Raw genomic sequence first — 141087 nt, forward strand, 5'->3', positions numbered from 1 at the left:
TTTTTTTTTTTTTAACAGCGGTTAAACAGATCACCTGTTTAAGCCGGGCGCAATGTGTCAACCGAGAACGGAAAATGTGGGCCGATCCTGGCGGTAGTGCAGAAAGGGTCCAAGCGCAATGGCACATACCTCTGTGAACTAGCGAAGCTGAGCCTGGTTAAGTCTAGCCTGGCTGGGACTATACTTAAGTTTAGTCAGTCATCGATAGCCAATCGATAGCAAATATAGCTAATCGATAATGGATTAATAATCAATAAATTCCGGGAAATGCTGGGGATGACTTGGTAGTGCTTAGCCTATAGCCCAAGAGCCAGGACTAGCTAAGTGCCCATCAGCTCCGTTGTCAAGCGCAATGCGCCTCCAGTGCAAGCTACGCTATCTTTTTCTTTTTTTTTTCAAGTTTATATGATTGCAATATAACGGACATCGGGACGTAAAGAGCCAAATCAAATATACAAATGTCCAAGATCAGCAAGATCACCTCAAACCTGCAGACGAACGTGGTTGTGGTTGTTCATTGTCATCATCATCATACATACGTGCAGAATGAAGCATAGTCTCCTACAAAAAAAAAAAAAAAAAAAAAAAAAAAAAAAAAAAAATTGCGTGTTATATTCTGGACACTGCCAAACTCCGCCATATTGTCGAATTAGCCATCTCGTCAGCTCTGACTGGCCCAGAGGGCTGTTGCGGCCTCCCTTGTTGGCTCAACATGACGCCATTACAGAATTTGACGATATGGCGGAATTAGACAATCCCCAGAATAAGATTCAAGATTCAATTAAATTCTCTGGGATAAAAAAAAAAAAGGGGGGGGGGGGGCACGGGGCAAAAAGCGGCCTTCTAACAGCTTGACGGGGCCCGCGGAGCCCGCCAGCAGGGAATAAAGTTGGTATACAGTTTTCGCGTACATCATAAATAAACAAGCAGTACAGATTCAACGTTTGAATTCAGTGTAATCGAACCACACTGTTCGTTTGGGCATCACATCTGTAAAGTAAAAATAAAGCATACGACACACTGTGAAGTGAACACAACGTTATATATCAGTAACAACAACAAAAAAGAAACATTGAAATTCAGGAAATTATTCAAGACCTACAAAAGAACTGAGTTCAACTAAACTGAATAGCAGAAAAAGAAATTATTACAGAGGGAAAAACATCACCCGCCTTTGAGCGCACCACATGTTCAAAGCAAAACGACAGCAACGCAAAATGGACACTAAAGGATGAGCGATGGGCTGCAATCGTTGTGCGTCTTGTTCGTATTACCATTGTTTTGTGCGCAGGTTTCAAGTATATAGGTCTATTGCCGCATCCCAATCTGTCACTGTTCGGTGCCCAGTCCTCTGACCAAGCTGAGCCATCAGGCATTTTTCTTGCGGTAGCAATTAAACGCGTATGGACACTCCAAGCGTTATTTTTGTTTTTTTGCCTTCGGCGTCGCCGTGAGGTTCCTTGTATATTTAACGAGCGCTCACTTTCGGGAGAAGCTGGCGCGTATACGTCAAGTCCCGCAGAGTATTTTTGCAGTTCTGGAGTTTGATGATAAAATGGCAAAAAAAATTAAAATAAACGCAGGATTTTCGCATACAGCGTATAGAAAACAAGCGAATCAAAGCACTCTCTCGCGTAAAAAATAATCGCTACAACCGGCAATATTTCTGCGCGCCCCTATACAATGCAAGAACCACGCTCGTATGTGATCCAACTTTCCGCGTCGTTCGGGCGCTGATGGTAGATGGCGCAACGGTATGTTCTCGCCCCAAATAGAGAGACAGATACGCACTATATGACGTATGGCTTACTTAAACACGTCATCGTTTACTTGAAGACGCGGGTTACCGCAGCTTACGCGGACAGTAATTTTGGCGTGCGCCGCCGCGGTGTCTCGAAGCCGCTCACGCTATCATGCGGTCGTGCCATTTTACCGCACATACATACATACGTGATGAGGAAAGTTTCTTTCTTTATTTTCCCTAGCAGCTCAGCGATTTGCGTGGTTACGACGACGTGACTCTGGCTGTGCAGTGTTTGCGAACTGCGACACGCGTTTCTCATCGCAATGGCTGATGCTGCAACTCGTCCGGGACGTGTCCTCGGACACGCGACGGTCGTTGAGGGTCATTGAGTCGATGCATTGCTGACATTGCCGGTATTTGCGCAGCCTTTCTTTGCAGAGCCGGCTCGGGAATTGGGAAATTGCCCGATTATCCCAGAGGAGACGTGTATTTCTCTGGCCGTTAACCCCTTTGACGTCGTTCGTGTATGCACATGACTGCAGGGATGGCAAGCTTGCTGCGCCCCCGTTCGAAACTGGATCTATCGGCCCCGGTGTAATCGGCGTTTTAGCGTGCGAGGTAACTTCGCGAATGTTTTTGTTTCTAGTATCGCGAGGATTTCTTGGTGAGTGAATGTCCAGCCAGGTCATAACGTGAGCAGAAAAAGAACGGAAGAAAAAAAGAAAGTCTAATGTGAATGGGCAGGGGCGTAGCCAGGGATACCTGGGAGGAGGTTGGCATACTGAACACTTAACCTTCATCCCCCGAAATTTCTGTGTATTACGATACCTAGCTTGCCTGGCATAAAACGACGAGCGATAACGACCCCCCCCCCCCCCCCCCCCTTAACCGCCCCTACCCCACACTCGATAAAATTTCCTGGCTACGTCCAATGGATTAACCGAAACATTCAGTATACGCAATGACACAGTCGTCAAGAGGCGATCAATGAATACGTAATGAAAATGCCAAAGGTTAAGCGACAATTAACTGGCCCTTCTGACTCCCACCACCCACTCCTTTCTTTTTTTAGTGGATGATTCAACAGGACTATGATTTAACCTAACCAGCTGAATGCATTTCCGCGTGCATCAACGCTTGCCTTCATGTGCGCTCAGATCTTGTGGAACATTGTTGTATGACTGTCCTGTATTCTTTCTATACAGCGCCTTGGGGGGCGATGATTCCATTTTTCATTCATTCATTCATTCATTCATTCATTCATTCATTCATTCATTCATTCATTCATTGAGTTTTAATTTGGCATCATGTCACGCAGTACCATGGGATACAGGTAAACTTCCGGCTTGTCGGTGATCTTTGTCCTGCATTACATGGCCATCAACGTTCTTTATTCACTCTTTTAATACTCACTCTTTATTGAAGCTATGCTCGAGAACTGATAGAAAGCTATATAGACTGTTATTTATTTAATTATTTATTTATTTATTTATTTATTTATTTATTTATTTATTTATTTATTTATTTATTTATTTATTTGCTTATCAGTGCCGCAGAGCGTTACGGGCGCTCATTTGCTTACCGTACCACAATCCGTAAAAAATACGCAGTCAGCTCGATCCGAAATGCTCAGAACAAATGCGAATATCATATAGAATCTGTACCAAATATCATGTCGAATCTGTATCATATCGAATCTGTGCCGAATACCACATCGAATCTGTACCGAATATCACATCCAATCTGTACCGAATATCACATAAATGTTAATGCAACAGTGAATTCTTCACTGTTAAGGGTGCTTGGTTGTTACATTAGTGATGTAATAATTTAATTCTTTAAATGTTACTTTTACGTTAGTGGTGTATTAACTCGTTCGTATGTTATTTTACAAGCAACTTGTGTTCTGCAGTGTGCTTCAATGATTGTTTTGTATGTAGTTACGAAAAGTCTGCTTTACAAACTGCTTTTGTATATAACTTGCAAATTCCGCTATCTCTGCTGCCCCAGCGAGGTAAGGCCTAGTCAGGAGGTTTAAGCCCTCCTTTTGCCTTACCCTCGCGGGCAAACCTTGTACCTGTTTTGCCCGAATAAAAGAATAATAATAATTTAAAAAATCTGTACCGAATATCATATCGGAATCTCCACATACGCGTCGAGGCGCGCAACGCGGCGCTCAGTACGTGCATGCGCTCACACAACGACTGTTTTCCACGGACGTTCCGTCGTCTGCGCGGAACGCCACGTAGTCCCGGATCCGTGTCGTATATTGTATCACTGTATCCTCGCTGACGGTTCGTGGAACTCGGTCTCGAGCGCACGCGATGCGCTCGCAACATGATATAGGTGCGCGCGCGCGACCACGCATCGACGATCCGTCATGGAAGAGAAGCAGCTCGTGCGGACACGCGCCGCGCTGCATGCCTGCATTCCGAGTGCCTCGTTTGATTATTCTTCGACGAACGAAGCGCGCCGCACTAATATTTGTAACGATACAGCGTGTTTGGCTAATCGACGAATCGATCACGCAGGGTGCAAATCATCGTTGCGGCAACCGCGGTGAGGGATGAAGAGAACTATAATGAGACATCTACACGTGTCATATATACGTCAACGCACAGCGGGAAAGGCAAGGAAGGAAGGAAGGAAAGAGTGGAGAAGGAAAGGCAGGGAGGTTAACCAGTTCAGGACAACCGGTTTGCTACCCTACACATGGGAGCGGGGTGAGGGGGAATGAAAGATGGGGAGGAGAGAGAGAGAGAGAGCACATAACGTACACAGCACACACATCGTCAGTCGCAGTCCGTCACTCTTGCGTGGTACGTGACATCACTGTCATAGCCGCGATTACTATAAAGGTTGTGCATCTAATGAAAGAGCGAAAGAACGGCTTAACGCCAAGGAAGTGCACGCGACATGCAAGAGTACTCGTGCGAAACAATAAGCCTTGTTAGTACACCAAGCGAATCATCATCATCAGCCTATATTTATGTCCAATGCGGGACGAAGGCCTCGCCCTGCGATCTCCAATTACCACTGTCTTGCGCTAGCTGATTCCAACTTGCGCCTGCAAATTTCCTAACTTCATCACCCCACTTAGTTTTCTGCCGTCCTCTACTGCGCTTCCCGCGAATTATATACTTCCCTATATACTGAGATGAGAAAAAAAAAAAAAGAAACATCTCTATGCGTTATGAAAATGCTTTTGCCTTTGTGGGTGTGAATCGCCATGCGTGAGTAATAAATAGGTCTGTGTCTGTTAAATGTAAAAATAACTGACAGACGCATTTCTAGGCTCTTTCACGTATTGTTATAGTAATTCGCTATATATATATATATATATATATATATATATATATATATATAGAGAGAGAGAGAGAGAGAGAGAGAGGTCAGATCGTTTCGTTCGCGGTTTGCCCCCCCCCCCCCCCTCACTCGAGAAATAGTTGGTACGCCACTGGCCAGACTGAACACAGTGAGTAGCAACGGCCGAAATAAAAAAATAAATAAATAAAAAACAAAACTTCGAATTTCGTGACGTCGCAATGACGTACCGACGCTGGGGTTTTGGAGCGAAATTAAAAAAAAAAAAAAATGTGTTACTGGCTGTCATATGTGCATCTGATAACCGACCTCGAAATCAGCGTAAATAAACTTCTGAAGTAATAATCTGTCAATTTAGCAGATTTTGTGTTTCTCTAATTTATTGTCCGCCTTTAACAAAATTACTACTGAATACTTAAATAGAATAGCTTTGTGTCGCAGCCTTGCAAAAATGAGACAGCGATATATCATCGATTCGCCTTACTGCACCTGCGTACCGTTTCTGCGTCTATCCCAATTGAAAAATAGATCGGGGATACGTCGCATGTCGGGACGTCTGGTCGCACGGCACGAATTTTTGACGTAGAGGCCGGAATTTGTTGCAGTGCTGCTTATGACGACCTTGGACTGGCACATGCGCAGTTGCTAGATTTTTAGCCTCACAATAACGTCCGCCTACGGCATTCCGCTGTGAACTGTTGTTGTGCATTCCTACAGATTCTACGAAACGTGTCTGCTTTCCAATGCAATTGGAAATGGGTGGGGAAGGGGGGGGGGGGGGGGGTAGATAGTGCAATGTCAGCTACCCGTTACGTCGCAATTGCTATATTATATTATTATTCAATTCTAAGTAAGCTTAGCACGATTTCGAGCCTCGCGACCATTGTCGGCTTCGAGCTCGTACGAAAAACCGAAGAAACGACGAGCGTATACTGCATCGTGGTTCGTTTGATGAAACGCTTCCAAAGTTTCTGCATTTGCCTTTCTTTTGCAGAACTGAGGACGATTTTCGAGCAATGACCCCCGTCTCATTAAATCAGGAGCGCGGCGGCATATGTCTTCTCACAGCATTTTTTCATCTGAGCGAGCCAAAATATGTCATTTACCGCTGACAGCGCGGACTGTTTTCGCCAGGAATGGCGTACAAATGGTCTTTGCCTGAGAAAGAAGCGTATTTCCGATTCCCAAAGCGCGATAGTGGAAAAGCACGCCAAATAAAACGCACTCCGGAAGCCAGCTGCTTGCGCTAAGCGTCGCCGAAAAGAAACGGAGAATAACATAAACAAGAGCAGAAAAAAATAAAAATAAGTAAAAGGCGTTTTGCGAGTGCTCGCCGCACCACGCGCCGCGGCGCGACAGTCGCCCCGAACTGCGACGCATGCGCCGTCGGGGTCTGTTGGGGCGCGTTTGATGTCATCAGCGGGTGAAAATGGCGGAGGGAGACCTGAACGTAGACAGCATAATTTCCAGGCTCTTAGAAGGTGAGAAAATCTTTAATTTGCACTCTTTTAATCACTCGAGGGAGGGCACGTTTGTTCCGAGTTACTGCCGAGCGCTATTGAGCCGTGTTTCTCGCGAAACTCGGCTCTGTTTTGGACGCCGGTAGGCACAGGTTTTTGCCGTGCATACTGTCATTGTCATTCGCAGCAGCGGGGTTCGAGCGGCCGCTCAGGTCGGTTTTTTTTTTTCTCTCTCGCGTTTTAACCGCGCGACGCGTCTCCCGAAACTCAGAGCGAAAACTTTTGGCTGTCTTTTTCATTTAGACAGTTGACGCAAGCGCGGTCACACCCGCCAAAACGCTCGTGGGCCCGTGTCGAGCACCCTACTTTGCGCTTGTTGGGAAGGGGGGAAACGGCGGTACGAAAGAAATGGCCGATGCCCGGGGCTTGTGTGCGGTCTGTGCCGCGATAAGCTGGGGCGTTGTTTCGCGTGCGTCTTTCTTTCCCGCATTGCGTCCGCGAAGAGGTATGATGTGCGCTACGCGTCGCGAGCGGAAACGTGGTTATTGCGCAGCCAAACCGCGACTTCGGTCGTATGCGCGAGGCTGCAGCAGAGGCTTGCCGCTCGCCATCCGTGAACCTGCGCCTATTTCCGCAGCGCTCGCCGCACCTTGCTCTGCACCCGAGAAGGCGCAAAAGCAGCACGGGTCCAGTCGCGTCTCTTTTCCGTGTCGCCTCGCGGGGCCGAATGTGTTCGGTGCGCGGCAACTTGCCGCGAGAGTTGTTTTCTCGATCCGACCTTTTCGGCGCCCGCTTTCAAGCGCCTGGCCAGGACGGTGTCGTGGGTAGGCTTAGCTCGAACGCCGCCGCCTTGAGAACACACAGCGTGCTTGTCTGGAACGAGCGCAGTACCTGCATCGGCGAACGGGTTCCAACTCGCGCCGCCGAGTTGGCAAATAACAGGCAGGTAGATAGTGCTGCGAGATAAAAACAGTCCCCAGTTTCTTCTCTATCGTCGTGCGAGCTTTTGCGTGCGGCGATGTATGGGTGAGGTGCCCGCGGAGTTTCGCCCGGAGACGTTACCTCTCCGCGTGTATCTTAACCTTGAATCCTCGTGGCCATTTCGTCACCGACGTGACGGAGGCAGCGGTGGTAAGGCACGATCTCGTGTCCGGCGGTTTCAGCTGGCGGGTTGGTAAGGTGCCCCACCTCGTCACATACTACACACGGCTCGCTTTTTTGAGACCACCGGCGAGCTGTCTTTAGATGGGGGGGGGGTGCTCAAGGGGAAGTGAAAAGGTGCGGTCATGATCTCTGCCGTTTATTCTCGTTTTTTGTTGTTGCGCAAAAGCGCCCGTCGGGCTTCGTGTGTCTCCAGGGATTACCCCCATCCCTTTTTATAAACACGAGGCCACGCTTCTTCCTCTGTGGCTAACCATTTCCGTCTCTGGAGTTGCGAAACGCGGAAATCGACCGAGAGGAGCACCGTCTCTTGCGTTTTTCTTTAGTTTGAGACGGAACCGTAGGTGTGCTAAGGACCCGTAGGTGTCTGTGATTCAGTTCTCTCGGAAATCGTCTGTTACAGAGACGCTCACATTTGTTTTCTTTCCTTTTCTGCATATCTCGGCTTTAGTATCAAGTAATCAAATAAAACAAAAGCATTGAGATCAGCGCTGCGTCATGGACTGCAAAGTGGTCAAGCGCTCCTGCTCCTTGCTAGGGGAGTTCACTAATTGCAATATATCGCTGCGCCGTGAATCGGATGGATGGATATCGCCCCACTCCAGTGCAAATGCCTGACCACGTTGCAAACAGCCCTTTTCTGGGCAGTGCTTGTTGAACTTCGACAATGTTGTCGCCGAGATGTGCGTAGCGTTCCACGAAGTGTAGTACAGAGACAAACAAGAAAAAGAAACATACTGCGCAAAAAGAAACTACACGGACAACAACAAAGTGTGGCCTGGCAGGCTCAGGTCGGGGATGGGAGAGCTCGGACGGGTTGAGCCGCGATTGTCGCATGACCATTTGATGAATCGTCCCTTGCGTTGTACATCTATTGTTTCTAATTGGCGAGGCAGAACGCGTGCTGCGTCGGCTCTTCTCGTCCGCTTGTACTAGGGCCCGTTTTTGGAGCTCTGCGCCCCCTCCTCCCTCCCCAACGCACACTCTTGCTTCACATCTAGTACCTTTGACGCTTCTTTTAACCATGGAGTGTTGCGTTTTGGTTACGCGTCACCTTTTGTCTCTTCCTTCTGCCTCTAGAGACACGGTGTAAGAAAAAAAAAAAAAAAAAACAGTCCGGCCGTAAGCGATTTGCCGCTGTCATACACGACGCACGTGACTTAGCTTTGTTCCAGGAGCTATTTGTTCCGCCTAATTGGGGTGCAGGGGTTGCGCCGACGCATGTCTCTTCGCGTTGCCTTCTGGAGCCTTGCCGGAGGATAGGCGCTGGTCCCGTGTTTTTCTTTTTTTCTTCACGCCCTCTCCCTTGTTTCTCGTTGTTTTCATTAGTTGCAGTCTGCTTTTTTTAGGGCTCCGCGCTGCACGAAAACCGGAAAGGGTTCGCTCCTTTGACCCCCCCCCCCCCCCCTCCGTTTTTGTTTTTTTATTCGTACAAAGCCTATTATTTATTTTTCCCTGTTCAGTAGCTCTAACAGCGGTGCATCGTGCTATAACATCGCATTCTGAATTTTAGCATTGTCGTTTTGCCTGTCCGTAGATTGAAGGGGACATTTTCTTGGACAATTTCGAGCAATGCCAGCACTGTTGGAGAATTCGACGGTCGTGGAAAAGCGGGGGCATATGTTCTATTTATACAATCATGATTGAATGGGAGCTTAATGTTGTGAAAAACTGAAGGGGATGGTGGGTCGCAGTTTCCTTCTTTCTGTTTGCTTTGGGTTTGCTGCGTTGTCTGTTGATTGATAAATGCAGGCTTACGTCTCTCCCATGGAATGTTGTAGTGCGTATTTCTGCCGCATGAAACAGCTGCCAGCTGTGCCACCTCCAATGCAACGCAACTGATGTGAACCAAAAGTAGGGATGTCTGTTGTCCAGCACTTATCTCCCTGTGCGCTTAGATACTGGTCGAACAGAAGGATTATAGATGGATTGGTGGCTAGTTTTCTTCCCTATCGTGAGACGTGCAGCTGGTTTTTGTTCGTGATTGGCCGACGGGACCGGTAGCTTTTGCTGTGCTGAACGGAATTGTCCAGACAGGAGCATGAACTTATACCTACAGTGGATGCGGTGATTGAATCCCGCTTCGATGGCATGGCAGGCGTAAATTGTGTATGCATCCAGTGCATGTCCGTAGGATGTTTTCAGACCCTGTGAGCTTCCTTTTAAATCTGTATTTGCAATATGTATTTACAGCTCAATGACAGTTCCAGCTCTTTATACCGACTGTAAAGAGATTCTGACCCTTGTTTTCTTGCATTGTGTTCACATTGCTGTGCCTGCACCCTTGACCATTGTGAAGCGTTTGTTTATTGCCAGCTTATTGACCTTGTATTCATACATTTGACAAAACATTCAGCATGTTTAGAGACAAATGCAGCACATACTGGCATTGATTGAGCCAAACTTCCATAGTGTAAAAAAAAAGGCAATTCTAAGATCATCGATTGAAGTGTTGTGTGGCTCGAGTGTTGCATGTAACCGGAAGGAGGCTCTTCCTGTGAGTATTGTGCAACTGTGCGCAAAACAGCTCATTATTGTACTGCTAGCTGATCCTCGGTAATCCTACATTGTGCTATCTGCTCTTACCTGCCGACCTCCATTGCTTTCGTATCTACAACTATTGTTTCCGGATCTGCTGCTATTAGTGACATATCAGTGTTTTATTAAATGAGTTGCATTTCTTCTCTGGTCTATTGTTTTCCTTGCATAGCCATTATGTCTGGTTATATTGGGCTTGGGCTGGTAAATCAAGGCGCATGGCTTCTGTCACATAGGTAATTAGCAGATTTCATTTCCTGTCCTTCTTTGCTGCATTGTTTTATGAAAAATAATATTGTAATGGCAGTTTTCTATTGCTTTTATAACAAATATATGATTAGATAATGCTAAAGATAGACTTGTAATGTCTTCTTAAGTAGACATGCACACCTAAGGTGCCTTAGAAAATGCCTTGCGTTTTTTTTTTTTTTTTTTTGTCATTGTAGTTAGTTGCTAGTTGTAAAGGCCTTAGAAAGAAAATGACTCGCTGCAATATGGTCAATGTGCATAAAGTGACAAATACTGTCTTGTTTACGTACCTGCTGTACTGGCTATGACGTTGCGCTGCTAAGCCTGAGGCTCGTTACGATGGGGGTGGAATGCAAGAACAGCATTTATCAAAATTAATCCGGAGTCCCTCAGACCCTCACTATGGTGTGCCTCATAATCAAATCAGGGTTGTGGCACGTAAAACCCCAGAATGTTTTTTGTTTTTTTCCGAACATGTTCAAACATTGGCGAGCGAAGTGCAGAGTGGTTTAGTCATTCCTGGATTTCCAGGGAAACCACTAAAATTGTTAGGTTACAATAGATAATTGAAGAGAAAACATATGCTTTGATTAGTGATTATTTACTGTAGAAAGCTTTTTCAGATACTGAATGCTCTAAATAACTTCATTTGTAACCTCAATATTGTTTTCTGTCAGCCCTAAACTTTCAGGGTGATTCACAGGTAATTTTGCGAATCGGAAGATAATGTGCATTGTGACATAATTGTAAATTTATTTAGGAACAAATTTCTTTGAATGTGTACTGTTCATGAAAATTGCAGAAATTGGAACCTCGCAAAAATTCAGCAGTCGGTGCTTTGGCGCAAATTGTTTGCAAAATTTTAGGAACTAGCCCGACTTGGCCTCCAACAATGGACATATGCTGCCTTGCATTCCAAGTGTCAGTCAGCAAGTTGGGAAGCGTCATCTGGCAAGTGCGCGGAAACTGACAACTGTGAATTTGCCACTGTGCACTTGGACTACTTTGACAAAGTAAACTTGAGATCTAAGAATGCTGGAATTCATAAATATGGGAGCATGCACATCATGTGACATAGCTAAGGCCAGTATGCCTGCAATGCCTTCTGCAGGAAGTGATGTGGTATTGCAAGGCATTACATGTCGCAGTGTTTTCTGCTTTTGCTCGAAGGTGCTAGCCTCCCGAGTGTTCTGGAAAGGAACACTTGACATTATTCAACTTGGAAGTGTTTGTGGAGGGGCATGACCAACTGAGATCGGCCCGTGCCAATGGATGGATGAAACAGAGTGTGATGGCTTACCTTCCCTGCAGTCCGGGGATGCCGCCCAGGAAAGACTGTCCAGCTGACGGAGGCGGAGGTTCGTGGCCTCTGCCTAAAGTCTCGCGAGATCTTCCTCAGCCAGCCGATCCTGCTTGAGCTCGAGGCACCGCTCAAAATTTGCGGTGAGTCTGCTGCTTCTGTCCCCTCCTTTGTGCTCTTGCTCCGAGGTGGAACCAGTGAATAGTTCTTGAACTGTGCAGTGGAGACTGGTTGCATGCTGCAAATAATGAGCGTGATGAAACTACACACATAGGCACGCATGTGCTTGTGTGCACGTCAGGAAGGCCCGAATAACTCTCCATATCTACAAGTTGTGGTTGTCGTGGTGATTTACAGTGTAGTCAGTGCCAAGTTGAGTTGGTAATGACATCTGAGGCTCACCAAATTGCATTACACCGAAAGAAAGCAAAGCATAAGCTGATCTAGGTTGGTAGATGACACATACATAGATGGGACCTTTATAGATACCAGAAAAATTTTTTAAAGCAGTCTTGGTGGTGATGCGGCATTGTAATTCTCGCACTAGCTCACCTCAAGACAGTAACCTAGTTTTGGCAAATTATCGCCGAGGCTTTTTAATTGTTTATCAAATAAAAAAATTATGGCAGAGCTCATTTCATGATGAACGTCGACATTAATGCCATTAGAACTAAAGCTGCATAGCAACACGTTATGCCAAGGCTGCAACTCGTGTGCATCCGGCGTCCTCTCCCATGCTTCCCACTGTACATGCTATGCCGTGTGGCGCGGGTTTCATTCCGCTGGGCACTGGATAAATTTTAAGACTTTTTGTCATGGTTTGTCCGACGGTGGGTTTCAAACGCTGTTCCATCAGCACAGCCTGATGCACTACCCATTGGACCACGGACTAACTACCCAATCCCAGTGACCCAAGTTGGTGGGAAAACGGTGGAGACACAGATAGACAGACAGGGACAGTCAGTCAGACCCCGGGAAGTGCATCGTGTACTCTAAGAATGCTACTCGTTAATATATATTGCATCAGAAATAGACAGATCTGAGCCTGGTAGCCTTTGTTGCACAGGAAGCCAAATACAAGAAAATATTGTGAAATTAATGGTGCCAGGTTGGTATCGTAAGCCACTGGGCTTTCAGCATGAGTCTCTTGGCTAAGGAGCAAGACCTTTTGGCTTAAACACAGTGTTTCTGTATGGGGAAGTACTAGTCTAAAGTCATTAAGTGTTTCTCATTATTGTCCTCCTAATGCTTGTATGGTGTTGATCATTTTCATGCTCGGTGTATGCCTGCAGGCGACATCCACGGCCAGTACACGGATCTGCTGCGGCTCTTCGAGTACGGCGGCTTTCCTCCCGAGGCCAACTACCTTTTCCTGGGCGACTACGTCGACCGAGGCAAGCAGTCGCTGGAGACCATCTGCCTGCTGCTTGCCTACAAGATCAAGTACCCCGAGAACTTCTTTCTACTGCGGGGCAACCATGAATGTGCGTCCATCAACCGCATCTATGGCTTCTACGACGAGTGCAAACGGCGCTACAACATCAAGCTCTGGAAGACGTTCACCGACTGCTTCAACTGTTTGCCCATTGCTGCCATCATCGATGAGAAAATCTTCTGCTGCCATGGCGGTGAGTCAGTTGCACTGGTGTGCTAAATGATTCATCCTATTTGCAGCCTATTACAGTTACATTCAATTACAAAGAAGACCTAATCACATGTACATGTGTGTTTACTGCGGTTAACAGAATTGCTGCTGTGGTTAGACGTACTGTGTCAAACTAACTATGGTAGGTGTCCTAACTTTGAGTTAACTGTGGTTGATGCGCCTGTGTAACTAGGTTATGCAGGCATGCCAGTCGGAGTCGTGCAGCTTTAGGAACTGTTCAAAAATTACTTCCGCACGAGGCTAGCCTTTATCTTAGTTTTGTGTATTAAGGGTTTAACAGCAAGCACGACCACCTGGGATATGTGGTGAGCCTTGCAATATTCAGTCGTGTCTGATTTCTAAGGTTGCTCCAATCTGGCTGTGCAGTGGTTTTTCTTGATTGATTTATTTATTTTTTACTGCATTTAGTCAGAACGGCATAGGCTCACGCAATGACATTAGCCATTGAATGTTGCTTTCTGGACAGGAACAATGTGAGGACGTTCGCCTCTTTTGCACATACAGTGGAACCTTGTTGATACAATTCTGCATAATACGTTTTAGGGATGATACGTGTCTTTTCCCCGACAATACGGTTTAGTTAGAGAATACATTGGATGATACGATTTTCAGGTGATACGCTTTATTTTCTGGTTCCCGTGAAAATCGTATCGATGAGATTCCACTGTACTGCGTAATATTTTAATTGATGGGCTGGTTGGTGTTGCATTACATTACGTGCTCATCCTTGTGTATTCTTGCTCTTGTCTCTACAGGGTGTTCAAAATTAAGTTATATGGAATTTTTGGAAATCGCCTGTGGCAGGAATACCATTATGACACCAGTTTCGAGATATCATTTCCTAAAGTGTGGGACGAAATACATGGGCGTTCCAGTTACTTTTGTGCTTCAATGTATAAGACAGCATTTTGGTAAAGAAATGAAGTGGAACAACAGTGCATTTTTACAGCGAGTTTGACGGCGCATATCTCCAAACTGGTGTCATTATGGAAATTCATTCCAAGTGGATAGCCTCACGCGCTCACCGGCTACAATTTGTAAATTGCAATTTGTGTCGTAAAGTAATTAAGTTAATTACCGAATTTTTAATTAGTTGAATATGTGTTACGATTTCTTGTGCTACTAATGTCCACCTCATCGAATAATCCAGCTCAGTGATAGGAATTATGCTACCTGCCACAGGCAATTTCTAAAAATTACGTAAAGCTTAATTTTGAACACCCGGTATATTGAACATCAACGCTTTACACACAATGCTTGCACATGTGCTGAGAAATTGCATGTTGTCCTTGCTGCAGGGCTCTCCCCTGACCTCCAGTCCATGGAACAGATCAGGCGCATCATGCGGCCAACAGATGTTCCGGACACGGGTACGTGTCATTGCCTCTGGCTCTGTGTGCCTGCCGATTTCTACTTGTTTGCTGGTGTACTGTACAGAATCGAAAATTGGTGTCTCTAGCGGAAAGCTTTAGCTGGTGGATTTATGGAAATAATGAGCAAATTTCGTAGCACATTCACAGGCTTATGTGCAATAAAACGTGGTGATGTGTGGCAGCATGTCTCAAAGCAAGCAGTACAGCTTGCAAACCTCAATGCCACATCAATGTGTTCCTGACCTGACACTCTAGCTTGGCTGAACTGCTTTAGAAATTGCATTTCTGCCACACGTTTAACCCTCTGAGTGACTGGTCAGACTTGAATATATGTCGCAACGAACAAGTCCCAAATAGTTGGTGCCGTACATTTACGATGCCGTCGGTATGTTTTGAACATGCCAAGTTCATGCAAACATGCCAAGTTTTGAGCTGTTCCCCAGCAAGTGCTGACACCCTGTGTAGATACAACTTGCTCTCCCCCCCCCCCCCCCTCCCCGAAAAAAAATTGGCCCTCAAAGAGTATGGACTGCAAAAGTATGCAAAATATGCTGCATTAGTCATGCAGCTCTCATTTGTTTCTGACATAACACTCTGGGGGTGAAGTGCATAATAGTTCCTTTTTTCCAGCTCTTACTGTTACGTCTGTTTCTCTCTCCCACGTCCAGCTGTGTACTGTTTACAGTGCCCTCTTGCAGAGTGGGTCTGCTTCGAGCCTCCCTCTTCCTTGAGTGGAGGTCTCGGGGTTGCATAGCAAAAGCAGTCATGTCACACCTGACCGGTCAGGCAGTGCACTGTCCGTAAGAATGCAGCGGCGATTGCGAGATTGTAGGTTCCCAGGAAGCAAGTGTGCACACAGTCATGGAACATCTCTGCAACCGGAGCATTGGCAGGCATGTTTGGCAGTTCAAACAGGGTTTAACCGCTTTCCAGACCTCTGTTGGGAAGTCCGTCGGGTGTGTGCATGCCATTGTACTCTGCTTGGTACCCTTGTCACATGGGCACCCTTGTGTGCACAGAAAGCTATTGAAACTTTAGTGTCATTCATCCGCACCTCGAGCGCGGGCATGCTTTGATTCATATCAAGGGATTGTTTGCGGCCCAAATTAGTACATTTTAGTTTACAAGTGAGTCTGACAACGAAAGGAATCTGCAAGGCAATGCTTTCAACAAAATAGTCCCACAAAACATAACGAAAACACTCTAAAGGCATTTTACAATATTTGGTGTTGTTTTGTTGTATAATTCTGTGCAGCAGTAATATGCTAATACTAATTCATTTGGTCATGTTCCCCCACAGGGCTTCTTATTTTGTGTTGACGATTGACAGGCAATGGCTCGTGTGGCACCTTGCCTTTGTGTCAGTCTTGGTGTGCGACGGCTTGTCTGAGTTGGGCTACTGAAGCATCCACTCACTGGCACTCACACAGATACATACGTCTACTCACACTCACTGGCATTCATACTTACAAACGTGCACTCGCATTCACCCACACCTGCTCAACCCCTTCGTCACTCGTGCCTTTGAAAAAAGCTTTAGTATTGGTTGTGCCCATGTCACAGGGGTACGGTATTCTTGTACTGAGACTTCGTTGTAGCCGTGCAGGTAAATTGCTTGTGGCATGGCACCTCGTTTGCATTGGTTGGCCAGTGTGTGCTTGCTAACGTCTCCCGTGGCTTGGGAACGCAGGTCTCCTGTGCGACCTACTCTGGTCGGATCCCGACAAGGACGTCCAGGGCTGGGGCGAGAACGACCGTGGCGTCTCGTTCACCTTTGGGGCAGACGTAGTCTCCAAGTTCCTCAACAGGCACGACCTGGACTTAATATGCAGAGCTCACCAGGTGAGTGGAGAGACCACCTCAAAAGCTGCGACAAAGTTACTTTGGCAGGGGTACATAAAGAATGATACACAGTGAAGTGTAAATATCTGTGTGCAAACTTGTGTAAGATGCAAGCTTTGAAAGAAAATAATTGATTTTGTAGGGATCAGTCATGCGCTTCAAACACTTATGAAATTGGAAACGTTCAGATTTTGCATTCACATCGGTATCGAATAACTAACTGTATTGGCGTTAATTTACGCACTTGGTTTACTTCGTCATGGAACAGAAAGGTGCTTGGAATTAATTGTTGCATTCTGTGAGCCCCCCCCCCCCTCCCCTCTTCTTTAGTATTGCAGTCTTCAAAAGACAAAGGCTATGCTTAGAATTTTGGAAGGATGGTGGAGTGCTTGATTTTGTGTTCATACAGCAACGGAAGTATTTTGCATCTTCGTGCATTGTTACTGGCAAACTGAACAGGGCTCAGTTGGTGAGTCTCTGCTGGTGGACTCCATTGTTGTGTGTTCTACGCAGGTCGTTGAGGATGGGTACGAGTTCTTTGCCAAGCGCCAGCTGGTGACCCTCTTCTCAGCGCCAAACTACTGTGGTGAATTCGACAACGCGGGCGGCATGATGTCTGTCGACGAGACGCTGATGTGCAGTTTCCAGGTTGGTTGGACCCCCTCGCTGTTTTCATCTGCTATGAAAATGACTTGCTGTAGATGTGGGATGTGAATTTCTTTGCTTTTTCTGAGCCACAGATTATGCACTGCGCTAGGTATGCAAAAACCATTGTCACGGGCCAGTAGAGGGATGTGCCATTCGAAACGAGCAGCTAATGAACAAGATAGCAATCGTGACATGTTTCCTGAGCTTTGCAGTTTTTCTGAACAAAAATGGCGAAGACCTCCCAAGTGTGCTGTGATGCCATTTTATGCCATTTAAGTGGAGAGAAAATGAATTCGGTGACATTTCCTCTGCTTGCATTACACAGGTAGATGTGGGCTTTAATGTTCCAACAGATGTCAATTTTGTGGGATTGCAGTTTAGTTGCACTTCGTTGTCGAGAAATATGAAATGCATTGACTCTTATTGCCGTTCGCTGGGGATACTAAAATATTTTATTGTGGTGAGAATTTTGTTGTCTTGGGCTTTTGTTATCATTGACTTCGACTGGAATATGCCTTCATTTATTTTACATTGGATGGCAGTGCAAACAGATGCAAACGGCATCAGGCACACAACACATTGCGATGTGGCAATGGGCAAGTTGTGTTCACTAGTGCGGCAAGTCATGCTCACTGGTGTGACCATTGGTCGCCAGTCGCGGTCGCACAACCTCTCCGATTGCCGATGTAAGTGTGGGCTCAGTCCTTGTGTTGCTTTGGGACATTAAACTCGTTCAATAATCGATCAATCAATGGTGGCAGCGTCCTCGCAACTCCATGGGGCTAAATTGTTGCACAGGTGCAATCAGACGGCTCGCAGCTTTGTGTCCTGCCTATACGTTCTTCGCTCTACTGTATAGCATTTTGTGAGTGCACTGACAGTATTGAAGGCCTCTGATTTCGTGCAATGCTGGTTACGAGCGTAAACAAATAGCTTTAGTTGTTGCTTAGAAGTGTCTGCTTGCAATCTGGTACGTATTTGCACGATTCTAACGTGCACCTTTTTTGAACAAAAAGTGCAAAGTTGCATGCGCATTACAGTTTTAACTAATTCTACACAAAATAAAAAAGAATGGTGGCACAGATAACTTTCTGTGGTCGGTAGACAGCCAAAACGAGGTGTCATCAGACTCCGATAGCGACTAGCCGCTAAGATCCAGCTGTGCGCCTTTGCATGTTCCACAAAATTGTTTCAACACGGTACGCGTAGACTCTCGTTTTGTTACTTGATGTGTGTGGTAGAATTGGCACCGAGTTAATTCTTTATTTTTATATTTGGGCGGTAATGTAACGACGCTTTACAATCAGGGGCGCGTTAGAAAAGTGCAAATACGGTAGGCTGGCAGGTGTCCAGCAGACTGGTGGCCGTGAGTGGGGTCAAGCTACAATAAACTTCCTCTTCAGTTCCACTATAGTAAGGTTTTACTGTGCATGACATTTTTTGCAGGATGTTTGAACTATCAGGTGTACACGGTTAGCTTGCGATTGAATTTTGATGCAGGGCAGCATAACATACTTTTTCACCCTGCGGTTGATATCAATTGGATCTCCAATGCTGTACATCAAGTTGAGCTGCACGAGGGCTTGTAACAGCTATTGCTGCGGAGAAATTTCATGGTGGCGTTTTTGAAGTTCATCCTGGCATTTTCATTCCACGTACCATTTTTTTTTTGTTTGCTGCGCAGATCCTGAAGCCCTCCGAAAAGAAGGCGAAGTACCAGTACGGTGGTCTCAACTCCGGGCGGCCCGTGACGCCACCTCGGGGGCCAGTCAAGAAGAAATGAACACCACAGTGAAGGGGGGACGAAACACCGAATGGAGGACAGAAAATTAAACTGCAACAAACAACAAGACGTCTCTACCCACCACCACCACCACCGAAAACAAGAGCCACACGCCCGCCTCTTCCTTACACCTCCTCTGTTTCCACGTTGTTGCCACCGCCGCCTCTGCGCTTTTCCCGCTGCCAGCTTCGTCAAGCGTCGGCCTGTAGGCTGTGCAGCGCCGGCGGACACCCCTGGTTCATTTCTTTCCCGTCTTGGCTTGGTCCAGCCGTAGGTTTCTTCCTTATGTGCATACCCTCACTCATTGCACAGCGGTTTCTTGTGTAAGACGCTCATCTCGCATTGGTGTTTTATTTTTTTTTTTTTTACTTTGTCATCATGTTCTCGCATCTCACTTTTTTTTTTTTTTTTTTTGTTCCCCCCCTCCCTCGTGCCGTGCCTGCCTCTTTTCTTTTTGCCTGAGTCATGTGAACAGTGGCGTTTGGCCTGCAGTGCGGGAAAGTTCTTGAAAACTTATTACGAACAGGGTAGGAACTTGAATGTAACACCCGAGTTGCAGAGAGTGTCATTCAGTGTGGGCTTGATGAACTTGGCCTTGCAAGTTGTTTTTACGAACACTCTTAAGAAAAAGCTGCTCTGAACCTGCAGCATCACGGTCCAGTTCATGACAAACTTGGGGTGTCAGTTACGCGAGGCATTTTTGACTCTCGCAATGGTGCCCAAGGCTCAAGCTCATCTGGACAACTTGCCGAGAAACTATTTGCCCATGCGCTTTAGCTGACACAGTTGGGCAAGCTTATCAGACCTGTATGAAATTGTAGGTGGGCTTCATTGTGTGTTCTGACCACCTGTGCTTATTGATATTATTTTCGCTATTTCTAATGGTTGCTTTGCTGTTGACAATCCAGGGGCTGTCAACATTTTGCCGGCTACTTAGCTGGCTAGTAAAAATTTTTGGCGTTTCTTTGTGAAGTGAGCTTCATGGCTGGTTTTTGTGTTGCCTGTTCCCTCTGTATTTACTTACCCTGTCCACCAGTTGTCTCTTCTTTCCAGTGCAGTTCTCCTTTTGGCTTGACGGCAAGGCATGGTGTTTGCCTGTAGGTTTTGTTGGGGAGGAAAGTAATAGAAGTTTGGGGAGGGGCAAAATCAGCAAAATCATTTCTCACAATTGTGTTTCGATTAGTCATTTTGGCTGTTTCCTAGTATGCAAATCTATCTGTACAGACCGTTTAATGGTTGCTGTTTCCAGGACAGTTTTTGCATAGGCAGGTTACGTCTTGGTTAGGACGCCTTCGTTTGCATACAGTATGTCACCCAACTTGTTCCCACGTCATCCACACACCTAGCCTACCGTCTTAGCAGCTGTGCGTGTCGTGTGATAGGCCTGCGTCATTGTGGGTCACAGTGACATCTCTGCGTATGGTGGCTGTGGTATGTGTGCATTTGTGCTTGAAGCTGTGTGGTTGTCACGGAGAGACGGCCACAATTTGGCGCAACTTGCCGAAGAATACACAAAGCAGGGCTGTGGTCTTTGGATTAAAGGATATTCAAGCTTGTGCACTTTTCGCAAGGTACAGGCATGTGTCTTGCATTGCACATGCTGAAAAACTGCACCTCTGACTCGAAGTAGTTCCAAGGAGCTTTCCGGCAAGCCTCACTTCTGCAGCCAATCTTTGCCCAGGTTGTCTCGCTTTGAACAATTCAGTGCTGATGGATTCTGCCGCGTTGCCTCTTTCCGCTTGGCTATGCGGAGGCAATGGTTGAACTCTGCAGCGGTGAAATGTTTAGAACGAGCTCCTCCGTTCATCTAACCACAATGTGTGAAGCTGTGGGACGAAAAAAATACTGAATACAGTGAGTAGATGTGGCACTAGTTTTGCATAATTGCAGAGCACTGAATTGGCCTTCGTAGTGAATTTCTATTGTATGCACATGTAGTTTGCCATCGGACTAGTTTTTCGTTTGTTCTTTCTTTTTGAAGCTGTTCGTACTAGGAGTGTAAACCGCCTGTAAAATATCTTGCTCTTGTTCAGAAAGGTACTACTACTGCTGTTGGTGTACAGTTCTAGTAAGTCAAATAACCACTCCCTATAAACGACTTTGCCATGTCTGTTTTGAAGGGGCGGGGAGGGTACCGGGAGGGATGGCAAATAAAATGCGTCACAACAGAGTCTGCAATGTTGCTTCATGGGGAGAAATCTAAGTGTGTTCATTTTCGCGAGGGCCTGGGATGTTGCGTAGCCATAGACATTTCGAGGCTCATTTGCGATGTAATGGACGTGAGCTGTGGCCAAGTCTTGCCGTGCCCAGCGCTAGAGTCTAGATGCAGTGGATGCCCATCAATTTTGTTGGGGGTGGGGTTCAACGAAGAAAGCACGGCACAGCAGTGCCTTTCACTGGTTACTGGCTCCACTGCAGTGGTATTCGTGCCCATTGACGCGGCTTGCAGTGTGTAGCGGCCACTTGGAAGCGTGAGGTTGTTAAGAGGCATGTCTTTCTCCTTTCAAAAGAGGTTAATAAACAGTTGGGAAAGAAAACTGGTCCACTGTCTTACTTTTTCTACATCAAGCACGTTATGCTTGCGATTTTGCCAAATTAGTTCTAGTGAACTGCTGACAAAAGTACGGGACTGATTCAGCCTGACCAGTTGTGTGTTCACTGTACAGTTTCGTTCATAGCGTCTACTTGCCATATTTGCACATTCAAATGTGGTGAAATTGGTCCTGTTATATTGGCAGAGTAAAAATAAAAAGCATGTTTGCACTCGCTACAACTTGGTGCTCAAGAGAGCAATATAAAGTTGAACCCGGATATATCGAACCTGCTTCAACGAATTATTGTGCATATCGAACAGCTGTAAAATCCCGTAGAAAATTTCATGCAAATGTACAGGGGTGATGCACGCGTATGTAGAATGCCCGTTTACCAGCACATTCGATATATCATCGAATGTGGCGCCACATCGAAGACCTCAAAGTGCGCTTTGTAAGTTCTTGCACCTGGAGGTGGAGAAGAGTGTGCAGGCAGTTGAGCTCGTCGAGCTGTTCGGCTGAGCCCATGTGCTACCTCGGTCGTCGACATTCCTTTCCGATTTCCGTTGCGTTGTCGTGTGGGTTGAGTGCCTATTCGCGAGTTCATTTTCTGCCAGCGATGGCTGCTGCAAGTGTGAAGAAAAGAATCAATTTGGACTTCGCAATAAAATTGAAAGTGATTCAGCAATTTTTTGCAGGCAAATTACAGGGTTTCTACAAACCTGGAATTGTCAGGGAATTTCGACTTGTCTGGAAAAGTCGGGGGAATTGTCAGGGAATTTGTCAAAAACTGGCGAGGTCATGGAAATTGACAGACTGAAGTCTGTGCGAAGGTACCTTTCGGAGTACTCGTCGTGGATCAGGGCAGCGCCAGACGACACCAGTAGGGCTGAATGCAAACTATGCCACAAGCATTGCCATATGTTGGGCGTGTTGGTAAACTGAAAGCATATTTAGCGCCAGCGGACAAGCACTGGAGGGAGACGACGACACAATGCGTTAACTTCAACTTTATTTCCGTGCCACAAGACTTTCTCACTCGGCATCATGGGCAACACAGCAGTCGCCAGCCACGCTGCAAGCATAGAACGACAATCCACTATGAGCTCGTTGCAAAGTGCTAGCCAGATGAACCTTGACACATATTTTAGTGCTGGACTCGACTTTAGTCTGCCTGTGCCATGACTGCTACTACTGAACGTGCCCTTGCAGTACATAGCACGAGCACCGAAAGCGATCCTGCGAAGCCTCTGGCCGTCGCGCCAGACATGAAAGCTTCTGTAAGCAGTTTCGTGGTGAAAAAATTTCACGAAAGCTGAAATTGTTTGGTGCCTGAGCGCTGAAGCAATACATGGATCATTTCATTCAGCAGCAGCGTCTGCCACACTTTCCCCCCTTATGTTTCCTCACGTGCAACATCGCGAAGAAAATTCAACTTGGGAATGACAAAGTTGGCTACACAATTTGTCACGGTATTGCCCCATACTTCCGAAACAGGCTGCTGTTGAAGCTTGATGGTGTGTCACACGTGGTTGTGGCTTTTGACGAGTCCCTGAACAAATTTGCGCAAAAGGAGCAAATGGATGTATTAGTCAGGTTCTGGGACCCAGCTGATGCCAGCGTGAAAACCCGCTACCTGATGTCATGTTTTTATGCCATACATGTGCAGAAGATTTAGCAGCGGCATTCAGAAAACCATTTAGAACAATGAGCAGGCAAGATTCCTACAAATATCAATGGACGGCCCGAACATTAATTTGAAGTTGTGGTATTCCTTCGCAGCATATACCGTATAGACTCGTGTAAGGGCTGCACTTTATTTTCACAGTTTTGATGCGGTGCGGCCCTTACTCTGAAATCTTGCTAAGCAGGCTTGTGGCTACCGATATCAGCCCGTAAAGTGAGGTCACTGGTAAGCTCATCATGAATGCAGGGACATGTTTAACAAGCACAAATGGTAGGTTACAATTTTACTAGCCTGTTCGTTGACAGCAGGTTATTGGTGGATAATAATAGCAGGGGTTTGTTTGATTCATGACGTGTGCAAAAACCCATAGCTTGCACTCTTGCTCTTTTTATGTCGGTAACGCCAATGCCTGCATCGAAGCGCAATTGAGCAGCCAGTTCTAATGCCGCACACAACTTTCGTCTCTAGCACGGTGATTTCTGAATGCTCTGCTCAGCTGCATAAGAACAGTCGGGGAATACGCTTAGAATTGTCAGGGAAAACCTGGAAAAGTCGGGGAATTTGGAAAAAGTAATTTGGTAGACACCCTGAAATAAATTGTGCTTGCTGTTCCCCCCTCCCTCCTCCTCCCCCTGAGTTGCGTGCAGTAACTTAGCGGCCCTCAGATGCACCAATCAGTAAGCTGCCGTTTGCCTCGGGGCCTATTATTTTATATATCAAACTTTTTTGTGATCCCCTTCAGATTCGATATATCCGGGTTCGACTGTAGTAGCAACGTATTTGGTTGCCGCTAGTAATCGCTACATGTGACAGTATGAATGTGGGCTGTAACTATTTCTCATTTAGTAGGCGTCTAGTGCAACATGAACTAATAGTAGTTGCCTTATAAAGTGCTTGTCTTGTCGCCATTTCTCCGGTTACGCTGTTTCATAAAACAAGGTTGCACCAACTCATCCGACATTGTTTTGTAGTTATCGCATCACTTAGCAATGTTCTTTACAATATTTTGGGAATGTTTGCCATGTTGCATGTGTCAGTTGCGTGTACATTGTCATGGCACCACTTCAGTTCGGCTTACTTTGCATTATTATTTGCCACTACAGTGATATTGCACTGGTAAATGATGTAAGTAGGCCACAGCGTGTTGACGTGGCGATAAGTAATGATGGTGTTACTGGAACAAAAGCTCTTAATTGTATCAACCAGAATATCTTGCTCTCGATCACCTGCAAGCGCACCTGATCTCTACTCACGTTGCTAGCTGTCAGCACAGCCTGCACTGGTCTACCAGTTCGATGACAAGGCAGGTGAACTACAAAGCCATGGCTTGCAATCACTGGCAGCAAGCATGCGATAAGAACAGGCCTAGCGTTACAGTTGTCCTTTATCATGGTGTTACCACAGTCTCTGGTAAAAGATGGCTGCCGCTTAGAATAGCTGTAAATTCTGGTCTATGAATCTTTTTTTAAACAATAAGGTACAAATGTCAGAAAAAGTATTCTCCTGACAAAAAGATATCCAAATTGTAGAAATGTAAGCAAAAGCACTAAATCCTAACATTCAGCACGCACTTGCGTGTGGCTGAGCAACATTCTGTGAAGCATTTAGTTCATATTATACAAGATATGCATTTCGACTCATTTGCATGGTTGGACACTGGTTATGCGAAAGCCAGCATGCTATATTGAACATGTGTTAACATAGTTTGTGGAGGTTATACCTGGCATAGTATCTCATCTTCCAATTTGCACGTGGCACGAGACTTTGTGGAGATTGTCACACACACACACAAGGACAAAGAAGAAAACCACAAATGTAAGCGCCGAGTTGGCATAGGAAAAGCCATGAAATGTAGAAGGAACCCTATACTCGTGTATTCTCAGCATAGCAGAACAGAGCTGCATTGCTGCTTAGAAAGCACATGCTTATGGAGCTAGTTGGTGCACACTTGGAAACTGCTAATGGAGGGTCACCTCAGGCATACATTTATTATCAACAGACGGCAATTATGAGCTACATATTGGGCTGAAAGTGTGTCCTTCCGTTAACAAGAATTTCAAAGAATTCTCATAAGATGTACAAAATTGCACAGTGGTGTGGGGAATCGTAGCAGCACTTATGCGACTTCAAGACAAGCACTTGAACGTATGCGACACGTGTGCCTTCTGCTACGATCAACCATTGCAAGCTACAAAATGGGCTGGGTAGAACGATGCACAGTAGGAATGAAAGTGCTTTAGACAGCAGGTGTGAGGCCAGGGATCAGTACAAAAAGCTTTGTGCCAGCTGTCGCTGCCAGTGCAGTATGCCTCCGTACAAAAATTTCTGGCAGAACCCACCTTGTGGTTAACGTCGACGTTAATGCGATTAGTACAAAAGCAATGTAGTGACACTGCCGAGACGCGTCATGCCTGAAGTTTTAACTGCAGCCTGGCTCGTTCCGCTTCCCTCTAGACGAGCTGCCCCATCTAGTGGCAGTGCTGCGAAGTCTGCGCCTGGCCTCCGAGATGAGTGGCGCGCCGCTGCATACGAACGCTGAAAATTGTTCCCTCGCTGCCCACGCACCTTCGTGGCACAGTTATTATGCATCGGGCTGCTGTGCTTGAGGAACATGTGTGACACGTGTTCGATTCCAACCAGCACCGCTGAAATTTGGAAGGAATTTTTTTTCATTGAAGAGCGACGCGAAAAAGGTTAGATATGGCCGTACCAGATACATACATATATGCATACCACAAATTGAGTGCAGTTCCCCAAGAATGCTAATCGCATTAAAAATGAAGACACTCATCATGGCATCAACAGTTCAACAGCCGCTGCTCGGGCGTTTGCGTCCCCTGACCGTGGCCGAAAAGGCAGACGCTTGAAAAGCAGCAGCACGAAATTGGATGCGCTCTTTGAAAAAATAAATAATAAAATAAAAATAAATGATAGGCAGAAGATAGTGCAGAAGCTCGAAAAGTAGCAGTTTCGCCCGAAAGGCGAAGCATCGATTGCGATAGCAAATTAGTAGACAGCTATACAAAGCGAGGATAGTAGTTTTATCGGCCATATAAACTTGTACACATTCACTCACTAACTAAATTAACAAGCATGTACGTGTCATGTGCACACAAGCAAACATGAACACCCCTCACTCGATGACCTGCCTTGTCTATCAGTAATGCATAGGATAGCATAGAAAGGCTTGATTTTGCCATTCAACAGGTGGCACCACCGTGCCATACATTTTTTTTTTTATTGGTCTGGCGTTGCTGCAGGTACCACATACTTATGATTCACTCTAGACAAAAACAGGCAAAGTAATGTGCCAAGATGTGGAACAGAAGTGTGTACATTGTAAATGGCACGTTCGTAAATTAGCAGTTCCTCGGTGCATACTTGCATACTTTGCACTGTGTTACACGCTTGCAAGTCATGCAACTTGTGCATCTGCAAACTGCGGCAAATCTTTGACTTGCGGCCTTGTGATGCTCCTTTCATTCTGAAGTGAGTTCCTGTGCTCTAAATTTACTGCCAGCAGGCAGCACTCGCAGCGAGATGCCTATGGGTAGTAAACCTTAAAAACATATATATGGACTGTAGGCCGACATAGACTTTACTGCACTGCAAATTTTCATGCACAATGGCGGTGCAATCCAACCTCGCAGTTAATGTTGGGCGCAATGTAGTGTCTGCCAACACATTTGGCTTCTCAAGGCATCTGAATACCAAGGCTCGATTCCCCAGCAATCCCTACATTGACTTTTTTCCAGATAGAATGTGTTGGTCACCAGAAGGCGCGTCCCCTTGAAAGAGGCATTTGCTTTTGCAGAAAGGCATGTGACAACCAGAGAACCTGATTGCATTGTAACAAAATGTTTTTTTTTTTTCCAGGAACGAACAACAGTTAGAAGCGCAACATGTGTGTTTTGTTTGCTCCATTTATTGTGTGCTATTCCACATTTTAGTTTTAAAAATCACGTGAAACCTTGTTTGTGGCCCACATGTAAGTTGCCTTCATTGCAGTGTTGTAATGTGAAAAGTAGGGCACATGCATGTGCAAACATGACATGCAGCCGCTGCCAGTGTACAAAACGGAACATTCTAAAAAAAAATGGGGGGGGGGGGGGGGTTACATGACAAAACCACGATTTGATTATGAGATATGCATTAGGGGGAGACTTGGGATTAATTTTGACCACCTGGATCAAATGTGCACCTAAAAATAAATACACAGGCGTTTTTGCATTTCGCTTCCATTGAAATGCCGCCACAGCCAGGGGCCAACCCATGACCTTGAGCTTAGCAGCACAATGTCAAAACACAGAAAAGCAAACAGCCATAAGAACCAACAACTACACAGTGAACTACGCAGTTTTATATCACATTAGCTGTATATACAAAGGCTGTACATACAGGCGTTTGTTTACGCATCACAAGTCAACAGATCAGCTGGCTGCCTCGCGAGCAGCAAAGTGGGCGGAGACCCAGGCCAGTCCCCACTTGAGGTTGGTGAGCATGAACTTGAGAGCCTTGGTCCACTGCTCTTCGGAGTTAAACTGGATCTTGATGGAGCACGACTGGCCGGTGCTGCTGTCCTCGATCTTGCCCTTGTCTATCCGGTAGGGAAGGCAGAAGTTGGAGTCCATCTTGCTCACCTGCACCGTTGCAGAGCAGATGCGTTCAGGTCAGAACAGCAGCACATGCATGTCCCCAACACGCTGTCCTCAACAGCTCGTTTGAGGTTTCATTAACAGACAGGTCCATCTTGTGTAAATGGGAGTGCAATGTGCGAGTTTTACTACTGAAGTAAGGAGTTTTTTGCACATACAGGGATGACACACAGATACGGAGGATGAACAGAAAACACACAACTTATGCAGTCTGTTACTTTCTCATATCTGCATGAAGTCTCCAGCTGTACAAAAGCCGTATGGATTACTGACAAAGCTGCCTTCATGTACCAGAACCTACGAAGGATTTCCGTAATTCCACTCAAACTCATTATTTACGGCATGTAAAGTTAAGCTAAGGCATGGTGTTGCTAAACATATGGCAGCATTTCTGCTTTACATTTGCCTCTAATGCCACAAACAACATTACTTAGATGATTGGGAGATGGTCAGAGTAATTTTTTAGTTCACTACAATTATGCCCCTTGTAACGAGCTGACCTAAAATTTTTTTCTCATAAAAAGATGCTGTCCCCGAGGGCAGCAAATTTCACGTCGTATTTCATAAATGATATTCAAGTGACTTGCCATTAATCATGCAGACGAAATGCCCATGCTAAATGTCGCAGTGAAATGCCCATGTGAAACTTGTGGAAGACTGCATGGGCAATGTTGATTCCAATCTTGCGAAGCTCAGGAATGAGGTCAGGGTACTGTTCTACTGCTAGCCACATGCCACATTCTCGAAGCCTCTAACAGACTCGGTGCCACAGCCATTGTGCACAATAATAGGTAACTGAAGGGAACATCATCTCACAGGCAATGCACTGGTATGATCATACAGCTTGCCTCACTTCTAAATTTCAATGGCTAACGAAATCTACATAATGAGATGTGCGAATCTCAAGAAGGAACGAGTTAACCAGTTTATGAAAGAGATCACACAAACTTGAACAAAATGGTTAAAGGGTTAAATCTGGCCCTGTTAAAGGGCACATCTGGTGCTTATTTAGGTGCATAGATTTGAACGAAATTTGTATTGCACACACTCCGAGGGAATTCTGGTCATGTGGACACACACAGTGCCACCACTTTGCTTGACATAAAAACACAAGCAGGAATGTTGGTGTCACTATCTTGTGAAGCTTTTTTTTAAACAATATGTGCAGGGCATCCTTAATGCTACGACTGACTCCGTTCAACTTAGTTGCAGCCATAAATTTTTTTAAAGCAATGCAACTATAAGGCTATTAAATTTTTCACCAAGAAAAAGTTGTGCGTACAAGAATAGGTAGAATTCATTGTCATTGAGTGCAGTCTCAGGATGTCGCTAGTAATGCTCCTTTCCCTCAGTGCGTGCCTGCTATAACGTCGCCACTGATGTTATGAGAACCAGCTCTCTAGGCTGCCTGGCCAGGTTTCAGTTTACATACGGGTTTTTGCTTAAGTAAAATATTAATTGATCTATATTGAACTATCTTATGCACAATAGGAGGCGCAGCAAAACCAGAAACAACACCTCTCTGACAATAATAAAAAATTAACCAGAGTTGCCATTTCAGGAATGTTAGAGCGTTACAGTTAAGATTCACCAATGCTCTACAACCTTGTTTTTTTGGCTATTTGCTTGTGTTTGTTTGATGCCGAGTTACGTTCTCACTTTGCAGTGGTTACTCAGCCACTCAAATGGCATGTGTGTGCCATCCTGCTCAACATAATTGCCAGGCGCCACATCGCATGTGAACGGTGTGATCATTTCCTTTCCACCCTCATTTAGTGCTTTACCGTCAAGCCATTTGTGAGGACGCAACTGTATTGGCCTGGTCGTGCTGTAGACACTGCCAACACTGCTGGCTAGAGTCGGAGAACATGCCCATACTTGGCCATTGCCAGTAATCATTCAGATCATAGCAGTAGTGCGCCTGCAAGTTTCACACGATCAGTGCACGCACTTTCCGCTAGAGTTTTACAAGGAACGGTGCTCCCTGCTGATAACAAACTTTTTGGCGAGCAATAGAGACAGCTGTCAACAAGCATACAGCAGTGACCGAACAAGCCCTGCTGACCTGCTCTTTGAACTGCTGCAAGCAGTCGAGGAAGGCCACCATGGCGTGATCGAACTTGGTGTCCCACAGGAACTTGAAGCCACCGGCGAAGTACAGAGGCAGTTCGCGGGCCGGGTCCTCGAGGCACAGCAGGTACGAGTGGTTCCCGAATGGTACCAGCCGGTACCGCAGGAACGTCATCTCCATCTTCTCTGCGAGCGAGTGCAGCAGAAGGACGGTCTGACCCCAGGCCATGTTGATCTCCGACCACTCGACCGGCACGTTGGGCAGCCGGCCGAGCCTGAAGTTGTTGATGGTGCCGAAGTGGCCGTTGTGCCAGATATGGAACGTCGCGTTGAACACGTTCGTCTTGTGCAGCTGGCTGAGCTTGTTCTCCGAGTACTTGAGCTGGCGCTCGACGCTGGCGTGGTCGTCGGAGCACTGCATCAGCTGCCGGTTCAAGTCCGAGTACTCGCGCCAGTAGCGGTCCTCGTCGCTACGCAGCCGCTCCAACAGATCGGCCACCTGCTTGCGATCGCTCTCGACGTTGCTCCGTTCCTTCTCGATTTTCTCGACGGCCGCCAATAGCTCGCGTTCCTCCTGCTCAAGCTTGCGGTACTCGGCGTCCAGCTCCTCCGAGTTGACGTCTTCTTCGTCGCCGTTGGTCAGCTGGTCGAGGTACTTCTTGTAGTCTTTGCACTCGTCTTCGGCCAGGTCCAGCTGCCGCTCCATCTGATCCAACAGGTTGTCCGTGCATTCTTCGCAGATGGGGTAATCGACGGCCGACTGGTTCGTCATAAGCTCGAATAGACGCGTCTCGACGTCCAGCCTGTGGCTGATGGTCGTGTCTACGGCAGGTACCGAGCTTTCGCCGACCAGCATGAAGCCATTGCCGCTCTCGACGAAGCGCAGCGGTTCGACCGTGCGACGCGAGACGCCTTCGCCCGGCACACGGTAGTGGACCACGGGAGACGGACCACACAGCTCGATGGGGTCCGACTGGCTCAGCATCGGCTCCGACAACTCAGTCAGGGTCTGCTCGTCGATGGACGAGAAAGACGCGTCGAGTCGAAGCGGCTGACAGCATCGCTGGCAGGTAAAGTTGACTGGAAACGTCCTATCCTTTGTGAGAGTGACCGACAGCCCTGCCATGACTGTCGCTCGGTGCCTCTTTCACAGCTGGATCAATAAGCGTCTTGAGCCTACGGCATTGCGTCAGCGCGGTTCTACCGCCGTGTTCATTTCTGTTCAGCGACAACGCTAGATCAGACTTATCTAGAATTATCAGGCTTTACCTCAGCAAGAGCAAGTGCGTCTCTTGCTCAGAGGGTGCAAATTGGTGCAAAACACCTGCAGCTTGTTTGTTTTGCGTCCACTGATGGCTTCCGAAACTATCGACACACATGCACTTGACTTAGTGACTGAATTGACTTCATTAGTTTATATGTAAGTATGCATATTCTAGGAGGTTATATTACCTCGTAGAACTAGCTAAAGCTACAAAAAATTTAACAAATATATTTAATACTAACAAAGCTTATTAAACGTTTTATTGTTGTTTTTATTGTAATTTTTATATGCTACAGTACGGCTAGTTTGAATCAACTATAAACAGCTGCACGGCTCATCGATTTCTGCTACGGGAGCCACGGGAGCGCAAGAAATTGTGTTACTCGATCACTTGTGAAATTACATAAATAGCAGCAATAAATAATGGTTTCATTGCTGAAATCTAAGCCAGTGATTATACTAAGCTCAATTGGTGCTGGAGCCGGAGCGATAATACTGTTCAAGTAAGTCAGCATCACGAAGATGGACGTGTATCGACAGCAGACGAAGCTCCGCAGCATCTCAATTTCTTGCCATCCCCCCACACTTTTTTTTTTCTTTCTTTCAGGGAATATGTCGGTGGGTGCCGTTACGATAACGACAAGAGACTAGACGACAAGGTTGTCGTAATTACTGGTGCCAATACTGGTCTGGGCAGAGCAGCTGCTAAAGAATTCGCCACGAGAGGTAAGAGTAGACGTATGGCAGCATTAACTTTGCACATAAGATTACTGGTAGCCATTGTGCTGATGCATTCGACTTTCTTCCAGGTGCCAGCGTCATCATGGCTTGTCGCGATCTCACCAAATGTCGGCGCGTCAGGAGGGAGATCCTCACACAGACACAGAACAAGCGCGTTGTCTGCGAAGAGCTGGACCTCGCCTCTTTGGAGTCGATACGAAATTTTGCAGCCAGGATTAATGACAGTGAGTTTATTTTGCCAGTTGTCCCGCCACAATTCCATGACCAGTTTCCATTCTTCTTTTAAGCTCCTAGTCTAAGGGCTTCGACTCCTAGCTCGCGAATTTGTTGCGCTGTTTTACTTGAAACGGGAAACGCATGCATAATACAGGTCAAAACACCATTAATGAACCATTAGCTGTAACGATCGATCGGTGCTATATGCCAGAATGTATCAAGGCACTGGTGTCCATGCACGGTTTCGAAGTCTTTCTCCTTAATTGTCTTTATAAAATTTATTCTCTTCCTCAGGTGTGAAGCAGGTAGATATACTCGTTAACAACGCTGGTGTCATGAGGTGTCCAAAGCTGCTAACAAAAGATGGCTTTGAAATGCAGCTTGGTGTCAACCATCTTGGTAAGAGAGTTTCAATTTTCCCATACGCTATTGTTTGCTCATTAATATCCTGGCTTCGAAACTGATAATCACAGCTGAACCTCAATTTAACAAACACGTATATAACGAATTACCAGATATAACGAAGTAAGTATGAATTTTTTGGCCTTGCCAGCATCCTCGTGTAGCGGTTATACTTTTATAATGAATGTTGGATATAACACACCTTTCTTTTGTGTCGGATGCTAGTTCGTTACAACAAGGATCGATTGTTAATGATTTTCAACCTTGTGTGCTGAATCAAGTGCAAGTATACACAACACGAAGGATATTGTAGCTGAAAACTTATGTCTCTAATTGCACAAATGAAAGCATTGAAGGCTGTTCCATGTCGCCTTCCTTTCAGCCTGACAGAAACTATAACAATTAGGCATATTGTAGCATATACTTCTGCACCGTATTCTAGATGCAAACAGCAATTGGCAGATCCATTGAGTGAATGCATAGGAAGAAGGAGCGTCGATTAATGTTGGTGAAGCTTCGAGTATAATTTCGCTACAATATCCATGGATAGCAAAAATTGTATTACAGGAGTGTTCACTTCTGTCTCTACTTACTAAATTTGTTAGCGGTTCATGTTATTTACTTGGAATATCCGGTGGGCCAGAGGGTAGCAGTTTGACACCAACTATGCGTAGTATAGCAATAATTCAGCATATGGCAGTACACTGCAAAATTTATATGCACACAAAAAAAAAATGCTAATCAATCTGGTCAACTTTACTGGCTTATAAGCGTACAATTGCAGCTATAGCATCTTTAGAATACAATTAAACCTTGTGTGACAATAGTCGCATGTGACATGAAAATACCTTTGTTGCTGAAAATACATGCTGATATCAGCGATAGATGTTGAAGATGTACTTGTTATACCTGTGTTTGTTATATTGAGGTTTGACTTTGGTGGTGACTTTGATTAGCTGCAATTTGTGCAAGGTGATTCTAGTTATCAAATACGTGAAGCAGAAATTACTTTTTTTTAAAATTTTTCTGCTAAAGTGTGCATGGCTAACACTGGTCTCCCACTGTCGTTGTCGCTCTATTTTAGAGGGATGCTAAACGCAAGTGTTCGATCGAGCTAAGGTGAAAGATTAGGATTTCAAAATGCCCAAACTGTAACCTATGCTCAGAACTGGTATTTCCCGAAGAAAATAATGCAAGCTAAACATAACAATCGGTGCCACTACTGAAAAAAATCTGGGATCTGCTTCATGAGGTGTCTCATATGCTATTCGTTGTGAGATTAGGCAGAGTCACCACCTGGCAGGTTCTGGCAGTACCGCACTTGTGTGGATTGCTCCCTTCCACCGTGTAATCACGTCATCTACTATCCAGTAGCCTGCTCATAGATGTGTACAGCATGCGTATCTTCTAAAGACTGCTTGTTACACGTTTTTAGCACACCCACAATAGCTTGTCAGGTTGTCTTCCTTTTTTTTTGAAAATTAGCAAAAGTATTGGGCCTTGCTCTGTCATCTTTGTGCTGTATAATAAGGTCAGTGATCGTCTTTGGTGAATGCGACCTGTGTTATCATCATACTTTTGTTGGCCACTCATGTTTCAACTTTTTTAGTCGCTCATCGGTTCAAGCACATAATGGAGGTTGTTACGTTGTTACAACGTCATTCTAAATTGCGCAAGAAAACAGACAAGGGGGTACAGCACAAGCACTTTCTACCAGCTGTGAGTGTGTGTTTCACACGCCAGAAAACTTGCTCAAAACACAAATGTAAGGCAGTTGTCATCCTAAAAAGACAGCTAAAGATAACTCAAAGAAGCTCAGTCATAATGGCTTTGTCAGAAAATGACAAAAATAGAAGATATAGGCTTCCAATGACATATCTTTCAAAAATGCACATTCATCTTCAATTGGCACTATTGCAGATGGCTGACACATTTGCTTTCAAACTTCGAAATCAATGTAGCAGGCCTTGACCAGCTCATGATTGCGTGCAGTTTGTGCTCAGTTGGCAGAAAGTATTTGTGCTGTTCCCATTTCTTCCTGTCTCTGTTTTTGTGCTCTGCTTTAAAATAAAGAGTAGAGTCACCCTTAAGCACAATTTTCTCAAAGGAAAAGTAATTTTTTAGCACAGAACGATCACAAAGATATTTTTTTCATAGCCATTGTCTGTCGTTCTAGCAAGGCATTGTACAGTTGAACCACGTTAGTATAACAAAGCCACATCCAACACAAAAATACCTTCATTGTATTCAATATATATTCAATATTCAAACTCGGAAATCAATGTAGCAGGCCTTGACCAGCTCATGAGTATGTGCAGTTTGTGCTGAGTTGGCAGAAAGTACTTGTGCTGTTCCCATTTCTTCCGGTCTCTATTGCACTCTGCTTTAAAATGAAGAGCAGGGTCATCCTTAACCACAATTTTCTAAAAAGTGAAGTAATCTTTTAGCACAGAACGAACACAAATAGATTTTGTTTAAAGCCATTGTCTGTTGTTCTAGCAAGGCATAGTACAGTTGAACCGCGTTAGTATAACAAAGCCACATCCAACACAAAAATACCTTCATTGTATTCAATATATGTTCAATATTCAAACTCGGAAATCAATGTAGCAGGCCTTGACCAGCTCATGAGTGTGTGCAGTTTGTGCTGAGTTGGCAGAAAGTACTTGTGCTGTTCCCATTTCTTCCGGTCTCTATTGCACTCTGCTTTAAAATGAAGAGCAGGGTCATCCTTAACCACAATTTTCTAAAAAGTGAAGTAATCTTTTAGCACAGAACGAACACAAATAGATTTTGTTTAAAGCCATTGTCTGTTGTTCTAGCAAGGCATAGTACAGTTGAACCGCGTTAGTATAACAAAGCCACATCCAACACAAAAATACCTTCGTTATATTCAATATTTATTGTAAGCATGTATATAGTTACACACTGATGTTGGCGAGAAATAGTTTAGATTTAATTCATTATATCCGTGTACATTATGTCAAGGTTCGGCTGCTTTTTCTTTTACATCCCTTTGAAATGCACTTGGCATCTTCAGAAGCAGCAAGCCTTTTTGTTTTTCTGCAAAATGACAGCGCTCTAATTTCACTTGTTTGCCTCTTTAATTAACTGACAGGTCATTTCTACCTGACCGGCTTACTGCTGGACAAGATCAAGGCCGCAGCACCCAGTCGTGTGGTCAATGTCTCAAGCATCGCTCACCAAAGGGGAAAGATCAACTACACTGACTTCAACTCGGAAAAGGAATATGACCCTGCTGATGCCTACAACCAGAGCAAGCTCGCTAATGTCTTGTTCACTAAGGAACTTGCCCAGAAACTAAAAGGTAAACAGCGGTATCACGTCCGTTTGCTAGTAGTATGAACACATGGGAAAACAGCAAATTATGCCAAATAATGTTTGCCAAAACAAGAACAATTGCAGAGAGGCATTGCTAATTTGTTTTTGTAGCTCCAAAAGCTTGCTTGCCCTGCTTTTCAGGTACTGGCGTGTCTGTGTTTGCGGTGCATCCAGGAATTGTCAACACTGAAATCACGCGGCACATGGGAATCGCATCTTCGTGGACGGCTGCGGTGTTTGCCAAGCCATTTCTGTGGCTTTTTACGAAGACGCCAAAACAGGGCGTCCAGGGCATCTTGTACTGTGCTCTAGCTGACGGCATTGAAGAGCACAGTGGAAAGTACTTCTGGTAAGGACACAACACTCCACCGCGTGTCTCGTTAAAAGGCCAAGTGTAACAAGGTTTCACTTTGGCTAAATCGGTTATAAATGAGTAGTTTGTACATGCTATCGAAGCAATCTTGGCAAATGTGAAGGGCTGGTAATTTTAACAGCCTTTATTTAAAGGACATGTTAGCATCAGATGACACAGGCATCTTCTGGTGGCTAGCTGATACATGACACATATCCCATACCATCACCTCGGAGATTTTCAGCATGCCACGGGTTTTGCCCAATCTGTCGCTGTACTGGTTCTCGATGTTCTGTGTTCTGCATCATTTCTGGGGAATTTTAATGGCAGTCGTTTTTTTTTTTTTCATTTTAGTATAACACGTCTGTTTTTGTGAGCTTTTCATATCGCATCCAATCTTATTCAAATTAAAATTTTGCATCACGGCTGCTGTCTACGTTATCTGAAACTAGTCCTTTTAATTGTTCCCAACATGTACTTGTAGTTGGCCTTTAATGTGCTTGTGGAGCAGACGTACATGTTGTTTGTTCCTTTGCACACAATGCAATTTACTATAATTCTTCATTTCAAATGCTTGCTGAAGTATAGAGCAGAAGCAGCGACACAGAAACAAATATTACGATCAGAGAAATAATGTGAACCAACCAGTTCCATTTATGGCTTTGCTGCAATGCAGTGTACTCTGGGGTTCAACAGTACAGCTTGCATTGTGCACTCCACCGCGTGTCTCGTTAAAAGGCCAAGTGCTCCCAACACGTACTTGGTACTTGTAGTTGGCCTTTAATATGCTTGTTCCAACGTTTGCTCCAACGTTTATGCTGATAGGCCCCAGACCCCCACTATTTGGGAAGAAAAATCTTATTGTAGCCGCTAAACAATCTTGAATTCAATATTATGCAAGCGAGCTTGTCTGCAGCTCGAAATGCTGTTATGAAGATCGTGATAGCGTCTTGACTTCAGGAAATGTCAGTAAAACGCTAGCTTGTGTATGACGTTAAGCTGTGTGGCAGTGCGTACTTGTGGCTTTTTAAATTGCCTGTGTAGTTAACTTGGGGGCGGGGGATGTCGATTATGCACCAAGAATGTTTAAGAAAGTGTTCAGGCAAGATATACACAATCTGCTGGGTTTGCTGCGGATGCTGTCTGTGTTCTCGGAAGCCGTCGTTGCCGCACGATGGACAAGTAAATTGTGCAAGCATATTGCACATGGTAGGTTACATCACTGTAGCACAAAAAAAAATTAATCGCTGGCATATCACAGTTCTGCTTCATTGGGTACTGAACATAATCGTCTTTGCATGCTGAAATTGCAAGTGACGCTTTTTCCTGTTCTAAGCCTTTTTTTCCACCTTGGTTCCGTCTTAACTTTGCGGAATAAGATGAACCAACTAGCCCAGCAGCAAGTATTGATATGGTTAGAAATAGCAGATTGATGTTTTCTTCTCGTCTCCACTCTTTGAGTAGTATGCTTAAAAGGCTTCAAGTGGATTACTAGATTACTTAAGCGACCACCGTTTGTCATGATCCCAGCGATAAGTATTCCCTTGCACATGAACCTCTCATTTACTGCGGAGACACTCTTTAAGGCGTTAAACGCTATCTCTGTGTGTGTCGCCATCGCCACGCAAAATGTGTGGCCCCACTTGAAAAGCACTTCGAAATGTGATTGCCGTGTGTCATGCCAAGGGTGCAAGCTTTGTATTAATTGCCAAGATAGCCATCGTAAAAGTGCTGGAGTAGCAGTAATTGTCTGTGTCATTCTTTTAACATGTTGGCGGTGCATCCCCACTATAGCGTACCTCGTAGCACATGTGTTGCTTCAGGATGCGACTTATGACTTCTCTCTCTCTCTTGGGGTGTTAAAACCCACAATTTAATTTTACTTGGTGATCTTGGTGCACAACTTGAGAGTGAAAGTGACAAGTACAATTCAGTGTTGGTGCAGCCAAGTAGGCTGCATTTTGAGGATGCAAAACTTTTTTTTGTATGTGCATGTACATACGTGCGTGCACGCAAGTTGCTGCATTTTGTGTAGCTCATAGTCAATTCGTGTGAATATGCAGTGCTAAATATAGTCTACTAACGTTGGTGTTAACAGTGTGCGATATTACTTTTTCACGTTTTTCATGCAGCAACTGCAAAGTGACAACACCAAATCCGATTGCTGAAGACAAGCTTGCCTCAAGTTGGCTGTGGGCTGTCAGCGAAAAGTGGACTGGCTTATCATAAGCTTTCCTGCAGTGCAGTGTGGCACTATAAACTGCATAGGCAGTGTACACAATGTAAATAAATGTAGTTTAAGTCAATGAACGCCTTGCAATTGTGTTGTTGTATTGTGACTTGGCCTGGTAATGAACAAGTATAGCAAAAGAAGCAACTGATGTTCTTCATGGCCGTACTTCACCAGCACTTGCGGATTTTCTTTAGAAAACCTCAACTCTGCACATATTTGCAGAAATATATATCATAGCCGAGCTCATCAGCTATTGCTGAAAGTTCCTCGTTCTGTTGCGTCGATAACAAAATGAAAGACTGCCATGCTCCCTTGAGCTGCTATGCATGCGTCAGCAAGTTCTCCTGATTGATTACATGGAGAGAGAGAGAAAAGGGAACCAGGGAGGTTAATTAGGTTGCACCTGGTTTGCTACCCTACTCTGGGGGAGGAGGAAGCAGGAAGAAAAATGAAAGGAAGAGGGAAAGGGGTAAGAGGTGATGCGCACGCACAAGTAACTTTGTGTGCCGTGAGTCCATGGTCCCAAAATTTTCTTCTTTCGCAAACGCTGTGTCGTCCAGTCAGCTTATAAAGCAGTATGGAAAGTCTGTCTTTTGTCAACAAAAGAAGGGCAGTAGATGAGGATAAGCAGTCCTATGGTTTTATCGCAATAACAAAAGTTGTATGAGGCACTGTCCATCATGCCGGTGAGATAACCATAGGTGTTTGTAAAAGTATAGTTAAAAGCAATGCCCTGCCACGAGCGACACAGTAAAGTTGCGTCACATAGAAGTAGACCAGGCGGTAGTTGAAGGCACTATGAAGGGTCAAGGGAGTGCAGTCGTCAGTTAGCACATTCCACTGAATTCCAATCTTCTAATGCATTGCTACGAGCGAGTATGTGAAGTTGCCGCAGTGCATCAGGCCTTTGACAATGGCACAGGCGCATGCTGGATGGAACACGCTTCTTTGTCGGTTCTTTTGTGGCGGATGATGCCGCAATGACCCGGTAACCACTGAAACCTTATTGGTTGTTTATTATCAACAGCGCTGAGGTAATATTATCTGATTTCTGATACCAGCTGCTCATGAGGGCCATGGTGTAGCCATAAATGTTTAGAGGGCCATGCCTTAGAATAACAAAATATGACCCACAGGTCAGGTGGACGTTGATGGATGCAGCAAATGGTGCCTCTGAGAGCAGCAAGTTCCAATCCCATTCATATTGTGGCATGCGAAAACTTTAACTTGATTGACGTTGATCTCGATGTGATGAACAACACACTGGACGAAGCTGTTTGCAGTAATTGAACCATCTGTACATACATGCACACTATCATAGTATGTCTGATATTAAGTGTTGTGAAGTGACTTGTTCCTGAGCTACTTGCAGCAAGTTGGCCTTCTTTCTAATGACAGGAACACCGAATTTACGGGTGGTTGCTTGTAATACTACAAATCAGTCCATGGTCCTCGCATTGGCAGAGAGGAGTTTATTTCCTTCCTCTGTGATTGATTAAAGAGCTGCTCCTACACTCCATGGATGAATTGCTTGTTTTTTTTTTTAAAGGACAACTGCATTTTAGATATGGAATAAGTTAAGGGCCCAAAATAAGACAGGACAGGGAACAGCACAAGGGCTCACTAAAAACTGATGTATTTCCTGAAATACATCACTTGTTAGAGTGCTTGTGCTGTTCCAGTTGTGCTGCTCGTGTCTTTTTTGCACTTTAATTCTTTTATACTGTATCACGGACCAACACGCCCAACAACACGTCTGCTCGTTCTATTCGCCTGCACTTCGTGAACTAGTTCAGACAGGCAGTGCTGCACTCCACTGTTCATTTTAGCGGTGCAAGTGTGGCTCCATCTGCACAGCACCGTTGGTGTAAATAAGTTCAGGTAAAGCTCAGACCCAGTTCCTGAACTTTCTGCACAGCTGGGATTGGCGGCGCCGATGACGTGCAGTGAAGAAGCAGCAAACTATTTCTCCAGCAACATGGCAGCAGATGATGATACAAGAAATATTAGCGTGCTCCTGAATGGTTTACTGACAGAATGTGCCGTTGATCACCAACGACGGCACCCATGTTCACAAGAGGAACCAGTTTTCATGTGTGGACATCAAGTGTGTCCAAAGACAGGTGGAAAATGCGCTTGAACTAGAAGTCAAAGTAGTTTTTTATCGCGTCTTCAAGGTATAGTCGACTCCTATTAAGTCAACCTTGAGGGACTATAAGCTTAGGTAGATTTATCCAAAAGGTAGAATTAACAAACAACAAAACCTTTTTTATTGCTTGAAGTAGTCTTTTGTCAGCGACAAACCACTTTAATACGGTATTACGATACCTATACATATGTCGTCATCGTCGGTCGCTGGCCCACAGACCTCAACACTACCGTTGATGCTGACAAAATCGTCGAATGAGACATTGCCCAGGGCACGGTGCAAGTCATCATCATCTCTATTATCTATAAGACAGGTTACTGCAATCACTCTCGTCCCGTAGGGGACCAGTATTGCTGTCTGCTGAATTTATTGTGCTTTCAAACTTTTAGTAACCGCTGCATGCACGAGGGGACATGTGGCAGGAGTCGAATTAACCAAAACGACATGCTTTCGCGTCTCAACTTAGCGAGTTTTCCTTCAATAGCAATGTATGGTTTCTCGCCTGGACTTTCCAGTGCATTCGAATTAAGCGAAAGGTCGAATTAACCGAGATCGAATTAACGGGAGTCGACTTGTCAAGTTTCTTGCCTCGTCTCACCAGCTTACGCGCTTGCGCTGTCGGAGTGCTGGCAAAAAGCCACTGTCTATTGTTTTCCTTATGGCACGGCAATCGTGAAACTGAAAAAGAAAAAAAAAAGAAAGGAAGGAAAAGCGCTGGACAACGCCAGCTAACAAAAGGCGCGAATTGCGAACGCAGTTGTAGAAGACCTGCTCCACATTGGAACTTTTGCATTAATTTCCGCAAGGCCCTAGTGTCAGGCTGCGGCTGCACTTCTGAAGTTCTGAAGCTTGGAACTGTGCAGTGGGAACCTGCGAAAAAAATGTGCAGGATTCCTGTTGAACTTGAAAGTCGCGCGTAACGAAAATAAATTAAACGGAACATACAGTTGTTTCGGTTTTGGTTGCACGTTTAGGCGGACCTCATATTTTATTCGTGCTTGTGCGTAGTTAGTAACTTTTTACCACTTAAATTAAAATTCATACCAATCAGCAGTTATATATGCAACAGTCATTGTCCAGAATATATGCGTTTATGTCATGGATCAAGAATGGCTCGCGCTCTTGATGCTGATAGCGTTTGATGAGCGTCATGGCGCCGAATAGAAGCTGGAACCAGCAGCAATCGAGCCACGTTCAAGAACTTACCACATTCTTCCAGGCTAATAGCCGTGTCAAGGATTACCAGGCCCACTCGTTCAAAGTTCACTCCGTCAATTGGAGTTGCGATGGACGTCGCCTGGCTTGCGGAAGCTTCGACAAAACCGTCAGCATCTTCGTCTTGGACAAGGATCGCATGGCAAGTGAACGGCGGCGTTCCAAGAGCGAGTCATCTCACTATGTCACAAAATAACTGTTAGTGGCAGGTCGGCATGCCTTTATGACATGCAATCCCGCTAGATTAAGCGTTCATAGACCTGTCAATCTTCCTTGTAGTGTCAATGTTTGATATGCAAAAGTTCGTGTGATGGGACCGGTGAAACGCAAATGCTCATTTTGCATTCAGTATTATGTTGACAGTACGCCTCATGGCTGGAGTGTATGACGCCGTTTGCAGCCAGTGGAGTCAAAAGTGCTCGTTTAATTAGCGCAGCTGGCATTCTGTACGTGCAGCTGAAGAGCAAGTGCTGCTGCTTATGCATACTCTAATTGTCAAAGAAGAAAGTAACGTGTCTCTTTTTGTGCGTGTTTCTTTAGGCGAAGGATCATGTCTTCAAGGGTCACGGAGACAGCGTCGACCAGTTGTGCTGGCACCGTTCAAACCCTGACCAATTGGCGACGGCAAGTTTGGACAAAACTGTCCGGTTGTGGGACGCACGGACGCAGAAATCGATAGCAGTCGTCGGCACAAAAGGTGGGCTATGTCTGAAACTTTAGCGTGCGCCATTTAAAGTAGTTTCGTCTTGAGCGCAGCTGACTGCATGTGAAAATACAGAGGCGCATCTCTTCCTGGTGTAACCCAAACCACGCTTTGACATTGTCGATAGCCATTGCTTTGCATTCTTTCTCAATTGGCTGTGAATTTTTTTTTCTTCCTTTTAGGCGAGAACATTAACATCTGCTGGTCGCCTGATGGACAAACAATTGCTGTGGGAAACAAGGAAGATCTGGTGTCCTTTATTGACGTCCGATCACACAAGGTCCGCACAGACCAGCAATTCAAGTTTGAGGTGAATGAGATCGCCTGGAACAACACCAACACGCATTTCTTCCTCACCAGTGGCCAAGGTTGCATCCACATACTTAGGTGAGCCCTGGGTGAAGTTGCCTTTGTCAAAGTGTTTACATGCAGTGTGCAGTAGATGCAAAACTCGCATTTTATTTTTTTAGCCTCGAAATTCAATTGCAGAAAGCATGATATGTGTGTATCTTTAACATGGCAGGTCACCAATTTCACATGTTTGAGCTATTGAGGTCTGTATATGCAACTCATTTTATCATATGAAAGTAACTTGATATTCTCATTTCTGTTATTTTAATTAGGTGCCTTGAACTACCCTATGCACTTGTTTTTATGCCCCTCTGTGCTAATAATTAGCAGGTAACGTTGATATTTCATCACGTTATCTGGCAAAAATGTCATTACCAGTGCTCCGCTACCTTTTCTTTTCATAAATGCAGCTAAACACTCGCAAGCCACTGATAATAATTGTAAATCTGTTAAAAATGCTTGAGAAAGGCTATCTGAAACATACTAAAAAATTCATGATTGGCCATAAGTACATTTGGTGTCCATTTTCTGTTCGGTTTGTATGGAAAAGTGTTTGCAAACCAGGTGCTGTTGCTTATTTCACTGTGGCCTCATGTGCGCAGCTACCCCGACTTGCAACTGCAGACTGTGTTAAATGCCCATCCAGCCAACTGCATCTGCATCGAGTTTGATCCGACGGGCAAGTACTTTGCCACGGGCAGTGTGGACGCCCTGGTCAGCCTTTGGGATGTCCAAGAGCTGGCCTGCCTTAGGACATTCTCGCGGTATGTGTGCACAGCTTTTCGCATTGGGATGATTGCAAGAGGCGAGGGAGTAGGAGTTCATGAAAAAAAGAATGTACGAGGTCTGTTAGAAAAGTATCCGACCTTTGGCCGAAGAAAAAAAAAAAACTGGCATAACTGGAGCGTTGGAAGCCTAATCACCCTCAAGGTAGTCTCCTTGGGACTCCACACACTTCTCCCAGCGGTGCTGCCATTGTTGGAAGTATTCCGAGAAGGCCTCTTTCGGAATGGAGCTTAGCTCAGCTGTTGTTGCAGCCACTAATATCCTCTCTTGTCTGAAATCGCACTCCTTTCAATGGCCTCTCGATTTTGGCAAACAGCCAGAAGTCGCAGGGGGCCATATCAGGAGAGTAAGGAGCCTGTTGAACTACAGGAGTCTGGTTTTTCGCCAACAAAGTCTGAATCAAGTGCGAGGAATGTGCAGGAGCATTGTCAGTGATGGATGTGCCAATTTCCTGTTGACCACAACTCCGGTCTCTTGCGCCGCACAGCATCACGTAGGCGACGTAGGACATCCCTGTAGTACTCATTGGTGATTGTTTGACCCTGTGGTGCGTACTCGTGGTGTACCACACCGCGGGAGTCAAAGAAAGCAGTCAGTATCACTTTGACGTTGCTGCGCACTTGGCGGGCCTTCTTTGGTCTTAGTGACATGGAATGCTTTCACTGTGATGACTGGGATTTGGTTTCCGGGTCGTACCCGTACACCCAAGACTTGTCACCAGTGATTATGGTGTTCATGAAGTCGGGGTCACCGTTTGTGGAATCCAGCATGTCCTGTGAGACTTCAACACCTCGAAGTTGCTTTTGCTCCACCTGTGAGCAGCTTCAGCACGAATTTTGGCGCAATTATGACCAAAGATTTGGCCATGAAGACATAGCCAAATCTTCGGTCATAATGGAATGTGCAGAAAAAGTGCTGATGCCCACCTCTTCCGCAATTTCTCGGATAGTCACACGACAGTCCCGCATCACCACAGCGTTCGCTTCGACAATGACCTGGTCATTTCGGCATGTTGATGGCCGACTGGAGCGTGGCTCGCTCTCCACTGTTGTGCGGCCGTCTTTAAACCGGTTGTACCACTCCTTAAAATCTATGTGCTGCTCATAGCATCGTCACCGAAAGCCGTCTGAATCTTCCGAATGGTTCAGACCAGTTCCGTTTAAGCAATTCCCGCTTCCTGAATTTCCGTCTTTAGTGCTGCTGTAGACTCTCACTTCTATGGCATCCCTTCTGCTTGGAACCACAAGCTGAGATGACATACATTCTGCTTCACACTGTAAGCTAAGGGTGTGAGGAAGAGGGTAGGTTGGCGGTACATAACTTTGTCAATGGAAACATCCTTGGAGGGCTTTAATGTTGATAACCACCCAAGGGTGGTGTGAAGGTGCAAACGAAACCTACCTATATGAGCAGTGACCCAGTGGCGATGGTGTTCTGCCGCTGATCGCGAGGTTGTGGGTTCAATTCCCAGCCACAGTGGCTGCATTTGAGTGGAGGCCGAATACATTTGAGTGGAAGCGTGCTACACAAGAATGCTTGTATAGTGTGCTTTAAGTGTATCTTAAACAACACTCACCAGTACTAGTTTAAATGAATCTGGAGCCCTCCTCTATGGCATCCCTCCCAGCCCCTCTGTTGCCTTGGGACGTTAAATCTCATAAATTACAAAAAAGGTTGAAGCAGGAACCGGTGATGTTTTTGGGTCAGTCTTCCTAGCAACTGACCTAACCAGAAGGCTAGCAAATGCCAGGGCAAGCATGAAACACTTGAAAACTTGAAGCACTGCAACTTTGATAAACCAAATACGTTCACAAAATTTGACACAGTGTAGGAATTTTCCTAAACAGGAAAGTTGGGCATGCACCTGAGAGTTGTACTAACCTTTGTGCTACTCTCAATCGCCGACTTTCTCTTTCATAACCTAAATTAATTCTTGCATTGATACGGCAGCGTGTATCAATGAGCTTAAGAAAATGAAGTGGCACAAGATTTTTACTTTTTGTGTACCCGAGAAACAGACAAAATAAAAAAGCCCTAGAAGCTTCTGATTTGTGAATTGATTCTGCCACTGTAGAATTATTATATGTAGCATGGTTTCTTTCTTTTTATTCTTGCTGTTCTGTTTGCATCAGGTTGGAGTGGCCAGTGCGAACCATCAGCTTCAGCCATGATGGGAAAATGCTGGCATCTGCATCGGAGGACCTGCTTATTGACATTGCCGATGTGGAAACTGGTGAGTATTCATGCTTCCAGCAGCAGTGAAACATGCTTAATGTTTTGCTTGAGTTTGCGCATGCGCATCTACTAGAACTGAAGTCAGTTTTGTACCAAGGGGTAATTCTAGGGGTTTGCGAATATCTGAAGTGCTGGAATTATGAATCGACTATTGCACTATTCAATTCGGTCGTCTAATCAAATAATCACTTTTTATTACTTTTTGTAAATACGAATAGTATTCAAATAGGTTTCAAATATTTCAAATTGCCAACTGTGCGCAGTTAAGCATAAAATTGGAGCAAAAGAATAACTAGTGTAATCCCGGCGGCCATAACAGACATAAAACACGAGAAGCTACGTAGTGGAGCAAGCTATACATTGCTCAGGCAGTCAGACTTTTTTTTGCTAAACCACCATCATTCGCACCCACCGATGAGTCCGAAGTATGTGAATAAACTGCTCATTTGCTCCTAATGTTCAATTTGTGCTTTTAATAAACAACGCTTCATAATGTGCAATGTATAATGACAGAAACGTGCTAGCATTGTGGTCATACTAGGATGGAAAGATAATTTTAGAATAATGGCGAAAACTTCTGGTCCCTATTCAAAAGGTATTCGATATTTGATGCACTTTATCATTCTGTTGCACTGTGGAAGGCACAGTGACATACAAAGTGTGTAAAAAAATGAGGAATGCACAAGTCACAAAAAGTGCAGGTCACAAAAAGCAGTACAGATTTAATATGTTGAATTTAGGGTTACGTGTCCAGGCTTTGTGGGAATTCAGTTTCTTTTTTTTTTGAAATCCCATATCCCGTAAACATTTGTGGCCGGCCGCACATGCCTTGTTGAAATTGGCACTCAGAACTGGGCCTTGCACTAGTGCATGCAACTCCAGCTGACATCTTGTGTTTGCAGGTGAAAAAATATTTGAGGTTCCGTGCGAGTCGCCCACCTTCACGATAGCGTGGCACCCCAAGCGCCACCTACTGGCATTTGCCGGCGACGACAAAGGGGAACGGGACCAAGATGCAGGAACGGTGAAAGTATTCGGCTGGCCAAGTTCGTCGTGAACAGTCACCAACTCTGTCTCATTTGGTACGTGCTTTGTACATAAATAAAATATTCACTCATCCAAAAAAGCAAGTAGTCTTAATACATGCATGCGAATCTTGTGAATTGCTTTTATGCACATGTTCAGCTGCCATTGTTTTACACTTGTCATCTTTAGCTGGGATTTACAGAGCGTTTTTTTTTAAGCACCAATGGCAACTGCCACACCGAGGCTTTGACAAAATAGATAATCGACATTCGCAATCGTGCTCTGGTTGGAAAGCAAAGATCAACAGACACAAATTTGAATATAAGGACTGAGTAAAGTGATGACTCACTTCTACAGCAGTCATATTTAAATTTACACTCGACAATCTTCAATGTACCCACTACTGCGAAAGTTTTGAACACATGGGATCCGGGAAAGAAAAAAATTTCTTGGTACCTAATGTGTCCGCCCTCAGTTTGAAAGATGCAGAGGATACAGTCACACCTGGTTATAACAAAGTCACATTCGACACGAGTATACCTTCATTATAAGCATACTTCTGTTACTCACTGATGTTAGCAAAAAAATATATATTAATTTGCTTCGCTATATCGAGATTCAACTGTACTTCCGCATGCCACCTAATACAATTTGGTCTCACGAGTGGCAAAGCAACGAAGAAATTTTTTTTTTTTCAGAAAAGAGAATGTGTTGTGATTGATACAGTACATGCCAACTAACAGACAAGTGGTCTAAAACTCTGACTATGTGAAATCCAAGTTAGAATTACAGGCATTACTTGTAAAAACCAATCATTGTTCTTTGACTCAGTTTTTCATGTCAGCACTGCTTTTCAATTCTTTTCAGAACCTTGCCACATTCAGTGTATTCAGTTGGGATTATCCTTTCCGTGTAACGAGTTCTTAACTCGGAAGAGGAATAGCACCAGACCGCACAACACACTTCCACCTACTTAGCCCCTGCAGTGCCACACTTAACCCAAGTTCTGATCAAAAATGGCCAAATGATTTTTAAAGACCCCAGTTGCCAACATGATTTATACCGGTGTCACACACACACTTCTGATTGTGATAGGGGCCGATCTGGATTGGATTTCTTGATCGCAATCAACAATGGTCGCTGCTACACAGTCCAATGATCCGGATTGAGTTATCATCTGCTGATCGTTGGCAACTCTCGGAACTGCATAATGCCTTGGCTACAAATTCAGATTTGCAATATATGGTTAAATTTGGACAATATTTCAATTTTACAGCTTACTATTGCCAATAAAAAGGTTTCTAAACTTTTTTATTGAGCTGCCTTCAGTTTTAGTTAGCATTTTCAGAAAACTGCGCTAAAAGGCACAGACGTCAATCTGCGATCACAATTCACGGATTGTGTTTGTCCACTTCCGGATCCTCCAAGATCAGATCGCAGATGACCGTGTAGCAACACATGATCCAGATCGGCCCCAATCGCGATCAGAAGTGTACGTGTGACACCGGTATTACTTATAAAGAATTAACTCCCTCCTGCTTGTGCTGCCCCGTGGATTGTGTGCTGCCACTTATGAGAAGCACGACAAAGCACTCATATTGCTAAGAATTGAAAAGTACGAGCCGAGCTCGTCCTTGGCTGTTTTTATAAGAAACACGTGGATGAACCCAGCTGGTCCATGGCATGGAAGGAGGTAACAGTAGCTTAATTGTTAAAGCACTGCATGCGTAATGTGGTTTTGGCTCCCACATGTGGCAAGTTATCTCTTCATCCTTTCATTTCCCTTTAAACATCGTTATTTTTTAACGTTTGGTTGGAACATAATTTTCCCTACACTCATTTCATTGTCTGTTTCATCGTATCGCTGTTACTATAGTTGAGGCATCGTTGAGTGCTTTGCATTGACTTCACATATACAAGCAGTCGCAACAAATGTCACGATTTAGCTATTCCTTCAATGCATTTTGAAGCCGCCTAATTCAAATGAGGCGTTCAGGCAATTTCTGACTACTTGGAGTGGGCTGTTTATGCCAAAAATGCCCCATCAGGGGACATTGATAGTGTGAATAGCCGAAAGCGCCTGTGTTTGATATCCAGCGTCCCACTGACACTGACCGAGGCCACTAAAGGTAATTGACATGTCTCTCCATGATACTTTTCTGCACTATTTAACTCTGACAGTCACTCACACTCATAGTAAATTGTTTTGGGCCACTTGTACTCGCGGACAACTTTCTGTGGCAACGAAGGGAAAGCTATGAAAGCAAAGCGCGCTCAAGTGAGAGCGCTTTTGAAAAGAGTCCCGCGTTTAAATCCACTTTAGTGTAGGCTGTGGCAGAGAAAACAAACGCTTTATTAGCAACAATTAAATAAGACAGAACACACCACTGAGTGTAAAAGCTTGCTTATTTTGCGGCTTTTCTCTTCCGCGTCTGAACAAACGCGAAACCGTTGCACGTGGAAGCTGCGTCGATTCAGCGTCTGTTCGCAGCAACCAAAAGCACTCTCAAACGCTGCCAGACTACTTGGCGCGGTAACACATGTGCAGCTGCCATGTGCCCATAGCTTTCCCTTCATTGCCACAGAAAGTTATCCGCGAGTATAGTATATCTGTTCCAGCTATGGCTCGTAACTCTATTGGCCAATGTGTTTACATTGCTTCAAGGTGTTGAAAGAGGTGTATTGCCTGTTTAGTTGGATTCACAACTGTGCACTGCATTACACATCTTTTAGTGCATGGCACAGCACGCTTTCCGGCTTTATTTGCGCAACCAACCTGCTAACTGAACACCCAGTCACAGTAGTACTATAGCCATCACCTGATGATGAACTATGTTGCTTGCCCCCGTGCATCGAGTGGTAGCCTGCACCCTTTGTGGCAAGACTTTTGAACAAGCGGAGTTGTCTATGCTCAACTGCCCTTTTAAGCACTGGACTTTTCTCGTCACAGTAAAAGTGTTAGACAAGTTCTTAATGTTCTTCTGCAGTGGGCTTGCTTGAAGAGACGCTGCTACCTTCAGAACTGCAAAGTCTTCTCAGAGGAAAGTTTGTGTTTGCTGCCTGGGCCAATGAGTTTATTAACAATATGCATCTATATGGCAGAAAACGATTAACTTGAAACACCAGTCCCATCAATGATGTGCATTTCCACCAGTTCTGCAATACCTTCCACACTTATTTCTTTATATTTCGATATCCACATGTAAGCAGATACAACTGCGTGTCCTGACAGCTTAACATGACATGACTGCTGCGCACAATGCAACCGCTGGTTCTGAAAACACCGATTTGCTTCTTTCACCTCGTAGTTCATACGCACAAGTGTATACGGGAATTTATAACTAGCCACCATCATATTTATTACATTGAGTTCGTCACGAGGCCACAACTGAAAGTATAGCTCGCTCCTTTTTCGTTTTCTTCTTCTTCCGTTCCTTGAATGCTCTCGTTGCATCGGTAAAGAGCGCTACTTCTTCCCGCGCATCAATCTCTCGCTGCAGAAAGTTGAGCCCGGCCAGGTTGAAGCCGATTTCATCTCTGGCTTGGTCCAGGTGCTTGAGAGTGCAAAGCCGCAGCCTATCCACAGTCGACACCAGCGCTGAGGTAGCCCCGATCTGTCCACTGTGCACTCTGAGCAGGAAAAAGAGGCAGCGACAGCACAGTTCTGCCTCCCAGTCGCGACTCAGCAGCTCAGAGAGTGCCTGGAATGAATAAAGACACACTTGGTAGCATGTTCGGTACAGAGACAAACAAACAAGATACTAGTGTCAGTGACTGCAACAAGGTAAACCATCCCAAGATCTCAAATTTGTACAGCTTATGCAAAACTTGAGTGTTGCAGAATAGCTAATGCCTTTAATTAAAATTCAACTGGTTTTTGCAGAACCACCGTTCTCACAAAGCATAATTCTAATTTCCAGTGATCTAGCTCATGATGCATACAGGCGACAGCACACTGGAGACAATGGAGGAGAAAAACCAGCCCTTTGTGCTGCTCTTTGCACAAGCAGCTGATTTTCATTATGTACAAGCGACTGTACCTACACTGGATTTTGCCATCTCAGTCACAAGGAACAATAGACTCTCCTAATGTACTTTGAACACCCAGCTCACACCTTGCACGAGTGCTATTGAGCCAACCGTTCTTGGTAACAACACTCTAATCTACATAACAGACCAACCTTCAGAAGGTCCATGACGTATCCAAATGGAAGGACAAGCAGCGTCTCTTCCAGTTCACTGTAACGTATCCTCCTCAGCGTCTCCAGCATGTAACGCTCGGGGCAGGTTGTCTGGTAGACAGTCATCAGTGGATGTGGTGCGGGGGGTGCGATGAGTTCTGCAGATGCCTTACGCTGGACTTCGTATTCCTCCAACTTCGCCTTGTGCTCCCTGTAGACGTCTATGGCTTCCAAAAGACGCTCTGCAATCTTGACCGTCTCGGTCGTCTTCTTGGCAGCCAGGCCCAGCTCTTCCTTGCCACCTTCCCTCGGGATGACTGCTTCCTCGAGATTTGCACTGGTCTCAAACTCGGCCTCCCTCTCGTTCTCACGCTCTTCTTCGAGCACAAGGGGCTCCTCAGTCTTGAGCCAGAGGCGCAGGGACCGGTCGTGCGAGGCCGTGACCACGTACCGTCCGTCAGGGCTGATGGACAGTGCCCACACTTCTGCCTGGTGGCCCTCAAGGGTGACAATCTGAAAACACAATAGTGACAGTGTAGTCAACACATTAAGGTACGAAAGTAGCGAGTTTGACGTAGACATCATGCTTTAATAAAGATGCCATATATTGAACACTAAATACATTCTGGAGTAGCCAAGTAGCTTGTACACACTTGCTAACCTGTGATATTAGAATTCGTAAAATCTCGATGACATGACACAGAAAGGGGAAGTGCGGTAGCACATTTTTTGACACGCTTGCTCTGAGAAAATGCCTTTTCAGGGATCCATGCGCATTTTATAAAGTTGATTTACCTTTATAAGTTAAAGCACACAAGCTGCAACAAACTTGGCGCAGCAAATACTGACAAGCTACACATTGCTTCTAGATCACAGTGACTTCTTTAGCGACTGCTTTAGGAACTTGTCCATAGAAAATTGCTTGAAGCAAGTACCCCTCTTGCATCCTTACACCATCGGAAAACTTCCGACGGAAGGTTTGCGGACTGACGGGTGATAACTTTCCGCAAACAGAATTAACTTTTTGCAAACTTGGTGCAACAATTGTAAAACGAGCCCAAATCTATATACAGAAGATACGGGAGAGTTGGAAGGTATGGGTCATAAACAACTTTCTGATCCCGGAATATTCATAGCAACTAACTATGGAGACTGTCCACTAGACGAGGAGATGATTAATAAAAGTAAAATTGCTAAATGATTTTTACAAACGTAGAAAATACATCCACAAGTTTGCCCGCAGCTATATTGTGGTCCCACATCCTTTAATCCAATAGCAGCAGCAGCAGCAGCAGCAGCAACACTTTTCTACCTAAATAGAACTTGGTAATGTCTTGTAGGCAAGCAGTTGAGCACTAAGCCTTGAGCATTTTGTACTGCACTCAAATACTTTTTACTCTTAACCATCTGCTAATATGGTGAGTAATCTTTCTTTAGCTGGCAACCGGTAACTCGAGCTAATTATCTAAAAGCTTGAAAATGGTCTACTTTCACTTTCACCTGCATATCATCAGCACTAGTGGGACTGAGTATGTGTGTTTGGCTAAAGACTGTGAAGCAAAAGAAAGCCTGTTGTCCAAAGTTCAGATAATTATGTGAAAATTGTGAAGTGCACACATATATTGAAATTACTCATAGTCATAAAAAGACGTAGCCACAAAATATATCGCAGGCACTTCAATAGCTTATATACTAATATATCGCTATTCTATGACTCTGAAAGAGTGACCACCTTCTGAAAGTTGTCTGCGTCCCATTGCTTGATGGTCGAGTCCTTGCCTCCCGTGAAGAACATGTGCGTCTTGGGCAAGAACCTGAGGCACATGACACTGTCGTCATGTGCAAGGATAGACCGATGGCAATCCCCAAAGTCGAGCCCCCAGATCTTGACACTACGATCGGCTGAACCAGTTGCTAGGATGGCACTGTCATAGCTGACGTCCATGCAGAGCGCAGGAAACTTATGACCGTACAAGGACAGAAAAAACTTGAGCGTGTCCATAAAGAAAACTTTTACAGTGCTGTCCATGAGCGACACTGCAAGCAGTTTGCTGTTGGGGGTTACTCGGACACAGAGGACATCTTCTGCCATTTCAAGAGTTCTGGCGTGTACCAGCGTCAAGGCCTGCACACCATCTCTGTCGACAAGGTCAAAGTCCCAGAACTTGACAGTCTTATCACCACTACCTGAAACGAGCCCCTTTTGATTCGGGTACACGTCCAGAGACCACACGGGACCACCGTGTGCCGCGACTTCCTCTACTAGACTTTTGGCACCAATGTCGAAGAGCTGGAGCTTGCCCGTCTTTGTGCCCACAACACAGTGTCTGTCTCCAGGCAAAAAAGAACAGCAGAGGCCGTAGTCGCATGCCATGCTTCGCAGGCACTGCTGACTGGTGCGGCCCCACACCTTAACCGTCTCACCGCTGACTGACAAGATACCCGTGTTGTCGGAACTGAACGACAGCGCCCTCACGTCGCTCCTGTGGCCGGCGAGTTGGATGCTCTCGGCTAGCACCGGCGTGACGCTCTTGTCCATCATGTTGAAGACGTAAAACTCGACCTGGTTGTTCTTGAGACCGACTGCAGCCTTTGCCAGACCGTTTCTAGCGGAGAAGATGTCGAGGCAGCAAGGCTTGCTGCTGCACCTGAACGTCTGCAGCCTCTCCACCGTGTCGGCAATGGTCACCTCGACGCGCGGCTCCTGCTCCTCCTCCGGCTGATCCTCGGAGGCCACCTGGAGGCGTCGCTTTCGGAGCTTGCGCTGTCGCTTTTGAAGCTTGCTCTTGACCTCGGTCTCGTCGTTCAACTTGAAGACTTCGACCAAGGAGTCGACGCCGTGGCAGAGGATAGCCCTTTCCGACGGGTCCACGGCTAGGGAGCACACCCGGCCTTTGCCTTCCCGCATGACGCTGCCGAACTTGGTGCACGTCAGCGGGCAACCCGCCTCGTCCTCCGCCTCTTCCTCGTCGTCGCCCTCGGCGCTACGCCCTGCGCCGTCTTCCGCGGCGTCTGGCCGACTCTTCTTCGCCTCCGCCGCGTCACCCGAACTCTCCTGTCCCTGCTGCTTGTCGGCGATCTCCCAAACTCGCAGTTCGCTGTCGGCACTGCCCGTCACGAGCCAGCTGTCACCGCGGACAAGCACAAAGTCCCACACCTCGCCGCGGTGGCCGACGAGCGTCTTGAAGCAGTGCTGCGTCTCCAGGTCCCAAAACTTGACGAACGTGTCCTTGGAGCTGGACACGAGCACGTTCCCGCGATGGCGCATGAAGCGGCACCGCGTCACGACCCCCTTGTGCCCTTTGAGCCTGAACATGCCGGCCTCGCCGACGACGTCCCACAGGATGATCACCGCGTCCTTCCCGGCCGACGCGAGCCTCCCTTCGTCGAAGTCGAGGCTGGTGACGGCCGCCTTGTGACCCTGGAACGTGATCGCGGCTTCTCCGTGGTCCTGGCCCACGTCGAAGATGCGCACTGCGCCGTCGGCGTATCCGACGGCCACATGCCGGTGATCGGGACTGGTGGCGAGGCACGTGGACGAGTGCTTCTGGCCGGAGAAAGTCTTCACCTTCTCCTTGGTCTTGGTGTCCCAGAGAAGCACGTTTTCGCAGGCGGTCACGGCGTAGTACCGGGACGCCGTGTTTTGGTAGCGCACGAAAGCGACCCGCGCCTCGGCGCTGGCCAGAACGCCGAACACGGGCCCACTGGTGAAACGCAAGTACTGGTGCGTCAGCGGCATCTTGGTAAATCAAAAGAGCCAAGTGCCGGACTCACGCTGCGGCGGACACAAACACCGCTGGGTCAACGCTCAATCGCCCATGCTTCGCGGTCGCGGATGCCATGTGCTCGCCATGATGCCAACTTGCCACTCTCACGTTTTGTTTTCTACGAGGTAAAAGATGGCAGCACTAACAATATAAAAACAAATTATCACAAGGTCAAAATATGTCTTATTCTTTAAAGATTGTTAGAGAGTGCTTGTTACTAGCGCAATTAAATAAATCTTTTATTTTGAAAATTTTAAATATACTGTATATTTATTTTAAACCACTAGGGCCGCTGATTAACACACCTAAACATGAAACTCCCTAGTGGACGCATATGAACATCGCAAAGGAGGTATATAAGAAGTCCATGTCGGAGCAAACTTCGGTAGTTGTTTCGATAGTTTTGTTTTCGTTTTTTGTCAACGTTGTGTTGGTGTTGCGCCGTTGTGCGCTGCGGGGAGGCTTACAGCGAAAGGGGCAGGGAGGATCACGCAAGGACTCCGGTAGCAGCGGCCAAGTCGGCCGTGCGTGCGGCGGAACGGCGGCCGGATCCCGACAAATTATGGTATTTCGGTCCTCGTTTGTTTTTCCAATACGCTATTTCCACCGAGATTTCTCGGCACCGCGTCGCGATGCACACGACGTGCGGTCAGCTGTTGCGAGGTCGCGCGTCGTGCAGTGGAAGGCGACGCTATTGATTGTTCTCAGTTGCGATAGTAACCCGCCGTATAAATGCATCCTTGCGCGCTTTCGTTACAGCCCAGCGACTTTCGTTGCGTCGTTTGCGCTGACAGGTGCGCAAGGCCGTGGGTGTCCGTTCCGAGTCGCTTGTTCCGGAGATTGGCGAGGAATTAGCCGAAGTATAACCTCGCGCGCCTTCCCAACCCCGTGAGGCCGGCCGCTGCGTTCAGCGGCACCGTTAGTTGGGTGCGTGCTAGGGAGGTCCCTGGCGTGACTTGCGCCCCCCAGAGCGCTGCCGTTGCCTTACGGTCCGAGAGATAACGGAGACACAGCTACGTCGGTCACAGCTTATCGCGGCAGTCGACGGTCCGTCGTCGCTGTTTCCTGTGGTGTTTCGTGTGGTGTTGCGAGAGGCCGGCGAGAGACGGCGACGAATGCGTGCTGTGTGGCCCGCGCACCACCCCCGGGCGCCGCGCGCGCCGACTGCTTCTGTGCCGCCACTCCGTGCCGCTTGCGGAGCCCGAGATTTTTCGACGCAAAGGTCAGAGAACGAACGACTTCTGTTGCCCGCCACACGTTGAAACAACTCGTATCTCCCCCCTACTTCGCTCAAAAGAGCTGCAGAGGCACTGAGGCTACATGCTTTCGGGTATACTTGCAATCTTGCTGTGCAATTCGCGTTTGCTAGCTCTCCAACGTACGAATACACTTGCAAGTTCCCTTCGTCGAGCTATCATTTTCGCTACCTCTGCCGCGTACTACATACGAGAAACGTTTAGTTCTACGCTCCATGAAGTGTCGGCTATGGCAAAAGTGACCGCGGTCACGCCTCTTTTATTTAGCTTCTTAGTCCTCGTGTTCTGGTGCCCAAACAATTAATGCGGTCAGTTATTTTTGACCACCTTTTTTTTATTGTTTGAGATCACAGACTGTTATGTCGGTAGTTTTTTCTTGCGCGGGGATGTCCGCGGTGACGCAAGTTTTAAGTTTCCTCCATTGGTTAATATCTTTTTTGCTAAGCTCTGCATGCAGGCTTTGTCGGATAATAACGTGATGCACAGCATGAAAAGCCCCTATATGCTGCCAACTGTAACTTTCACTTTAAACTATTTATTTTTTAAACTTCTATGCTGGTTTTATTAATGTTCACAGATGTTTGCCTTACATCCACAACCACACATTGTGGTACATGTGCAATAAATGTTGTGCCATTTTGTAAAGGTATTATAATTGTTTCTAGACTGGATAAGTTCCAGCAGTAAGTATAATTTGTCTCATGCCGGCCTTTTTCGATCTGTCATGACTGGATTACTAGTTGGACGGTGCAACAATCTGTGCACGAGCTTAAAAATTTTAATCGTGTAGAAACCATGTCTACCGGCACTGTGGCATATATGTACTACAAGAAAAAAAAGTATATATATATGTGCGTCATTTCTGAAAATAATTATAGTTCTTTCTCGGCGAAAGAAGTGGCAGCAATTCAAGAATCGCTGACGTGCCTGGTGGCCCTTCTTTACTTGTCCTAACCTGTTAGCTATGTGAGCTGGAAGACAATCTGTGCAATGGATATTAAAATGTCTATCTTGTACATCGATGGACTTCTGTTGGCCAAACATACATGCTTCAGAAGCACGCTAGGTTGTGATCAGTCAATTTCTTGGCCATCGAATTACTCAAACTGAATGGCCTAGTTCATATTATTTAGTATTACAAGAAGGAGCACTCTTGGAAGGTCTAATGTGGTAAGGCTCACTTAAAATCTACTAAACTTATCCCTTGTGGCAGTGACTTGTTCATGTTAAGCAATTGTTTCTCATAGTTACCTTTTATTTTCTGGCTAGAGCATTAAAGAATAGTATAAAACCAATGCAAAAGTATACAGTGCCTGCAAAGTATTAGTAATTTCTGTACAAACACTATGCTAGCTATGCAAATGCTGCTTGCACAGGTAGTTTTGGCAGACACAAATTTTCTGTACGAGTGGAGTCGAAGAACACGTAATGAACAATAATTTGGGTGTAACTTTTCAAATTTTGCAATCATGCTATATGTTTATATGAGCAACTCAGAGGGTCATGTTTGGAGAAAATTCCATTTTGGTGTATTCTTAAAGCCTGCTTGTGTTTGGCAACATTAGTATCAAAATTGACATTCAGAGGCAGGAGTCCTGACACAAAGGCACCCCCCCCCCCCCAATTGACGTAGCTGATAGCATACGGCATGCCAGTCTAGAAGCTGGGCGAAGCTAACAACAGCTGTGCTTCTGCTCTTGGCTCGCACGAACAAGAAAAGACCGACTTCTTCATTTCCCCCGCAGTCAGCTGCGTCACATGGGGGTTTGCCTTTGTGTCGAGGCTCCCGCCTCTGAATGGGAAACTAGCATACTGGATGTCAAACGTCAAGCTACAACTAGCGGCATCCTTTGCAGCAGCTATGACATAGTGGAACTCGTTTTGGGTTTAGTCTATCGAATATGACTAGGTAAAATTCCTGTGTGATGTAGACATTCTTCTATTTGTGGTGAAGCCTTTTCCAAAAGCTGCTTGTTTGCAAATACACTGTTTGTCCAACATTAATTTGCAGCAACAAAGTGAGAACACCGTTAGCTAAATTTATGTGTTTGACGTTTTATTTATCACGAGTAGGGCCCTGGAAACAGATTTTTGCCTTTTCTTTTACCACTTAGGTGATCAAAGGGAGACAGCTTCAAAGTGTCCTTTTTAAATCTAAATGCACTGTGTATATTGCAATTGAAATTACATTTTTCCACCTACCCTACGAGGCTTGAATGCAGTTGTTACACACATAAGTTAACGGTAAAAAAAATTGTTCTATCGTAGAATAAGATGAATTTGGTGTGGGGTGGCATTTAATCCATCTGTTTGTTGACACTCTTTCATGTCTACACTGAAAATTGAAAAAACAAAAAAAAAAAAAGTTGCTAGCTACATCTGCATCATGACCTTTTGCATATGACTTTTGGTTGAGCTGCACACAGCAGGAAACAGCTGCCGTGCTGAGTGCTTGCGCAGGTGTTCCCATGTCTTCGTCATGGTAGTGCACGCATCCTGGTTGTGTTGTACAGGCTGGTGTTTGTTCTCCTTGGATGCCCATCACTTTTCCCCTTTGTTCACTTTCCTGTGGATACAGTCGGGGCTTCCCGATATAGCTTTCACCTGGTGCGTATGATACCACTGCTAGTGAGTTCCTCACATGAAAATCTGTCTTTCTAGATCCTCGACATTTAGGATTTTGTTCTTCAAAGATTATCGTGAAACGAGGTGGCACATGTCACATTAACACGCAGGCCGGTGTATACTGTGTACAGTCAATGTAAAAAGAACATGTTTCAGAGATCGAAGTGTGCTACGCTGGCAAATTAACACGTCAATACGACAGCTGCGCATTTGCATGTTGTGCCTCCTGCTGGCTTTCAACTTGGCCGTGTGTTACTTGGCGCTTAGTACATTTGTAATGAAATGATTGTACAGCAGGACTGCAGTCAGTGCTATATGCAAATTATGTATCAATAAGGCTGATTCAAGAGCCTCTTGATAGAAGTGCCGAAGTCACACCGTATGGGATTCATGGCGCTTGTGACATAGCATGAGCCTAGCCCTGTAGATCTCACTGTGAAGGCACAACTGTAAGATATCCGGAGGCCTTATTTAACAGCTACAGGTTTTAAAAGTCTAACTTTGATGGAATTTGAAAGAAGGTGGACGAAAGAAGCACATGCAAAGGCACACCAGATAAGTCTAGTTCCATGTTCTAGAAGTGAATAAGTACCTTAAGGGGCACATGGTTGTGTGTGTTCTTGAAATAACCCTGTTCTTCATTTTCGTTTAACAGCTATTTATGATTTCTTTCCCCGATGCTGTTGCATTAGTATACACAAGCATTAGTGAAAGCAAAAGCCAGTGTCAGCTGGTTTTCCTGGACAGAAGAACAGAGCATGTCATGGCACACTTGGCAAAAACAATTCAAAAGATCAGCTTGGTTCAATGCATGATTGGTCAAGCATTGTAAGTGCTGCATGAGGGCTCTGTGTAAGCCACTGCACATATGATGTTGAGGGGAAGTGATGGGCACAAAGAAACTGTGCTTCAATCAAAGGTGTTGCGTGGCTTCATTAACCCTTTCTCGGCGCAGTGGAAGAAGGCAGCTCATGAATCCATGTTTCTTAGAATTGATGAGTGGAGTGCATCAGGACACTTCCCTTCTTCGTGTTGTCCCGCAGATGTTCATTGTTCCTCTGTGGCTCTAGTATTGGAGAAATATGCATTAGAAAGTACTAAAAGGATTGTAGATGGCATTTCAATGCGTAGCCTTTTCACAGCGCTAGCTTAGGGCTCTTTCCTGACTTAGAATGATGTGCACTTTTATGAATGTAATAAAAGTCACAGGCTGCGATAAAAGAAATGGTATCCTACCTTGGCGATTTATTCATGGGTCTGTTGCACGCCGTTCCAGTGCGTTGCTACTACATTGTGGTGCAGTGTATGAACTAATGGTGGACATTTACAAAGGTGACACCTGTATGTAGTTCATTGATAGGCTTTTAAATATCACCTGTGTGTTTTCATCTCTCTTCTGCCTTTCTTTCTATCCTTCACTTTTGTCATTATGTATTCTCTACCCCATTTTCATTACATTTATTACTTATGTATCCTCTTTTCCTCCTATCCTACCTTCTTTGCGTTAGCTCCTCTGTATTTTTTTTTCTCCTACCCTTTACTTCATCACTCACGTATCCTCTTTCCGTCCTGTCTGTTTCATTTATCGATTATATATCCTCTCTTCTTCCTATCCTTTATCACTTACATATTCTATCCTTACGTTTATCCTTTAATTAATGACTTGTGTATCATATCTCCCTCCTGTCCTTCCTGCTTTCCTTTACATTTATCAGCTATGTACCTTTTTTTTCTCCTACCCTTTACTTTATCAGTTATGTATCCTCTTTCCGTCACATTTTTCCATCCGTCCTCGTGCACATTTATGCACTATCCTTGTGCACTCTTGCTCATGTTCTTTCTCCTATCCTTTATCGCTGTCTCTTCCTTCTGTCTCTTGCATTTATCACTACTGGGCCGGTATTTTGTAGCGATGCCTTTCTGGGTAATAATGCCTTTTCGCGCTTATTGCGCTTTGTCAGTGGTCAGAGCGACGGTCCGCTCGCATTATCAACGAAATCAGCCAAACAAAGGTGGATGATAAGACTAGTATAGAATAAGTCATAAGGCATCGCTACAAAATTGCGGGCCTGTATTTGCTCTTCTCCCTGCGCTTCGCCCTATCCTTTACTTTTATCACTTGTTTATCTTTCCCTCTGATGTTATTTTTTTTTTACACTTATCACTTGCGCACCCTCTCCTTCTTGTATCCTTCCTTATATACTTTACTTTTATCATCTTTGTATCCTCTTTCCACCCTATTCTTTACTTTTATTACATATGTATCTATGTATAGAAGTAAAGGACGGGAGTCCTTCACTTCCTCCTGTTCCATTCCCCTCTGCTGGCTGCCTTTTAGGTGCCATTTGTCAGGTGTGAATGTATTAACGCGATAGCGTTTAGGGCCCCGTGTCGCAGAAAATCTGGCGTCGGCGCTCGCGGCCGAGAAAATCATCCCCAACCACGCAGGCCCTCCAAATATGTTTTACCACTAAAGTTGCTCACACTTTGTCTTGCATTCTTTACAAAGTTATTCCTCGGAATTTTGAGAGTGACAGCCCACAAACAATTGTCATGAAACAAAACACCGACAGCGCATGCCTTTTGTGCTAAATCTTCTCAGGCTGAAATATTAAAGGTGCAAAGAATAAAAGAAGGCCAGCCCACGAAAGAGGCCGCGTTTCTACCAGAAAGCGCGCCTTTGTGCATAGTGTTCACTGCCAGCGTTTCCCGGTAAACATTATGGTTACATAACCTGCAGTTGCCGGGAAGTGTGAGAAACAGTCAAGGATCTTTGCTATCGCGTTCCACTCTTGAAGGTGAAGCTTAAGCGTCCTCCAAGTTTTTTTTTCTGTCTGCTCTTTCCTTTCACACTTTTTTTTATTTTCTGAACTTTTACGCTACAGCTGTTAAGCTAGACAGTTGAAGTGTAGCCAAAAGCAATTTTGTACATTGTTTTTTAAGGGGGTGTAAATAAAACCAACCACATATGACTAATACTACAGAGCAATGCTGGTTTTATGTGTGCTGCATAAAACGATGTACTATCGACCAAAAAAAAAAGTTTACGGACCACGGGATCTCAGAAAACGCTAAATATTCCGAGCAACCTTTAAAGGTAGCCAGTAAAACCGTACATCACAATGTTGTTCGCATATACCAGTAGTGGCTCGAAATGGGAATACCAGGCTGCGTTTTGAGGCTGCAGAGATATTCAGCTTTTTGTCAGATCCCTTGCTCCATAAACTGCCTTGGACGATAGTACATGAGATTGCCGGTATTTTGTGCACACCTCAGTGTACCAAATGCCAAACACATGAACTGATAGAGCAGCATCGTTAGTGCGCTGCCTTTGTTTTTGTGTTCTTACAGTTGTTGACATTGAGTGATATTGAACAGAGAAAAAATGATCTATATCTGGAGCAGTTTTTGAAGAAATTGACCAAGCAGCACTCAAAATTTGCTATAAGCCACCATTTTTTTTTCAATGATCTAAAAATCTTCTTAAATCTAAAGTATGCACAGCCTTCTCATTTCTTGCCTCTAGACTAGTAGAAAATCTGGCTGATCTAGTGGAAAATTTACTAAATTGACGATGCTGGTGATGTCTTGCTCAGACAGATGCTATCTCCATCAGCATCTGTCGGTGGCCAGCTATTTGTTTTTGGGCCCCTCTTGATCACCAAATCCTCTGCGCAGAGGGCAACTCTAGAGCGCGCAAACTTTTGGGCTAGTGAGGCAGCAGATAATGCTATGAATGTATTGCAGATTTAGCATGGCTTTCTTTTCCCTTCTTTTTCTTTTTTTTAACTTTTAGCCTTCGTAATTATTACAAAAAGATGCTCCTGTGTAGAATGCTAGATTTCATGTTGAAGCTTTCTTTTTGGAATCGGACGGGTTTTGATGCTGCTGGTAGTGGTGATAGTTGTTGGACTATGGAGAGGAGGGTGTGGGCATTGCGAAGGGGGGGGGGGGGCAGCGGCATGAATAGGAGAAACGAGGTAGTAGAGGTAGTAATGCACGTCGATTAGTTGGTGTACACAATGATATCACCAGGTCAGGTCAAGACACCAGGGGCGACATTATGCACTGGTGCGCAGTCTGGTGCATGGCAGGAGAGTGGACGTAAAATCCTTGCTTGCACCAATTCCCACAGCACGCGTGATATGTATAATTTCTCTTTTTCCAACATCCTGTGAAAGGGCTACGTGTATTGACAGCAGCTTTGCAACAAACGTGACTCTGTGCAGGTGAGGCGTGCTGGCTGTTCTGCAGCCGCGCCCTGTGCCGGCAAATGGGGTGGGTGACTTGGCGCATGCGGAGGGTGCGACCCCTCCGGTTCCTGGCAGTCGCCTGCCTGGCCACCGTTGTGTGGCTGCAGGCGCGCCTCACCTTGCTGGGCCAAGTTTCCATCGAGGTTGGTTCGCCGGGCTCCTCCGCTACCGCCCAGCCCAACCTCACATGGACACTCTTCAACAGCACGCGCGAGCTTGAGATCCTGCGCGAGTATGTCGCGCAGCTCAACCAGGCGCAGGTTTGTTGTTTTCTTGCGCCCCTTACCTGCTGCCAGCCTATGTGGCCAGCTGAATTCAAGGGCTAAAAGTGTACGACCCTCTTAAAAGAGTGCTAACACGCATGTTCAAAGTTGTTGAAACTCTGCCGCATGTTTCTTGCTCATAAAAAGATACCACTTGGCAAGTGTGAAGGTTGGGAAATACTTATATTTTAATTTGATAATGAAGTTGGCTTCAAAATGCCAGACCTGAAGTCATTGCCATTATCTTGATGTAGTCTTGATGTATCTTTATGTCACATCTTGATGTAGTGAAAGGTAAAAATGAATTCTACCCACAAACACCGAAAATGCAAGATGTTTGAGCTCCCAAATAGGAGATTAGTCTACTATTTAGATTGTGAACAAGGCTTTCATATTTTTGTTTTTCATGGGTGGCGCCAATTTTTACCTTCGACTATGAATAATCCTGGCAAGGCAAGCTTTCATCACACCCTTGCCTTCGTTATCTTGAAATCGTGACGCAGAGCTAAATTTGCTGACATGTTAGCAGCAGCGCTAGTCATGATGATGCGCATAAAAAAAAAAGCGCACAAGAGGCTTGCGCTTGCTTCTTCTGGCTTAGCTAACATAAGGCAGCCACAGTGATTGCAGGAATGAAGCGAGCCAGCGTATCATGACATCGTAATGTGTCCACCCCCTAAGTACTGAAACCGAGATTGGTTTGTAGGAACAAGTATCATAGAAAACTATTTAGGGCACTGTGACACTCTCAACAATTTTTTTCACCCGCCGTGGTTGCTCAGTGGCTATGGTGTTGGGCTGCTGAGCACGAGGTCGCGGGATCGAATCCCGGCCACGGCGGCCGCATTTCGATGGGGGCGAAATGCGAAAACACCCGGGTACTTAGATTTAGGTGCACGTTAAAGAACCCCAGGTGGTCCAAATTTCCGGAGTCTCCCACTACGGCGTGCCTCATAATCAGATCGTGGTTTTGGCAGGTAAAACCCCATAATTTAATTTTTTAATTTTAACAATTTTTTCTGCGGTTTTGAGGGTCTGGAGAGAGCACGAAGATGTCATTTCAGTAACCCATTAAATGAGTGCAAGTAAGCGTAATGGCTTGTCCGAAATTAACCTGAACCAAGCAGAACACTTTATCCGAAGACCCTTATTAAGGGTTTATCTTATTGGGGTTTGGGTACATAAAACCCCAGAATTTAATGAAGGGTTTAGCTTGATTTTGGTTTGTGCCTGATAATGCTATGCTGAATTGCACTTTTAGTATGGACCAAATACAGCTTCACATCTGGAGAGCAGCTTTTCACGATTCCACATGCTCTGAAAAGCCGCATTTGAAACTTGAATGTTTATTGTAATTGCAACACAGAATTTTTTGCTTTGTTCATTCATCTGTCGCAGTCAAATTCACCTTATTAAAATAAAATATACTACTTCTAGTTGACACTTTGTTGACTTCGGTGTTGTCCCGCTGCTCTCAAACAGACGGTCCACAACCTGGAGCTGTTTGGCCCGCTGCAGCCAGGCGACCCCGTGATAGTGATCCAGGTCCACAACAGGTGGCACTACCTTGTCGCCCTGATGGACTCGCTTCGCACTGCACGTGACATCAATCGCACCCTACTAATCTTCAGTCACGACGAGTACAGCCCCGTTGTCGAGAGCCTGCCATACAAGGTTGACTTCTGCAAGGTATGTTTACTTGTGACACACCACAGGCCTTGTAAAGTTCCAAGCAGGATAAGGCATAAGTTATGTACAAAAGGAACAGCAGAAAATGTGAGAAAAACTAAACATAACATAAAATATCACGCTAACAAGCTTGTAGAAAAAGTGTGCATAAGCATAGAAAAGCCAGTACAAAGAAATCTTGGGCAATGCTGCTGATTTAAAATAAACTGAAAAGGCTAAACAGTAGAATGAGTTGCTAAACAAGATGAGTTGCAGGGGGCAAAGAATAAATAAGGATGGTGGTGGAAATGGAAAAGTGGGTAGGCACAAAACAACTCAGATACTTATAATGTTGACTACATAGCAAGTTGAAGTGCATAGCATATGCATTCAGTGGAATCACTGCTGCTTAACTCTTCTGCAGATCGTTCCACTCTGTTTCTGTGAATAGAAAGAATTATACTCGCAGACAGCTTTCTGTGACAATGAAGAGAAAGTTATGAGGGCAGAGCTTCTGCACATGTGCAGAAGCTCTGCACTCAAAAAGCTCTGCACTCAAAAAGCTCTGCACTCAAGATTGGGTAGCGTGACTCGGAGCGAGCGATGTAGTCCGGAAAATCGAACATTGGCACCTAGATTCGTCCGAAAAATCGCTTGCGAAAATGCATTAGCTCTGTGGGAACCCTAACGGTACATCTATGAAGTCTGAAATATCCAACAAGTCCGAATTTTTGGAGTCCGAAAAATCCGTCGGCTACTGTACTCGGGGATCCAGTTGAGGAGAAAAAGCGTGGCTAGGGAGCAGGATAACTTGTAATTGTCCGTAGCTGCCTTAATATGAGACGCTTCTCTTAAATTGTGGTGCAAAAGTTTTACTGTAACTGTACCCTACGCGTCTACAAAATTTGTCCAACCTCTTTCAGCTACCCTCAGTGGTGTGTTTTGTCTTATTTAGCTTGATTATGTTTCCTTTTCCTCTGCTTGAACCAATGCGGATGAAAATTGGGGGCTTTTTTTCAGCGGCACTCCCTTGTGTGCGCTTTGCCCCCATAGCTTTGCCTTCATTGCCACAGAAAGTTGTCCGCAAGCATAATATTTCAAAACATTTGCTCTGGCAGTGTAGATCGTTGGATAACGGTAGGATGTCATCTATGTTCTGGGACATTTGAATAGATCTAACACATGAATACCGGGACATTGATCAACTGAACATAAAGCGCAGTGTACGCGCACACTAAAGAAAGATCAAATGTAATCAGGCCACGTTCAGCAAGTAGTCTCATTTTGTTGACCAGATGATGCAGATCTTCCTGCCCCATGCCATCCAGCTGTACCCAAACCAATTTCCCGGTCAAGACCCCAACGACTGCCCACGAAACATCAAGAAAGACGAGTGAGTTGCTGCTTCGCTGTGCACTGTAACCTTACTGTGTCTTTTGTTACTGTGCCTATTCAAATCATCCACCAGTCACTGATGAGTTCGATCGATTTTAGCTCATTGAAGTCATTTCTCAGGTGCACTAGGCAGCCCAGGAAAAGGACTTTAAGAATCCGTTTCAGTATCTTATTGCGGCAAAATTAATTTTTGTGGCTACTTTTGGTAAAAAGCCTGCACTTTCTGGCAAAAAATTCATCTTTTCGTGCTTACAGTGCATCATCATCTATTTTTTTTTGTCATAGTGGCACCAGCAGTAAGTCAGAGAATGACATTATATTGTCAGATTTGTGATGAAATTGATGACATTGCTAGCAACTGTCCACTGGCAAGTTTAGGTTTCAACTCTGGCTGATATTATTTCTTTAAAATGCACCTTAAAAGGTCTGCCGTACGCCCAAGATAGAGAACTGAGCATTTCAAAATGTTCCGAACAGTTCGATTCAGAGCAGCATCAGCTTTAGTTAGCTTTCAAAATTTAGTTCCTCCAGCAGCTGCTGGGCCTTGACAGAAAAGATTGCAAACACCTTCCTACTGGAAAACTCTTACCATATCTTATCTTCAACCCAGGAAGATGTAGAAGAGGTGATAATCAAGATATACTATCTGGAGTGCAAAATCAAACAAAAAACGTTACATCCAGAAACGCACAGTCAACCTTTGCCTAGTGAGGTGGAAAAACTGCTTCACTTCATCACAATTCATTCACAATTTCTTTTGGCATTGCAGATATGTCAATTTCTTATAGTATTTTTTGTTTCAATCGGCCACAAAAATGTCAGTTCAGAAATTTCTTAAAATTATTCATTAGTTTTTATTTCTTGCAAGCTATGTATTTGGAAACATCAAATAGTTTTCTTCAAATTATAATGCTGCATTATTACTGGAAAGTGAATACAAATGCACACATAGCAACCATGTATTGCAAGAACAGTTAGAGCTTGTCTTTTATTGTCTTCCCATCTATCTTAGTTCCTGTCTCATGTTGTCTTATTTCGTGCTACATTGGCTAGTTATTGCTCTTGGAGCTGACAAATTTTTTTCTGTGCCCTCGTCATCTAATGTGCTGCAATGTTTGATGTGTCTTCAGGGAGCACTGTTCCAGAAGCGAGTTCTGGCTTGGATTTTTAGATGCTTTGGTTACTGGTCTGTTTTCGGTGGAATGGCGTTTTTAAAGTCAAAATATGGCGTTCCTCCAAAGCTTGCTTGTATATTTGCACAAATTGAAGTTGTAAAGGTATTAACAGTGCACTACTGCCCATTTGAGGTTTCCTTCGTACAATGTCAGTCATTTTTACCTGAGTTTCAACAGTCTGTGGGAGCACTACTATAGTGCACTTATTTTCCATTTTCTCCAGGCACTTACAATTTGTTTCTGTTCCATTGAGTGCAGTACAAATTTAATTTTCTCAGGCAGTTGCGATGCAAATCTAAGTGTTGCATTCTGTTTGCAACTGCAGCGCACTCAAGCTGGGATGCAACAACGCCAAGCACCCAGACAGTTTTGGCCACTACCGAGAAGCCAAGTTTTCCCAGACAAAGCATCACTGGTGGTGGAAGGTATGGACACAGCAGCACACCTTCAAGTCCTTTTTTGGCGATCTCCTAATTAAATTACTTGATTTTACATACCTTTAAGGCCCGTAGGCACTGTGGTAAGAAAACAAAAATGTGAAGAAAAAAAAATTGTCAGGAGAGAGCGTGGTAAATTGAGGCTTTGAATGAAGATCCGTCCAGGATGTGAGTGATGGAAATGGGCAGGTTGTTTCAGTGGACACTTGTGGATGGTAAAAAAGAGCCATTGAACCCGTTTGTTCGGCAGGATGGCACACAAATTTATCTGCGGTCAGATCTTGTGATCAGAGCCATCTTTCATGCTTTTTCCCAGAATGGCTTTGTGGGACCGCTGTTCAGCTGAGCTCTGTCAGGCTGTGTCAAATTTTACATACATTGGCAGTGGACCCACTGCTGTAGCTGAGGGGGGCTATAACGTTGCGCTTCTCGAGCATGTGGTTGCGGGTTCGATTCTGGCCACGGCAGCAACATTCTGAGAATGCAAGAATGCTTGTCTATCGTGCATTGGGTGCCTATAAAGCACTGCAGGGGGTCAAAACTAATGCAGAACCTTTCACTGTGGTGTCCCTCTTAACCCACTGTACAGTTTCAGACATCCAAAGTTTAATAAAAAATGATCAATTTGTCAGAGGCGAGTTTTCGCTCAGGCAGGAGCCTGTTGCTAGTCTACATTACGCTATATTAATGGCATGATTCGACATTGCATACTCTTTTTAAGCAGTGAATTGAAATGGGCAGCATTTAAAAGGTAGTAACTTTTTGGTGGAAATCCTTAAACATACGAGCGATGTTCCAAGGTACAGAGCAGAATGGAGTGTCGGTTGTGTACGAACAGCAATTAGGTCTGACTTCTGTCTGCCTTGCATGATTGAGCTGGAGATGGAAGTGAACCTTGTTACTGCGAAGTCCACATTGCGTGTTGTATCAGCCAATTTCGCTTATACCCTGTGCTCTTAAAACACTTTTACTTGCTAAATACAGCACATAAACACCCAGAGTTTAAAAGTTGTTTTACCTTGTAAGTAGAATTCTTACTATGAATTAATAGTGCTGTTAAGACAGCTACTGCAGTAAGAGTAAAATACAATGCACGTTTTGTGGTTAGTGTGCTTCACCAGCTGGCCGAAGAGTCAGTACATAGCAACGTTGTTCTTGGAGCGTTCTGTGTAGCCTTGGGATGTAAATATTGTCAGTCAATCAATCAATCAATCATTACATAAATAAATTTTCCAACATGAATCAGCCCAAACTCAGCCAGGCTTTCCCATATACTACATATTTTAGAATCTACATAGGTGATGTCAGTGCTCCAGTCACTCCATTCTTAGCCATTCCTCATTTTCAGCTGCACTTCTTTGCGAGTTGGAATTGTGCTTCCCAGAAATAGCACTGTCGTGATATACTTCCTTCCTTTAGATGAACCGTGTCATGGATGGCCTGAACATCACAAAAGATCATGCCGGACCGTTCATTCTTTTGGAGGAAGACCACTATGCCGCACCTGATTTCCTGCATGTACTGAGACTCATGGAGGCCGAACGACGATCCAGGTGGGGCTTTCTTTCCTTGCGGTGACTCCTTCTGGCCGTCTTGTTAAGCGGTTGAGCACTTAGAGGAGCAGTAAAGGAGAAGGAGAATGTTAAGTCTAGCTAGATTGAAAGGTTAAACTTCCGTAATAGTGAATTCGTCATTTGTAGTGAAAACAGAGCTTTTGTAAGCGAGGAAAGTGACAAAATGAGAAATTGGGAGTGGCGCCACCTATTTTGGCCTATAGTACCTCTAATGTGACGTCAGCACTGGTTTCACGGAGAGTGGAAGAGAGGGATTTCACGTGAAGGGGGGGAAAACGTCAATGTGTCTGTTCTGGCGCGGGCGATTCAAGATGAGGTGCTGCAGCAGGATCTTCAGTGTCAATTTCCTACACAACAGTCCTATATTGGCACACAGAGAACGATGATAGACTTCAAGACGAACAGTATGTCGATATAACTCTGCTATATTTTGCTTTAGTGCCCCTACTGACATGATATTTCTTGACTATTCATTTTTATTGCATTAAATGAAGGTCCTAGAGCTCTAAACCTGAGAAATAATAGTTACAAGCCTCCGAGCATTTTGTAAATAATTTAATATAAAGGCTTTTTTTCTGTCAGTTTCGGTCGGGACGTGGCGACGCCTCGTATGCTGCTACATTGGTCCTCGTGAGTAGCAGCATATGAGGCGATCAAGCGAGTCGGAGCAAGTGTCAAAGCCAAGTTGCAATGTCCTGCTCTGACATACTGTGTCATGATATCACGACACAGTATCCTCCTGAAAATGAGACCATAACTGGTTGTAGAAAAGCTATAATATTAAATTATTTATGGCACTCTGAGGCTTGTCACTATTTTTTCTAGCGTTTAGTGGTCTAGGAATTTCATTTATTGCAAGAAACAAATAGCCGAAAATATGTCAGTACCCCTTTTAAGCAATGCAAATCAGTTTTGGTTTGAGACTTAGGATGTAATGCAGAAGTCTCTTTTCAAAGCCTATTACGGTAATGCCCACAAGCTGTGAACAATGTATTCTGTGTGGAGAAAGAACTTCGGAAATTTATCTTATTCCACCACCAGTAATAGTATAACACTGCTTTTTGCTTTTTGTATGCTTTATACTTTATTTAAATATATCTTTACATAATTTATATTTCTCATATAAGGCACATTATGCTACTTTAGCTTGATCAATACTACACCTACCATATCAAATATGTGCCCATCTGGGTAGACAAAATGCAGGTTTGAATTTGTGATGTGGCACTTTAGCTTTCTGGTGGTTTGTTATAGGCCTTAGTCTTTCATCTCTGCTCCATTAATTTTTTTTTTCTTTCAGTCATAAACAGTGTACCATGTTGGTCCTGGGAAGCTATACAAAATCTTTCAACTATCATATTACAGGAAACCAGGTGTGTGCTGCCTATACCAGAATCTTGAGCAATATTTTCTTGTTTTTAGTTCAATTGCACCTCCTTTTATTTTAGCTTTGAAATTCTCCCCTGCACTTCAATAATACTATAGACTTTTGGTTTAGAAAGTACGAAGAACCATATGCATGACTTTCACAGTTGGCCTGCATGACGTGAACTGCTTGGGAGTGCAGATTTTGCTTGAATTATCTTAAGATTTCGTTGTCTAAAATTGAATGAAATGTCCAAGGCAATACTACCGCTTAATACAGAGATGTGTAAACACAAAGCATAATTTTATGCAGCCTTTTCGAAACCATGAAATCTGGTACAGTCCTATTAAAGTCTGACTATAGAACAGGCTGGTCATTCAGCAGTAGTGATTTTCTCAGACATTTCTTTATGACGCAGTTCTTTGTTTTCTGATGACATTTCAAAACAGAACTGCATTTGAAAATCTTATATATATATATATATATATATATATATATATATTTGATTATGCAGTATTCTGTGCAAATCTTTCTTCAGCTGTAGTTGGCTGAAGACACGATGCATGTTTTCCTGCTGTTCTGCTTGGGGAGGATGAAATTTTTATACACTGTTTGGACAAAACTGCTATACACTGAATACATAGGCCAGGCAAAATTTTGTGGTTTATTTCAGTTAAAATTATTGCGAGGCCATTGTAATGTGTGCCATATTTTCCGGTCTATAAGATGCACCTGTTCATTTGGTAAGCGGCTTAAAAAAATATTACAATGACGTTTCACTCCACGAACGCGGGTCACGCGCAAGCGTATGGATGCCATATATTTCCACTCCAGGCGCATTTCTGCCATCGTGGTTGCCGCGATGTTCTGTATAAAGTCCAAGGGCGATAACACCATCCCCGCACGCCGTATGCTGTATGTGCGGGTGAAAGCGTGCGACAGTGAGCTGAATCGCGTACAAGAGAGGAAAGCGGGAAGGCAGTGCGGGAGGGAGGGGGGCGGGGCGGCTTGTACTTGGGCAGCAACTGCGTAGTTTGCTCAGCGGCGTGCGCCGTATCTTGACAGCGATCTGCAGATGCGACGACTTCGGGATCGGTTGACTCGCGGTCGGCCTGCCGCCGCTTGCGCTGCTGCTCTGTCCTTTTTGAATGACGCTAGGGAACTCGATCACGAGAAGAACCCTGCACCTCGATAGTGCGCACAGAACGCATAGCAGTCAAGTCAACCAGCACGCTTCGCGTGACCATAACATCGAATCCGATTTTGATTGCAGTTCTTCCGGAAAAAAAAAAAGAAAAACTTACATAAGTCGTTCTATAAGACGCACCGACGAAAAATTAATAAAAACTGCGTCTTATACACTGGAAAATACGGTGTGTTGTTCTTGTGTCCTGAATGTGGACAGAGCTGATTCCTTAGGAAATAAATGTAGAAAATTTTATTGGAGTGTGTGGCATTTAGTAGCCAACACTCAGGTTGTAGAGGGATCTGTTTTAAACACCTAAGTTTATTTGGCCATGGCTGTTCAAACTACCCACTTCAAATGTTGTACTCTATTTTCTTTTCTTCCTTATCAGGCTGAGCTTCTCAAGTGGTCTTCCAGCAAGCACAACATGGGAATGGTCCTCTACAGAGACCTTTGGGTCACCATCCGCAACAACTGTTCAAATGTGAGGATTCTAATAAGCATGTCATTGCGTCAATAATTGCTGGACATGCAGTATTACAGGGCCAACCCAGTGATTTGTAAGCTTTTCTTAAATACATTTGCATAAACTTTACGGAAGGACACTTTGTCATCTGGAAACGTTGATAATGTGTTAAGTGCTAAACGAGTAATAGATAGTAATCTCTGTGTCAAAATCTACTAAGTATGGTCCTGAATAAATTTCCTAAGAAATTCCCAACCTTGGGCCGTTCAGGACCGTTTGTCCAGAATCGATTGGGAGCTAAAGTACAGATGTTCTCGGCAATTAAACAGCGCCATCTGTCACTCCTGCAGCGAAACAAGGCACACCCTGTGTATTGCTCTAGCAATGAAGGTGGAGCCACTGTTCCCTTCACCGAGATATCCACTTGTTTTTTAACTGGCACAGAAAATGTGTAGTTTCCACTTATTTTGGGTAAAACGGGCAAGTTCTGCATCTGAACAAAATGCTCTGTAAAATGCCATATCTGTACAGAATTTTGGAGCACAAACAAGCCTGCCATTTAGAGACTGTGAAAGTCAAACTTTGTTATAACAGTCACACCTGATATGAAAATACCTTCGTTATATCCAATATTCTTCATAACCATATATTTTATACACTCTGATATCAGCGATAAATATTTTAGGTTTACTTTGTTATATCCGATAATTCGCTATATCCGTGTTCGTTATATCGAATTTCGACTGTACTGCAGTGCAAGACTTCAGATTAATTTTGAGCACCTTGGAATCTTCGTGTTTGTCGAGGTTTGTATTTTATCCATACTGAGATGCTGCTGCTATGGCCGGGGATCTATCCCATGATGCCGCACTGCACGGCAGAACACCGGTTCTGTTGCACCACTGTGACTGGCAGTAATGTTTTGGGATGTTGAGGTCTACCTTGCAAAGTTCAAATGGCAAGTCTTTATGCTGTAGTATCCCCTCTTGCACAATGCAGATGTTCTGCCACTTTGATGACTACAATTGGGACTGGTCACTGTATCGGGTCAGCATGATGTGCCTCTCAGCGCCAATCCAGGCCATGGTGGTCAAGTCGACCCGCATCTTTCATACCGGCGAGTGGTACGTGTTCCCTTGCCCACTTTTGCGGCAGTAGTCGCCAGTGATGGAGCCTAGATTTGGTAGTTTTCATGTTTGATAGTGATAATCGTTCTGGCTGTGGGAGATTTCAGGTGCGCATTGGACAGGTGAGGCAGTTATAATACCAGTTGCTCTTCAGTTTTCTCTTGCCTACAAGCAGTAAAATGTGCTGTTTGTACTATGATGGATACCACAAAGGCGTGTGTGGATGTGTATGTGTGGAATTTTGGGTCGTAATGCAACTGAAGGAGAAAAGTATAAGAGAATGTATGAAGGAACATGCAGCACGCAAACAGCACGGGGGAGATATCTCGATTGAGTAGAAAGCAATGAGGAATTGAGGAATTCTGAATAACGCAGTCAGTGTGTGTGCGTGTATGTGTGGATGTCATTGAGCGATACATGACATGTGCCCAAGGGTTCCTCTGGCTTCTAGTGTGTTATGAATGGTCAAAGCTGAAGCAAAGCGTCGCAGTTGGCGAAGGGCAATCTTGGCTCATTAAAGGTGCTTGTTGCTGGGCTGGTCATTTCAAACTTGGGTAATTTCAGGTAGTGCAAACTGGACTGCCAGCCTGTCATATTGTCTTGGAAGGAGGCACGCGGGTTGAACTGTAGCATTGTACCTTCCATTGCTTGCGATTCTCCTGCTTGTACTAAATGCAGTTAACATAGCCTCCTTATGAATTAACTGGTGATAAATTCATCCTAAATTATCCCTGCATGGGGGGATTTAAAAGTCAGCATGCCTTTGTGCGCTGGATATTTGACAAATTTTTGAGAAACATTGCAGAGACCCTTATTTTTTCACTGAGGTGACAGTCACCCGGAGTGTGGGAGGTGACAGTTCTCGCCTTTGCATTTGACCTTCCTGCCTGTTGCAGTGGAGTGCATCATCGGAGTAAGAACTGCTCGAGTCAGAAGATGGTGCAACAGGCGAGGAATGTGATTGGCTCCGCCCGCTCATACCTGTTTCCCAAGAGCCTTCAGGTGGGTGCTGCCTTTTTTTTTTTGCTTGCACAAATAAAATGCAATAAGATAAATAGAAAACTGGCTTCCACTTGTAGCCATAGTACACTATCCTTTCAGTAATCCAGGCTTGACAGGACACACAAAATAGGTTAGAACTATTCCATATTTAAATTAAGATAAATGTTTAACACGCATGTGCAGCTTTTGAATATGAACATATGTTTTGTGTGTGTGACTGCATACTCACGTTTGTTGTATTGAGGTTTACTTGTTGGTTCTACTTGTTGGAAAATCGCTAGTGCTCCCTGTAGTAGCGATCCCTGTTTTGTACCAGCAAGTCTTTGTGCAGTCTGGTGCACATGTAGGGTGTCGCCTGGTCATGGACGAAAGAAACAAAGCAGGAGAGGCCTTGACATCACGTTTTTGAAGCCAGAAGTGCAGCCATGTTGGCATGCCATCTCCCTTTGCGCCTCCAATCAGCTCGCCGGAGCAGATAGGCGCGAACTTTGAACTTGCATTGTTACGAGCAGCCGGAAGTATGTACTGTGGACGCGGATCAGAACAAAGCCTACGAAACTTCTGTAACAGTTTTAGTGAAGCAGACGCGCTCCTGTGTTTTTCCGTGGCACGTTGAAGACGACGACGGAGGCCCGCACCGTGATTACTTGAGTGTCTCTGTTGCTGGCTGACACTCACACTCGTAGACCGTAAACACAACTTTCAAGCTTACACACCACACTCCAAAGTCAGCTTGTCTCACGAACAAAATGTGCTGCGAGAACAACACGGGCCGAAAAAACTTCTCACTTTTCAGAAGCCTAGAGCAGCAGTGAGAGCTTCAGGTGCGTGGTTGCTATGGCAACCAGTCCCAGTAGTGCTCCTTTGCGAAAAACAGCACGTGACTTCCGCCGCACTTTCTCCAACACGTCCGTGCTGGCCAGGGCCTCTCCTACGCTTTCCTTCCTCCATGCGTCTGGTGCTTCTGAGCGTGGCAGACGTTTGAAGTAGCTGTGGGCTCACGTGTGTGGTGTTGCCTTGCCTGTGTGGCATCCAAACAGTCATCATGTAACTTGACGAAATAAACTTCAAGCCTTTTACACTATGCCTGGGCCTGTGCCTGTGGACAAAGACAACATGCCGTGTGTATTATCACCAGCTGACACTGCTACTAGATCCACGACATACTGAACATGAATATAAAGAATCGTCACATAATACAATTAGATCTGCAGTTATTTAATTACATTTTTTTTGTCAGTATCACCGTGTATGCTTTAACGAATATATAATATAACAAAGGCATTTTCATGTTGGATGTGAATTCGTTATAACGAGTTTGAACTATTTATTATTCGCATTGTGCATTTTCATTTGTCCAGGTCAAGCATGGCATACAGCGCAACCTGAAACCGCCGAAGGGTAACGGGGGCTGGGGCGACGTCCGAGACCACCAGCTCTGTCTTAGAAGCAGCTCTGTCTCCACTGTGCACAGGTAGCACCCGGCAAATGCATTGCGGGTCTCCTCCTCTGGTCATCTCTCTTCCGGTACGGAAGTCTTTTTTCCAGCTCACCTCGCTCCGAGGCCACCAGGTGGCGCCACACCTCGGGGTGGAAAGAGGTGGCTTGGCCGTGAGGCAGTGCTTTCCTTGTTCATCTAGTGATTTTTATGAAAAGTGTGGCACGTCTAGTACCTGTACGCGAGGTCCATCTCTCGAATTTGCCTTTTGCGGCTGAGCTGTGGTTCTCTGTGTGGTTGGGCTGCTGTAGGGGTTGACGTCGGTGCAGGTCTGCAAATGTTTCAAGACTGCATTCATGTGATAGCAACTTTCCTTTTGTTTCCTCTGTGCTCATTATTATTAATGCTTCTCAGTTTAAAAAAACTCTGATACATGCAGCTGGCTTAATCGCACTTGAAAAGCACAATTCAAGACACCTCAATTGCATAAGGGAATATTTATTTTTTTAAAGACGTAACTGAATGTACTTGTCTGACTGGATTATCTATTCTCGTGCGATTGGCTTGGACTGAGAAATAATTCGCATGCACTTTACACGACTTCCATCATTTCATGACACTCGAGAGGGGCAACTTCTTGGATAAAAAAAAAAGAGAAGTGCTTGCGATAGCAAGGGCCACTTTCAGAGTTAACAGGTAACCTAAGAAGGCTTGCCAAAATATCCAAACATCAAAAAAGAACCAGCTGTTTGTTCAAATTCTGTACTTCATTGCAGAACCAGACAAATGTGGTGCGTTGTTGCTTGAAAATTAAAAGCACTTCTGCAGCGAACTTGCGACCTTACAGCAGGTTCTTACTGGACGGTGGCAACAGTGTGTGGCCCTGCACAGAGACTTGAATGGATACTGTGTAGCTGAAAAGTGAAAGTTCTATGCATTGAAAGCAGGTGACATTCACAGTTTGCTGAGCCCCAAACTGCACTGCTTTGAACTCGAGTACAGCTGGCACAGGCAAATCGAGGGGATCTTTCATATACCTGCTGTCCCAACTGAAGGTTTCCAGGAGTAAAAAAAAAAATAATGGGAGGATGCTACACAAATGGAATGGGCTATATGCTGCTACCAGCTGTCTTCCCTGTCGTGAGTTTGTTTTATTGCATCTAAATAATACGACTGATTAACCAGCCTCTCAGTCACATGGCAACCTAGGTGTCAGTCAGAGAGTTGTTGGCCACATTTCCCACCACCCAGATCATCTATTTCTGATGAGCCAACTTTTATGCTGTTCGTGTTCTAGACCAGGAAATTGGGCTGGATTCAAACTGCAGATGCATTGGTAGTTGGTTTCGTCTTATTTTCAAAGGCTTACATTTGATGCTTTAGAAAAACTGGGCAAAGTTGTCTTACCAGGGGCACTGGACTTGGGTGTTCATCACGATTTGCAACTTCCTAATTAACGCCTTGGCCATTAGGCAATTTATTAATATATCAGCCGATTTTAATTATCAAGACATAAGAGAGACAACTTGTAGCAACATACAGTTGATACCATTTGTTAGAGCCTTTCATTATTATAATAATTTATTTTAGTTGCTGACATTTAGTTGGGACAGCAGATGCATGGGCTGTGTGTGCTCGGACTGGCCAATGAGCTGTCCTACGTCTACAGTGTCCCATGTTGCTTGTGCAAAAAGAAAGAAGAAAAAAAAAACATACACACGCAGCAGTACGCGAGATATTGCTGCCTAAGTATATCCACAGACCACTTGCATGGCCCTTCGAAGTGCTGGCGTTTTCTCGATTTACACAGAACTGCAGATGCAAGACCTGCCCTCAACAAGAGATGTTTTTCTCACCTTGTTCAGGTAGTGTGACTTGAATGTGTATTGCTGAAAAAACCAAAGACCTTAGTGTGTACACTTTTCTTCTTATTTATACGCAGAACAGCCTGGTGCTGCTCCTTGGCCCCACTAAGTGCAGAGCAGTGCATTCCCTCGGCTGTAGTAGTCACTGCACTTAACTAATGTGTTACGTCTCTACAGCCATAGTTGGCTGCCGACGATTTATTACACTCAAGGAAACACTGTTGATACACAATTACTACGTCACATTCAAAATATGAAAAGGCTAGCCCCGCAGAAAACGTAAGGACATGTGTCCGAGAGCGTGATCCACAGTGAATGTCTGTCTTTCTCTTCATGTGGTTGGCATCACCACTTTTTTGACTGCGATTTACTCAGGCCAGGTAGAGATGTATCAAATTCTTGATATCAGTGACTACTTCAGTCGAGAGCTTGTGCTGGTCCTGCATCTCTGGGAGTTTGAATTGTTTGTCAGAGGGAGAAACGTTCATGAACAAAGTGGCTAGCATTCCTCAATGCATAATATTAGCTTTTCTGGATCTTGGAAGAAGGGCATGAAACTTTTAGTTGAGATTCACAACTGTACCGTGTAGCGTTGACCGTCTTGGGCTCAGCACTCTGCTTGGTGCATGCCTATTGCTCTGCGACATTCTGATGCAGAACAACACACCTGTTTTTCTGTTGTTATCAGCACACTCGCGTGTTCTCTTGTTTAACTTTCTTAAAAGCGGCTTCGAAGGACCATTCAGCATTATTGCAAACTTCATATCGTGACACTGCCATCTTTTTCACGGCAGCTGCTCTGAATCGTTTGCAATTGGGCATTTTTAATGCTTATTGTGCATGTTGTATGTATATGTTTGTGAAGGGTGCCCAGATGGCCTTCTCCGTGCTCCCTCTATATGACATGGATGTTGTCGGTGGGTGATTGTATCGTTTTTATTTCCCATAGGGATATTGTTGTGGACTTTTAAGAGATGTGAAAAAGCTGCACTGCTCCAGCTTTTTTTTTTTTTGCCTTGTCATTTGGTTTTTTGGTGGTTCATGTCATTGACAGTGAAGTTCATCTGTGGAGTTATACTTAGCCAGCCCACGCAGCTCTTTGAATGTCCTTGGATGAAATCTTTCTTTTAGAATCAGTTGCCCTCTTGCATTGTTCTGGATGATGTACATTTTATTTGTCGCTTCAAGGATCTGTTCAAACACGTGACGTATTGCAAAGCACTTTCAAGGTGTAGGTATTATCTTTTCACCTTTACTGAAAAAGCCCTAAGAGAAATGTTTATACGTTGGTTTGTTTTGTTGAATTTATTTAGCACTTTTTAATCTCCAAGGCACTTTGAGCATTGTGATGTCCACCCTAAACCTTTTTTTTGTTTACGCTTTGAGGTCTGTTGCAGCTTACTTGTAGCATACTTCTGTAATCCAGGGTGATATGATTTTTGCTGCGTAATTCTGCAGCACCTAGATGGCTTATGGCTTTTGATTTGTTTTTGGCTAGGTCATCTGTATTTTGCAAGTCATTCTCAAAGCGCAGCCTCCGGTTCATTGTGACATACAGTATTGACTGTGTCGCATGTCATGATAGATCTGGTTGCTGTTTTCGAATGCCCAAAGACTTTTTTTCCATGTCATCATAGAACTGGTTGCTGTTTTAGATGCCCAAAGATATTGTTTCCAGTTTTTTTCTTTTTTTGTATGTAAGTTTCAAAGTTTCATTCCTGTTACATTTTATTCCTGTTCTGTTTTGCTTGTTCCTTTGCATTTGTTGTAATCTCTTTTTACACCTGCTCTTTTGACATATCTTGCTGGCACATGATGATTGCTGTTACTGATTACATTAGATGTTGCCATATTTTGTTGCCTGGCGAAGCAGGTAGGCACTAGTGTATAATTGTGCCAGAGGTCTTGATTTATTTTGTAATCTGTACGCTGGTGCCATCTATCAGTTCTGCTTACATTTGTTGATTTCTTTTGTTTCTTACTGCAGAAGAAAACCAAAAGCGAAAATGCAATGGGTTTTCCCTGTGACATGCCTGTTGCAGCTAAACTCAGCGACATTAACTTTCAGTGTTTTTGAACCGAGTCTACCTAGGTCACTATCGCCTCAGTTCTACAAGTATTTTTTTTTTTTTTGTAAACCTGGTAAGTGTGCAAGGGTGGAATCTGTGAGGAGGTCATTACCTTGAACATGATTGGCCTTATTTAAATATGCAGTTCAGAATACCGGGCAAATTCTGTTAACTAGTACCCTTATAAAGGAATATGTATGATGTAGTCAGCAGTTCGACATGTGTTCGTCTGGTCAGGTAGCATTATGAAGAAATTGCGGTCACTGACCAAGTCAAGGTGAAAATAAGTGACTGCAATCGGTCAGTGACCGCAATTTCTTCATCAATATGTATGATGCCTAGATATTTGGTCACGGACCCATTGGCTGCAATCTGGAGGAAGGGAACGGGAGTTCTAGCTGTCAAATATGACATTCAGTACATCGTGGTGGTGCAAGAAGTCTCTTAGGTGATTATCATCGCGCCTGCAGAACGGCCAGTTGTGCAAAATTTTTGTTCATGCCTTTATTTGGCCTTTGCGCACACCGATGCAGTGGCATCGTTTGATTCACAGCAGGTGACGAAGTCTGGCCAACATGTGGATAGACCTGTCAAAACTAACCTAAATAAGAGGTATAGATTGGCTAAATTATACCTGCAAATGGGTGGAATGTTTACCATCACCACTTTAAAAAAAGTTCAGCTACTATATGCTCCTCTGAAAAATGGTCAGAAACTGATTGTCATCGTTGATCAAAACTCTACTTTTCCCTGAGCAGTGAATAGCTTTTAAGCTGCTCTTCTTTCTGCCAACCATTCCGTGGCTCCTGGAAATTACGCAGTGGAAAAGGCCCATAGGAGTGAGAGCGTGTGTAAAGTAGAAAACCACTTTCCGCAACAGAAAGGTTCGAGTGAGGGCCGTCTGTAAAGAAACATGCGATAGCCCAAAAAAGAGCAACACGACGAAAAAAAGCCCAAATATAGAAAGCGGAAGTGGCCACCCTTGTTCACAGCCAAAGCCAAGTCAGTGTTTTCACTTACTTCATTCTTTTTTTTTTTTTTTTCAAGTTTTTGCTTAGTGCACACACATCCTTTTACACCTGAATATAGCTAAGTCACACAGCTTGTCAGCCTTGAATACGTCTGCATTATTGTATACTTTAGCCCAGGGCTCTTGTTTTGTGGGCTCTGATCTCGATGAAATGAGTTTGTTGTCAACATGCGAATTCGATGAGGACCATTGTTTCGATACGTAGGTTATAGGGCTCATTGTCTTCACAGCTGAGCGTCAGTGTTTTATGTATTCTTTAATAAGCTGGGCACCAAAGTAGTTTTTGAATAGTGAGCTATTGTTTCTAGGGGTGGTGTGAATATTTACTTTTGAGACCGAATGAAATTTGAATCGAATAGGGCCAGAAGTGAATCGAATATCGAATATTTTACGAATAGCTTTTCAATAATGAACACCCATTTTTATTATTATATTATTATGAAACAGCAGTTCACATCATAGTATATTTACTACATTAGGAAGCTTCTGTCATTAAATTGCAAGTTATGACCAAATAAGCAGCTTGTTTGCACACTCGGGACTCTACGGTGAGTGCAAATGATATCGGCTTAGCCGAAAAGTCAGACCCCTGAGCAACGTATAGCATCCTTTACTACTAACTTCTCGTGTTTTTATGTCTACTACGGCTGCCGGGATATTTACCGCACTTTTTGATCCAAGTTTGTTTGATTGCCCTCAGTTGACAGTCTAAAATATTAAAAACTGCTAGAAAAATATTCATATTTACGAATGTAATGGTAATTCGAAGACTGAATTGACTTTGCCAATATTCGGTTCATTATTTGAAAGTTTCAAACAGTAATATTCACACATCCCCAATTGTTCCGCTTTATTTTATCAGTACACATTCAGCAGGGTATTGCGCTTCGTTTATGCGAGGCCACATTATCAGGAGTGAAGGCACTTTTTTTGGGACTTTACATCTCCTTTCTGTAGCAACTGTGTGGTGTTACACATTTATGTATTTTGTAGTAGACTACTGGTAAGCGAAAGCTGTGGGTTGGCACACCATAGGCTTAACGTGGACAATTTCTTCAGTGATGCACATGGCTCCTTGAAGCTGTAATGTTTTTTTAAGGCATCCTTGAGAAGATTTCATTGTGCCGTAATGTCAGCATCCCAGCTTGTTGAGCAGTTCGCGCAATATTTTTGTTGACTCTAGCAGAAGTTGATCTTGCATAACATTCGATCATGGGAAAATTATGTGGCAACAAAATAAGCCCAATGTTATAATAGTTCTAAAATAGCTGTTACACAAGCTTTACTAGAATTTTTCTCCAGTTTGTGGTAGGGAATTGCTGTGCTGCTACTGTGAAGAAAGGGATGGCACATGAGATGATACATATGACTGTGCTTACACTATTTCTGCGTGTCCTTCTTGTGCGCTGTTGCATTCACACAGCAGTTCTCTAGAGTACTCATGAACCAACTAACCCCTCAAACAGTGCTTCTGTAGCATGTTCATTTCTGCAGTTATGCTCCTATACATACATTGCGGCAAGAAAACACTCCTCGAGAATTATTCTAGCCTTTCGAACCAACTTACCTAGTTGGATTTTGTGCCGTTAAAGATCGGTCATGCTGAGGTCATGAACCTAAAAAAATTCTGCGACTAAACTGGAGTGATGTGGAGCTTGTTTAGTAGTGTGAGCTGTCGGCTACAGCTAGCATAAATACTGCTAAGCTGCTAGACAAGTTGAGCTTGGGCTGATCTATCAGCGTCTCACCTGCCAGTAGTCTACTTTTGTGTCCTGCATTATCAGTCCTACCAAAGATCCTCGCCAATGGCAGAAGGATTTACCTGCCACATCTGTATGTAGTTACACTTGCGAATGTGATTCCAATTGTGCGTCACCCACATCTATAGTACGGCAGCTGCGTCGCGTGTCCTGTGGGGATGTCTGCCTTCTCCAAGGAAAAGGGGTTTCCGACCGGGCATTGCATCTAGGAATGACTGTCATGGGTTGTTGTGCTGTCATTCCTCGTTTTGTACATAGTGGTGATGTGATTGAGATGTCCTCGTGCAATTGTGTGATGTTTTTTTGTATGCATGGCCGCTTGCTCGGTGCGCATCGATTGTAGCTGCAGTCGGTATGTTATTAGCGCAGAGTGCCATATGTTGAACGTGTATGCATATTTTTGTTCTCTGGCACACCCTCTGCCGGGAAAATTGTTCACGACTTTCTGCTCCAACGCTGAATTCCACTGTGCCTTGTAGAATGAGAGTTAGCTTTACGAGGTGGCGCTCTCACTGGGCTGTGGTATGGAAAGCAAAATTGTGCAATCGTCCAAAATGTACGCATCTAATTCCTGCTGCGTGCGGGAAACAATGCCGGGCATGCATTCCTTCAGTCTGAGGCACAAGCCTTACGGCAACAACCTCCAAGTGATCTTGTGTATGTATCCAAAGGGCAGACGAATGCAGAAGTTGGAACATGACTCGCCGATGTGCAATGAGTAGTTCTCATATTAAAAAAAGTGTCGCGTGATACTTGTTCGCTTAGACAAAGTCTGGTGGAATACAAATGAAGTGTTCCGTAAGGCACTGGAGTAATTTCGGAATTGTTTGCACTTGAACTTAAGCTGATATTATCCACCTTTCCTGTTGCTCAGGGGAGATGCAAATTAGGCACTGTGTCAAGATTTTACGGCGTTTCTTCGTTCTTGAAAAGTTGTTGCCAATTAATTTTATTTGACTTATCAGTTCTAGGTAGGGAAGTCCACATTTAAAAAATATTTGAGGCACAACTACCACTATCTGCATAGGTTGCTGCGAAAAAAACAACAACAAAAAAACAATTGCAGGCCGTAGTGTAGCACGGTGTCATACATTGGACCACATGTCGTGTTTGGGACACTGTTTTCTTCAGTTCAAGACTTTTCTAAGAAGGTGTAACAGAGTACAAATGTCGGCTAGCTTTAGTACATTCCATTTTGAATTCGAAACGAAATGCACAGGAAGAAGTGCAAATCAGTATTCCTGTTTTGTTTGTGAATATCTTTCTAAAACCAAACTCGAAATGTACCGTAATCCATAAAATATTTTTGTGAATATATGCTGAAAATCTGCCAGGAAAATTTGGTATGAAATTAAAAAAAAAAAAGCTATTGGACATTTGCTGCTGATGCAATTAAAATCTTCTAAAATTTGGGGGACAATGCATTGAAATAGCAACATCGATTGCAGTATCTAGGATTACAGACTTTTAGACTAGTAGTTGGTTTGATACAGTTATTGGGACCATAGCGCTTAGGTGATGTGAGCAAGGATGTAGCGCTCATCCATGTCGTTATTCCTTGTCTTCGTCGCCCAAGCGCTGTGGTCCCAATAACTGTATCCGTTGCAGGCCTGTCCTTTACCCCCTTCTCATATTTTTCTGTCCTTTGTGTTTTTATGCCAAATACAGTGCAATTAGGGTACAGTACTGTGCAGTACTGTTCTAGTCGCTAGCGTACTATTTTACCACGGTTTTGAGTCTTATTTTCAGTCATTTAATTCTGCGATAGCCTCTGCAGCCCAGTGAGAAGCGGAGGGGTGTGTTTCTACGTCACGTGAAACATGTGCTGTTTACTTTAATTGCCAGCTTTAAGTACCCGTGTCACCGCACCTTGTATCCTTTCTTAAATCTTTGTAAGCCAGTGGCATGGAGTCACGTTAAGCATCTTGTGATTTACCTGCGGCTCTGAATATTGTCGAATGTGTTTTTCTTCACTTTCGGAGTTACGCTGTTTTAGCCTCTGCCGGGTGTCACGAAATTTTTAAACACTTGTTTGTTGATATTTACTAAGTAACCAGTGCAATTTGCTCAAGCCAAAGTGTCTAACAAGGTCATTTTATTCAGTGTTCCCTTCATTGAATGTTCAGCACTTTAAAAAAAAATCTTGCGTTATTGCCGGTGGCATTAGTAAGTTTTGTGCGGGGCACATTCTCTGCTTCCTGGAGGACACAGTTACCAGACCTGTTTGTTTTTTCGTTCAAGTGCAGTGGTATATTTGATTCCCTGTACATTGAATAAACATTTTTTCTAAGCCTAATGTTTGATGTGTTTGTCGTAAGTGTAGGTAGAGGATTTCTGCATTTCGCCTTACTACACGAGAAGAAAACAACTGTCTCGCCATAAGCAAGGGGCCTTGCGTGAGCGCTGTTTCACAGTTCACGTGAGATGTTCTTACTTTCTGTAAAGAAAACAGATTCAAGAGAGAAATTGCATTTCCATTACAGAAATGAAAAGCACAATCTTGGAACGCTTTGAATATATTACCTCGTTTATTTATTCTTTTCTCAGTGGATCACATCAAAATTGAGGGGAAAAAGAGCATGTTTAATACATTAGACAATATTCTGGCACAAGATTCTGGCATAGTGGCACAGGTCAACACTTGAATACGCAATTGAAATACATGAAACATTTGATAGGTCATACACGCTGTGCAGTATAAAAATCTGCAAAGTGCATAGTTGTGCTCATCACTGTAAAAGTGCACAAAAATTATCTGGGGCTTCAAAAAAGTTACGAGACACTTCGGTGCACGATACATAAAATTCATTGAATTGTATATAGAGCAAATAGGTGTCATGGCGAAATTAAAATAGTAAATTGAAACAAGAGCACAAAATGTGTGCAAGTGTAAATCATAGTGTTGTAATGGGAAAACCTAAAAACAATAAACAATATAAAAACAAAACTTAACAATAGGCTCCACTTTTGAAGGCCTGCCAAGCATTGCAGCCTCACTGCTGTTCAGTATCACACCATGGTAATTGTGGGGACAGCGCTGCTTGCTACCTTGCTCAAAGAAATGAGCCAGAGGACGGCGCAACTCTCTGCTTTATCAAAAACTACTTGGACACTCTTAACAGCAATAGACTACTACCTGCATAAATGTTGAAGCAGTCGTGAAAGCATGAAACGGGCACAACACCATACTATGGACTTGCTTTGTCCTTATATGCAGTCTAAATGGTATTACCATGTATATGCAACGAACACATTCTTTTGCACAAGATGCGGTCTGGCTGTAATGGCAGCCGCAAGTCATGGCAAGTTCTGGAAAATGGTGCGAAGTTTTGCTGTTTGGCTGCGGATGTTCAGAAACGAACATTTTGGAAATTGGAAATTGTTGGATGGGGGACACTATGCATTAGACGCAGAGCTTGCGCAGATAGCTGAAGTTGTCGCATCTGTGGCGTGACACCACTTCTAGCGAATTTAAGCCTTTAAGCCCTTCCACTTCTCGACTCTTCTTGCTTTTGAGAATTGTAGCGTGAGCTAAGTGAGATCTGCTGGTTGATCAGTGCAGCCCACAGAAATGAAAACATTCGTCAACAAAAAGCCAGCCACCTTTTGACCATTCCTACACTCGCATTCATTCGCCCACTGCCACATGGGATATGTGAAATTCTGCAAGACTGCTTCCCCACACAAGATGGGTGGACGTTGCCCCAGAAGCGGAAATAAAGCTGGGGCGCACGATCTGGTGCCGCTGTCCTTGCCACCGTCTCTCGCTTACTGCATCCTCGCGGTTTTCTAGCCTGTCGTCGATTCAATGGTGAAACGAGTGGGAGGTCAGCCAGTCTGTGTAGGGCAACTTGACAGTGTGGAAAAGCCTACTTCCAGTATTTAGCCTATATCCCCTATCGTGTAGGCCTGAGGCGCGACGACTCTCGTCATGATTACTTGTAATGTCTTGCAAGCCAAAACATGAAATAATTCTGTTGCCTTAGAATACAAAAAAAAAAGAAAAAAGATTGAGGTAAATAGCGCTGAAGTGCAGGGGCTCGCACAGCAACCTCTCCATCAGCTGCCAGGTTTATCGCAAAACCTCGGTAACCAAATATGCACTTCATGTTTGAAGGCAACCGAAATGGCAAGTCAATATTCACACAGGTCCACTGCTGAAAAGTGCTGCAATGCAGCTCATACGCTCTACAACCCAACGTACTGCGCCTTGCGAGGACTGCCCTAGATGTTTCCGAGAAACTGCCTTGGGTGCACGGGCCGTAATGACCATAAGAAGCCTTCGAAGGTTTCAGAACGATGCACTCGTATACAGCATATCCTGCTTGTACTGTGCACAGCTTTGTTTGAACTCAGTGCAACCGGTAAAGTGGCATTGGTATGACACTGATTGCAAACATCCAGCTGCAGTGCAGGAGCCATGAAAGTGGCGATGTCTGTGAGATGGCGCCATCTTTGTCGAAGGCCAAGTAATAGACATCACCTTGACCACAGCCGGAGTGCTTCGCATTGCAATTGATGGGCTGCAGCTGCCGGTTAAGGCAGAATCGAATCTCGGCCAGGACGGGTGCGGTGTAGTTCTGCAGCAAATTGCACACACAAGAAACAAAAATGTACAAAAGAAATGAAGGCTTGGCTTCGGTAACATAATTACAGCAATGAGGCCAACAGTCACTGAAGTTAACGAAAGAAATTAAAAGTGATTTAAGTATATCTTTATTCGAATGTGGTAACTAGTGCTGCTCCTGATCATGGCGCTGGATTTGGAACATCCAGTTAAATTGGATATGTAATGTGACTGCAAGATTAGACATGGTTGGCTAGTGGTCCTTTTGCTTCATATGGCTAAAGTGTACTAGAAGGGGGTAGTGTGTTCAGGAATGGCACGGGCCATGCATTGCCGTGAGGCAGCAAGTGTGGAAAGGTCTGGCACTTGGATGCCAGCCCATGCGACAGCAGCGCTGCCGCCAACATCCATCGATCCGTCGCTCATTCCTGCTGTTGTCAGTTGTGCTGGTTGTAGGCTGCTAGTTCTTACCTTGAAGTTTGTGTTCGTGATCTTTTTTTTTTAGTTTATGTAGTTCAAACGACGCACTGTTTAAAATAAAGGCTTGATTTTCCTTGAGGTATGCCAGTTTGAATTATACACAGCGGTTGTCACCGCAATATAATGAGCTGAATGCACCTAATTAATTATTGAATTAATTTTAATTATCCAGCTTTGAAATACCTCAAATAATTACATTAAAACAATTTAAAGAATTAATTAAATAAACAATTAATTAAAAATAATTGTACTATTGGCTTGCATTACTCATATTGCCTAAATAAATGAGTAATTAGGTAAATAATCATTGTTATGAATTACTTTTGCTATATCCAATATATTGCTGATCCCGTGACTTTTAGAAATGAAGTAGCCAGTCTCTTTACATAATGTTCATGTACTGTTTGAGTTACATCTGCATACGAAGGAGTAGGTTATCATCGATTATTTTTTTCATGTCTGACACGTAATTGTAAGAATTGCATGTGCATTCCACAGTTCGCTGTGCATTTCCAAGAAGCCCTCTAACAGATCCTGCCTCAGCCAGGATGCCGTCGAAGCAGAGACGTGTTGGCGATTAAAAAGCAGATTCTTAATTGCGATGTACACAAAGCGCCACAGTGCATTGGAAGTGGTGCATGATGCAACAGTCCGTGCTCTGGTGGCACCATCTCGTGGCTTTCGACATCAAGTGCGACAGCCGTGAGTCCTCCCTGAGCACACTATCCCATATTCTAGCACACTACTGTGGCACCAAGAATATCATGTTTGATCCTCTCGGTGTGCAAATACTCAATAGACCAGATCCCCCTCCCCTTTTGCACCATCTCTGTTGCCTCACAGTTGCTCCATATTAACTAGCTGCAAAGCTGTCTAAGCTCCTAAACAGCCGCTCTTGGATTTAGAGCTGGACCTTAATCAAATGTGAAGGAAAGCTTGCGTAACTCTCAGGCCTTACGTTAATGCACGGGCCATGGACTTTGTCTCTCGTAGTTCTCTAGAGGATATCAAATGCGCAGCAAACTAACTGCCCCAATTGGCAAGTCATGGGTGGAGCACTGCCCTTTCTTGCTGTGCCCCTTCCTCCTCGTGCATAGCCAGCATTTTTACGATTACAAAGAAGAAAGCAGGGGGGGGGGTGAGGGTAGAAGAACTTTCTGTGGGCCTAGTTGGTGCATACTTGATAAACTTTTTAAAGCGCAAATCAAGAGACAAGGCACAAAAGAAGGGTCAGACACAGCACTGGCGCTACTTTCAACTGCTTATTCTACAACGTCGTCATGATATACATAAGAAAGAGGCACATGCGCAGAAACATTAAGGAAAATGAAAAAAAAAAGCACCATAAGGAAAGAAAAAAAAACATGATAAGGACAATGTATAAGAAATGCCTGACTAATTTACATGCGCGTCGAGGTATCCAAACTCTTTTGCGTAGAGACTTAAAGAAGGTTCACTGATGCAGCCTTCCCCCCTCTTTTTTATGTCTAAGCTTCCAGTATCAAGCGGGCCTGCTCATTGTGGCTCCTACCAAGAATCCTCGCGTCAAAAAATAATGCCTCACATCCACAAGAGTTCACGTGATTCCGTCAAATGCATTCGCTCCTTCTTTTTAATATTCAAGGTGTGTTCTCTAAATCGGTCATTAACACACCTTCCTGTTTGACCGATATAGCTTTTGCGTGAACTCTTGCAGATGTGAGGCATTATTTTTTGACGCGAGGATTCTTGGTATGAGCCACAATGAGCAGGCCCGCTTGATGCTGGAAGCTTATCACATAAAAAAGAGGAGGGAAGGTTGCATCAGTGAACCTTCTTTAAGTCTCTACGCAAAAGAGTTTGGATACCTCGACGCGCATGTAAATTAGTCAGGCATTTCTTATACATTGTCCTTATCATGTCTTTCTTTTTTTCATTTTCATTAACGTTTCTGCGCATGTGCCTTTTTCATATATATTTCATGACGACGTTGTGGAATAAACAGTTGAAAGTAGCGCCTGTCCTGTGTCTGACCCTCCTTTCGTGCCTTGTCTCTTGTTTGCGCTTTAAAAAGTTTATCAAGGTGAGGGTAGAGTTGCCAGTGGGCTTGTGGTCTTCCTTGTAGAAGCCACAGTTGCGTTTATGAAACTTGTAATTTAAAACGAGACCAGCCCAGCAAATCGTAAAAAAAAAAAAAAAAAAGTTGCAGTTTCGCCCAAAAGGCGAAGCATCAATTGTGATAGCAAATTAGTAGACAGCTATACGAACTAAGGATAGTAGTTTTATCGGCCGTATAAACTTGTAAACAATCAGTTACTAACTAAAATTAACGAGCACGGTCACGCGCGCACAGGTAAACATGAACACATCTCGCTTCGTGGCCGCGGAAACTCGCAGTCAAAACGCTGCAGTGAGGAGGCGAACTAAACGTCGAAAGCACAGCGCATACGAAGCTACCGGCACTAATTGCACTTGGTCCACATCGCAGATCGCTTTGAAGATGCGGCCCGCGCGGGCGCCCACTTTTTCCACGTCGCAGATCGCTTTCAAGATACGGCGGCCGCGCGGCTGCGCCGTAAGCAGCCGCCGCTGGAATAGAAAACTACCCCCCACTGCCCAACGCACTGCCTCGTGCCTCGCGCGCGACAGAAGAAGCGCGCGTCGGCCGACTCGATCTCGCAAGCTTTCACTCGCACATACAGCGCACGGCGTCCGGTGACGATGTTACCGTGTTTGGACGTTATACGGAGCCTCACGGCGACGACAGCTGCAGAAATGCACTGGCATAGTCCATATAATTGATATCGCAATAAAAGAGAATGGAAGCTGACAAAAACTCCATACCGATGCCTCACGTCTGAACTACGCAAACTACGAAGAGACCCCTAACCTGACATATGACGCAAAAATCGCGTTACCTTTGCAAGCTGTAAAACCGAAACCTAGCGAGACGATATTTTAAAGTGCGGCTAACAACACTGAAGTTACTTTCTCCTTTCCCTCATCTAGTTTTTTTTTTCCCTCTCTTTCCCATCTATCGGATCGGCGGGTAGTTTCAGATTTCTACACGGCAGCCAGCCGTTTACATGCCTCCGCTGTCTGCGTCAACGGCCGACGCCCGGTAGAAACAAACAAAAAACGCGGACGCGTTTGTTTACAACGCCGAAGAAGTGATTCACGCCAGGAACGCGGAGGGTGGAACGAACTGCTTGCCGCTTCATCGCAGCGAGGTCTCATTGCAGAGCGCAGACTCTCGTGACTAGCGCAGACGACAGAAAAAGGTGCGAGGGTCAGTTTAACGATTCTCGCGGCGTCAACATCGCGTGCATGGGTGAGTGTGCGACCATTTGACTACCCTCTGCCGCCCGACGAGCAATCGAAACACGCACCGCAGGACTACAACAATGCGTGCAAGCGGAAACCACGATATCTGCAGGTGAGGTTTCGTTTTACGTTTCTGCAGTGTCGGCTGTTGCTTGCTTGTCGGCACAGGACGTTATTGTTGAAACCGTGCGCACTGCATGATTGTCCCGGAAGCAGAACGATACTTTTCCCACTCGCGCCCGCTACGCACGGAACGAATAAAGCCATTAGAGAGTTTTAGATTAGGGTAACGCAGGCGTTGGGGCCCCCTAGCGCTTGCACCCCCCCCCCTCCCCCCTTCCCGTAGTATAAAGCTCTATCGTTTTCTCTTTGAGCTGGCACAAGGATGACAGGAGAGAGGGGTTGCTTGTTTGCAAGCACTGGCTGTACTTGGTCAAATGAATTCTAAAGTTGAAAAGGTTTGAAGGTTTTTTGATTAGCATCAGCACTGACCTTGCATTGCCTGCAAGGTCATTGCCCCCTAAGCGTAGACCGTAAGAAACACACACAAAAAAAGCATCAAACATGCACATTTTTTACATGTTTGTTGTGTGTTTCATTAAGATACATCTGTGTCACCCACTCCAGCACCATTTATAGTTGCCACTAGAGCAAAATACCGACTCTGGCAAGCACATCTAATTTGATTACTTCTGACCAAATTATTTTGTGGCTCCTGCTGGCTCATTAGCTCTACCACAGATGGCATGTTGTTGCCCATTTTGTCTAATGAAACAGTAGCTCTATGTGCCTAGTCTGCACCAAAAGAATAAGAAATTGGTACAGTCAACTTTCGTCAATTCAGCCCTTATGGGAACCGGCGAAATTGATCGAATTATCCAGCGGGTCGAAATGAACAAGATGCAGAAAGAAACATAAAAACACAAAGCTGATTCATTTAGTAGTATTTGTCCAATTCCAACATGCCCCCAAATCAAATGTGCACCCGCTTTCTATGTGCCCAATGTAGAAAACTAAAGTAGAGATAACACTAAAGCTCCTAAATAAAGTAAAAACCTAACGTGCACCCAATTTAGCAAGAAAAGTGGGCAAGGGTCTAATATGTGTTGCACAATGGCGGCCGGTTTCCTAAAGTGACTAAGTCAGCTTCGCCGCAATACAGCCGTTTTAGGGCTCAATCTGCAGCGAAAACCTGCACGTCGCACACAGGTGTACAAATTTCGGTTTACATTGCTCACGCCGACCCAGTGCAAACCGAAATTCGTGGACTTGAGACATCAACTAGTGCAAAAAAGACATCGGATGACAGCAAGAAGCACATAGAGCGAACACGTCTGTAATAAGCACCAACTAGCCCAACTGTCTTCTCTAATTGCGAAATTTGTGCTCCAGTGTGCGACGTGCAGTTTCCTGCACGCGTACACAAGGCTGTGCAGATTGAGCGTAAGCCTTGGTTTTGTATCCAACTGCACCGCGCAGGGAATTTTCTGCCCAATTTTATTGGGGGGAAAAAAAAAGGATGCGCATTAAAATAAGGTAAATACGATAATCGGACATTCGTGAGCTACTGTTATTGCTTGAAAGTCTTCCTAGGACAGGCTGAAAATAGGCGTTTTCAAGAGGCGATTTTTTTTTACATGTGTTCACTGTCCCCTAAACTCTGCTGAGACATGCTGATACTAAAGGGGTCACCACAGGAGTCAGGCGCGTGCATGTTGACTGGTCAAGTTGGTATTTTTCAGTGAATGCCAATTTCAGGATCGAAATAATGAAACTTTGGGTCCATAGAAATGCAAGGGCACCGGCCAGAAGCTTCAGTCGGGATCGAATTAACGGTCAGAAACTGAGCTCAGTCGTTCAAGCGAACAGCTCTTCCATCAGTGAAAAGTAGAATCAAATAGAAAATGCAGGAAGCTGTGGCAAGAGGGCATACAAATGAAGTCACTGATCCACTAAGCTAGCTTAAACAAATTTTTTGAGTGCCTGAATCGAAGATCACAGAAATATCTCATTTATGCCTGATGAGCTGCACATGTTTACTATACGGAAGATACCACAAGATGTGATCTTTGTGTGAGACAGGAGTGTTATTGAGCTAGTATTTTTAAATAAAGTAAAAATAGTAGGAAGTGCAAGAGTTGTCAAAATGAACACACGTGACATGGCATAAGACATGGTTAGTAGAAGAAAGTGGAGAAAATAAAGGATTAACGAAATGTCTGTTTGCGATTAAGCAAGACAGTCTCCCATGTACGCAAGATCGTGTAATCAAGTTCACTGACACGGTTGCCAATGTCACCTTTGTCGGTGCACAATATTGTAACAAATTTAAAGGCTTACCCTGCTTGAGTAGCACACAAAATTAGCCGCTTCTTTGATATCGTCGTGCAGAGCATCTTTAATTGTTTGTAGCTGTAAGCAAAACACACCAACGGAGGACAAAATAATTAGCAGTGTGTTCAGAACCTCTGGTGGGCATACACAGTTTTATTCAACACAACCACCTTACCTGGTATGTTTTTTCAGAGGATGGCACTACACCATTGTTCAGTAGATACCTGGAACAATAACATATGCTCAATTTATAAGGTTCAGGCCTTACAAAGCAATTTCCATTATTGTTTTTATTTCAGTGGATAGCCAATGTTCTCATCACTTCATTTCACTTTTCTTTGCAATAACGGATGATTAGCACTGTTCCTGAAGAGGTGTTCCTTGATGTCTCAATTAATTATATGATGTCCTTCAAACTCTGTTTAACTCTGCTGCATTCATGGCGGGTGCAGTAATTTATGTTCTGTCCCAGAAAATGTGTGAAAACTTTCTTCATTTCGAGTATAAAAACACCCTTGTAGTTTATAGCTCTTAGGACTAGTAAAGTGAGGCAGAGAAAGTGCTCGTTCAGTCAAAAGAGGATGTTTCCAGCAAAATTGAAAGTGATAATTGAGCAACGATTATGGTTGCACGGATAGCATGTGAGGAGCAGACCGGTGCCTGATAAACCATTGGCCATGGTTTGATTTAAATGCCGAGTTGTGAATAGGCTTGTGCTGGGGGGGGGACCCAAAACCCTGTCCGTGGCTCGCAGGCTGCAGGCATGGGCTACCTAACCTTCCTTCGTACTGGTCTAGTCATCTTTTGCATTTACTTGATTATAATGTGCACAAATATTACAAGAAGAAGAAGATAAAAAGAAATATTTACTAAAAAATTATTGACACATTAGATTAGAGTATGCACCAATACTGGCACTGGAATTAAAAATTTGTTGATCAATCCTATGCATATGTTGCTGCAGCTGTAAATGCCTTGGTAGCTTTGTGCCTGCTCTAAGTTCTTAAGGCTACCATGGTCTGCAAGGCATTTAGGAAATGTACTATCCCAAATGCCATAGACGACACTGAATGTAAGGTGCTCCGGTGAGTTGATCCGGTGAGTTGATAGTTATAAGGAGATCTTTGATAGTGACGATAAGCGATGCCCAGTCCAGTGTAGCTGGGATGCAATAAATTTTCTTAGAACAAATTGACATTATTCTCTCTTTCTTAACCATTTGAAAACTGCTGTGTGTAAGTTTCAGCTAGCCATCTCTGTGACTGCTTTGCGCCCTGAGCAAAACTGCGAAAAATTAAATTTTTTTTTTTTTTTGGTGGCAACTTTGGGAAATGGCTGCACTGGCAGTGAACGAGCGTTTTTTGCATGAAACTCACTCGGTAATATTGTACTGCAGATATAGGCTCAGTGTTGAGTTGAAGAAATTGTAAAGTCCATCCAACTGGGGCACTACGGTGGCACAAGTGCCGTGCTTTTGCCATTCATGTTTCCTGGAAGTGAGAGGGAGGATAAAGAAGAGAACAGGCATGAATAAGACAGGGCACAGCTTTGCTGCCACTGCACTGATCTAAACAGAGTTGATGGCTCAAGGATTTCGTGGAGCAAGAAATTACTCAAAGAAAAGAAACATGAGGGAATTGATATGCGAATACCGAGCTGCCTCCCCTAGCTTCATTAAAGGGACACTAAAGAGAATCAATAAATCAGTTTAAATTGATAAAGTATTCCTTCACAACCCAACTTTCGCCAATTATGTGGTAATACGTTGATTATGAGAAGAGAAATTGAAGGTCAAAGATTAATTTTTTGAACTTCATGCTGGTTTGTCAGTGTGAAGTCATGGATCTCGAAGTATTTTCTTGTATTGCGGCTGTTGCAGGCGCAGTAAAAGTCCTTTAAACTTGCCAAGTTCATTTAGAATACAATGAAGTGTGTATTTACCGATAAAAACTTAACTAGACCCGAGCGAACAGCGTTACAATCCATGGTGTCACGGCAAGCTGGTGCGGGAACTTCAACGCGGTGGCGCCACGTGTCCTTAGTTTCTTTTTTTTTTGCTTACCCAGCCTCGTCTTATGGTAATAGCGTCTAATTTTTTTCGGTATTGTGGAAGGGTAATATATACTCATATAGCCTAAATTATTTTTATGTTTAGTGTCCGTTTAAAAGATTGTACAGCCAGATCGGGCATTAAAAACATGTGACCAGTGTTGTCCGTCAGTTAATGCCCGGAATGCTGCTGAGAAAAATTTTAACTTTAGCATGCAGAGAAGATGTTCGCTCGATATTCTTCAAAGCATGTGCAAGTTTTCCCTAAAGCACCATGCTTCTGATCCTTAGTTTAATACTTCTGCATGGTACTGCAATAAAGTGAAATGGCATCATTCAGAAATGTGGTATTTTATTTGAACCAGGTGAACATTTCAATTAAATCAGCTTTGAACTGAAGTGAAATAAATGTATGGTAAACAGCCATGAATAACATAGCACAATGAGCAGCTTTTCAGTGCCCTTCATCTAAGGTCTGATAATTGACCGAAAATGACAAAGGAATGCAAACTACTAACAATTGCAGAACTTCAGTTTCATATCGTTCTGTTTTAGCCAGACGTTAGATTTCTCTTTTTTTTTTTTTTTTTTAGAGCAAGAAGTTTCTTACAAAATTAACACTCACCAAAATATGTTGTTGTTGTTGCTGGTCATAGATGGCCAATACATGTCAAGCTTAGGTACCAGGGGCTACAAATACAACAGATCGTTGCATGCAACAAGAATTAGTAATACCACGTACATGTTACTAGAAACAGCATAGACAGACACGCTCTATAGATACAGAACAGGTGCTTATGTGCATTGTGTGATCCTTTGACTATGCAGTATACAAGAATGAATTAACTTTCTAGATTGAAGGCATGAACTTTCTAGGTAGAAGATTTTGAATGTGGCTTTCCATATTAATGCGTCTCCATACAGACCGGGTTCTGAAAGTATGTTTTAATAGGCTTGCTGGTTATGCATATAAGACTAGAATTTACCGGTGCGTGGCATCATAAGGTTAGCTGTGAGCAAGAACATGTGATTTGCATCCCATTTATGCCTGTCTGCACTATGCTTAGCGAAAAGATTTGATACAAGCAGACAAATCCTCACCGTGAGAACTGTCGCATTGTAACGAAGTGTTCGGTTGCAAAACTCTGGACTTGAGGTGTTTGAAGAAGGCCTGCAATGCCAGGAGAACATTATTATCATGGTATCACAAGGCAAACATTTGGGTTGCACACTTTAAAGACAGAGTAATCCAAACAATGGGTGTTTTGCACTATCGCTGCAAATCGTGGGCTTGTATTCATTGTGCAAGAAGCTTTCTAATACATCAGCACTTCTACTCTTCATGTAAATTCCAGTTAATTGCTGACAAAAGCTTTTTAAATTTACATTGCAGATGTAAATAGACTGCAGAAATCCCCAACTGTACGCTGTGTGCTTGCAATGGCTGCATGAATACCTTTTTAATAATTTCATTACCAAATGATTCTGACCTTGTAATGCAATATTCAAGATGTTTACACAGTTCACGAAGATGTGCCATAAGGGAGTTAAAAGCAACAGAGTATGTAGCTACAGTGATAAATTGCGCCCCTGAAAATCACTCAGCACTAAGAGATGACTTAGCAGGTGAGAAAACTGTGACTGATAACAGCAGACTGCTCAAGAAAACAGATGAAGATGCACCATTCGCACTTCAGTACAGCGTGAGAATCGTACGCTGTGCTAGTGGTCTCAGAACTAAAATGCCGGGCACTAATGCTCTGGTGCGCTAGAGGGCACCACACTTCCACAAATATCACCGACATGAAGGGACAGCACCAATGAATTCTGCGGAACAAATTAAAAGAAAAAGTCAAACTGCAGTTTATATTGCGTTTAAATACCGTGTAATTATATTTCTCTAAACACTGGCTAACTACTGCTATTTATCTGTTCTAAATGTGCCACGAGATGCCATTAGGAGCTGGTTCCATAGTTTCACAGTTGCAGTGGCGTAAGGTTTCCTAAAATATTACCTAGAGGGAAATGTGGTGTCACTGTCTATGTGACTTTTCTAACAAGTGGCGTGCCACCATGAGAATGCTGTGGTACAGGCATGCTCGGCTTGTCTTGTACATGGCTTGGCCTAAAACAAGATGTGGCTGCATAAACAGAGCTTTCTTAAAATGAAATCTGCATAAAATGTTTTGGCTCCCCCATAGCACAATAATGAAGTTTAAGCACATATAGTACAACTAAACAAAGCAAACAACAATGTAAAATTAAAACGGATGTACAAGAGTGCAGACCGTGTCACCATTTCTTCAACTTTACCGGCCATATAATTCTACAACCCAAGACAAGGTCTTATGCTTTAATAAAAAGTGTTCTAAATACAGTTGAAACATGTCATAAGGAATCATATTCAGCACGAAAATACCTTCGTTATATCCAATATTTGTTATAGGCATATATTCATTGCTAGCTGATGTCGGTGATAAAAATTGTTGATTTACTTTGTTATATCTGAGATCGTTATATTCAGGTTCAATTGTAGTAATACAGAAAGAAAAAAAAGAAACATTTAAATGTTGTTTGGCCATCGTGACAGATGGAATGCGGTTCGCCAGATGCACCTTAAAGGTGTGTTTGCTCTTGAAGAAAGATACTAATCTGAAGCCAGCACATACCCCGACACTCCCATGCGCACAACAGCACTGCTATGGCATTTTCCTCAAGGTAACTATAAGAAACCATGGGTGGCACCAATTAATTACATGAACATCATTTTCTCGGTTACAAGAACTCTGTTGTCAGTAAAGAGATGGTCTGGAAAATTTGGAGCGTCACTGTACCACTTTAACTTGACATTAAGAGGAAGCCTTGCCTCAGGGCTAACTTGATTTCCGTGTCCAAATACATGTGAAATGCAGGAATGCTGTCATTTGACAACTACTGAACTGATTTTAATGAAATTTGTTGCATTTAAGAGAGAAAGCTAAGCTTTACTGACTTGCAGGAAGTAGAAGGTCTACAGATCTATAATTCTGCACCAAAATAGATATTGCAGTTCTGTTAGTGCATCTGAATCAGACAAACTTCATATACAAGTTTACAGCTCATGTTAAGTTGTTACAATGCTTACAAGGGTTTTGAAAAAGTCCTACTCACAAATTAGGGGCATACTTCAGAGCCACGTATGATACAACAGCTTTCTCTGCTTTAGATGTATTATTAGATGCCGTTTACAGAAATGCTATAGCGTTCTTTACTGCTGAGTTATATCAACTTGATACTTCGAGCTTTTTAAAACCTTTTCAAATTCCAAGAATGTTTCTAGAAAATGGGTAGCCTAAATAAAGAACGCATTTGCTAGAGCCACTAGATTTTAATTTCTTATAAATGTGACAAACTTCAACAAAATAGGTGTAATGGTTGCTGAGAAAAATGATTTCTCCATTCCCATGTATTTCGATAGAAGCAGCCAAGCTATAGCTTCCTCTTAATGTTTGCCTTTGTTGTTAGAATTATGGAGATTCTTACCAAAGTCCGTGTATTGTCCAAAAATTCCTTTCGTTCTCCTTGATGCACTGCAGGGTGCACAGCACCAGAACAGAAGGATAGGTCAGATAAGACTATTGCAATGTAGCGGCAAGACTTTTTAATCTAGGCAGAGATAAACTGTTTGTGCATTTGCGGTGTACATTTTGCTCATTTGCTGCTCAGGGGGCGTTTCTCCTCAATAAAACTCACTTTAGGATATGTTGCAATTGTAGTAACACTTATCACCTGGCTGTCCTCACTTGTCAGTATCATTATCATATAAGCTTGGGGGTTTTGTCCAGATAATCACCACATTGTCACTTTGACACGCTATTGTGAACTGAAAGCAGATATAATTAGGGACTGAGCCCCGCTAAATGAGAATCAAGTTAATTAGCGTGCTGTAAAATTGCATGATAGTGATATACAGGAGGTAGGTAGAGAAGTCGGACGGTAATGAGGCCACCTTCACAAGGTGTACATAAGAAGACAAAGTACAGCTGTAGCAAGTAATATGGAAAAATTAAATAAATAAATAAATTTAAAAAAAAGCGCTTTAAATAAAGACTGTAGTGGCACAAAGTACTAAATTTACTTCTGACCAGTGTGAAGTAATGACACTGAGGTAGTTGTAACGACCACGCTTTTGTTCCTCTACACCCCGCTTGCGCCCTACACCATTAATTCCCTCTTGACATAGTTGGCTGCATTTCCAGTGTTCTAATGCACATTTAAACCTTGGATTTGTCAGTAAAACCAAATTAACACAAATCTGTGAGACTGACCTTATCATGTGCTGCATTGCAGTAACCTGTGCTCCACTGTTGGCTGAGCATGAAGTAAGTTACCATTGACACATCCTTAGTGGGAGTTGCAAATCCCCTGCAATACAAGAGAAAACGGTGATGAAATATAAATGATTGGTAAGCATGAACTGAGAAGAAGGAAAAGAGAGAAGAAAATCACCAAATACGTGCAACATTTAACTGCCAATTACGTCAACCTTGTACTTCTAATGTTTGTATGAAGTGGTCATACTACATCAATTAATTCAATTTATGTTACATATGCAAAGCATGCTTACATATGCTTTGAATTTGCATACACAAAGCATGCTTTGGCATATAGCATGCCTTCCCTTCTTTCTATTCAACAACATTAATTTACTACAGCATTGTGCATACTGAAAGCCCGCATTCCATGTCTTCTGTATTAGCGCGTTTTTTCTCGAAATATACGAGTTGAAAGTAGCGCTACATGAGTCCTTTAGCCATCTTTCCGTGTCCGTTACTGCAAAACGTCTTGCGATATGCAAAACATATATACCAAATAAACATCATAATCATGTTCACACATGGGGGTGTATTCTGCAACGATCGCCTCGGCGATACTATCGCCTTCGCGTGACGTAGGGCTCAACCAGCCAATAAGCTCATCCGATTTCGCTCAATCAGCGCGCGCCTGACGGAGATACTATCGCCGAAAGTGGTCGTTGCAGAATACGTCCCATGATGCATGAGCAGTACAATTTTTCTTGCGCGATTAGTTTGCAGACAGGGGTTGCTTATGGGAATGGTGTGAAGAGAGATAGAACGGAAGAGCGTACTTCAGCGAATTATGAAGGAAAAGGGGAAAGCATTACGTAATAGAACTGTTAAAGGAAATCAACGCGCTGGCTTTTGCGCTTCCTTACAACGCGCGACTCTTATATCTTATTTTTTTTTTCTCTTACACATTTTTTTTCCCTTTTCGTTTCCTAGACCTCAAGACGTTTAACAGGTGCGTACAGCTGACGCGCAGATGCAAAGGCGAACAGCTGGCGCACTTTACGACCAATAGTCGATATCGCAGTAATGAACTGTTAATATCGCGTCAACACTGCAGGTACGGTATGATTTTCATAAAAGACGGCGACCGCCCCCCAGACGAGTTCTCGCAACTCTTCTTGCTACGATTTAAAGTTCCTGGTCTTACAATGTTGCTTTCAATGGAAAAAAAAAAATAATAATCTAGCGTCTGAGGCTGACAACACGGCCCTGGCACACGGGGTCGCACGAAGTAATTTCGCAAGGTAAACGAGTCAGGGACCTGAGCCAAGAGAGAAAAACAAAATACGAGCGAAAGTCCTTGCGGTGACAAGGATCAGCTGATCGCCGCTGACCTCTTCGAGGGAAGCGCGGTGAACGAAACAAATTCAGCGATCAACTTACCCGAGGGAAGCCAGCAGCAGGGCTTGTAGCGTCAGACAATGCATTATCACCGCTCCAGTTCGCTTACTGCGAATCGCTCTTTGTGTCTGGCTGCCGTCTGCTGACAGCGTCGTCCTACAAGCGCCAGGTCGTCGAAATCGCTCGCAAACCGTCGCAGGTCGCGATCACATGTCTCAAACGGAGAGCACCGTGACGTTTCATAGCTCGCTGGGGCCGTCCAACAACGCGGTGTGGGTGTGGGGCAGCTTCCTGATAAAGGAGGGGTTGAAACCCGGTGACGGTGCGACGAGCTGCTGTTCGCAGTCGATCGCGTCAGTTGGAACGTGCGGGCCGTGTTTACATGGCTCCCGAGATGTGCGACCTGGCTTGACGTCGTCGCCACTACGCGGAAACGCTCGTCACGCTTGATAGCCTTCGAGATGGTAGGCGGCGTGCCAGGCTACGTTTATGTCGTCTTGTTAGGGCTGTAGTCGGTAGATTTAGCGGCTTTCGCCGAACTATAAATCTGGAAGGTTTAGTAGATCGAGGTAGTCACAGGTGGGGCCCAAAACCCGATGTTTATGACTTATTTTCGTCTCCTGCAATCGCTTCCGTCGCATGCAACCAGCCAAAGCATAGCCTTCGAGATCGGCATCGCGTGCCAGACTTTTTTCTGCGTTGACTGCAGGAAAGACACGGGCCTCCGTGAGAGCAGACATGTGCACGATATGGCTATTGTTCTTACCTACACTGGCGGCACGAGTGCAACTAGAGTAGGAAGTCGCCATTTTTGAAAAATCGGTGTATTTTCGCCGTCAACGTATTAGCGTCGAAACGAGTTGTACTGCAGCGGGATTCCTCTTTCACGCTTCCCTAAAGAACACTCGGCGCCAAGCAGCGCTGCCGCAGCGAAGCTTGCGTGTGGCTTGCGTAGTGCATGGCATGCCGGTGCGTGCGAACGCTGAGAAACGCGTCGTGCGTACACCAGACTCGTCTCGCGCTTACGACTAAAGTCCCTATACTTACGACTGGACACGCTGTGCCATCTAGTGGCGCTGCCGAGAAGTACGCACGTGGCCTTCGAGATCGGAAGCGTGGATTGCCCAGTGACCCATATAGGCGGGAAAACGGTTAGATACAAACATACATAGACAGATGGATAGATAGAAAGTTGGCCCACGGAAACTGCTCGAAGTACACTAGCTAAGAATGCTAACGCATTAAAAGGGTAGCGCCGCCCACCTACACGAAGTTTTTATAGCAGAAGTGTAGCATGAAAACCACTTTCTGCAGTGCAGTTTCAATGAGCATGAGTGTAGGCAGCAGACGACAGACTAGCAGGCTGGCTTTGCAAACGTTTGGTAGCAATTTGTGTGACTGTCAGCGCTGTCACTATGGGCTATAGGTATACATGTATGGCGACTACAGCGAAGGTTCGCTGCAGGGACGGCAGCCAATTGTTCACGTGATCGTTTGTCACATAGGAAGGTAAGGTAATTAATTGCAAGAAAATGAAGTCTAAAGGCGAGGGGAAGCGTATGGCTGGGCATCTCTCGAGACTCGAAAAAAAAAAAAAAAAAAAAAAACAGTCGACAGTAGCTCTACCACAGCCGCATAGTCACTGCTCATGCGCTGCCATTCCAGTACGATTGCAATATTTTCGCGCCACTCCTGCCAAACTCTCGAAAACGATTAATTGAACAGGTCTAATCGATTAAGCCCATTAAATGAAAGGTGGACATCGATGAAGATTAATCGTTTGGCGGGATGCATTTAATCGATTAATTATTCACCGATATTACCAACCCCTACAGTCCCCATGCCAATGCAAGTCCCGACGCCGATTCGCGCGATGAAGAAACGGATATGCGCAGGCGCAGATGGGCTATCGCTCGCACAAGAAAAAAAAAAAAAGAATTAATTGCTTGTTACATGCCGCCGCAGCCGTGTTCCACTCACTCCTCTAGAAAGCAATGGCTCGACGGATAGAAAACTACCTCTGCTAATGAACTTGTTGACGCCGATTCGCGTGATGAATAAATGGAGATGAGCGCATTGATTTACCCGAAAAATGGGTAGGTATGTGGGCAAGAGGCCCACCACTTGAGACGAGGGCGCTGCAATCGTTTTGACGTGCTAAGTTGGATGCACGTGATCCCACCTTGCGCAGACGAAGGGAAGCGGGCGGTTTGCACGCGTTTGTGCACCGCGATTTCCTAGTGTTTTTTTCACTTGGAACAGCGTTGTATTGCGCTCTCTTCATGTGCGCAGACACCTAGAGACTACACAAGCTGGGAAAGCGCGTTCAAAGTTATCAACGGCACGGTATTTTACTGCTTCGTGCCGCAGTACGCTACGTACGCGAAGGAACAGGGTGTGAGCCAATGATTTCCCTACAAGCCTCCCCCCCCCCCCCCCCCCCCCTTGTGGAGAAATTATTGGGGGGGGGGGGGGGATTACACTTCTCGACAGTTCTGGCCCTTAAGTTAAACCCATCAATCGCTTCTGTAGTCATTGTAACTGATTACGCTCACAGCGGCTAATGACTCTCAGGTTTTGCGAGTGGTTACATCATTAGTACCTCAACACTTAAGTAATATCCCTTTGGTCTAGTAATATCCCTTTGGTCTAGGTACCTGGACACGCCTCATTCTAAATGAAACGGCAGATTCATTTGCGAAGGCGTCGATAGCTGGTCCAGCCATTCAAGTCAGTCCAGTATCAGCTTTGATCATAGCTGCAAGATTTTGGAGGCAAATGATGCTGCGAGAATTCTCTGTGCCATCTATTACACATTCCTTGGATTTTAAACACTTATTCTAACCTAGAAAGGTAATGCCCACGAAACAAGAATAATTGAAGTAGCTACTAGTATGCTACGCTGTCGCGTACCTTCTTTAAGTTTTTATTTACGCAGGACTAGTCCGGCGCCTTCACCGACTTGTCCTATGTGTGGAGAAGATGAGACCGTAGAATAGTTTTTAATTTCTTGTCAACGCTTCATTATCTTTAGAAAACGAACCTTAGAAAAGCCACTGCACCTTCTTGGGTTAGATTTAACTGTTAAAAATTTACTATCCTAGGGCCTGTATACTTTTGGGCACAGCGACGGGAAGGTTAGTGCTACCATTCAAAGTTTTCTTTTAGGGTCAACGAGATTTAAACTCTAAGTTCAACCAAATTGAATTTGAATTGCTTTATTTTTATAGTTCTCATATAAATTTCAATTTCAATCTCTATCTTTCGATTCTAACTTATACCTATTATAAAATTTTGTCCTCTTATTTTGTAACCTACCCAACGACTAATCCAACGAGCTGAGCGGATGGCCCGTGCTAGTGGGGCCTTGGAATAGGGGCACCACCCTGCTGGACAAACTTCGTCTTTAACCCCCTACCCCCTCCGGCGGATTGGGGTAGGAGCCCGTCCGGTTTCTGAATATAATAAAGTTTTACTACTAGTGAATGAGTACGAACTTTATTGAGGTCCTGAGGAGAAAGAATTACTACTACTACTATTACTACTTGATTTACCCGGTTCTTGGCCAATCCCTCATAGTGGGTACGGGACAGTATTTCGAAGGATCTACATCTACCTTGACTTCACCAATTATACTCTCTCGGTGCCTCGGCTGTGGGCCTCGACGGGGGTGTTTGCCTTGCCAGTAGCAATGTACAATTTCATTTGTACGACAGAACAGTTGCGCTAATTTGACATTACCGTTTCTATTTGAAATTCTCATGCAAATTCCGAATGTATTTTATTCATCTTTATAAGTAAAGCTGCATGATTTCTCTTGTCTTTCTCTTCTTTACCGCTTTTTCTTTCGGCTTTGAATTTCTTGTTTTACCCTATGGAAAACTAATTACACACGTTCTTCTAGTTCCTCTTTTCGGAAGTACCATTCATGTAAAATAATAAGATCGATAATTGCTACCTTCGTCATTATTTTCGATTTCACTGTTACTACTATACCCCCACCTCCTTCTATTCTTATTGCTCTACCACTATCCCTGGCCATCCTGTTGATCATTATCACCACGACCACCCCATCTTCTACCCGTTGTGGGTATGCGCCATTGTCTGCATCATAATCTCACGCGATCCGCGTTCCCACGAGACGTGACTCCTCGTGACACCTTTGGACGCCTGGCATTCGATACGAGCCCCGTGCATGTCTCGGCCCGAACGCCTTCCCGTAAGCCAGTGGTGTCAAATACGTTGACCAGCTACCATCCTGGAGTGGTCGCGACGAGAGGCAGCACAAGCCGGACTGTAGAGCTACACGGTAACTCTAGTCATATCAGACTGCTGACGAACCGATTCAACCGACGTCACTCCAAGAGGCGCTTGATCTGCGCCTGGGAGACCGACCATGTTCAAGAGGGCGAAATCGTGGTATCGCGTCTCGCCTCCACACGAAGGCAGCGACATCGTCGAGTTCGGCAAGGACAAATCCAGTAAGCGTGACTTTTCTATGGGTCCAGCATTTGCAAAAGTTTAGGAGCCACTACGATAGTGGACAAGGAATTAAACCAGCGAACTACACTCTAAAAACAGTTGCACCCTTTGGGGCGTATTTTTGCCACAGAGCAATAATCGTCATCTGACTTGCGTGGCTTTCCTTTCTTTAACGCTGTGCGCCCGGCACTTATTTGTCACGCACGACAAGAGCGTTTCAGCGTGACACAGCGTTCTCAACAGGAAAGTAGCAAGTGCAGAGTTTTCAAGATAGGAAACGCAAGCAAGACAGATGACGATTATTGTTGTGTGGCAAAAATGCACCCCAAAGGGTGCAACTGTTCTTAGAGTGTAGACGCATATACACAGATACAAGAATTGCACAGAACGTCTTGTGCAATTCTTGTCTCTGTGTATGCGCTTAGTTCGCTGGTTTAATTCCTTGTTCAATATGTACCAACTCGCCCAGCACTTAGACTTACTGCCACTGCTATTGACCCTTTTCGCGGCGATCCCGTGGGCGCTGCCATGTTTGATCACGTGGTGACGCGTCCATTGCTTGCCTCAACTGCCTCCGTTGCCTCCCTGTTTACAATGGAAGTGTATGACGCCGGCGCGACTTAGAAAACCTCTGTTTTCGGAGATATCGTAGACGGTGACTAGGTGGACGACACGAAGCTTTGATCACAGCTTCAGAGAACATGCAAAAGTGCTTTCGGAGCTGATTAAGCTATGTCCAAACGGCGCAAGCAGCCTATATGGTGCTTGTTCTAAAAGCGGGGCTAAATATGTATTCCAAGCTATCCAAACATTCCGCTCATGAACTCAGTCAGGATTAGTGTGTTTTGCTATTTGTTCTTTATTCGGCAAATATTTTGAAGCAGTGGCTTGTCAGTTCTGACTCAGTGAAGTTCCTCGGTGCGGCCACTATCTGATTATTTTCTGCCTAATCGCTCGCGGGTGTGCTCAGTTCTGATAGATTTGTTCTTGCTGCGCACAAGGCTCGATACGTAGCTGTTTCGTACGTTGTAATACCTTGTAGCAAATATATATTAAAGCTAGAAACTCGCTTACTCTTGTGGACCGTCACGAAACATTCAGCTTCGACCATTAATTCGTGCGCCATCGGTGTAGTCCGTCATTTATTGTGGGTATACAGTGCGCATATATTCAAGTGTTCGCCCATTCACTTATTCTTTATACGTCGGCGATAGAGTGGGCGTAAGTTTTCCTGCCATTTGGGACAAACGTGCGCGAAACTTACTGTGACAGGAAGCGGCGCCACTCCCTTTGTCATTGTTTAACGAGTGAGTGGTACTCACTCTTGCCGACGTTCTGGGGATGAGGCCCTAATTCTTTGAAGGTTAGCGATACAAGGCTGGCGGATGAGCAAATTTGCCGGTAACACGTTCGAACAGTTGTAGCAGCGGTTCGCGAACTTGGCCACACAGATTGATTCCATTCCTCAACATGCCATGTCACTATTTTTGCAGCCTAACTACTGCACACGTCTTCAATCCAAATGATTCAATCTAGCGCTGATTGGAGCACAGTGTGTTAGCGAAAACTCAGTTGCATTTCCGACAGCTGATCGCACAGAAGCAAGGTATAGAAGCGGTAATGGTTTCGTATTCGTGCGCGGTCGCTGAGGAGAGGTATGGTGCGCCGCCGTGATAGCTGTCTTGTTTCTCTAAAACAAACTGCTCCGCGAAAAGGGTCAATACGACGTGAGGACAAATCCCGTAAGCCTGACTTTTTTATGGGCCCAGAATTTGCAAAAGTTTAGGAGCCACTGCTATACGACGTGAGGATAAATTCCGTAAGCGTGACTTTTTTATGGGTCCAGCATTTGCAAACGTTTTGGAGCCACTGCTATGCTACGCGGGGACAAATCCCGTAAGTGGGACTTTTGCTTGTGTGAAGTATTTGCAAACAGTTTAGGAACCACGCTATACGACGCGGGGGCAATACCTGTAACGTCACTTATTATTCCATATACGCGAATAGATTAGAGAGCTTTAGCATGTCTTGTATTCGGGTAAACGCAGTTGAACTGGACGTTTTACCGGAGGCGAGGAGGCGTAAACGGGATTGGCCTGTAGGGTACAGCTACTTGGTGGCGCAAAAATCAACCAGGAAAAGCAGGGAAAAGATGGATACGACCTGATCTCTTAAAATCATAGGCAGTGGTACAAGGTAAATTTTTGAAAAATAAAAATAATGAGAGGTATACAAAAATGCTAGATAAAGAACATGTATAGTATACCTGATTAAATCAAGCAGGCTAGGTGACTATTTGTCGCCGCCCCGTTTCAAAGGGGATGCCAATAAATCATCATCATCATCATCAAACCACAGCTAATATTGCAGTAACCAAGTGTATTTTACTTTGCTGCTGGTGTAAATTTTCGGCAGTGGCGTAATGGTATTGCAGCCTAAAATTTACTAAAGACAATGATAACTAAAACTAAAAGCATTGATATGGAATGTATCATTACGAGCCAGCTCAATTAACGTAAAAATTAGTTTCTTTTTGAAGTACTGAGTCAGTTTATGCTGATTGAGTGGTTTTGAAAACTTTCACGGAAGGAGGTTGGATTACCAGAAGAAAAAAAAAAAAACGCGCAGTTTCGCCCGAAAGGCGAAGCATCGATTGCGATAGTAAATTAGTGGACAGCTATACGAAGTAAGGATAGTAGCTATACATCGGCCGTATAAACTCGTAAACATAGGCATTCTAAGTGAACAAGCATGGTGTCACGCGCGCAAGCAAACAGGAACGCATCTCACTTAATGGCCACGGAAACTCGCTGTCAAAACGCTGCAGTGAGTAAGCGCAGCAGCAGCAGCGAGCGCTCGCATCAACGCAAACTAAGCTGCGAAAACACAGCGCAGGGCGGACTCTGTCCCCGCCGCAGACGGTATTGAAGATACAGCGGCCGCGCGCGGCCGCTGCTCCTACTTGTTGAAAATTTCGCGCTTAACCCCAGCCCCCGTGCGCCAGTGTCACGTCACCGGTTTCGTAGTTTTTTTTTTAATATTTAGGCCGTCGTGGAGCAGTAAAAAGTTATAAAAGTTCAGTCTTTGGCTCTTTTAGAATACGGTGTATACTTCCTTCCCGATAACACTTTAAACCAGGCCCGAGCTGAGGCCAAAATCCACGATATCACGTGGAACAGGAACAGGATCTTCAAGGTGACGTTGCCACATTCCCCGCGTAATTTTCTCTTCTGCGTGAATGTGCAGGAAAGAAAAGCAAGGCCCGAAAGAAGGAAGCCAAAGCTCGGCAGCCGTCTACCAGACGAGGTTCCAAACCGAATTCTCGACCTGCCTCCCGGCCTTCCTCGTCGCCAGGCTCGGCGGCACCCTCACGCGCTGCCTCACCACTACCGCCATCTTCACGCGCGCCCTCTCCGCCGCCGCCGCCCGCCAGCCAAGAGAAAATCGGCCCCCGAAATAGCCGCTGCCGCGGCGCCCCACAAACAGCGCGAGCATGAATTGAAGGCAAGCAATTCTGTGGTCTCACCGACACGCACCTTTCGTTGTTAAGTGCGCTCCCACCAGAGCACCATATTGCCACGCGTGTGCCGTTTAATTATCAATTATTGATTTAGTTATAGAATACTGCAGGCCATACTCCGGGCCCTAGCAGGGGTGGTAATAGTAACAAGTAAGAGAAATTATGAAATATGTATAGACCAAGCAGAAAGTAAACCAAATGTAGCAAAATAAGCAACAAAGATATTAAGTTGCGATGGGTTCGATTCCCACCGCCGCCGGGCAACCACTGGTTCAAAAGGGCACAAGGGTACCCTGGCCTGGCGTTCGGCTTCGTTCAGGGTTGATACGCTTGGGAAACGAGCCTGCGCGATGAATACCTGTCGATCGCGGTAAAATCAGCTACCAGAGAACCAGTATAAGGAAAACAGGAAATAAAAATCTGCACATGAAGATTGACGCTTGAAGTGATCAACAATGGTCGAAAAAGGAGTGTCGCTAGAGCCAACGTTTCTACAAGGAGACCTGTCTTCGTCAGGGAAGCAACAACGAGTCCCCCTGTCGAAAAGTTGGCTTTAGCGACATTCGCACGCGTCTATCGCCATTTCACGTAAACTAATTTTTAAATGCGAAGCATTTCTTGCCGGCGGCTCTGTCCGTCGCTCCCGCGGCGTCCCACACCCCCACAGCGCATGCGCGTCCCCTCCCCCTCTCTCTCCTCTTCTACGCTCCCCCTATCTCTCCTCTAGGAATCCTGTACGGAGCGGTGCCCACGTCTCACACCTCCACAGCGCATGCGCGTCCCCTCCCCCCTTTACTCTAGGAATCCGGAGCGGCGCGCACGACAGGTGGTGCGACAGCTGCATACTCCGCTGGGGGCGCCACGGTAGTTCCGCGGTATGAAAATAATAATGACGGAGCGCGCGCGCCTCATTCTCTCTCCTGTGCAGCGCCGCGATGAGCGCTCGGACCGCTGCCGCGAAACCATCTCCCGCTCAAGCTAACCATCTCCCCACTGCTTCGTATCCACACATGGTTCCCTTTAGCGGGAGATGGAGTAATTTTTTTTTCTTGGGCAGCCGTTGAGTGTTAAATCGCACATCTAGGGCTGAATCGTGCCATTTGTATGTTGTACGTCTCACTTAATTCGCAGGTAAAGTTATTTAGGTGGCGTAAAAAAATTCTTTTGCCTTCAATTGTTGTGGAAGTGTTGTCTCGTAATAAAACCTGAAGGCTTGATTACGAGAAAAAATTCGGGCCACACTTTACCTTTTCGAATCTTTCGCCCGAACCTCGGCGCGAGTTTGTCATTGTGAGCTCGCAGATTTCAGTCCTTATCACGACCAGTCGCGTTCGACATGGCACAGGGAGTGTACGAGCAAGTGTCACCTGGGACCTGGAAGCTTCAGCTGGTTGTTCGCGGTGGTCAAGGAAGTGGCTGCATGGTCTCATATGCAGGTGCCTATAGAATAATGAGCTGTCAAATTCTGCCATATTGTCAAATTTTGTAACGTTGTTGGTTTGAGCCAACTAGAGACGCCATAGAAGCCCTCTGGGCCAACCCGAGCTGGCAAGATGGTGAATCACAATATATGGCGGAATGTGCCAATAGCCGGAATAGCACCTCAGGGCACACCTCGCCTCGCGTCACCGCACAAGGAGTGAGCGGGATGTGATCAGGGGAGGGAGCGGGGGATGGACAGAAGCACGAGATCCTAGTCCTTGCGTTTTATTTGTTTTCGCGAAGAAAAAAAAGTTCTCCGAACCGGTCTTCGGTTCTTTTAGAATGAAGTGCTAGGCCGTCTTTACTAGTTGACAGCTAATTAGACCTCTATAGACCAGAATTTGCAGTGCTCCTATATAGGTGGCAGTCATTTTTTGGGGGCGAAGCCTATCTCACAGCAAACCCCTCTAACGCCTCTAAATGAATCATATGTAGATTCCTGTAATTGCGGTTAGGTTAGGTTACCTAACGTAGCGTAACCAAACTCCATAATAGAGACGCTACTCAGAGGCGTTATAGACACTTGCTGTGAAATGAGCTTCACTCCCTATTTTGCAGGGGAGTGCGGGAGCAGGCGGAAAGAACTAAAGAACAACCGCGATAACGCTCAGCCCGTTCTTATCGCATGCTGGCCGCCAGTGTGTTCGCTCGCCATGGCTTTGTTGCCCTGTCATCAAATTGGCAGCCCAGCATGAGCCACGCAGGCAGCTGGTGCCAGGTGTCGAGAATGTGCACGCTCTTGTTCTTAACGCGTGCGTGAGAGCAACAAATTTCCTACTCTCGAAAACCGGTTGGGACGACAAAGCCACGAAAAGCGAGCACTGGCGGCAAGTGTGTGATAAGAACAGGCCGAGTGTTATCGTGGTTGTTCCTATTTCCTTTCCACCACTTCTCGCAGTCCCCTGCAAAAGATGGCTGCCCTCTAGAAGCGCTGCAAGTTGTGCTATCAAAATCCATGACGTCACGGTGAGTTGGTGCGGCAACTTCAGAGTGGTGTCGCCACACGTTTTACAGCGGAGCCCCTCCCTGTTGGCGCTGAGCCGTGCTCCCTCAAGGGCTGCAGAAGATAGCGTCAACCTTTCCTTTTCCATACGAACCACTTACTACTACTGCCGTCGTTGTCGGTTTCGCTAAAAACCACATGTTCTAGCGGTAGAAGAGAGGAAAGGGAGAGCTCAACCCTGTGAGAATGCTGTGAGAGGGTGCAGATGAACAGGATACGGGGAGGGGGGTTGACGTTAGACGCGTCCTCCAATACTCGCGTTGGAGGGGGAGAGCGTGAGGCGCGCCAACCAATGGTGGTGTAGGAAAAAAATAGGTCAACGGAGGAGTGGGATGGGAGAAAAGTTAGCGTTGGTTGCATATACGGAGCTTTGGTCAAGGACTCTTGTCTGGGAACGTCGTAGAAAAAGCGCGAGGAACGCGCTAGGAACGCCGTCGCCGGTGGACGCCGACGCGCCCCATCCCCTGCAAGTAGCGCCGTTCGGGCCAGCTAAGCGGCCGCGAATGCAACTACGACTCGGATGCTCGCTCCCATTGCAGCCGGCCTGACACAGCAGGCCGTACATTTTTTTAAAGCATGGTCACCACCCGAAGCGCGCAAAAACGGAAATGAGGTGAAAGAATGGTGAAACAAAACATTTACAATATAGAGTGCTTGCGAACTTTGACTTTAATGGTGTAACACTCGGTGTAACTAACAAAGCTTCGCTGTTCGACCATCTTCACGGAATGGAAGGGGCGGTGATTTTTTTTTCGTTCTTGCTTTCTTTTTGTTTTGTTTACCAGGCCTTCTTTTATGGCGATTGGGAGTAGCTATTTCGAAATTGCAGAAGCGTAATCCACTGATACAACTGTCCAGCTTTCTTCAAATTTAGCGAACTTTTCAGTGGTATAGGTTGACTGTTGGATGAGAACACGAAGTCCGAAATGCTCATTTCTTTAATTTGACTGTGAAGTCGTGGAATTCAAGGTATTTCTAGGTATTTCGGCCGTTGGGGGCAGTCATGGTTATTGAAGCTTGCCAAGTTTAGTCTTCGATTCTTTTTTTTAATACAATGTAGTCCACGTTTACCGACACAAAATTAACTATGCTGGAGCAGACCACGTAAATATTGATGATGTGGAACTTAAAGGCTGCGTCACCACCGCCCTTCATTTCTGCGTCTTTTCTGGTTTACTTACCCTGTTCGATATGCAAGCGTGGCTTTTTTTTGGCATCCCTGAATGGCGGGAGATAACCAGTAAAGCTCAAATTATTGATCGTTAGTCGCCCTTTATTGACAGTTGTTCAAATCACAGTATTTTAGTTACCGAATGTTCTTTTATCCCTCACCGGGCAGAGCGTGATGGACGTGAACGCATACCAGCCGGACGCGGGTGAGCTACCGCTGCTGATGCCGTACCGGGTCTACCGCCACCTGGTGACCGCCGACGGATGCGACCGCCGCGACGCTTCGCCGGGTCCCTCGTGCGCCTACTGCTTCTTCATGTCCGCCGCGATGGTCGTCACTGTCCTCGTCACCGTGCTCGTGTCTCTGTACGTCGCCACGGTCTTGATAGCGCCGCCGCCCGACGAGGTCACGGACGCGCCCGGCGGGGGCAATGGGCCCGAGAACATGCTGCCCATCTACCGGGAAGCCGCCACGCCTAGCGTCGAGGCATCGACGGAGTCCTCGCAAAAGGCACGTGCGCACCTTTGGAGGACACCCTGGTACACCTCGGGGGTGTGGCTGATTTTGTGAAAGGAGAGGTATACTGGCATCAGGGCGCCGGCCAGCTAGATGGCGTTAAGCCTGCTTCATCTTCCTGTACAAGGTCTGCCGACGCCAGCCACTTGGGCTACGACGGAAACGAGACGCTATTTTCTGAACAGTGCATAGATGGGCACCAGGTTCGTGGCTTGCTTGAACCTGGGGTGCTATAGATTCCCGGTGCTAGCCGGTATTCGAGCCCGCGACCTACGTGCTCTGCAACAGAACGCAAAGCGCCGTATCCACTGAGTCACCGCGACGGGACGTTCCTTCTCATAACTAGTACGTTCGCCGTGATTACGTGGCTGTCAGTCGTACTTAAAGCGAACGTTAAAGGGGCCCTCAACCACCTTTTTTTTTTTTTTTTCAGGCCTCAGAAACATCTTGAAACGAGTTCGGTGCCTCCCAGGAATTATCACCGAAATATGTTTTGCAAAAAGACCTGGTAGGAGTGTAGATACTACGAGTGCCATATTTTAATGTTTCTGATTTCCCGTCAACGTCCTTCATTTAGCTGCGCCGTTGGAGGTGCCCAGACTACACGTAGTGGTCATCCGATCCGCGGTTTGTTACGTCGTCTGTGTGGGGCCTGTTTTCTATCGTGTTCGTACATCGATAACGTGCAGAACAGCTCGCCGATGGGTTCCACCTCGGTCGCTAGCTTTACCACGAGAGCTGCTGGAGATGCCAGCGGCAGCCTCACTTCTCAGTATTGCACGGGGTCCCTGCTATACTGATCCCGGGAAAAAGAAGTCGCGTTTGGTACCTTTCACAGAAATTTGGCGACTGCCGCTGCGTGAGAATGGCAGCGAAGCGGCGAAGGGACAGCCGTAGCGTCAACACCTTTTCTGTCGACATAGAAGGTGTCGGCCAGACACTGCCGCTCCATAGTAGCAGCACCTCCCAGGCTCATACCTTCACAGGATGCGCGAGTAACGTGAGCCTGCGGCCTGCCCTGGCAGCCATCAGCCAAAACGAGCCGACTATGGAAATCCCGGCAAACGGGTGAGGAGACGGCCTTTGTTTGAAAAGAGGGTGTTTAGGAAAAAGGTGATCACGTTCTGCTTGAGAACTCGACGCGCCACCACATGGCTGAAAAATTTGACTAAATGTTCGCTGCAGCGTATGCTATTCGTGGACTGTGCTTTTATTGCGACAGCAATTATATGGACACCCCAGGCGCATTTCGGCCTTCGCCGTCGCCGTGATGTTCCGCATGAAGTCCAAGGGCGATAGCATTGTCGCCGCGCGCCGTCGGCTGTGCAAGGGTGAACCGACGCTGGCGGCTGAATCTCGCGCACGCAAGGGAGGAGAGCGGGGAGCAAGCGCGCCGTCTTCCGTCGCGCGCAAGGCACCGGAGCGATGGAAGGGAGGGGGGTAAGCGATTTGCGACGGGGACAGAGTCCGACGTGCGCTGTGTTTTCGCCGTTTAGTTCGCGTTGAAGCGAGACGTAGCAAGAAGGTCAATTCGCTCGCTGCTGCTGCTGCGCTTCCTCACTCCCGCGTTTCGACAGCGTGTGTCCGCGGTCATCGAATGATATGTGTTCACGTTTGCTTGTGCGCGCATGACACCATGCTTGTTAATTTAGTTAGTAAGCGAATGCTTGCAAGTTTATACGGCCGTTAAAACTACTATCCTTCGTATAGCTGTCCACTAATTTCCTATGACACTGCGACTTTTTGCACAAGGCCCGAGGGTGTGGCTCACGGCCCCTTTAAAGCTAACAGGTTGGTGTGGCTCTCTCGCCTGTTTTCGTGGTTGGCGGCCGGACTTTAATCAGCTAAGGGCACCTGCTCTCGCGTAACCAAGTTGCGGGGTGCGTTCGGCGCCGAATGCTGAGACGCACACACTGTCGCGCGTGAGCTTTGTGTGGCGTCGTAAGGTTCCAGACACTGTTGTCCGTGGTGGCACTTTGACGTGTTTATGCGTAGGGGGCCTACATGCAACCAAGCGTTACCTACATGAAGGCTCCTTATTTCTCCGCCGCCTGGGCTGACGGTTGCGGGTCTGTTGTCGAGATGCGCCGTTTTGTCTTGCCGGTTCACGGCAGATTCGCGAAGACCGGCTGCCGCAGTGCATGGGATCTGCATTGAAGCGAATGGCCACATAAGCATATCTGGCCTACGTGAAGTAAACAAGCGGAGAAGAAAGCACGCGTGCGTAGCCGTTGTCATTCAATTGTTCTCATGCCGCCGTCGTCTTGCCGTTGGCATCGTGCCGTCGTCGTTCCATCTAGGCCATGCTGCCCTAGTTGTCGTCGTTTCCATCGTCACACCGTATTCGTTATCTTCTCGCTATCGTGCCCTCCACCAAAAAAAAAAAAAAAAACGGCGACGATATTTTGTGCCGCCATCTACAAACATGGTTATCGACGTCAGCAGGGTTATCGACTTCGCAAACATTGGTTGTCATTGCGTTTCATCTCTGCGGTCTGCATAAGGGGCCTTTTCGCTTTCTCTGACAATCATCTTCGACGGCTTCTGCAACAATTTTTTTTTTGTCCGAGTAAGGTTCTGCTGGAAGACGGTAGAGGCTTGGGCTAGTCGGTACATACTCGATAGGGAAACAGCGCAAAAAAAAAAAAAAATACAAGAACACTGCTGGAAATTCGCGCCGGTCATGTAATTTGTGTTCGTTGTGTAGCTATTTCGACATCGTTAAATTCCTGGACCTAACCTGACGTTCTGCGACTGTGCGCTACCGCCTCGGCACTCCAGGTGGTGAACCCGAACGACCCGCGGTACACGGACCCCCACCACCAGACCGTGTGTGTGTTCCACGCTGTCGCCAACGGGCTCACTGTGCGTAACGGGCGCAGCAGAATCCGCTTTAGTATCTCCCGGTTCCCGTTCGCTTTGTGCCGCGTGGCGCTGTTCTGCTGCCCTTCGCTGGCTGCCAACCTGGAACCCGGGCCCGAGCACCCGGAACCGCAGATGCGCAACTTCGTGGTCAGAGCGCAGGGCAACCGGTTCCTGCGGGCACTCATGATGCTCGGCGACGGCTCGTCCACCAGCGAGCCGCAGTTCGAGGCGCTGCTTGACAATCTGGAGGCGCGTACGCTGGCCGACGTCGTAGGAACCTGGTATAAGGTGCGGCGTCTTCTGCAGATATTTCGTGGCACGCGTTGTTCGACCTGTTTTATGAAAGCGGCTAGCTCTCTTGCCTGTTATCCCCGAGGTTGACTGTCGGATCGCTGGTGTGTATTTTTTTTTTTTTTGGGGGGGGGGGGGGATGATCTGATTTTGATTTCGATTTGAAAGCGAGAAAACGACAATCGAAGAAAACAGAAGCGAAACTATCGCAGTAACGCTTAAGCATCGCGAGCCGGGCAGTCATCACCGTCTCTGGTGATGACTGCCCGACGGCGCGCACTTTGTCTTCAGTTATGCTTCGGTCGCGCCCCCGCTGTTCGCGTTTAATTTCATTTGAAACCGTTAGTATATAAAGCTGTAAAACCAGCGAAAAATACGCACACAAGGCTCAAGATGCGAGGTACTACATGGGACTAAATGCTGTGCTGAATTCGTCCTGTGAACTCCTTGAACCCGTGTCGACTATAAATCGCTGGTAGTTTGCCACCAGCGTCTTTCGATCCGCTGTGTGACGACATCGAGGGCCTTCTGCAGGAGCGTGCCTACAATGGCGTGGTCCTCCGCTGGCCGGAGACCTTCTCGGCGGCGAGCTGGCAGCGCGTGCCCAAGCTTCTCGCTTGGTTGGAGCAGAGGCTGTCGCAGTTAGTGGGCCTCAAGCTGGGCGTGGCGCTTCGCCAGGACGCCGTCGGGCCGGACTTGACGCAGCTGGCGGCCAGCCTGGGGCCTGCCTCGCTATTCCTCCTGCCGCCCGACATGCCACCCAGCAAGTACCAGGGGACCGCGATCAGGTACGTACGCACTCGTACGCTGGTATAGTCACGGGGCAAGAACGAACACGTGCCAACAGCGCTCTTTCAAAAGCAGCGAGCGTGGCGCTCTCACGAAACGTCCGATCACTTGCCTTACTAGTCTACTACACCAGTAAAAAAAGCGTGTTCATAGACTGTTTGAACGTACGGAAAGTGTCTGTTTACATCTTCAGATAAAATAAAGACGCATAATGCCTCGTTACTAATATTTATGATTTTTCGTAGAGCTTACGGTAAACTTGACTTGTAAAATTGTGGTTATGGGCACAAGGAATGAGTTGAAAAAGTTAAGCAGATCCCACGCACTGTGGGAATCGATGTTATGCGAAGCATTTTGCAGGTACCTGACCATCTAGCATTGTATGGGGTTCCATAAATCGACACCAGGTGGTACCAACGTGTTTGTGTAGATTGAGTAGTTTGCTGGTCGCGAGCATACGTATCTGATGGCAGCAGCACGACTATATACGACCACGTTGAAGACGATCGTATGGCGACAAAGGCATGATTTATACGCCGTCCGCTCGACGCCAGCTTGCGACATGGTGATTGTTGGCTTCTACATAAGTAGCGGAGGAGCTTAAGCGAGAAAGACAAAGTGTGACGTCATCAGCGACTACGTGTTATGCAATCGTGCGTACCTATGGCTATATGCCATATGGTGCATGTTAAAGCGACGATGGCATTTGTGCCACGGCGGAGAAATGTTAAACCCTGATTAACTTGGGTGACCATACAGTCGGTACACCGTCGAGAAAAATACTGGGGAAAGTAGGCTAGTCCCGGATATGGGGGGCAGTTCATCACGGTGCCTCAGAGCGCGAGATGTCACTAAGAACGCAGACGAGAAAATGGCTTGGGGCACACGCGCCGAGCGTTGAATGAATGAATGAATGAATGAATGAATGAATGAATGAATGAATGAATGAATGAATGAATGAATGAATGAATGACAACTTTATATTCCTGCTGAATGCCGGTGTGGGTCCCCTGCGTGTTCGGGGAACCCCTAGGTGGCCTGTTGTGGCTTCATAGGCGGCGTCGTGGTCTTGGATGGTTTGTGTTAGGTCTGGGTTAGGGGCTTGTTGGTCTTCTTTGGGATGTGGTGCGATGTGTTTCTTGGTGCAAGCGATGAGTCTTGTTTGGTCTTGCTGTGTTGAGAGTGTTGTGATGATGTGTTGTCCTGGTCCACCGTTGCACTATCCAGAGAGATGATGCTGGTTTAGCACTCCCCAACATGTGGAGGAGCATCGTGGTGGTGGTATTCCTTGGTAGAAGTCCATCTGTGCTGGGGTTAGAAGAGTACCAGTTTGCGCTTGCCTCAGAAGGGAGTTGCTCTTCCTTGGTAAGTTGTGTGTATTGGGGTAAGTTTCCGGGTGGTGTCGTGGATCTTTTAGTGTGATATGTTTTGGCAGGATCAACCATATCTGGGGTTGGCTGAGCTTGCAGGGGGCCCGGAGGGTGGTATCGCGGGCGAGTCGCTTTTCTCTTTCGTTGCCCTGCATCCCGGTATGACCAGGTGCCCGGATGAGTCTGACCGTTCCTCGTATATTTTGCAAGTTATTATGTTATTGTGTAAAATGCGTGGACATGCTTATTGGGAGTCGGTGTAGATGTTTAGGGTTTTCGAGGGTTGTGCGTATTATTTAATGGCTCGTACAATGGCGTATATTTCCGCTTCGGTGCTACGGTGCCTATGCCCATTGGTCATTATGGTTGTCGGCGTCTGCGAAGACATGTCTGTCTTGTGGTGTGTGCCGTATTTTCTTTCTTAGGTATGCAACTCTATTCTTTCTTTTGGTGTCATTTTCGTTAGTCAAATATGGTTGTCTTAGGATGGGCGCTACAGTGATTTGGTTGTGGTCGTTCTGGTTTATTGGTTTCGTTTCTTCTGGGGAATAGCTGGAGGTGATCTTGAGGATTCGTAGGAGGTTTTGTTTTTGGTTGGTTCTTCGTAGTCTTGCAAACTGATTGTGCTTGTGTGCTGATACGATGTTTCCGCATGTTATGTAGAGTCCGATGTTCTCGATGTGAGTATTGGGGGTGCTCATCGGGACTCCCATGGAAAGCTTGGTGGATTTTCTTAAAAGAGCTTAGACCTTCCATGGTGCTGTTTAGTTAGACTGCAATACGGAATGGAATATGTGATTCGTGACGTAATTAGTGCGTCACGAAGTTCTATGAGATCAGCTTCCTTTTTGCAACGAGAGAAGTATGCGTGCGATCTGTTGTTTGTTCAGTAAAAAAAGGCAAGGATAAGTGATCGTGGCCCAGTGGTTAGAGCACTGGGCTGCTGTGCTCGATGGCGGAGGTTCGACTCGGTCGCAAATTAATTTATTGTTTTTAAAGCGATGCGAAACAGGAATCTACCTACCGCGAAGTGCAAAGAATGAGTCAAAGAATGGTTCGCATTAACTGCGGGTTTCTGTTTTACCGCACTCCTGTTACTCGCCATTGCCTTTTTTTGCTCGCTAAGTTCAATGGGCTACGTCAGTGGGCAGAACCGGCAGCCGTCCAAGGCCTCTTTTTGTAAAGAGCGACAGGGCATGTGCTGTTTTCTCTCTAGCAAGTGCGTTAATTGAAATAAACCCAGGGATCGTTTAAGGCCAACTGCTACGAAATATCGGACCGCATCCGCTTGCGGCCTTGGCCGTAAGTGGCGCTGGCTAACACTCCCAGGGCTAATCTTGTGTATACACACACAAATATCGAAGCAAGTGGGCGAGAGCATTGCGCCGAGGTAGATTAGTTGGTAGAGCACCACACGCGTTTTGGGAAGATCAGAGTTCTGGCCCTGCCTGCTGCAATTAAGTTATCTTTTGTACACTTTGATTTCCGTTTAATTTGTTATGTTGTGGAGGTCACCAGGGGGTCGACCACGGCCCCATTTCTTTGGGAAGAGTCCATGGTGGAGAGCCCAGCGTACCGCTGGTTCTTGGCTGCTGGCAAGCGCGTGTTCTGTCTTGAGTCTTCTTGCTTGTCCTCCGGGGCAGCGGCTGTTAGCGCCGCTACACGTGCCCTGCTCGTAATGGGCATTTCGATGTTCAAAAAATATTTGTCATGCGTACACTATGCACGGATGCACTATATGTGCGTGCGCAAGGCCAGATCCGTATGGGAGGAACGGTGATTCCGAGGACAGCGTGTTGGCCGTCTGAAAGATGAATCCACAGACAGCTAGCCTCTGGTGGTGTTTCATGTTAAAAGCCTTGATGGTGGTATCGATGTCGGTGGTATCGATGCATTTTTCACTGCAGGCACTACAGGAAAAGCGGCCCTGGCGCGCATGCATAGGTTCAGGCGGTCGGTACTGGCTTCTGCGATCTGGTCGAGGATTTAACCCCACAAAGCCCAATGTATCATTTTTGATACGCTGATTTTGGCACCTAAAACTCTGATTTAAGCACTGGAAACCCTATGCAAGGCCCATACTCATGTTTTTGATATACCGGATGGAGTTCTCAGTTGTGGATAGTTCTGCAAATCAATTACTAAATAATTAATTACCGTACTAATTAATGTGTACACAATTATTGTTTCATTGTTTTCTTTGTACCAACATACCTCCCCTATAGCCGTAAATAAATGTGAATAAGCTGTTTTAATTTTCTTTGATGTGGAATGGCATTCGGGCTTTGTGGGGTTAATAGTCACTTTCTTGACGAAACGGTGGGTGCATCTGTTGAAATTGCCCGAAACATCAATGTGACAGGCGCTGTCTTCTTGTCAATGACAGGAGAAAGTTTTTGAGCGTGTCTGCTTCATCGTGCCTTGCACGGGAGCATTTCTCATGGTGTTCGGGGACACGTCTGGCAGGAGCACCGACATCTTCGACAGCGTAATAATTTCGCGTGCACATTCGTTCTCTCTGGTGCGAGGCGATGTCGTTTCAGTTGAAGCGTTAAGCGCTGGTTTCGCGGGCTCTGCGCCATTGTCAGTCTGCTACGCCGAAAGTCGGGTTTCTGGCGGCGCTTGAAGTGCCGTCGACTCATTTGTGGAAGCGCGGTGTGAGGTTGAGCTCCGAGCTCCATAGGCGACGCGCCAATGTGACGGCGTGCTGGGCACTGAAGCTCACCTGGCCACATTTATTTCGCACATTACAACTCGTAGTTTCACGTGCTGCAGCTGCGACGGGGACGGTTTCCGCGTCCGAAGTATGCCTTGGCTGATGCAAATGGCATTGGCGCAGGTATGCCGTAGTGAGTAGGTTGAACGGGGTAGTCCGCAAGGGAACTGGTGTGGCCTGGAGTTGGTGAAGGACGCGACAGGTGACGGGGTATAGAATGGCGGGAAGACGCGTTGCTTGCAACTTCCGCGGTCGTCGAGTAGTCGGTCGTAACACTGTGCTCAGTTAGAACCTGTGAGTCCGAGGAGTTGTCGTGGAGACGTGCTTGGAGAAGCAAGTTTGAGCGACGGGGAGCGGTGGCGGCGTGTGGCTGGAGTTGTGTGCCCCGCAGACAACGTGCGGAGCGCTGCGTTTGTGTTTGCCTGACTGCTGGCGTCCTCCACAGAGCTGCTGAATACTCCTTCTGTCGGTGTGACGGAGAGTGGCAAGTTGGGGTGAAGGCTTGCCGCAACAGGAGAATCACCATGCAGTGCAGGCACAGTGGCCAGCGTGTGGCCAAAGACTGACGCCCTGGGACGCGGCGCGAGGAACTTGGCGGAGAGGAGGCAGAGACGTGACCGACGACAAGGCATCAGAGCGGGAAGTCCATGAGGAATGAAGCGTGCTCTGCAGTCGTCTTGCTGTCGGAATTAGCCTCACTTGGAGTGCTATAGAGTGCGCGTCCACCGAGAAAGGTGGAATCGTGGCTGGTGACAGTGGGGGCTGGCCATACCTGGCGATGACAAATGTTTCCAGCTCGTCGTGTGACCGTTCACCGAGTTCTTGCAGTTCTTGGGGCAAACTTATGGGCAAGAGTTTGACCACGAACCATGAGGTCGTACCTCACTTGTTGTCAGCTCACCCGGTGGTAGTTATACAGGTGGGCCTCCAGCTCGTGAAGAATAGCGAAAGCGGTCGCAGCGTCTGCCACAGGTTGTCTCTTTGTTGGGAGCCCATGGTTTGGTTTCTATGGTGGTCATCGTCCGAGGTCGCGAATATGTGGAGGTCGCAAGTGAGGCGACCGTCGCCACATTTATTTGGGAAGAGTCAGCGGCGGAGCGACCCAGCATATACTGTTCGTCTTTGGGTGCCGGCTAGGGCTTGTTATAAGCTCGAGAGTCTTCACCTTCCGTGTCCTGCTCGCAGCGGCAGATAGTAGCGTCCCTACAATACATTTCAATTAAACATAACGTAATTTCACAGTGCTTTCTTTGGCTCTATTGTCTGTTCTTTTTTTCGATTTTGGTTGACTTAACAAAAAATTGCGCCCCTCGGATGCCCTTAGTCTCATCGCCCAGTTTGGGACAGCGTAGGCATGAAGCAGCCGCCGCGTAAAATTTCACGTTTGAAAGACGAATAGACGCGTCACGAAAAGTTCCCAAGAACGGACGTTTTTGATTGCAAAACTGAAACAAAAAAGAAAACGACGCCATTACCGTTCGTCACGAGTGAGGAATGACCGAGCACGTACGCGCAGCTCCTCATGTTTGATAGCTCGTTTCCTCATGAAACAAATATAGATGTAAGTGCTCTTCATAGAGCGTTGTAAGTATATGAACGACTGTCCTGGTCGCAGCCAAATTTAGAACTGTAGGTATAGACGTGGCACGTTGCGGACGAGGGCGACAAAAGTGAGAGGACAGGAAAGGGGGGTGACAGGAGCGTGTCCTGTCCTCGTCCGCAACGCGTTACACTTACACCGCTCGTAAGGGATCGCCAACAAGCCCAAACTGTCACCTTATAGTGAGGCTAAATATTGCTCAGCTGACTGCGATCGTTTCTATTGCAGTTACTTCAGCGAGTCAACATTGAACCAACTATGGCAGCTCTACAACCGCTACTTTAGGCCTGGCGTTGGGAATATCTCTGGACTTGATAAAAGCGCCTGTTACCTGCTGCCAGCCGACACTTATACCTTTAAGGTAACTCGTGTCGTGCTTGTAGTCCAGCTGTAACGCTCTCGGGTTCCTGAAGCTGCCGGCAGTTATCATCCCCTCAGGCGCCGAATAATTCTGTCCACTCGGATAATTTAGTTTGAACACATCTCTTGCATCTTCACAATCGTGAAAAGCGAATAAATGTAGAATGAATGAATAATTTTCAATTTTAGTGCGAAGTCACTCATTTGGGGGGCTCATACCAGGAAATTTCGCGGTAGTAGGAGGGTAAGGTAACCTAACGAGCGGCTAAACACTCCTTTTTTCATTAAATGAAACGTCTAGAGAGTTCTCCTGGTGTCTTAGGAGAAGCAAATGTGGTAACGAATTACATTTTAAAAGAAGATAAGGTGTACCTTATGGGGAATGTGCACCGAAATAATAAAGTTTGGGGGTTAAGAGCAAGCTTTAGCTCGGTAGCTCTAATAAATCCATGGAAAGAAAGAAAGTGTTCTTTCTCTGCATTCATCGCATTGATTTTGGTGAGGGTTGTTGTACTTCAAATAAAAAAGTTAAAATTTAGTGGCTGTAGGAAGCACATGTTTAATTTACACCGTAAATAATTCTACATCGAAAAAGTGAACGAAAGAAGATAATAAAAAAAGCGACATCACAATTCTGTAAATTGCGCCTAATAATACATCTAAAGCAGAGAAAACTGATGCATTACATACCGCCCTAAAATATACGACTATATTTTTCTGAGTATGACTTTTGCGAAACCACGTAAACGTTGCAACAATTTCACTTAGGCTGTAAATTCAATTTGCCTGATTTATATGATCTGCTGTACAGCAGATGCAGGTTACATATCTACGATGTCTGTTTTTGGTGCAGAAACTTCGTGCTTGACTTCGTGCTTCGTGCTGTAACTTCGTGCTGTAAACTTCGTACTTAACTTTTTCTTTGAAACTTTCCACTTTCAAGACCTAGCTAAATCAAACTTACGCTTCCTATGAGTCACTAGAATTTAACTTTCTCTCTCAAATGCAAGAAATTTCATTGAAATCTGTCCAGCGGTTGCATCATAAAAGTATTTCTGCGTTTTACATGCACTTGAATAGGCAGCGTCGGAGTTCGCCTCCAGCTAAAGCGTCCTCTTAATTAGGAGCTCTTCAAGTAATTTCTGAATACTCGTTTTCTTCCGTTTGAGAGGCGTTATACGAAGCGCTTACATTGTTCGGTGTCCTGAAAGAACTGTGGACGCTTCGCGAAGATTCGGTCAGCATGGGGATGGGTGGCCTGTCATGGCTGAAGTTTAAACTGCGTAGGTTACCTAGAACACACGCGTTATGCGCAATGTATCTCACGATTCCATATCTCCCTTCAAGCGAAGTGTACATAGTCGTTTCCGCAACCTGTTTTTTTTGTCATTTACGTACATCAAGTGGTGGCAAAGTGAAATCAATGGACACGAAGCTTCGGACGAATCGAACCCGCCCATACGTTTCTTTAAATTTCACTTCAATGTGCTCCGTATTGCAACAGACGATCACTTTGCTTTCGGCACCGCTATGTTTGACGGGACATTTGACGTGCCCTGTTCCGACAGCAATGGTCAAAGAAAGTTCTTTTTTTTTCTTTTCTGAATGCTTGCAGTCAATCATTGACTTATGCATGTACAGCGTGGGCCACTGTTAAAGGGAACACTCGTACGTGTGCGTCTCTCACTTTGCTGGTGCCCTAGCTGCAAGTGGCTGCGTAAGCAGTGTCAGTGCATGGCATAGGTATGCCGAAAGGAATCACAGCTGCCAACCACAGATAACCAGCCGCAAATCTAGGTGATTGTACTCTTCCGATGGCGGAAAATCCGGACAAGCTCCGCCCTCAAGCATTTCCTTTAACGGTCGACCAGTCTGTACGTAAAGTTGGCGATTCTTTTTCTTTTTAAGGCAAATATTTAACATTAAAAGCAATTAAACGCTGGGGTTTTACGTAACCAAACAACAATCAGATTTTGAGACGCCGTAGTGGGGGACTCCGGATTCATTTCGACCACCTGGGGCTCTTGAACTTGCAACTAAATCTATGCACAAGACCGTATTTGCATTGCACGCGCATCGAAATGCGGCCGCCGAGGCCGGGTCAACGCCACAGCCACTAAGCTACCGCGGCGGGTATAATTAAACATGACTCACTACACATTTTCTCCCTAATTATGAATCAGAACATGCACGATTAAACACCCTGCCATACTTGTCTGCCTTGCTAGGAAGCGTCCAACGCCCTGTAATATAACAAACTTGCGTAAATTTGACAAATGCATTAGCAACCTGTCACATTTCGCGCTTTTTTTTTTTGTTTTGCCAGGTGGCGCGAGTGGCCGACCGCGTGCCCGCACCCGGCGAGCAATCCCTGGGTCCCGGAGTCGAGGGCAACGTCACCCGGAAGGCCGGACGCATGGCCTACTTCGAGTCGTGCCAGCTCGTGGCCGCGTCGTACACCAAGCTTACGCTACCCTACGGCGTGGTCGCGGCGAGGCTGGACAGCTGGGTGTCGTACACGGAGCCCCAGCTGCTCGCGGCCTTCCTGGAGCACCTTCACGAGAACGTGTCGGCCACCTGCATGGGCCTGTGGAACCCGCACTGGGACGACTTCGGCGCTCTGTGCGGTCCCGAAACGTACCCGCTAGCGGGCGCCCTGTTTCGGCACTTTAACGACACCCATTAGCCGGGACCGCTCTGTGACAATCTCCTCGACGTCGTCGCAGAGCCGGTCGTCCCATCGAGCGGGCACGTGCCGGTCGCAGAAGCGTGGCCTCGACGAGCGCCACTCCCTGAACGTGCGCGGACACGTCGGCCGTCGTATCGCGATTGACTTCGGAAACGTGAACTTTGAGCGATCGCACTGCGTAACTGAGATAGGATTTATGTCACCGTTGATATCGCCGCTTTTAGTGATTCGTTGTGGCAGGCACCCTGCGTGGTTCCGACCACGCAGTTGGTGTCTGCATTTTTGAAGTGTACTTCGCGCGCGCATCCTACATAAAACGTAAAAAAAAAAAACAGTTTTGAATTACTCGGCTATATAGTGATACCGACGGCACGCACAAAAGCGCAACGCATCAAAGCTTTATTTAAGCAAAAGTAAGTATAAGCATACCTACCAACTCTCCCAAAATTTTTGATGTCTTACGAATATGGATTCGTTCTACGATGTTGCAAACATTGCATGGGTCAAGTTTCTCTCGAAAGGGGAAGCATGAATCGATTGCGATAGCAAATTAGTAGACAGCTATACGAAGCAAGGATAGTAGTTTTATCGGCCGTATCAACTTGTAAACATAGCCATTCTAACTAAATTAACAAGCATGGTGTCACGCGCGCACAAACATGAACGCATCTCACTCGATGGGCAACTTGCTGTCAAAACGCTGGAGTGAGGAAGCGTGACAGCAGCAGCGAGCGAATTGACCTTCGTGCTGCCTCTCGCATCAACGTGAACTAAGCCCTGATACCCTGATTATGTAATGAACGAGAAAGGAAACCGAGGGGCTCGATTTTTTTGGTCATCATAAGAAGCCGGCAAACAATGACACCAAGGACCAGCATAGGGGAAATTGTAGTTTAAATTGAAATACAGAAATGACATAAATGCATATGAAAGTTTATGAAAGAGCAACTGGCTGCAGGTGGAAACGAACACACGTCTTCGCATCACGCGTGCGATTCTTTACTAATTGAGCTACTGGACGGGAGGGAGGGAGGGGAGGCGACGGAGGCAACTACGTCGCCTCCCCTCCCTCTCGTCCCCCCACGGCCTTTCGCGCGACGGAAGTCGCATTTGCTCTCTATATATGGTGATTGTAAAGGAGGAAAGAGACTCTTAATTCTGCAGCCCTTCCGCGAGCAGGGCGCAGAACGGGCGTTTGCACTCCGACGTGCGTTGGCTCCCCGTGAAAGCGCGCGTCCCTCGCGCCCTTTCACTCGCACATACAGCGTCCGGAGCGCGGCGACGATTTCATCGCCGTTGACGTCATACGGAACCTCACGGCGACGGCGACGCCGACGGCAGAAATCCGCTTTGGAGTGTCCATATAATTGCTATCGCAATAAAAAGGGTGGAGCAGGGCAGGCCATGTAATACGCAGGGCAGATAACCGGTGGACCATTAGAGTTGCAGAATGGCTGCCAAGGGAGGGGAAGCACAGTCGATGGTGGCAGAAAATTAAGTGGGGTGATGCAATTAGGAAATTTGCCGGTGCAAGTAAGAATCAGCTAGCTAGCGGACGACATGGGTAATTGGAGACCATCCTGCATGCAGGGGACATAAAAATAGGCTGATGATAGAATGACTGATGAAGAGACCGTTGAATGTGACGCAGTATTAGAGATACCTTCGAACGGGCAATACATGTACAGGTTTCATGCGGTCATTTAATGTGTAACTACGCAAAACACAGTTTGGCGCAGTGTCACTAATATGTGGGTCGATTCCCTGCTTGTAATCCGGTTCGGAGTGCTCTATCATGAGAGATACCGACCGATGCACGCGGAAGATTTTTGGGGTTAGGCATATAGAAAGCTTTGCTTTAAAATAAAACTGCTTTGAAACTTGAACAATTGTGAGCCGACATCACGCGTACAAGTTATTAAGCAAGGCTTTCGTTTGGGGGGGGACAGCCGTCATCGTAGCTCAACTGGCGATAAGCACCGCACGTGTAATGTGGGAAATGTGGGTCAGCTCCCAATGGCAGCAAGCTGTGGTGGTGCACGTTGATTTTTCCTTTCCTCATTATTACTACGTGTCTGTTAAAGAGATAATTTGCGCTAATTTCCTTGGATTCATGCGTCTGTATCTAACTAATATTCGACCCCCTTAGTTCCCCTTAATTTGTTTTTTTTCTCTAAGTTATTCGTTCGTTTAAGAGCGACGTGTATCAGTCTTGTTCGTTTTCGACATTTTACTCGACGCACTTCATGGAATCGAAATATCTTTTCTTATTTTCTTAGAGATTTGTAAGCTCCATGCATCACATCTTTAAATTTCCATTCTGAAAAAGAGAGAGAAAGAATGAAAGCAAAAAAACAAAAAACAAACAAACGAGGACACCTAAGCACTTACGAGTTGCGAATGCGAAAGCATTAATGTCCAATTGAACGCCGCCGAGCGGTCCTTCCAGTTTTGGCGCTGCGAATAATGTACCATAGCGATCCGTGCTCCCCGAGCCAGCAAGCAGCAGCGGCAGCCTGCGGTGCCAACGCCGCACGCCATTGGCGCGGCGATATCCACCTGGCGGCGAGTTGCGGCGATGCCCTCTCCCCTCACGCAGCACCTGGCACGTTACCGTGACAACAGGTGTTCCCTTTCACCCGCTCTGCTCCGTCGAGGGGCAGCTCGTGACGTGGCGTCGCAGCCAATGGGAACTCACTCGAGGCGCACTGGTGGCGTGGCGTCGCAGCCAATGGCAATGCGAGTTTAGGTGCCGTTTCGCGGCTACAGACGATAGACGCCGGCTTTTTTTGCTCGATGGGCCGTTTGACGCTATGAAAAGCCTTTTCCCAGCAGTTGGTGCAGTTGAACCGTTGCACTTAATTTAACTGAATGTAGCGAATTTCATACGAATCGGTGCACCGATGACAAAATGAGAGCACCTGCGCCTCACGAGTAGTCAAGTGGGAATAGCATCCACTGAAGCTTGTTTTAAAACGGCGCTCGTATCATAGCGCCGAAGTGCGTTGCAGCTGCAGTCGCGGTGCGATTCGAAACAGAGAAACATCTGCGGCCGATATGGCGCCAGCGGGCCAACATATTCGCTTCCCGTCGTTTGGCGTTTACTGTTTGTGTTTGCTTTTTTCTGCACGTGTACGAGCGTTGTCGCTGGAGGCTTTTATGTTGCGAAGATACCCGAGCGAAACCGGCACGACTTTTTAAACTTGCGTTACCTTTACGCGCATACCAACGACGCGAGTGGTTATGGCTACGTGTATTTCGGTACCTACCACTCCGACGACAATGAGCTCTGGATAGCAAGATAATTCGTTAATAGAACACTGCAAACACATTAATGCGAAAGAATGAGCTATAAGATGACGGATGCTAAGCTTTTGCACGTAATGGGAAGGTGGAAAAGAATCTCGCTTATCCGCAATCGGAGAGTCGTTTTCACTCCGCATTCGGATGCGGCTCTAGAGAAGAACAGAGCAACAACGTTTTCGAATAGTAGCCACCGCCGTAAGTTTGAACGGTCTCAGGAGCTTCATAAGTGCGAAGGTACTTCCCTCCGCTTTTTCTCGTAAAAAAATAAAAAAAATTTCAATTGTTACTTTTTGCACAGTCCCGCTCATGAAAAGGACATGCCATCAGCTGTTTTTGGAGATGAACTCGTAAAAACATAAAGAGAAGGTGCTATACACGGCGTCATATGACAACCGGCTCAAATGCGGGAGAGGGGGTACGGGAGAAATTGGAAACTGGAAAGATGTAGTCGTTTTGTTTTGTTTGCCCGACTCGCCGTATGTTCCTGCGCGCCAGCTCTGCGCTGTCGGCTGTAAAATCGAGAGTGCACCTTGCCCCAGAGAGACGCGTTTATTCGTGACAGCTTGAAACTGCTCGAGCTCCAACAGAGACGAGTGAAGTGTAGGCAACAACAAAGTTGAAAGTGGTACCTAGTACCTAACCACTTGTATACGGACCATTCTTGAGAGGCTGTAAAAGGGGGAAAAAAAAAAGAAGGAATTGCTTAACGAATTGTTACCCAGATTTAACTTCGATTATTACTCTAGAATTCTGCCATGTCCGTCGAAGACTTCACGCCTCTCGTGGAGAAGGTCGTAGAAAGCAACGCAGAAGACCTCTGGCACCTCAGCCGTTTCTTGTGGGACAATCCGGAGTTGGCCCTGCAAGAGTTCAAGGCGCACGACACGATCTGTGACTTTCTCGAAGGCCGAGGCTTCGTGGTTCGAAGAAGGCATCTCCTGGACACTGCGTTCAGGGCCGAGTTTCAGGCTCCCGGCGGAACCGATGGTATGGATTCTGAAGAGTTCGTTTTATATTCGTCAGCATTTCTAGTGCGTATGGCGTTTTTGCGTCGTGCGTGGAGCTTCGGTGCCTTTCGAGTAGCGGAGCTTATTTATTGCAAGGGTAATGTAGCCGAGAATGTTGAGGCTACTCAAGGCTATATCTTGAATTCGAACCGCGGGACACTGTCAGTCGCTTGCAAAACTTACTACCTTCTTCTTTCGCCACAATGGGATATTTTCCGTATATCCATGACAGATGTACAAAAGAACGCAGAACTTTGATGACGAACACGCTATTGCTACGGCGGCGAAACAGCCCGCTCTTCCGTCAGTCTAGAAAATACTGAATCAAAATGTGTGACCAGGCTGGTGTTGGTAATCCACTGTAATAACAACGCATCAGCTGGCGAAAGACTGACGGAATAGATGGACAGAAGTGCTCTGCACAATTAAGAGAGACCGCGACGCACTTCAAAATACACCGAATCAAGGAGTTTCTCCAAAAATTTTGGAGAAACCAATCTAACTGACACGTGGGGTATTCTATTACATTTCAGAAAGAAAGTAGGACAATTTGGCTGATCGTTTCAAATGTAACTCTGATATATCATTTTGGGATGTTAGATAACTGACGAAAATTATAAAATTTGAAAAATCCAGAGCAGTAAGTTTACAACTATATCGAACTCCTCACAAAAAGAGGTATCGTAATGCTGTTGTGTTTAAAGCGTGCCAAGTATAGACATTTCATGAAATCGCTGCAAGGCAATGCTTACTTAAGTTTTGCACAAGTACCTTTCACAACAAGACGACGAGTCGGGCTGGTTGATGGCCATAATGGGCAGACAGTTTCGTTGAGTGAAGCGCTGTCCTGTCTGCGTTAGCGTTCCATATTTGTGCGTGCGCGTGTGTGCGTGTGTGTTGGTGCACATCAGTCTTCCTTTTCACAAGTTGTGTATGTGAGAAGGGTGGCTCAGTATATTTAAATTCTGCCCGCTCCAAAATTCAAATTTGTTGGACTCCACTGTATTGCGATAACTGCTTTCAATACGAAGTTGGAAAGCTACAGACTTGAGGCCTTAGTAAAAAATGCCGATTACGTGAAGTTATCGTGAAAAAGAAAACGAGGGCCCAATTCACGAATATGTGCCCACATTCACACAAAAAAGATAGTGTTTTTGAGAAAATGTCCGCACAAACAAAAATGTAACTGCAATGAAACTTGTTCTGTCAAAGCCACTAAGTCACAAGGTCTTCACGAAGGACACACACAGATATACAGGCCTGTACCTCCCTTTAAATTCACGTGCACCTTCGATGTTCCGTGGATTTGTTGATACACCGCGTGACGAAATATAAATTGCCTGTCTACTAAGAAGAACTATACTGCTCGGAAGACTCTTAACCATGATTGCCGTTCACTCGCTTAGCCTCTCGTTAGCCTGGGAAACTATTTTACTTTGTTACGTTCACCAAGCAATACTCGTTTATAATTGCAATTTTAAACTTTTCTTGCGGAGAACCAATGTAGCTGTGGAATCTTGGTAGACATTTCCCAAGATTTTCACGTATGCATCCTGTACTCCTTAATTACGCAATGCCTCTATGACTGCTGGTATCTATACTGAATCAAATGCCTTTTCATAATCTATGAAAGCCATATAGAGGGGTTTTGTGTACTCCGCAGATTTATCGATTACTTGATTGATGACACGGATGTGATCCATTGTAGAATATCCCTTCCTGAAGCCAGCCTTTTCTCTTGGTTGAATGAAGTCAAGTGCAGCCCTGGTTATATTGGAAATTATCTTAGTGAATATTATATACGGTACTGAAGGCAAGCTAATGGGTGTATAATTTTTCAATTCTCTAACGTCGAACCACACCAGGCTCCAGCGTGACCCGGCACACCTTCTAGATAAAATCGCATAAGTTCCGAAGAAATGCTGGGTTCAGTTCCCAAGAATGGGGCGCAAACGCATTTCAGCTGGCCAGAAAGCCTGCAGTATAGGGATATATCGTGAGGTACACTATGGTTTGCATCGGAGTGCCGATGTGTGGTTTTTACGAAAGTCGTACGCATAGCTGACGCTAAGTCGCTGGAGCAAAGGAGCGAGCAGTAAAAAGCGTCCGTCTGTAAAAACCTGTAAAAACCTGTTCAGAGCTGTCGCGATCGACCTTCTGTTGCATAAGAGTTTACGCCAAGGGGCTGTTTCGCAAGCACGTGGCGAAACGGGCGAAGTGGCCGTAAACCGAGGAGTTGCCGAAGATTTAGACACCAGTCGCGACCTTTCATAGCGTAGACAGCCGGCAACCCAACACGCCGCTGCTAACGTTGTGGCAGTATACAACTGCTGCAACTATAACCAGCGTATTCGGCAATAAGGTGTCGCCACTGTGTTTATAGTTACAACTGTCGACAAGACATTGTGTGAGAAGGGCAAAAAGAGGATGCCCAACCTGCACCCCTAAAGTATGGCAGGTTGTCGACAAGACAAAAAGTTAGTGACGTTTCACTTCGTGAACGTGGGTGACGCGCAAGCGTTTGGGTTTTCCGCGCAACCGCACACGCAGCAGCCGCCAGAGTAACCCCCCCCCCCCCCTCCGCGGAGGCTAGACGGCGCGCTTCCTTTCCACTTTCCTCCCTTACGCGCGCGAGATTGAGCCGCCATCTTTCACTCGCTCATACAGCATGAGGCGCGCGGAGCCAATATTATCGCTAGACGAACCCGGTACGTCCATTCCGCACGCAGCACCCGTAGAAACTGCCAGAGGAGGCCAACCGAGCGCGCATCCGCCTACCCTCCTCTTCCGCGACGCTTCGCCTCTATTCTCCTTCCCCGCTTCCCTCAACGCCACCGCGAATTTCCTCTAGGTGGCGTTGCTTTGCGGCGCTCTCAGCGCGCTCCTTGGTACTTTCCCGGACTAGAGTGACCTAGAATTGGAGAGTGCCCGGAACGAGCATCCAAAAGTGAAGCCAAACGACCGTAACGCCGCTTGGGGCGCTGCGATCGGTAGCACACAGCCGGCCGTGGCTCAGAGGTAGAATGTCTGCTTTTCACGCAAAAGACTGGGGTTCGAATCTCGGCAGGAGACGATGTGTTTCCGTTTTTTTTACTACTTCATGCGTTGATTTTTTTATTCTTTATACTGCTGCTTAACACTTGCTTCCGTTGCAATGCAATGCAACAAAAAGTTAAGCAGAAGCTGAAGGAATAATAACAAAATAACAATGTTTTGCAGTGAATGATAATGTGTGCAGCGCTACCTCACGGTAATGAACAAAACTATTCCAACCAAAGCATGGCCTCTGAGAACTGCACGCGTGCAAAACCCGCCGACGCCTGCTTGACAGGCTCCGCTGTGCGCTCAAGGCTCATTCACACTAGGCCGACACGGCACCGATTTTGTTCAGCCGACTGTTGGCGACAGCGGTCTACATGACGGAAAATGCTGTCGCCAACAGTCGGCTGAACAAAATCGGTGCCGTGTCGGCCTAGTGTGAATGAGCCTTGAGCGCACAGCGGAGCCTGTCAAGCAGGCGTCGGCGGGTTTTGCACGCGTGCAGTTCTCAGAGGCCATGCTTTGGTTGGAATAGTTTTGTTGATTACCGTGAGGTGGCGCTGCACACATTATCATTCACTGCAAAACATTGTTATTTTGTTATTATTATTGCGATAGCAATTATATGGACACTCAAAAGCAGATTTCTGCCGTCGGCGTCGCCGTCGCCGTCGCCGTCGCCGTCGCCGTGAGGTTCCGTATGACGTCAATGGAGATGAAATCGTGGCCGCGCGCCGCCGAACGCTGTATGTGCGAGTGAAAGGGCGCGAGGGACGCGCTCTTTCACGGGGAGTGAACGCACGGCGGAGAACAAACGCGCGTTCTGCGCCGTGCTTCCTTAAGGGCTGCAGAAGTAGGCGTCTCTTTCCTCCTTTACAATCACCATATATGTAGAGCAAACGCGCCTTCTTCCGATGCGCGAGAGGCCGTGGGGGAGGGGGGGAAGGGGGAGGGAAGGGAGGCGACGTTTAGCTGCGGCACCAAGTGCCTATTTATATCAGAGGCTCCGGCAACAGTCACCAACGCCGCACGCATTTTGAGCGAACGCGGGCAAAATGCCGACGGCGTCGACAACAGTTCGGCGCGTTGCCGGTGCTGCTGCATGTCCAAGTTTATACAGCTGATAAAGCTAATATCATTACTCCGTATATCTCTCTACAAATTTGCTATCGCAATTGATGCTTCACCTTTCAGGTGAAACTGCGACAACTTTTTTTTCCTTCAGCTTCTGCTTAACTTTTTGTTGCATTGCATAGCAACGGAAGCAAGTGTTAAGCAGCAGTATAAAGAATAAAAAAATCAACGCATGAAGCAGTAAAAAAAACGGAAACACATCGTCTCCTGCCGAGATTCGAACCCCGGTTTTTTGCGTGGGAAGCAGACATTCTACCTCTGAGCCATGGCGGGCTGAGTGCTACCGATCGCAGCGCCCCAAGCGGCGTTACGGTCGTTTGGCTTCACTTTCAATGCATTGAAAATGCAGCCGTTCCGGGCACTCTCCATGTTCTAGTACACTCTACCCGGACTAACTAAGTGGTTCGTTTGGAAAAGGAAAGGTTGGCGCCATCTTCTGCAGCCCTTGAGGGAGCACGGCTCAGCGCCAGTTTCCCGGAGCGCGATTCTGTTCTCCACCTCCAGACGCTTTCCTCCTCTGCTTCCTTCGCGGCTTCAAATATCCCATTGCCGACTTCACTGGCGGGCCACTCACGCTTTCGCGCAAGATATTTAGAAGCACTTGTTTCCATTTTCAGAAAGCCCATTTTCAGAGAGCGAAATTGTTCCCATTTTCAGATATATTTAACTTGGAAACGTTCGCCAATGCGTGGAATCCGCACAAAACAAAGCGTTTGAAAGGGAAGTTTCTTAGCGCTGCCGAAGATGGAACGGTTTCATAACATTTAATTAATCGCTTGGCGAAAGCTTCGCTTCACACAGACTTTGACATCTGCGCTGGGTCTGCATAACTTCTTTTCACTCTACCTCATCCAGGACCCACGGTAGCCATCATGGCGGAATACGATGCCCTGCCGGAGATCGGCCACGCCTGCGGCCACAACTTGATCGCTGAGGCCGCAGCCGGGGCCGCCATCGCTGTCATGGAAGCCATGAAGAAGAGCTCCACCGCCCGTGGCAAGGTGCGTATATAGTTGCCGAGAAAAACGTTGACGAAATTTCAATGACGTCTTTCAATTTGCCTCTCCATTTGCTTCCGGTGCCGTATGGTTTCTATATATATGAAATTTCGAATCGGATAGAATATTTACACCTCAGTCAACGAGTATAAGAACATAGCATTGCGTCACTGTGATGCTGCTAGGCAGGAAGGCTGTAGCTGCACGCGATTGCATGTGTTGTGGTATGGTATGACAGTAAAATCTATGCTAAGCCATTTCATTAGCCAGCCTGTGTGAGTAATTCGACAGAATGTAGCTCTTTGCCATTATAGTTATCTATGCAACAAATACATTGTTACAACCAGTGCGACAAGACGAAACACAAGGTGAGAAATGGAAACAGACGGCTGGAACAGACAGCACTCGTCTATTTCATTTCGCACCTTGTGCTTAGTCTCGTCGCGCAGTTTGAGCCAATGCACCCGGGCCAACTAGGCCAGCTATGAACTCTATTAAGGAAATATAGTTGACCAATTACGTTCTCGCAGATTGTCGTAATCGGCACGCCGGCAGAAGAGTGCCTAGGCGGCAAGGAGATGCTCTTGCAAAAGGGCGCCTTCGAGGACATCGACGTCGCCATGATGGTCCACCCGATGCACCAGGACTCCCTCAGAATTTCCCTCAACGCCTCGCAGCAGGTTCGTCAGAGCGCATGCGCCCACGAGACACAGGATGTGGTGTTAGCGGGGGGGGGGGGGGGGGGGGGGGGGGGGCACCTGCCTATTCATATTTTGCCGCGCACACTTGCCTGTCGAAGCACTCCACCGACAAGTAGTGAGGGCGTGTATCACCGACTCTATACACGGTTGGTCACTGTTATTCAATAACGCCCCTCGGGGATTCATAACGCTGGATTCGCGTGACTTGCCGGATCACTGATTCACTCTGTAGTCGAGCGTGTAGTGGCTGAATCGCTACAAATCTCGCCGCTAGCAGCTCGTCTGTGGCGTCCTTGTGTGCCACGTGATTCGGTGTCATTGAGCCACGTGATGTTCGTCCGCGGAATTCGGTACGTTCGTGTACACAAGAGACAGTTTTTTAATCAGTCGTCTTTTTTAACTTATAACGTCTATTTTAGGACATTGCAGTGACACTTAGTTTGTATAATGTTGCTAGTTGTGTGGTGCGGTCGGCGAACACTTAGACCGGATCCGTTAGAGGCATAGGTAGCGGTACGAGATAGACAGAAGAGAAGTTTTGAGGAAGAGAAAAAGAAAAAAAGAAAAGGATAAAAGAGATGTATACAAAAATGCCAGAATGAAAAGCATGTATTGTATACCTGAGTATAACTCGAGCAGGCTAGGTGACTATTTCTCACCGCCCTGTTTCAAAGGAGATGCCAGTAAATCATGATCATCATCATATAGCCAACAGAAATGACTGATAACAGGTATAACAGCTTGGAAAAAACAGAAAATTACTCAAGAAAAAGAAAAGAAATTAGTGAAAGAGCTACCGGTCCTTTATAAGTAGAGCGAGACAATACTTAGGTACAGAATAATGTATGCATCACTGTATATATTTGCTTGTAGGTTGTTCATTAAAAGCTCAGAACGAGAATACGCACAATAATAAGTTTGTTCATGCACCAAGGACTCTTAGGAGAGTGCGAATGACCACAGTTTAAAAGGAAAAGGCTGGCTTCCCGAGCGACGTAGCCTGCTCCACTACGCATCTTCTCGTGTTTTATTTCCATGGCGGCCTGGATAAAGTTTATGGCAGATATTGCTCCAAATTTAAGTTTTATAGTGTAGACTCAGTGACCAGCTTAAATATTAGAAAACTATTCGAGAAATATACGTATTTACTGACAGGGACTATTCCATTCGATGAGCGAATTGCATGGAATGGAACGCTAATGGCATTCAAGTACTATGTGAAGGTCATTGAAAATGACGTTGACGATCCCGAAGTACTTTATGACTTTGTAAAGCAGCGTCGACAACTGGCGCTTTCGCTTCCTGCCGCAGGTAACGGTGAGCTATCAAGGCAAAGCGGCCCACGCTGCCGCGTGTCCCTGGGAAGGAGTGAACGCGCTCGACGCAGCTGTGGCATCGTACGTTAACATAGCGCTACTTCGACAACAGACGAAGCCTTCTTGCCGAATACACGGTCAGTGCGCATCCGGCTGCTACATCATGCTCTACGCGCACGTGGGTGGCCCACGAACAAACGAGTGCCTTCGATGGAAGTGAAAGAAAAAAATTTTTCCGGACGCCGCCGCCCTGACTTGCTACTGGCCGCGATCATAGAAACTGCGATCAAAAAAAATTATTCGGTATTTATTCGATAAACGACGCTGTACAGGATTCGTACGCGAGGCAATGAAGAATAATATTTTTATAAACGTTCGTTTTTGTGCTACTACGAAGAGCGAAAGTATATTGCGATCGCATTTCGCAAAATGATCTGCTTTGCAAATAGCACCGCCTTGGTTGTCTTGTTTCACCTGGAACTTCCAGCAATCAAGGGGGAAAAAAAAAAGCAGGCGTAAGAGAAAAATGCTGCCACCACTAACCTCACGATCAATGCCGACGTTATTACGATTCGCATTGATGCAATCTAGCGACAAACCATATTGCCATCGTCATGACGCGTGCATGCAGCCGGGTTGCTCTCTCGCGTATCTTTCTGGGCACCTTGCGCCACCTGGCGACGCCGCCGCGAAGTTGTGGAAGAGAGCGATAATGCGCCAACCTGGATGGAGTCAACGTTGTTACCGTAACGTTGTCTTCAGACAACCATTGTAAGACATCACCTCACCAGTTTCCCTGGTGTATAGGTATCTGGGGAAGACGGAGGATATTTAAGCAGCCATTTTGCGTGTTGTGGAGCCCAAATGACACGCAGTGTAGCCCCGATAAGAAGTCTGCGCCCCACCCGCCGTTGTTGGCTTAGCGTGTGTGGCCTTTCGCTGCTCGCGGGATCGAATCCCGGCCGCGGCCGGCGGCCGCATTTCGATGGGGGCGAAATGCGAGAACTCCCGTGTGCCGTGCATTGGGTGCCCGTTAAAGAACCCCAGGTGGTCAAAATTAAACCGGAGCCCTCCCACTATACGGCGTGCCTAATAATCGGGTCGTGATTTTGCCACGTAAAGCCCCAGAATTTAAATGTGTGCGCCCCCGGATAGCATGTGTGCTCCGACATGTAGCGTTCTTCGAATGAACCTTGTAGCCGTGTACTACGATATAATAATTACAATAACTTTATTTAGATCAATATACAAGATTGTTATGCGACAGCGCCTGGGCCCTTAGCAACATGCTAGTTATGGATTCATGCAGTTGCTATATAAGAAAGATAAGTGATTGAGACACGGACACAAATACTTTTTGTTTTGGATTGAAAGTCGGACTTCATGGGAAAAAGAAAGAAAAAAAAAGTCACAGGCCTGCGCGGCACACGCAGCACAGTCACAGCGTAACCTGGTAGAGCGGCGCAAGAGTAGCTCCGATTTCAGCACCACGCACAACAAGGTCTTCGCGGCGAAGTGTCTTCGCCTCGATTTTGACGAGAACGATCTGAACTGTCCGCCCGGCGTCGGCGTCGACGGCGAGCTGCGGCTTGTAATGCTCTCTGCACAGCAGTCTGCTGAGCCCGATGATGCCTGGTTGTAGCCGCGCACGATTCACTTCTTCAGCAGCGGTTCGTACCTTGCGAGCAGATGCCATAACGTGTAGCGAAGAGGTACCCAGAATACGTGGCGCAGATCTAACATCGGGATAGCGTTGATCGCGTGCCTCGTCTGAATCGCATCGCGTCTGAATCGCATCTCGTCGCACGTGGCGGTTGCAGGCACGTTAACTAGATGGCGCCATCATACTGGCGGAGGCTTGGGTCGTCTGCGCCTGCGCGCCGGCCTATAGGGCGCGTATAAAGGGAATTTTTCTTCTGCCTGATAGCAAGTGCTTGCGTGGCTCAGTGGTAAAGTATATGACTCCCATGTAACGGGCCTGGGTTCGATCCCGGCGGAGAGCGGGTACTTGTTTTCGCATTTCCTGCGATAGCGGTACACCGAGCCGGGAAGATTTATGAGTACTCCAGTGAAAAGGTAAACAAACCTCTTTATTGTTCCTTAAACCTCCTGTCCTCAAACTCCTGATGGGGGACATCGGGGTGGTCGAGCTGTTGAATCTATTGGAAGGGGGGAGTCGAACGTGATCTCCGCTCGACTCAGACGGGATGACAGCTCGCGGGCGACCTCGGAAGGTCGGCGTCTAGAAGTGGCACGAACGTGGCAGTTACGAACGCTGTTGAGAAAGGGCCCGAACCGCCTGGGATCTAAGTGTTCAGGTGCAGCGCACACTGCTGCAGCCTTGCCGGTGGCAGCCAGAAACGACCATACCGTGCAAACAAAGAACAAGGCAGCCAGGCCAATCTCCAGGCAGCCCGTAGTTTTCTATCGTAGGGTGCACTGCGGGGAACGCCAATTTTGCAGATTTCATCTGGGACGCTGGCTTTTCCATAGATGTACAGGTCCCTCTAGACCTCGTAAACTGCTTCGTTCGAGAGTCATTTGAAGGCTTAGGAGTCAAGGAGCTGGAAAGCCAGTCTTATCGGTGGTTGAGGGCATCTTCCAAGATGGGGACCGCGTCGGCTATGCATTGGAAGTGGCGCAAGCCACTTTGGACTTCATTTGGGAAGCCGGTGACCCTTCAGATCCAGTCGAGTCCCCGGCCGGCTATGGCCTCCATGGTCTTAACTGAGGTTAAGGACATCGGTCGATAGTATATGGCACCACGTCTTCTGGCTTGGCTTGCTTGAGGATTGTGTTGTGGCACACCACGTCGAATGCGGCATCGTGGCTACAAGTTCTTCCTCGCATTTCTCAGGAAGGCTGATTGACACCCACGGAAATATCCTGCATCCACGCAAAACGAGGTGAGGCAGCCAAGATAGAGTTCAGTGCGAAATACTTTGTATTCTTGTAATCTTTGTATCTTCAACCGACGACTCCCTTCCTGAAGGTAAATAAGGTGACGCGGGTGACGTTGGAGCAGAGGTACGCCACCAGTCGACCCAGTCGGTCGAGTGGCCGAGCTCTGAGAGCTATTTGCCAACTATCTGCTACTTGTAATTAATAGAGAAATACGTGTAGAAAGTTCTTTTCTTCGCTTCTTCTTAAGTCCGAGACTCCGCCTCAGCCTTGGGGCTCCATCGGTCTCAGCCTTGGGGTTGGACGATCCAACTCCGCCACAGTTGGTGCCAGCGGTTGGATTTCATGAAGACCCAGGTCTCAACTGTTGGTGGCTGCTGTGAAATGGAATAAACCCAAATCTCAGCACTGGATGTCACCTGGTGGGATTTACAAATCAATACCTCAGCAATTGGCACG

General features: G+C 45.7%; 9 protein-coding genes across 13 annotated transcripts in view; 6 read left to right on the top strand and 3 right to left on the bottom strand.

The window, feature by feature from the left end:
- The first annotated feature begins 6403 nt into the window (after nt 1-6403).
- On the top strand, nt 6404-21625 carry LOC119457724 (serine/threonine-protein phosphatase PP1-beta catalytic subunit). Its single transcript, XM_037719373.2, has 7 exons — nt 6404-6549; nt 11788-11919; nt 13069-13404; nt 14741-14812; nt 16506-16657; nt 17171-17305; nt 18990-21625. Exons 1-7 carry the CDS (start codon nt 6498-6500, stop codon nt 19086-19088), a joined length of 978 nt encoding a protein of 325 aa, XP_037575301.1. The 5' UTR covers nt 6404-6497; the 3' UTR covers nt 19089-21625.
- Nucleotides 21626-27644: 6019 nt separating this feature from the next.
- LOC119457725 (beclin-1) lies at nt 27645-31409 on the bottom strand. Its single transcript, XM_037719374.2, has 2 exons — nt 30027-31409; nt 27645-27946 (listed from the first exon to the last, which is right to left on the bottom strand). The coding sequence occupies exons 1-2, from the start codon at nt 31155-31157 to the stop codon at nt 27737-27739; spliced, it is 1341 nt and encodes a 446-aa protein (XP_037575302.1). The 5' UTR covers nt 31158-31409; the 3' UTR covers nt 27645-27736.
- A 192-nt stretch (nt 31410-31601) lies between these two features.
- LOC119457727 (retinol dehydrogenase 13) lies at nt 31602-38646 on the top strand. Its single transcript, XM_037719375.2, has 7 exons — nt 31602-31798; nt 31903-32021; nt 32105-32260; nt 32547-32651; nt 35773-35982; nt 36138-36345; nt 38481-38646. The coding sequence occupies exons 1-7, from the start codon at nt 31719-31721 to the stop codon at nt 38575-38577; spliced, it is 975 nt and encodes a 324-aa protein (XP_037575303.1). The 5' UTR covers nt 31602-31718; the 3' UTR covers nt 38578-38646.
- A 3206-nt stretch (nt 38647-41852) lies between these two features.
- Nucleotides 41853-47146, top strand: LOC119457728 (THO complex subunit 3). The gene is made up of 6 exons (XM_037719376.2): nt 41853-42087; nt 42486-42642; nt 42831-43035; nt 43602-43763; nt 45918-46018; nt 46923-47146. The coding sequence occupies exons 1-6, from the start codon at nt 41872-41874 to the stop codon at nt 47075-47077; spliced, it is 996 nt and encodes a 331-aa protein (XP_037575304.1). The 5' UTR covers nt 41853-41871; the 3' UTR covers nt 47078-47146.
- Nucleotides 47147-50224: 3078 nt separating this feature from the next.
- On the bottom strand, nt 50225-55100 carry LOC119457729 (WD repeat-containing protein 3). The gene is made up of 3 exons (XM_037719378.2): nt 52960-55100; nt 51228-51740; nt 50225-50747 (listed from the first exon to the last, which is right to left on the bottom strand). The coding sequence occupies exons 1-3, from the start codon at nt 54964-54966 to the stop codon at nt 50421-50423; spliced, it is 2847 nt and encodes a 948-aa protein (XP_037575306.1). The 5' UTR covers nt 54967-55100; the 3' UTR covers nt 50225-50420.
- A 304-nt stretch (nt 55101-55404) lies between these two features.
- Nucleotides 55405-85245, top strand: LOC119457731 (alpha-1,6-mannosyl-glycoprotein 2-beta-N-acetylglucosaminyltransferase). Of its 3 annotated transcripts, none has more exons than XM_037719379.2 (11): nt 55405-55559; nt 63105-63388; nt 64874-65080; nt 66355-66452; nt 67955-68054; nt 69486-69619; nt 70941-71013; nt 72584-72676; nt 73658-73782; nt 74682-74787; nt 76149-85245. In XM_037719379.2, the coding sequence occupies exons 2-11, from the start codon at nt 63149-63151 to the stop codon at nt 76263-76265; spliced, it is 1293 nt and encodes a 430-aa protein (XP_037575307.1). In that variant the 5' UTR covers nt 55405-55559; nt 63105-63148; the 3' UTR covers nt 76266-85245. The 3 variants fall into 3 exon arrangements, with proteins under 3 accessions (XP_037575307.1, XP_049526289.1, XP_049526288.1); XM_049670332.1 differs by lacking the exon at nt 55405-55559 and adding an exon at nt 55690-56216; XM_049670331.1 differs by lacking the exon at nt 55405-55559 and adding an exon at nt 58702-58857.
- A 213-nt stretch (nt 85246-85458) lies between these two features.
- On the bottom strand, nt 85459-101751 carry LOC119457732 (ribonuclease Oy-like). Its single transcript, XM_037719380.2, has 9 exons — nt 101415-101751; nt 99990-100086; nt 99205-99251; nt 96784-96853; nt 96308-96372; nt 95010-95123; nt 93809-93857; nt 93640-93711; nt 85459-87529 (listed from the first exon to the last, which is right to left on the bottom strand). The coding sequence occupies exons 1-9, from the start codon at nt 101456-101458 to the stop codon at nt 87302-87304; spliced, it is 786 nt and encodes a 261-aa protein (XP_037575308.1). The 5' UTR covers nt 101459-101751; the 3' UTR covers nt 85459-87301.
- Nucleotides 101752-116194: 14443 nt separating this feature from the next.
- LOC119458740 (uncharacterized) lies at nt 116195-126880 on the top strand. The gene is made up of 4 exons (XM_049670333.1): nt 116195-116699; nt 117237-117490; nt 123406-123538; nt 125864-126880. Exons 1-4 carry the CDS (start codon nt 116544-116546, stop codon nt 126221-126223), a joined length of 903 nt encoding a protein of 300 aa, XP_049526290.1. The 5' UTR covers nt 116195-116543; the 3' UTR covers nt 126224-126880.
- A 2901-nt stretch (nt 126881-129781) lies between these two features.
- Nucleotides 129782-141087, top strand: part of LOC119457733 (xaa-Arg dipeptidase) — a 22489-nt gene continuing 11183 nt past the window's right edge. The window contains exons 1-4 of one of the 3 annotated variants that reach the window (XM_049670334.1): nt 129782-130519; nt 135568-135713; nt 136241-136390; nt 137723-137864. In XM_049670334.1, coding sequence (XP_049526291.1) covers nt 130288-130519; nt 135568-135713; nt 136241-136390; nt 137723-137864 — 670 coding nt within the window. In that variant the 5' untranslated portion in view covers nt 129782-130287. The remainder of the gene's footprint in view (nt 130520-135567; nt 135714-136240; nt 136391-137722; nt 137865-141087) is intronic. The other 2 variants (XM_049670335.1, XM_049670336.1) reach the window with 2 other exon arrangements.

This window comes from Dermacentor silvarum, chromosome 7, assembly GCF_013339745.2.
Source record: "Dermacentor silvarum isolate Dsil-2018 chromosome 7, BIME_Dsil_1.4, whole genome shotgun sequence".
Taxonomy (NCBI): Eukaryota; Metazoa; Arthropoda; class Arachnida; order Ixodida; family Ixodidae; genus Dermacentor; species Dermacentor silvarum.

Coding starts and splice junctions, on each gene's coding strand:
- LOC119457724 (XM_037719373.2), top strand. CDS start 6,498: ATGGCGGAGGGAGACCTGAACGTAGACAGCATAATTTCCAGGCTCTTA. Junction 16,658..17,170: donor TAATATGCAGAGCTCACCAG/GTGAGTGGAGAG, acceptor TGTTCTACGCAG/GTCGTTGAGGATGGGTACGA. Junction 17,306..18,989: donor CGCTGATGTGCAGTTTCCAG/GTTGGTTGGACC, acceptor TTTGCTGCGCAG/ATCCTGAAGCCCTCCGAAAA.
- LOC119457725 (XM_037719374.2), bottom strand. CDS start 31,157: ATGGCAGGGCTGTCGGTCACTCTCACAAAGGATAGGACGTTTCCAGTC. Junction 27,947..30,026: donor TGCAGCAGTTCAAAGAGCAG/GTCAGCAGGGCT, acceptor GCAACGGTGCAG/GTGAGCAAGATGGACTCCAA.
- LOC119457728 (XM_037719376.2), top strand. CDS start 41,872: ATGAGCGTCATGGCGCCGAATAGAAGCTGGAACCAGCAGCAATCGAGC. Junction 43,764..45,917: donor TGCCTTAGGACATTCTCGCG/GTATGTGTGCAC, acceptor TGTTTGCATCAG/GTTGGAGTGGCCAGTGCGAA. Junction 46,019..46,922: donor CATTGCCGATGTGGAAACTG/GTGAGTATTCAT, acceptor TTGTGTTTGCAG/GTGAAAAAATATTTGAGGTT.
- LOC119457727 (XM_037719375.2), top strand. CDS start 31,719: ATGGTTTCATTGCTGAAATCTAAGCCAGTGATTATACTAAGCTCAATT. Junction 32,261..32,546: donor TGCAGCCAGGATTAATGACA/GTGAGTTTATTT, acceptor TCTCTTCCTCAG/GTGTGAAGCAGGTAGATATA. Junction 35,983..36,137: donor ACTTGCCCAGAAACTAAAAG/GTAAACAGCGGT, acceptor CCTGCTTTTCAG/GTACTGGCGTGTCTGTGTTT.
- LOC119458740 (XM_049670333.1), top strand. CDS start 116,544: ATGCGCAACTTCGTGGTCAGAGCGCAGGGCAACCGGTTCCTGCGGGCA. Junction 116,700..117,236: donor TCGTAGGAACCTGGTATAAG/GTGCGGCGTCTT, acceptor GGCCTTCTGCAG/GAGCGTGCCTACAATGGCGT. Junction 117,491..123,405: donor TACCAGGGGACCGCGATCAG/GTACGTACGCAC, acceptor TTTCTATTGCAG/TTACTTCAGCGAGTCAACAT.
- LOC119457729 (XM_037719378.2), bottom strand. CDS start 54,966: ATGCCGCTGACGCACCAGTACTTGCGTTTCACCAGTGGGCCCGTGTTC. Junction 51,741..52,959: donor ACGCAGACAACTTTCAGAAG/GTGGTCACTCTT, acceptor TTGTGTTTTCAG/ATTGTCACCCTTGAGGGCCA. Junction 50,748..51,227: donor ACGTCATGGACCTTCTGAAG/GTTGGTCTGTTA, acceptor TATTCATTCCAG/GCACTCTCTGAGCTGCTGAG.
- LOC119457731 (XM_037719379.2), top strand. CDS start 63,149: ATGGGGTGGGTGACTTGGCGCATGCGGAGGGTGCGACCCCTCCGGTTC. Junction 65,081..66,354: donor ACAAGGTTGACTTCTGCAAG/GTATGTTTACTT, acceptor TTTGTTGACCAG/ATGATGCAGATCTTCCTGCC. Junction 73,783..74,681: donor ATCTTTCATACCGGCGAGTG/GTACGTGTTCCC, acceptor TGCCTGTTGCAG/TGGAGTGCATCATCGGAGTA.
- LOC119457732 (XM_037719380.2), bottom strand. CDS start 101,458: ATGCATTGTCTGACGCTACAAGCCCTGCTGCTGGCTTCCCTCGG. Junction 93,858..95,009: donor CTGCAGTACAATATTACCGA/GTGAGTTTCATG, acceptor TTATTGTTCCAG/GTATCTACTGAACAATGGTG. Junction 87,530..93,639: donor TTGTGTGCTACTCAAGCAGG/GTAAGCCTTTAA, acceptor AATTTGCTGCAG/AACTACACCGCACCCGTCCT.